Below are 134625 nucleotides of genomic sequence, written 5' to 3' on the forward strand. Positions count from 1 at the left end.
ATTAAAACAAAAAATATATTTACCTCCCCCATCTTTTTCAGACATTTTTCAAGAAGCTCCACGGAGCCACTAGGACAGTGCTAAAGAACCGCATGCAGCTCTAGAGCCGCGGGTTGCCGACCGCTGACATAAGGCGATTAAAAAAAATATATATCACCGAAAAAAATAATGCAAGGCCACATTTAAATAATTTGAAAAAAATCTAAATAAATACTCTTTGAGATTTAGACACGTCTGACTTGAACTAAAACGCTAAGAAGTTAACTCGGATACAGTAAAACAAAAACAATAACTTACAGTATATCTCAGTGAACATTTTAATACCATACAGTACCTTTAAAAGAACTGATGTACTTCTTCTCCAACTCGAGAGTCTTATCCAGACCCATTAAAGCATGTTCAATGGCATCCTGTTTTGGTGATTTCCTGCTTCTCAGGGAAGGCATTGCCAATTCTAAAAAATAAAATATAATGATTTTACACATTATTGGTATTATAGGCTAAATTTCTGCCTGCTGCCACACCAATTTGTAATTTTCTTTAAACAATGTAGCTGCATTACATAGCTTTCTTAGCGCTTTTATAAAAGAGTTACACTATAATGCAAAACTATCTTGTTAAATTTGTCCACGCAAGAGGGTATACGTTAATGTCCTACATAGCATATTGCTAGTTTGCATAGAGGTGCTTCAATAAAAACGTTTTGGCTACTATGCTAAGCTAGCTCACTAAAGTAAGTCCTTGCAGCACATACATACCGGCACTGAATTTCTGCACTAACTGCATAGCATAGTTGTCTTATATGCTTATATAAATCGTTATCGCTACAATGCTAAATTAGTTGGTTAAATTACGTGCGCCTCAGAGCAAGGCCAATTATGTGCTAAATGCTACCATCACAACGAAGCTGCTTATTTTAAACGTTTTATTTTTAACTATACCATCACTCCAATCAAGGAGAGTGTATATTGGGTCAAAATAACACTTACCTCTGCGTTAAAACAGGTAGTATATGTACTTTAATCAGGGTGACTTTCCAAAAGTTGCACTTCCTCCTCTCATTCAATTGTTCTCATCTGCAATGCATTGGGCGGTGCTTAATCAGTCTTCCCGCGCCAGCTGTGAACGTCAATATGTTTTAACCCCTTCAGACTTGCTGCGGGAGGACATGATGCGTGCGCATCTCTAAACCAATAAATACAGTGAATTCAGTTGCAATTGTCACTTCTGGGAGATGATTGTATGAAACTTTACCCATTGAAATCAAATCATGAGTAGTGAGAAGCCCTCTTTGCTATTTTTGGCTCTTTCAAAACGAATAACATAAAGTGCCCGTTTGTCATCAAAAACACATTAACATAAAAAATGACCAATAAAAACTTTAAATAACCAAACCAAAAAATTGCACTTTGTTGTGGTGTTTGAGTAAAAATCAGGGCAGATTGTATTATTTTTTTCCCATCAGTAAAACTGCGGGTCTGAAGGGGTCTCACTGTAACTTTAATTAATGTGTGGTTGTTAATAATTATATTTGAGTGACCTTTTTCAGGAAACACAATTTACATAAGAAGAGTTCATTTCCAAAAGCACGTCTTAAAATACACATATATATATATATATATATATATATATATATATATATATATATATATATATATATATATATATAAATTCAAAAAATTGTTTGCTTTTACTCAAATTTCTGGTAAAACCTGTAATAACACTGAATAAAAAAGGGTATGTTGGGTAAAGCACAAAAATCAAGGTTATCACTCATAGCAGTCGCATGCTAGGAGTTAATTGCAATAAGTCGTGACAGACAGACAGATAGTGTGGTGACCCTTTGTTGTTTGACATAATTCACCCATCGTACTGGTGTGTCCATTTGGCCGAGCGCGTTACCGGCTACGTCACAGTCACGGACAGATACTTTAGAGCTGCGCGCGTTCTGGCTGAGTTCAGAGTTCACAGAAAGCAGCAGAGTTCCTAGCGAGTTACAAGAGACACATGAGCCGCCGAGCACGGCAAATAAGACTCCATCCAACGTCTTACCGCTTACCCTGGTGACCCCGACGAGCCTTGCTGAAGTCTCAGAGGCATTTTTGAACACTTTAAGCAATGGCGGACGCTAGCTTTTTCGAGCTGGTGACGTTTAATGAGTCTTCTGCGGCCGCGTTGTTCACGTTCGCGGAGGAGCAGTTCGTCCTCCGTGGTATTTCCAACGACACCATCCGCTTCTACCACGTGGTAGCCGCGCTCGGGTACTCGACGGCGGTCAGAGCACAGCACTTCATAGTCTTTCCGCCGAGACGTTGCACGTCTCGACCTCTTCCTCGACCGCAGCTGAGCAACGCGTGCCGCCTCTCTTGGCGTCCGCTTCTCCGGCCTCGCCTGGGCGGAGCTGCGCGACGCGCTCCTCGTCCTGGACGGGCGCCCGATCGTCCTGCTCGGTCGTCCACCGCCTTGCATCCTGGTCGTCGCTTTTGGTCGCCCGCCGCCTGGCATCCTGGGCATCCTCCAGACTGTTCTGCTCAGACTTCCCGCATCCGGCGTCCTGGACGGCCGCCTGACCGTCTGTTCGGTCGTTTTCCACTGACGCCCCGGCAGCGCAACTCATGCATTCCGTTCTTTTGATTCGGGTTGCGCCTGGCGTCCTGTGTGGGTGAATTCTGGGGGGACCTGTGGGGTGACCCTTTGTTGTTTGACATAATTCACCCATCGTACTTGTGTGTCCATTTGGCCGAGCGCGTTACCGGCTACGTCACAGTCACGTGACAGACACTTTAGAGCCGCGCGCGTTCCGGCTGAGTTCAGAGTTCACAGAGAGCAGCAGAGTTCCTAGCGAGTTACAAGAAACACATGAGCCGCCGAGCACGGGAAATAAGACTCCATCCAACGTCTTACCGCTACGATAGATAGATAGATAGATAGATAGATAGATAGATAGATAGATAGATAGATAGATAGATAGATAGATAGATAGATAGATAGATAGATAGATAGATAGATAGATAGATAGATAGATAGATAGATAGATAGATAGATAGATAGATAGATAGATAGATAGATAGATGATGTGTTTTTTCCCGTCAACATAGTATACATACATAACATACTGCCCGATTAAGATTACTTTAAGATTTTTTTTCAAAAGCAGTTCTATTCTTTCTCCACGTGGTTATTCTGGTTGACTTGGCAAGGTAGGCAGACTTTTGTGGAGGGTATGAAAACCATATAGTGTTTATCTGAATGTTTTGGGGGAAAACAGCCCCTTTCCCATTCATCTTCACTGTATTTCAACTAAATACAACAACTCATTTGGCAATTAGCCCCAGAAATTGGACTGAACTCTGTGGCTGCCATTGATAAGAAAAATAAATTATTATTTTTAACTGTAAGGGTGAGAAGCAAACGATCATGTTTCTGTGCCATTAACAGCAGCAGATGTCCAATCAATTTTGACAGGCAGGGCAACCATTGGCTGCTAACTCACTCAATCAAATATATATGTATATATATATATATATATAACACCATTATAACACCATGGTGTTAAATACAAATCGTATTAGCCATCCATCGGTCTTCTTTGAGGTCGGGTCACAGGGACAGCAGCTTCAGCATCCCATACCATACTGTTTCCTCTGCTAGTTTGTCGGTCATCCCAAGGCCAGCTACAGTAGATCCACCTGCAATTCGCACCCACATCTTTTGTTTTCTCACTAGTAAAGGAGACCTAGTTTTAGACTGGTGGTCCAATCGGGCTGGAAGGGCTGTGGCGGGCCCTGCCACCGGAGCCTCGGGGAGTGGGGTTTGCACCCCCACCCTATTAAATTCTCGCCGCAAAGCCTTTCGGACCCCCGCCGGCTGATGAGGGGGCCAGTAACCAGGTTGGTGAGGGCACGCCTCGCGTCGCTGAGGAGTCATCCACTGGACCTCGACGCTCTCGGCTGATTCTGAGGCGTTCGGTACGGGTGGACGCTGGCTGGACGCCTGGAACAAGCTCTCACTCCAAGATGATGCCAGCGTGTCTGCCTTGTCTTTTGAGCTTGCCAGGTTGGGCATCGCTGTAGTCGCCTTCATCGACCAGGCAGTGGCCAGATCAAGGTAGGTGGTTACACCTATGACTGGTCGGGTCGAGCCGAAGGTCGGCGCACCGAGGGTTTGGCCATTGTGGTGGCCAACAGGGGGGCTTCGCAGGTCAGGGAGGTCATGCTGGTCTCAGAGCGTACCATGAGGGTGCGACCCGCTCACTCGGTGGGCGTTATGTCGTTTGTTGCAGTGTACGCTCCAACCAGGGAAAGTGAGCTTCCAAAGAAGGGAGCCTTCTACACTGAGCTTGAATCGGCGATGGATGCTGTTCCAAAGAGAGACACAAGGATCGTGCTTGGTGACTTCAACACTGTCACTCGTACGTCATGGGACGGCTAGGAGTCATGTCTCGGTCCTCACAGCTCTGGAACGTGTCCCCAAGGGAATCTGTGACGACAACTCCGAGAGGCTGCTCCACTTTGCAGTAAGTCGCGGTCTTCGGGTTGGAGGGTCGTGGTTCACGAGGCCGAATTTACGGACCTGGTATTCTAATACTGGCCGAACTGCGAAGGAGCTCGATCATGTACTCGTGGACGGAACTGTCGTGTCTTCCAGAGTGGCCAGTTCTTCAGCACTGACCATCAGTTGCTGGTAGCGACACTGAAGCTACAGCTAGGGGCATGCCGCATTGCGCGACGGCCAGCCAAATTCGGCTGGATGTCGGAAGCCTGCGGGACCCCCGGGTGGCAGACGCGCACTCCAAAAACCTGACAGAATGGCTTGGGCGACTGGGCGTTGTGGGGGAGGCGCAGGATATGTGGACTGGCTTCAGGGACTGTGTCCGGGCGACAGCTAGTGACAGCATCCCAAAGTTGCCCGGGGCCATCGGAGTGGGCTTTCGGAAGCGACGTTAAACATCATCGACGAGAGCCGCAAGGCAAGACTTGACCGCAATTCCGAGCCCTACAGGCAGCTGAGGAGAAAGCCCATCTGCACAGTTCATGGGGAGCAGGAGGACACACATTCCGGCGACGCTCGTCTGGTTTTCTAAGTCATCCACGAGCTGCGTTCCTCTGCCTCCCGTCCAAGCTGCACGGTGGTTCTAGCTGCTGATGGCACAGTCCTGTCGGAAGAGGACGCCCCGTGGCGCTGGGTTTAGTACTTTGAGGAGCTGCGTGGGGCCGAGCCTCCCAGCTGAGAGCTCCCCGCCAAGGGCATTGCATGCCTGACGCCTGACCCACTGGTCAACATTGTTGTGCCAACCCTTGAGGATGTCCGAAAGGCTGTTGGCCAGTTGGGGGATGGGAGTGCACCAGGCAACTGCGGTGTCTACGGATAGACGCTTAAAGCTGGGCCGACGCCGCCCTGCGGGAGTTGCAGGCACTCATCTGCTCCGTTTGGAGCTCGGGTGACATTCGAGAGTGCAGCAACCACCACAGGGTCACCCGCCTCTCAGTGCCCGGCAAAGCCTTCACACATGTACTTCTGAACAGGATACGTCAGCAGCTACTCGATCACCAGCGTCCTGAATAGTCTGGGCTCACACCAAAGAAGTCCACTGTCGACCGCATCCTAGCACTTCGCGTTTTTTCAGAGCGACTTCTTGAATATGAGAAGGAAGTATTAGCTGCCTATGTCGATTTCAGGAAGGCGTTGGAGTCAGTGAGTAGAGACGCTTTGTGGAGACTTTTGGAGCTCCGCAGCATTCCACTGCACCTTGTTCTCATCCCGGCTCTGTACTCTGGAACAGAGGGTGCTGTGTAGTAGCTGGAAGAGAATCTTGCGAATGTAAGGGTACCGGGCCGGGAAGGCGCCCGGACCTACGCTAGGAGATCAGCCGCTCAGTGGAGCGCGAAGGTGAACGCAGCGAAGCGTCTTCCTTGCACGTGTCCCCACACCTGACCTCACCTGAATGACAGCAAGACCCGGAGGGGCATGATTGAGAGTAACCCCAAACACCCCCAGATCAGCTCCTGAGTGGTTTTTAATGCCTGGAAATCTGCGCTCATTGCATATCAATATTTATACAATGTCTAAGCATAAAGAAGTCCATATGTTTTTGTATTATTGTAGTTGCGCAATGTGTCCCCACAACAGATCAAAAACTGGGTGATCTGTGTGTGCCCACAATGACATAAAAACAAGACAAGTTTGTTCTGTGTATGTCCACACAATGGCATAAAAACAAGACAAGTGTGTGAAAGTGTGCGTAACTGTGTGTAGATGCAGTACCATGTTCTGTCTACAGGGGCAGCACTGAGCACACACACTTCACACAAAAAAGTTGGTTTTCGTGTATTGTGGGTAAAGCGCTGAAATTTTGACAGAACGTCTATCTAGTCATTTTATCACTATATCAATGATAAAAATTGTGGGGTCCAGGGTTTTGGTCCCCACAAGTTTTTTGGTCCCCACACTATGACTGGGCTGTCAGGTGTTGGTCCCCACAATGTAGCAAAGACAAACACACACACACACACACACACACACACACACACACACACACACACACATTAATGATGAGTTATGTCGACTTAAACAATTAATTGAAGCCAGAAAAGTACCAGTTATATATTTGGGACATTTATTAAAATGGAGAAACTCCATACAGGACCTGAATTACAGTAATAACAGTAAAACATTGCCTTTCTTTACATTCAATATGTATGTTATGTTATGTTATGTTATGTTATGTTATGTTATGTTATGTTATGTTATGTTATGTTATGTTATGTTATGTTATGTTATGTTATGTTATGTTATGTTATGTTATGTTATGTTATGTTATACGACAGGAAAAAAAAGTTTTTTTTGTTTTGTTTTTTGATGAATGGGCCAGGTCAGCGATAACTACATCACCAAAACACGGAAATCAAGCAAATCAGTTAGGCACAGTGGCTCGGACCAGGGGATACAAATTTTGATGGGGGTAAGTTGACACGACACCTGCAGGCATACCCTATTCAATGACGATCTTGGCGAAAAGTATAGCTGTCCTAAGCAGCCTGATTTAGAATTACGCTCAAGAATGATGGGAAACAAAAAACGCTTATTAACTTATTATAATAAACATTTTTTCAAGTTAATTTTATTGCTGACACTGCGTTTCAGGGTCATCAACATGTTGTGCCCCCCCATCCCAAAAGTCAAACTCCGCCTATGGTATTTACTGCACTAAATAATTCAATTTCTGGAGAAACTGCAAGGGGATGGGGGTCACTTCCTTGTTAACTCATGGGCTGCCATTGACGGCACTTGACATCCAATCCCTTTGGATTAGCAAGGGGCAAATGAATGTTCACTTCCTGCTCATGATGTGGCATTTGCAGATCATGTCTCGTTCATTTTATCGTATTTACTGGTTACTTCCTGTTCATTTTTAATCACTTCCTTTACATTTTGGGACAATCTGGGTCACTACCTGTTAAATGACTCCAAATCAGCAGGAAGAGAACAAAAATAAACAGGAAGAGACCAGAAAACAGGAAATGATCCAGATATGCCCCAAAACTAACTAACAAAAGTGACCAAAGTCAGTGACTTGGACATCCAGTGCCATCAATGGCACTTTCTACACATTTTTGGACATGCTATGGTCATTTACTGTACCTTTAGAATCAATTCCTGTTAACTTTTGGGTATTTCTATGTCACTTCCTTTTTATTGGTCACTTCCTATTTTATAGGCAGGGGTGCACATATTTTTTTTGCCTAGGTTCTCAGAGGAGGACCTGGAGAAGTGACTTGGTCCTCATTGAGCTTGAGAGCCGACCCGCTTGAGCCGATAAAATTATGACAAGCTTTACTTAGAACCAATTACCTTTAATTAATTATATTAACAATTAATGCTTGATTATCATCAACTGGCACAACAAAATTGCCATTACTTTGAAGTGAAATGTAAAGAAATAAACATAAAAGCACTATTTCAAAATAAAGGGCATTATGCGGCTCCCACATTAACTCCAAGCCCTTGTAAAAGTGGGATGTCCTCCTCATAAGAGCTCATTGAACGTGCATGTTTAGCTTTGTGAAATGAGAGCAAAAACACGTTTGTCAGTGCATGGCGCTGGTCTTCATTAACTTTATTCCTCCACTTGTCCATAGGGCGAGTGGGGTGCTGTCTGACATTGATAGTTTGCTTAATTGCCACATGCTGGTTTTTTCGTGCTTTTCAAAGTCTGGATGGCTGAAATTCTTTAACTCTACATAAAATGCGTTGCTTTTATCAGCGACACTCGGGATTCTCACGGCAAATTTTGTACCACATTTCCGTGCGAGCATCATTTGCTTCTAGCCATGGTACATCCTGCAGCCACTTTTCAGCAAAAGTCCTTTTTTTCGGTAGCTCCGGTGACGTTTCTGTCGTCTGTCTTTTGTCGGGGGTGGGGGAACACTTGCCTGGCACGGCCAGACTGTTCTCCCTGTGTTTTTCCAAACACTGAGAGTATAGTCTGCCAGCCCATTAACGGCTTCTCGAGCAAGTACAAAATCAATCGACAAATCAGATTCATTTATTTGACGTGTTCTTAACGAGCAACTTCACTCTTCCGCGTCGGAAGTCGCCTCCACCATAACACAGATGGCAAACAGGAGAGCCGAGAATATGTTCCAATCCACGGTAAAATCAGTTTTAAATTACCAAAAACACATCGACACAAGTCATTGACAACAGTCTGTCTCGCGCTAGCCATGTTGAATAAACTCCGCTCTCCTCATATGTTTACTTCCGCGCGCAAGTCCCTCGTCCCGTCCGGCGCTGATTGGGCCACTCCGCTGTCTGTTTGCTGTGGCTTGCTCCGCCCTGGAAATGTTATCCGCTTAATGGTGGCCAGACTCAATAGCTGGAACAGCGGTGAGTCTGGAGTACCTGGCTAGGGGAACACGGAAATAATTACTCGGCGGGGCCTGCCTCTTTGACATTTTGAGAAGTGATTTTCTCCTGTCCGCCGCAAATACAGTGGTCAGCCATTGATACGCAAAAGCGTATGGAAGCCGTTGAGGGCCAGCGCGTTTGTCTACGTCCAGTACGCATGCGCGCATGCGGACCACTTATGTGCACCCCTGTTTATACGGATACTTCTTTTAGGAATACATTTTGGTGCATTCTGGGGACACTTCCTGTAAGTTTTGGGTCATATCATGTTGATGTATGTTTATTTATTTATTTATTTATTTATTTATTTATTTATTTATTCATTCCTTCATCCTTCATTGTTATTTTTATATTATTTATATACAGTATATACACTATACATATATCAGAGGTTGCGCTAGACTTTTTCGTTGTCTGTCATTTTGACTGACAGGGTCATAAAAATCCGGTCATAATCTATTTTTATCCGTCACTTAAATTTTTTAAATGATGATAATGGTATTGTGGTGACCCTTTGTTTGGCATTTGGCCGAGCGCGTTACCGGCTACGACACAGTCACGTGACAGAGACACTTAACTCATTTGCTCCCGGAAACGTATAAATACGTTCTATTTTTAAATGCTTCATTGTCCCAAAAATGTATTTATACGTCTTTTGCGTTTTTTTAAATAAGAAGCATATATACCTTCCACTGTATCTGAGAAACAAAGAACAACACTCCAAGCCCATTTTAAAGCAATAAAACTGGCCACTGGAGGGCAGTAGCGCACTTTGCAAGACCAGGCGCTGGCGGCACGATGCCAGGCGGCGCTCCGATCGAACAAAACAACGAGAGTACGCCTGAAAGCCCAGGCGTTGGACGACTACGCAAAACGAGTAAGACCCTCAGTAAAGCGGCTCGCCAAGCAGACCCCGTAGAAACGCAAAAATAATCCATCTTTGTGTGACAGACAACGATGAGGGAAACTTTTACACGGCTGACGTGGCGACAACGGCGTCATCTCGGCGACAAACCGTCATCTCTCAGTAGTCATGTGTGAATAAATTGCTTCTTTGCTATCAAAAGCTCCATTTGGCTGGTTGTTCATGTTATTTTGTAAAAGGAATAAAATCTTCAGATGTTTGGGATGTCACTGAAGCAAAAAATAGCCGTGTTAAAGTCAAACTTAGGTTTGAAATGTATGCGTTTACAAAAAGCTCATTTTCTCCCTTTTTTCATCAGAAATTGGAAAATTGCTCAAACTAAGCTATTTTCTAATGCTGATTTCTAAAGAATGGAAAAAGATATGAACTTTTTTTTCTGCTGAAAGAAGAGAGTCTAATCTTTCTTTTGGTGGGTTCCATGTTTATATAGCAAAGGAACAGAATTTTCTGTGGGCCTTGCAAAATCAGTCAAAATCCGGAAAAAATGGCAGGGAGCGAAGGGCCTTGCTCTGGTGAAAATGGCTGGGAGTGAATGAGTTAAGAGCCGCGCGTGTTCCGGCTTGAATAGAGTTCACAGAGAGCAGCAGAGCTACAGCCGCTGGACACAGCAATTCGAGCTAACAAGACTTAAAATTGCATACCGCTTCAACATATTCAATAGTATTTAGTTTTCATTCATTTTAAATTAATGTTCTGTCCGAACAAGCTTAACAGAGAATCCACACCGTGCCATCACACATCAAGCAGATGAATATGTAACTTTTTCTCCGCAGTGACATAAACAGCTGACCGTGGCCCCTGTAGGTAGGCTACATATGGAACAATGAAATTAACAGTTCACCTGCTGTGGCCTGAACGGAGTCTTACACCTTCCTCCTGGTGCGCATGGACTTGAATTGCGTGCCCGCTTGTGCAGTCCCTGTTTTTTCACCTCTTTTATCAACACCATCGTCGTTTTGGGGCTTTTTGAAGAAACTTTGGACACTCAGTTGCCTTGACATTTTTCCGAGTAAGGCCAACGACGTCATGCATCAAGAGAGACAATAGCTAATTAATATGCTCACTCGCCACCCTGTGGTCTGGGATGTGAATTGTAACCTGTCAAAATGACAGATGAACTTCAGTTTTTTCCGTCACCGTTTTAAAAAATCGGTCAACGGCGGAAAATATTCGGTTAACGCGACCCCTGACATATATATATATATATATATATATATATATATATATATATATATATATATATATATATATATATATATATATATACGTGTGTGGGGAGGGGGGGGGGACACAGACAAGGCTGAAAAAGCAGTTTCTGCTCTTGCAACCCTCTTTAAAATAAATTGCTGTATTTAAAGCCAAAAGAACTGTTGTGTTTCATAGAACAATATGTCTATATGCTGACATAGCAGATTCATGAGGCATGAACCGGCGAAATATATCTAATTTTTCCGTTTTTCCCTGAAAACCCCCGTTTACAGACGTTGCGCAACCACTTTTGTATGAACCCAGCCATAAAAAGAACGTAATTATATTTATTATTCAAAATGTGTCATTTTTTGAATGGAATCATTAATCAATGTCTAATATTTTGTTTAAAAAAAAAAAAAAAACGACTTTAAAAAATGATTCATTCACATATATATTTTAAAAATTTAAACAAATTACGTCACAATGAAAAAAATGGTGTCTGTAAATAAGTCACAGATATCTACCTCATAACTATCGCTTACCAGTTATTGCATTTTATTTTATTTTTGTTACTGTCGCATTTTCCCCGATATCTTAGATGTTAAATAATCGATCCAAAAAAAAGAAAAAATATATATATATGAAAAAATAATTCTCGACCACTCCTTGATGTCTGTGATTTCTGCATCGCGATCCTTGTTATATTACCATGTTTCACCCATAAAATCCCCCAAAAAATCCGGCTGTGGCCATTCACATCTGTGTCTTGACACTCAGTGATACATGCTACATGAGTTTTTGGATCGAAACAAGGTAAGTACGCGATAATGTCTCTTTAAAGTCATGGCATCTGTTATTCTGCTCTCGTGTTCTCTCACCAGAAAATTGAGATTTTAACCCTTTAACACCTAAGCCTATTTTGGCTGAATTTGCATGCATTTGATGTTGCCTTTATATTTCAAAGAAAAAATTGTTCACAATGGCCAAGTTGGGTCCCTTTTTTCAGGACACCTTGAACTTCATGTCCAAACTGTTGTTTTCTTCACTGACCTATTATAATCCACATTTTGGACCCAAAAAGACAAAAAAATCCCAAAATATTATTTCAAAATTTGTAATGTTGGTGTCCCATTAACAACCATACATGCTCGACCAACCGTTTTGAAGCTTGATAATATTTATTCAACTTGTTAGGATAAACATTCAATAGAAAAAAATAAGATTGAATAGTTTTATGTTTGACTATTCAACACAAACAGCGGGTATGGTCATAGGCGTTTTTGGCCTTTACACATACTATGGTCAAAACAGGTTATATACAATGCAAAATAGTGAGAAAAAAATTATATATATCATCTAACACAAAAAAGGTTTGGAGGATATCTCTTTGTGAAGTTAGGTATTATACCCATCACCTTATCTAAAGTATACGTACATGTAATCAAGCTTCTCGAACACACATCTATATAAAAATTGAAAAGATTCATAGTGAAGAAAAAAATATATATAACATTGAAAAAAAGTATTTTCAAAAATATTGACAAGTAGTTCAGTTCAATTCAATTTTTTCAGGCATGCGACTCGATAAAGTTTTTTTTTTTTTTGCGCACTCAATAAAGTTTGTTTTTGAACAGGTGACTGAGCTGCGTCACATACAACGTCACACAGCCTACTCTTCTGCCGTTTGAGCTCTGCTGTCACTTCTTCTCGCCGAGACGCCGACTAATCCGAGGAAAACAACGACAAATGCAGCTCATCCTATTCCTTGAGTTGATGAAAAAATGCATTAGGTTGCGCTAAATTTAGTTTTCGATTCATTCTGCACGTTTCAAAGTCGCTCGCGCAATCCAACCGGTGTTCATGCCTCCTTTTCCTTAGTTGGCGCCTAGCTCGGCAATTTATTAAACATGTTCACATTCGGTTCGTCCTTCTTGACATCACAATGGATCTTGGGATATGTAGTCTTTTGTGCTGCTTTCGGTTTCGAAAAAGGACAAGAAATGATGGAAATATGGAGCTAGATACATGGTACATGCAGCGTTTTAATGCATATTTATGAGTGCAATAAAACTATAAAACTCAAATGACGTTATCTCCCGTTTTTCTTGGTCGATTGACTTCAAATAAAAACTGATGTGGACATCAACTTCCGCACTTTCAAATGAGACCAACCAGCGGCACGTGGGTGACGTAATTACAGCGTGACGAAGCTTCAAAGACGACATGCATAAACGCGTCGCTGCCGACACGTTCGGTGTTAAAGGGTTAAGCTTTCCAATGATGTATCACACATGCATATCGGACAATTTTGAAAGTTGGCTAAATTGGGGGTCTCAGAGCGGAACTTTCAAGTCACTTGAGTGTTTTCCGCCATATATTTTGCATTTAGATAGAGAACATTATAGTTTTCTGTAAAAGGCTGTAATATACGACAGGCTATTAGGGCCAAACAAAGCAAAAGTAAAGTAAATTAAAATCGTAATATTGCAGAGAAAAAAGTCATAATGTTGCGAGAGGAAAAAAGTAATAATACTATCAATCAAATAAATAAATCAAAATAATAATATAAATAATAATATTAATGAATACATCAAATGTGTAATATATAACAAAAACAAAAAATTGTTGTCTCGTCCACGGTATGGTCTCCGCTTTCAAGCTCAGGCCCTCAACCAGAGGCCTGGGAGCTTGAGGGTTCTGCGCAGGATGTCCCTAGGATTGCGCTCTTCTGAACGGAGATGTCGGACGTTGTTCCTGGTATCTGTTGGAGCCATGCACCCAGCTTGGGGGTCACTGCCCCTAGTGTCCCAATCACTACTGGCAGCACTGTTGCCTTCACTCCCCACATTTTCTCCAACTCTTCCTTCAACCCTTGATATTTCTCCAGCTTTTCGTGTTCTTTTTTTCTGATGTTGCTATCGCTCGGGATTGCTACATCTATCACTATTGCTGTCTTCTGATATTTATCCACCACCACTATGTCTGGCTGGTTGGCCATCACCAGTTTGTCTGTCTGGATCTAGAAGTCCCACAGGATCTTGGCTCGGTTGTTCTCGACCAGCTTTGGAGGTGTTGCCCACCTTGACTCTGGGGTCTCCAGTCCGTACTCGGCACAGATGTTGCTGTACACTAGGCCTGCTAGCTAGTTATGTCGTTCCATGTATGCCTTGCCTGCCAGCATCTTACAACCTGCTGTTATGTGCTGGACCGTCTCAGGGGCCTCTTTGCATAGCCTGCACCTGGGTTCCTGTTTGTTGTGATAGACCCCTGCCTCTATTGATCTTGTGTTTAGGGCCTGTTCTTGTGCCGCCATGATCAGTGCCTCCGTGCTGTCTTTCAGTCCGGCCTTTTCCAGCCACTGGTATGTTTTTCCCATGTCAGCTACCCCCTCAATTTGTCGGTGGTACATACCATGCAGGGGCTTGTCCTTCCATGATATCTCCTCAGGGTCCTCCTCCTGACTGGGCTTGTGTTGCCTGAGGCATTCACCGAGCAGGTCATCACTGGGGGCCATCTTCATAATGTACTCTAGGAGGGATGTAGTTTCCTCCTGGATAGTGGCTCTGATAGTCACTAGTCCTCTGCCTCCCTCTTTCCACTTTGTGTAGAGCCTCAGGATGCTGGACTTAGGGTGAAACCCTCCTTGCATTGTAAGGAGCTTCCTTGTCTTGATGTCGGTAGCCTGCATTTCTTCCAGTGGCCAGATACAATGCCAGCAGGGTATCTGATTACTGGTACGGCATTGCTGTTAATGGCCTGGTTCTTATTCTTGCCATTCAGTTGACTCTTGAGGATCTGCCTCACCCTCTGTAAGTATTTGGTTGTGGCAGACATCCTAGTTGCTTCCTCATGGTTCCCATTTGCCTGTGGGATCCCCAGGTATTTGTAGCTGTCCTGCACATCAGTTATGTTGCCTTCAGGTAGTTCAGCCCCTTCAGTTGAGATCACCCTCCCTCTTCTGGATACCTGTCGCCCACACTTATGTAGTCCGAATGACATCTCGATGTTATTGCTGTATATTCTCGTGAGGTGAATCAGCGAGTCGATGTCACGCTCGTTCTTGGCATACAGCTTGATATCATCGATGTAGCGGAGGTGACTGATGGTTGTTCCACTTCGAAACCGGTACCCGAAACCACTCTTGGTGATGATCTGGCGGAGGGGGTTTAGGCCTATGCAGAACAGCAGGGGTGACAGAGCATCTCCTTGGTAGATACCGTATTTGATGCTCACATGTGCAACTGGCTTTGAGTTGGCTTCTGGAGTTGTCTTCCACAGCCTCATTGAGTTCTGGAGGAAGGTCCTTAGTGTCCTGTTGATGTTATACAGCTTCAAGTATTCCAGTACCCATGTGTGTGGCGTTGACTCATAGGCTTTCATGTAGTCGATCCAGGTAGTGCACAGGTTGGTGCTCCTGGCCTTGCAGTCTCAGGCGACCGCCCTGTCCACCAGTAGTTGGTGCTTGGCTCCCCTGGTGTTATTGCCAATCCCTTTCTGTGCCCTGTGCATGTATTGCTCCATGTGCCTGCTCATTTTAGCTGCAATGATGCCTGATAGGAGCTTCCATGTGGTGCTGAGGCAGGTGATAGGCCGGTAGTTGGATGGTATCGTTCCCTTCTGTGGGTCCTTGATGATGTGGACTGTCCGACCTTGGGTTAGCCACTCTGGGTGGGTCCCCGACTTCAGCAGCTGGTTAATTTGTGCTGCTAGGCGTTCATGGAGTGCAGTTAGCTTCCTAAGCCAGTAGGCATGACTGGCTTAAGAATATATATATATACAGTGGGGAGAATAAATATTTGATACACTGCCAATGGGTTTTCCCATTGGCAGTGTATCAAATACTTGTTCTCCCCACTGTATATATATACACACACACATATATATTTATACATACATATACATATACATATATTTCCATATATATATATATATATATATATATATATATATATATATATATATATATATATATATATATATACACACATACAGTGTTGTGGTCAAAAGTTTACATACACTTGTGAAGAACATAATGTCATGGCTCTCTTGAGTTTCCAGTTATTTCTACAACTCTGATTTTTCTCTGATAGAGTGATTGGAACAGACACTTCTTTGTCACAAAAAAACATTCATGAAGTTTGGTTCTCTTATGACTTTATTATGGGTGAACAGAAAAAGTTATCAAATCTGCTGGGTCAAAAATATACATACAGCAGCGCTAATATTTGGTATCATGTCCCTTGGCCATTTTCACTTCAATTAGGCGCTTTTGGTAGCCATCCACAAGCTTCTGGCAAGCTTTTGGTTGAATCTTTGACCACTCCTCTTGACAGAATTGGTGCAGTTGAGTTAAATTTGATGGCTTTCTGACATGGACTTGTTTCTTCAGCATTGTCCACAAGTTCTCAATGGGGTTTAAGTCAGGACTTTGGGAAGGCCATTCGAAAACCTTAATTTTAGCCTGATTTAGCCATTCCATTACTTTTGATGTGTGTTTGGGGTCATTGTCCTGTTGGAACACCCAACTGCACCCAAGACCCAATCTTCGGGCTGATGACGTTAGGTTATCTTTAAGAATTTGAAGGTAATCCTCCTTCTTCATTATCCCATTTACTCTCTGTAAAGCACCAGTTCCATTGGCAGCAAAACAGCCCCACAGCATAATACTACCACCACCGTGCTTGACGGTAGGCATGGTGTACTTGGGGTTAAAGGCTTCACCTTTTCTCCTCCAAACATATTGCTGGGCATTGTGGCCAAACAGCTCGATTTTTGTTTCGTCTGACCACAGAACTTTCGTCCAGAAGGTCTTATCGTTGTCCATGTGATCAGCAGCAGACTTCAGTCGAGCCTTAAGGTGCCGCTTTTGGAGCAAGGGCTTCCTTCTTAAACGGCAGCCTCACAGTCCATGGAGATGCAAAACACGCTTGACTGTGGACACTGACACCTGTGTTCCAGCAGCTTCTAATTCTTGGCAGATCTGCTTTTTGGTGATTCTCGGTTGAATCTTCACCCTCCTGACCAATTTTCTCTCAGCAGCAGGTGATAGCTTGTGTTTTCTTCCTGATCGTGGCAGTGACAAAACAGTGCCATGCACTTTATACTTACAAACAATTGTTTGCACTGTTGCTCTTGGGACCTGCGGCTGCTTTAAAATGGCTCCAAATGACTTTCCTGACTTGTTCAAGTCAATGATTCGCTTTTTCAGATCCATGTATGTATATTTTTGACCCAGCAGATTTGATCACTTTTTCTGTTGACCCATAATAAAGTCATAAAAGAACCAAACTTCATGAATGTTTTTTGTGACAAAGAAGTATCTGTTCCAATCACTCTATTGTAGAAAGATCAGAGTTGTAGAAATAACTGGAAACTCAAGAGAGCCATTACATTATGTTCTTCACAAGTATATGTAAACTTTTGACCACAACTGTACATATATATATACATATATAAATGGTGTTAAACTTATATAGCGCTTTTCCACCTTTCAATATACATATACAGTGCCTTGCAAAAGTATTCGGCCCCCCTGAACCTTGCAACCTTTCGCCACATTTCAGGCTTCAAACATAAAGATATAAAATTTAAATTTTTTGTCAAGAATCAACAACAAGTGGGACACAATCGTGAAGTGGAACAAAATGTATTGGATAATTTAAACTTTTTTAACAAATAAAAAACTGAAAAGTGGGGCGTGCAATATTATTCGGCGCCCTTGCGTTAATACTTAGTAGCGCCACCTTTTGCTCCAATTACAGCTGCAAGTCGCTTTTGGTATGTTTCTATCAGTTTTGCACATCGAGAGACTGACATTCTTGCCCATTCTTCCTTGCAAAACAGCTCGAGCTCAGTGAGGTTGGATGGAGAGTGTTTGTGAACAGCTCTTTCCACAGATTCTCGATTGGATTCAGGTCTGGACTTTGACTTGGCCATTCTAACACCTGGATACGTTTATTTTTGAACCATTCCATTGTAGATTTGGCTTTATGTTTTGGATCATTGTCCTGTTGGAAGATAAATCTCCGTCCCAGTCTCAGGTCTTGTGATGATACCAACAGGTTTTCTTTCAGAATGTTCCTGTATTTGGCTGCATCCATCTTTCCGTCAATTTTAACCATCTTCCCTGTCCCTGCTGAAGAAAAGCAGGCCCAAACCATGATGCTGCCACCACCATGTTTGACAGTGGGGATGGTGTGTTCAGGGTGATGAGCTGTGTTGCTTTTACGCCAAACATATCGTTTTGCATTGTGGCCAAAAAGTTCAATTTTGGTTTCATCTGACCAGAGCACCTTCTTCCACATGTTTGGTGTGTCTCCCAGGTGGCTTGTGGCAAACTTTAAACGAGACTTTTTATGGCTATCTTTGAGAAATGGCTTTCTTCTTGCCACTCTTCCATAAAGGCCAGATTTGTGCAGTGTACGACTGATTGTTGTCCTATGGACAGACTCTCCTACCTCAGCTGAAGATCTCTGCAGTTCATCCAGAGTGATCATGGGCCTCTTGGCTGCATCTCTGATCAGTTTTCTCCTTGTTTGAGAAGAAAGTTTGGAAGGATGGCCGGGTCTTGGTAGATTTGCAGTGGTCTGATGCTCCTTCCATTTCAGTATGATGGCTTGCACAGTGTTCCTTGAGATGTTTAAAGCTTGGGAAATCTTTTTGTATCCAAATCCGGCTTTAAACTTCTCCACAACAGTATCTCGGACCTGCCTGGTGTGTTCCTTGGTTTTCATAATGCTCTCTGCACTTTAAACAGAACCCTGAGACTATCACAGAGCAGGTGCATTTATACGGAGACTTGATTACGCACATGTGGATTCTATTTATCATCATCGTTCCTTTAGGACAACACTGGATCATTCAGAGATCCTCACTGAACTTCTGGGGTGAGTTTGCTGCACTGAAAGTAAAAGGGCCAAATAATATTGCACGCCCCACTTTTCAGTTTTTTTATTTGTTAAAAAAGTTTAAATTATCCAATAAATGTTGTTCCACTTCACGATTGTGTCCCACTTGTTGTTGATTCTTGACAAAAAAATTAAATTTCATATCTTTATGTTTGAAGCCTGAAATGTGGCGAAAGGTTGCAAGATTCAAGGGGGCCGAATACTTTTGCAAGGCACTGTACATATATACATACATATATACATATATATACATATATACATGTATATATACATATAGACATACATATTTACATATGTATATGGCGGAAAACACAGACAAGGCTAATCAGAAGCTCCCGATTAGTCACTCCGGGCCTGCTCATAACTATGGCTTAATTGTAATTTTTTTGTTACTGTCGCATTTTCCCCGATATTTTAGATGATAAACAATTGATCCAAACAAAAAAAAAAATGAAAAAAACGTTTAAAGGGGTAAATATTTGAAAAAGAAAATCTCGACCACTCCTTGATGTCCGTGACTTTCGAGTCGCGTTTTTTTCTATATTATTGTGTTTTGCTGTTAAGATCCAAGCTAAGTCTGGCTGTGGCCATTCACGGCTGTGTATTTAGACTCGATGATACATGCCACACGGAGTTTATGCTTCGACACACCGTACGTATGCAATAATATCTCGTTAAAATCGGGGCGTCTTTAATTATGTTCGTTCATGCTCGCGATTCACGTTATTCATTTTCTCACAATGTAATAAAAAGGCTGTTTCACCTTTTTAGTGACTTTTTTTTTCAAACGAACTAGAGCTAGGGTACGAGACCAAACACGATCGCTAGCTAGATATTTTTATTGATAATTCTCCATTCACGTTCACATGATTGCCTGTATTGCTTTTCAGAAGTTATGCCACATAAGTCGACACAGCAGAGAAAAATGAGCCAGAATGAGCAGGAGAGGTATGAGCGGATAAGGGAAGCGGGTAGAAAAAGGGACGCAGAGAAGTGACGGAAGATTATTTCAGGGGAACTGACGCAGTAGGAACTTGCGAAAGGGGAAAGAAAACGTGTGGAGAGAAATGCAAAGCAAAGGGAGCGCTATGCCATGAAAAACAAATTAAAAGAGGCAGAAAACAATGGCAAACAACTCACCAGGACAAGCCTTTTGGCAGAGACACCACTTCCACCAAGGAAGTGCTGCGATGCATGCTCACAGGGCAAGAAGCAAGGTATTTATGTGTTATGCATCTACAGTGTAGATACATATTTAATATGTATCTACACTGTAATACATAATATAATGTATTACAGTGCAATATTAATGTATATTTTCTCTGCAATATTACGATTTTCATTTACTTTACTTTTGCTTTGTTTGGCCCTAACAGCCTGTCGTATATTACAGCCTTTTACAGAAAACTATAATGTTCTCTATCTAAATGCAAAATATATGGCGGAAAACACTCAAGTGACTTGAAAGTTCCGCTCTGAGACCCCCAATTTAGCCAACTTTCAAAATTGTTCGATATGCATGTGTGATACATCATTGGAAAGCTTAACCCTTTAACACTGAACGTGTCGGCAGCGACGCGTTTATGCATGTCGTCTTTGAAGCTTCGTCACGCTGTAATTACGTCACCCACGTGCCGCTGGTTGGTCTCATTTGAAAGTGCGGAAGTTGATGTCCACACCAGTTTTTATTTGAAGTCAATCGACCAAGAAAAAGGGGAGATAACGTCATTTGAGTTTTATAGTTTTATTGCACTCATAAATATGCATTAAAACGCTGCATCTACCATGTATCTATCTCCATATTTCCATCATTTCTTGTCCTTTTTCGAAACCGAAAGCAGCACAAAAGACTACATATCCCAAGATCCATTGTGATGTCAAGAAGGACGAACCGAATGTGAACATGTTTAATAAATTGCCGAGCTAGGCGCCAACTAAGGAAAAGGAGGCATGAACACCGGTTGGATTGCGTGAGCGACTTTGAAACGTGCAGAATGAATCGAAAACTAAATTTAGCGCAACCTAATGCATTTTTTCATCAACTCAAGGAATAGGATGAGCTGCATTTGTCGTTGTTTTCCTCGGATTAGTCGGCGTCTCGGCGAGAAGAAGTGACAGCAGAGCTCAAATGGCAGAAGAGTAGGCTGTGTGACGTTGTATGTGACGCAGCTCAGTCACCTGTTCAAAAACAAACTTTATTGAGTGCGCAAAAAAAAACAAAAAAAAAAACTATCGAGTCGCATGCCTGAAAAAATTGAATGTATTATCAGGGGTCTCCAAACTACGGCCCGCGGGCCTGATACGGCCCACTTCCACATTTGGTCCGGCCCCCATAACTTTTTTTCCCCTTCAATATTGTTATTGAGCTTGAAAGGTGGAAAAGCGCTATATAAGTATAACACCATAACCATCTATTCCCTGGCTTTTTTTTTGTGAAGAACCCAGAGAGGGTTATTTGGTTATTATCTATTTAATTAAAAGTGTTATTATATTATATTATTATTTTTATTGTATTTACTTTTTTCCGTGAAGAATCCAGAAAGGGTTATTTGATTGTGGCTATCTGAAAAACAATAATTTTTTTCCAGTTAGGCACTCCTGCAGTCGTCACACTTTTTCTGTTACAAACTGACCCCAGCCCCTCATCAGAGAAGGGATAAGTTATGTGGCCCTAACAGGAAACGGTTTGGGGACCCCTGATCTACACAGTATATTGCTTGATTTACTTTATTTGATTTTTACATGAGCAGTGTGTAAATTAGCATTTCTAACGAATGAAAAATAATTAAACTGCTATTTTATAACGTCTTATTCAGAATATTTTTCTTAAATCTAGTCAGATTATTTTCTCCATCTTGTTTTCAGTGTTAGACTAGTTGGCAATTGACAGCCATGAAAGTCCATGCCTTTTACAAACATGTACGTCAAAAATTTCTATTCATTTTCAATTGCAGAAAAACCTGTTTTTATGATTTTTTTAACCAACAACTTACCACTACAACCCATTGACATTCAACTGGCACCCAAGTAAGTTGACGGCACTGACAGCCATGTACGTCAAAATATCAACAGGAAGTGTCCACAAAATGTCCACAAATCAACAGGAAGTGACCCGATAGAGCTGTATCTACCACAGCAAAGGCCCATCGTAATTTCTTCAGAAATTACAGTTTCTAGTTTATAGTAGATTTATGCTGAATACAAGGGAATTTAACAAGTTGTAATGAGGTGTGTTTTTCAGTGTATATATACTATCCTATCTAGGCTGATGACACCAGAGGAGAAGAGAAGCGTCCACTGCAATGCTCTGCGTGTGTACTCGAGGAGCCAGAGTTCAGCTCGAAAATCTGTGGCTGTGAGGCGAATGAAGAACAGGGACTATGCCCAAAAGCGAGTCAAGAAGCTGGCAGAGGTGGTAGCAACGGTTGATCAGAAAGAAAAAACACTGATGAAGGATGCCTTCTATTGCCTCAGCTCTGCATTCAAGGCAGATTTTTTTTATTTGACACATTTTTTTCTAATCCTAAATTAACAGTGAACTATTCCTTTGTATACTAAATATGAATCTTCCCTTTTTGTCAACAGGTAGTTGAAGTGCATGCATTTAATTGCTTCTCTGTGAGATATTTGAAGAAGGAGGGGACCTTGTACATGTACGGCAGGGAGGATAACATTGGCATCATCCAACAAGGGCCTCCAGACTTTTACAGATGGGTATTCCTTTCACTCAATGATTACGACATGACAAGGAAGGGGGAATTCATATTTAAAAAAATAAATCCAATAAAAATTCTGTTACAAAATGTTACTTGAAGTGTTTGTTATTTATTATGTACCAGGATGGGTGTTCAAAACCTTTTTTTAAGTGAGAAACTTATAGAAAATGTCAAAGGTCTCAAAAATGTATATTTTTAACTCACTTGATTTTATGTACTTTTCAGGTATCAAACAATGCCCTCCTGCTCAAAAATTTTCTTCCACCAGGAAATAGAGATTTTAAGCTTTCCAATGATGTATCACACGTGCATATCGGACAATTTTGAAATTTGGCCAAATTGGGGGTCTTAGTGCGGAACTTCAAGTCACCTGAGTGTTGTGCGCCATATACATATATATATATATATATACACACATATATATATACATATATATATATATATATATATATACAGTACTGTATGTTTTTATTAAATTATGTATATACAGGATATACTGTATGTATATATTTTCCCCAAGTGGAAGCTTCCATGATCCTAATAAATTTAATAATTGAAAAATATATATATACAGTACTGTGCAAAAGTTTTAGGCAGGTGTCCTGCCTAAAATCTTTGCACAGTACTGTATATATATATATATATATATATATATATATATATATATATATATATATATATATATATATATACACACACATGTAGGGCTGTCAAACGATTAAAATTTTTAATCGAGTTAATCACAGCTTAAAAAATAATTAATCGTAATTAATCTCAATTCAAACCATCTATAAAATATGCCATATTTTTCTGAAAATTATTTTTGGAATGGAAAGATAAGACACAAGACGGATATATACATTCAACATACTGTACTTAAGTACTGTATTTTTTTTATTATAACAATAAATCCACAAGATGGCATTAACATTCTTTCTGTTGAAGACATTTTCTTTTTCTCTGCAAAAACAAACACACAACAGAGACAGTAACCAAAACAGTATTATTTAGAATGTGTGCAAAGTGTGTGTAGTGTACACATAAATGTGGCCCTCTTCTCTACTCATCCTCCAGCCAGTCGCTGAGGCAAACCAACTTATTTACATTTTCTGAGAGTTGTTCTTTTTCTTTTTTAATTTGAATTCCCAACCCAGAGGGCCAACCTGCTTTTCTTCCATGTTTACATTTAACCGTTAGCCACGCTGCTCACTGCACTTCTGAGTGATGCGATGGCCCTGGCCCTTTAATTGTTGCCAAATTTCAAAACTGTCCTATATGCAATATGCATGTGTGATTCATCATTGGAGAGCTTAAAATCTCAATTTTTTTTTTTTTTTTTTTGGGGGGGGGGGGGGGGGATTTTGAACAGGGGAGCATTTAATTTTTTTTTTTTTTTTTTAACAGCAAAACCCTACCTGGAGGTAGGAGGTGAGAGCATGTGAGAGCGTAATTAAAAACGCAATGATTCTAACGAGATATTATCATGTACTTACCTTGTTTTGATCCAAAAACTCCATGTAGAATGTATCACTGAGTGTCAAGACACAGCTGTGTATGGCCACAGCTGGATTTTTGGGGGATTTCATGGGTGAAACATGGTAATATACCAAGGGTCATGATGCAAAAATCACATACATCAGTGGTCGAGATTTTCTTTTTCGTGTATTTACTCGTTTAAACTTTTTTTTTCTCAATTTTTCTTTGTTTGGATCGATTATTTAACATCTAACATATCGGGGGAAATGCGACAGTAACAAAAATAAAATAAAATACAATAACTCGTAAGCGATAGTTATGAGGTAGATATCTGTGACTCATTAAAAAATATATATATACAATTAAGTGATAGTTATGAAGTAGATATCATGACATTTTTACAGACGCCAATTTTTTTATTGTGACTTAATTTGTTTAAAAGTTTTTATTATTTTTTATTTTTTTTTTAACTAAATATTAGACACCAATGTATGATTCTAAACTAAAAACGACAGACATTTTGAATAATAAATATAATCATTTACCTTCATGTTATGGCTGGGTTGAAACAAAAGCGGTTGCGCGACTATTAAAAATAGTTCGGGGGCTAAATGTGCCATGAATCTGCTATGGCAGCACATGGACGTATTGTTCTATCAAAAACAACAGTTGTTTTGGCTTAAAATACAGAAGTTTCTTTTAAAGAGGAGTGCAAGAACAGAAACTGCTTTTTCAGTCTTGTGTTTTCCGCCATATACAATTTAAAGAAAAAAGGTATAAATGATTACAGTACCATTATTATGACCGTTTTGTATGCAATTTCCATTGTGGCCACGATGTGACAGTGAAGCGCCTTTCTGAGCGTGTTGCCTCCTTCCTCCTGGCAACGAAGTAGTTGTTATCAAACGTTGCTAAGGAAGCTATCCGGCCGGTCGACTGCTCGCTTGTTCTCCTCAAACTTCACGTTCGGCTCGACGGAGCGATAAAACGACATACTAACGGATCAGTTGTTGTCTTATAACGGCCTTCGAACCACAAGGTCATGCCACCGAGAGTGTCTTTTCGTGGACGTGCATTCACAGAAAGGTCAATGAAGGCTAAATTAGCCTAGCCGATGGCGAGCATCCAGCCGAGTGTCTGCTGATGATTTCTCATCCTAGGTATGTTCAACTTTATATAATTCGACTGAGAGGATGAAACGTGACTCATGACGGAGAACGGAGTGGAAAGCCCGAGGCCGGGCGAGCGCAGCCCAGCGACGGTCGCCGTTGACGGCAGGGCGCTCGAGCTCCCCTTTTCGGAGCGCAAAATGTGCAATGAGTTGAATACGGCCCTCCAGCTGCGGAAGGCGGCTGGGGACATCCCCTACCGGCCGCCTCCTAGCAGGCGCCTGGACGGGAAGACGCCGGAGGACGGCGTCCGAGTCCGGAGGCTGAGATCCAGCCAGGAGAGCCTGAGCGACCCAGCGGGCTCGTCGTCCACTGACTCTCTCAAGGAAGCCGGCCGGCCCACCGCGGCGCCCCGAGGCGAGCGCGACTGTCCGGAGGTCCTACCGGTCCTGTCGCAGCGCAGTTTGGCGCCGAGGAGGTGAGTAGTAACGTACTCCGTTACATTAACTTGAGGTACCTTTGAATAAAATGTGATGCGTTCAGACACATAGGTGGAGTTTGACTTTTGTGGGAGGAGGTCAAAACATGTTGATGACCCGAAACACAGTGTCAGCAGTAACATTGTAATTGTTGGCTGGTGGTGCCTCCCCTCTTGCCATCCCTGAAGGCCGGTTGGTGGGTACGCGGGTGGCCCGGGGGACCACCCTGGATCCCGGGGGGGGGGGGGGGGGGGCGATGGCTCCTTTGCTGGGCTGCCAGAGGAGGGCTGGCTGGCTGGTTTGGGGCCGTGTCTCTGGGTTGGCGCCCACGTGACGTCTCCGCTCGTCTGTGTGGCTGCCGCATGTTTGGTGGGGCTCGCGTGCGGCTGGATGTGATCGAGTGCGCTCGGGTTGGGCGTCCCAGTGCCGGGATTGGCGATGGGGCGGCGTAGGGTCGGTCGCCAATGGGCTTACACTCACAAGGGATTCACACGATTACTGGATTCTAGATCACAGAGCTGATTTGTGTACACTCTACCCCTTTCAATCACTTGGCTTATAGACTCCCCCACCCCCGTCCCCCTCTTTCCCTTTCAACAGGCCCCCCACATGGTGTCAACCGGAAATGCATCTAGCTGGCGATAGCACCAACATATTAGTAGTTAATGTAGACATTCAATGTATTTCTTCTTGTTTGTGTTTCTTTTCTTTCTTCTCTTGTGTTTCTTTTCTTCTGTTCCTCCATAACCCCTTCCTGTTTGCTGCTTTGTCATAATAAACGAGGTATGTTGAATGATCACAATGGTAGTATGTCATACTCTCAATGTGAAACATTAAAACTGTTCAGACCAACCGGGCACTTAGACTTACATTCTCCGTGTCAAACAGCTGAACAGGACAGGTTTAAAAAAAAAAAAAAAAAGCAGTAAGATTATAATTTTATATATACATATATATATATATATATATATATATATATATATATATATATATATATACATATTGACGCTGCTCGTGTTCAAACCTCGGTTCAAGCTCCGTTTTTTGTTAAAGCTTTTGAAAGTAGGTTTAAAGAAATTTTAAATATCCATCTTGCCTCCTCTGGGATAATTTTCACTAAGCAAAGCAAAAGACCTAAGGTCCTAGTCACATGATCGGTTGGAAAAATAATTTTGACCCATTATGAAACACTTTGTAGGATTCTTGTACATTTCATTAATTTTTGTTGTTTCATTGCTTTTACAACTTTTATAGACAACATTTTAACAGCTAGGATTTTTTTTAAAGGGGAAGTTCAGACTTTTTGAAATTAGGCTTAAGCTTCGATTAACGACTGATGGAGTTGATTTAAACGGAATCCGTGCAGTTCGTCAGTTATTTGATTGTCTCAGATCAGCTAACCTAGCACGAGTCAATGGTGCCTGCTTAGCATGCCAATAAAAAAAGCGATATTAACAGATCTGACAGAGTCAAATACATTCGAAATGCAGGTCATTGTTCGATATACCCAAGCGGCCCAAGCAATGTCACACCAAACATCCGTAATTCATTTCATTCTGCAGGACTAATTTTTTAGGGCGCTTTCACATAATCAGTTTCGTTTTGTAAATGTGAACATGCGTCCGGACTGTTCGGACCAAACAAACGAACTCTGGTCCACTCAAAAATCGTGGGTCTCGGTTTGCTTTAAGCACACGCTGCTTCGCTTGTGAATGCAAGCGGGGTGCGCTTATGCTATGTTACTGTGATGCTCCCCATTCCCTCCCCTCCCAAGAGGGAGCTATTTCCTGTTCCAAATTTGTCCAATCAATGTGTGACCAGTGTGCGTCTTGTCCACTTGATGCTACTCGGAAAGTTTGGTTGGCACAGTGCAAATGCTGAACCTTCACTGTAAAAAATTGCTGTAAATTTACGGCCAATTTTGAACACTAAAATACCGTTTTTGTGTTGAACAGTTTATTACCGTAGTTAGCAATGCATTGTGGGTTACCAGCATTAAAGCAACAAGACAAATGCTGTAAACGGTATGTTAATGTTTCAATTACATGACACTACCGTATTTTTTGGAAACTGAGTTTTGACTGGAAATTTGGAGCATGGTCAGAAATCTGACATCTTTTACATTGTGGCAATATAGACTATGTTTTTTTGCCAATTTAAATTAACATAACTAGACACCGCAAATAATTTGCCATCAAATCCTGGAAGACATAATTAGCCTTAATTTGGATGTTGGAGACTCTTCAGAGGATGACTTTAGATGACATTTGCTGTTCTTCAGTGCTCGTTCTTCAACTTATATTGGGATTTATGTGTACCAATTTATAAACGGTGAGTTAATTCTTACTCGTTACCTAAATTATTGTGTATTAAACTAAAGTTCTGAGGATTGCTGGATAGCGATACATAATAATGATGTTAATTCCTCTGGAGTGCCAGTTGAGGGCAGTTTTCTATTGTTTTGCAAAAGATGCAGTTGAGTAAATTTTTTGGGCAAATAAATAAAAGGTGTTTGCCAGTGAGCGGTTAAAAAGGCAAAATCCAAGTGTCTCATACGTATCCGGAAGTGGAATTACAATACGATAAAATTTATTTTGAATTATTTCTCTATTTTTATTATTATTTATTTTATAAATTTTAAATGTTTATGTTTTGATTGTTAGTAGTTTTAAATTTTGATGTTGCAAATGTTAGCTAAAGGCATTAGCGTTAGCTGTAGCGGATGATTTATGGGAGTTGAGCCTCAGACTACAACACAATCACATCGACGCAAATACCAGACTGGATGTTTTGTTGGCCTATAGGCTATATTATTATATTATTTGACGTCGCCTCCATTCTATTCTACTGATATGTTATATGTTTCTTGTTTTATCCCCACTCTGATCTAAACTGGCCCTTCTCCAAAAATTGAAGTATTCCATCACCCTGAAGGCTGATTTATGCTTCTGTGTAGCAGTGACGGCGGACCTACGTCATTAACGCAGATCCGATTATGACCCTACGCCAAGAGTGGGCAAACCGGTCCTTCAGGGCCGCAGTGGGTCCTGGTCTTTGTTTCAACTGATTCAGCACAGACAGTTTAACCAATGAGGTTTCAGTGGAAACAAGAAGCACCTGACTGCAATCAACTGATTGCACTTGTAAGAAACCAGATTGGTGAAAGGCTGTCCTCATGATTGGTATGAACAAAAACCCGCACCCACTGCGGCCCTTTCCGGAATACTTTGCCCACCCCTGCCCTACGCCATAGCCTGATGTGCACCTCCAAAAAGTCCTGACTACACATCACGTCAACGCGCTTGACGTGAACGTCGAAGGACTGTGATTGGTCCGCTCAGAACATTGTTTCCGGTTCAGCACAACAACAACACCATTTTCAAACATTCACAAACGACTTCTGTGTCGCCTTACGCTTCAACATTTGTATTGACAACATTTGTTGTTTAATATTAATCAGCTGCAGCTGCAAATGCACACGTTTCATCTCCATTGCCATTGCTCTCGATGACCGGTGGAAAATAAAGGAATTCGTCAAGAGTCCCCCAAAACCACACAAAGACAAAGCCACACCAATCTAGTGGTATAGCGGTGAATTACTGTGGAAACGTCACTGGCTGCGACAAACTTTGTCCCCACATCACACATGAGACTAATGTTTACATTTTGGAGTAAATTAGACAGGTGCTTTTTTGCTTCAATTTTTTTTTTTCTTTTTAAAAACTCTTACTTCTTCATAATGAAGAACCCATGTGAAGAATGGGAGTATTATGGACAATGATTTTTCACGCATTGTAAAGTCAAACCCTGATAAACATCAACAAAAAAGCATTGAGCAGACAACCAGGGCGTGAACTGGAAAATCACCGGCATGCAAGCACTATGGAAACGATGTACAGCTGGAAGAGATTGGCCAATCAACCCATGCGCAACCCAGAGCTATAAAAGCAGGAAAGGAAGATGGCAGCCTGGTTTGGCTATTGACACTTGCAGTCCTGTGCAGCTGGAGATGTTGGCAAAAGATAACCAGGGAGGCAGCCGGTAAGCAGCAGAATTAAAAGATGAAATGTGGCCATTAGCACAAGGCTTGACTCATCAGTGGAAATGTTTGGGCAATTGTAGTATATTGTTTAGGGTTTTTTTGGGATTTGTCCTTGACCGATCACCACTTCTGACCCAGCCTGTCCTGCCTGACCTGACTACTTCAGAGTTCCAGCCCAATCAACTTGCTCAGCCTGTTCTGCTTGACCAGACTATGCCAGCACTCCATTGAGCTCAACCTGTCCTGCTGGACCCGATTACCGCAGATCTCCAGCCTGCTCAGCCTGACCTACACGACCCGACTGCACCATCTCTAGTTCCTGTCCGTTTTCACTGCCTGCCAACACGATGAAATAAAACCTGTTCTGTTTCGCCCCTGACATCAGCATTTTTTCCTGTACTAGACGGAAATAAATGCATTCATAGACTGTCATTTTCCAAAATACCGTTAAACACAGTATATCGTTAAAAACGCAGCATACTGCAGCTCCTCAGTTGACTGCTCTTTACTGTGAATTCTGGTAACACAGGAATATACAGTTTTACCTGAATTAGACTACTACAATTAAATATTTTTACATTACCAAGACTGTAAAATAAGTCAGGTATTGGCAATCCTGCTGACGGACTTTTACTGTATTTTCTATAAATACAGGAATCAACCGTTTTTCTGGATTACGGACTATTACTGTGAAGCATTTTTACATTGCCAAGACTGTTAAATAACAGTCTGGTAATGGCAATCCTGCTGACAGACTTTTACTGTATTTTCTATAAATACAGCAGTCAACAGTTTTTCTGGATAACGGACTATTACTGTGAAGCATTTTTACATTACCAAGACTGTAAAATAACAGTATATAAATGGCAACCCTGCTGCCAGCTCTTTACTGTTATTTTACACTGAAATTTTTAACATTGTTGTCAACAAGTCATTTGCAAGTGTTGTTGCAAGGTAGCTCTCCAACCAGACCCTGGTTTTCTTGGTCTAATGTGAAAGTGCCCTTAGGTGCGTTCTTCTGCCCTCAGCCGAGCGTATGGCTACTCGACTTTGGCAGCGAGCTAAACCAACAAAGAAAAATGGAGGCCCAAACTCCTTCCTCTCATTTATTTCTTCGCGTGAACGTGCGTGTGCGTGTGTGTGTGTGGTAAAACTGAAACATACATAAAACACCAATGTTATACACAAAATAAAAGGTTCTATACAATAACATGTTTATGTAAATAACAGAAAACTGGCTCCATTATGAGCAAATGAAATGAAGTGGCTACTTTAGCTTAGCACAAAAACGTGTGGGTTCGCGCCACATAAATAACAACAAAATAACAGAATAGACACACCAAAATTACATCTAACCTACTGTTAAAACGTACAAACTTACAGATTTTGTTTTGTCAAGGGTTCCCAACGATGTATGGTGCAGAGGAGGTGTGCAACGTCTTAACACCTCAAGGCCTCTTTTCCAACTGAAATAAAAAGTTCTTTCTGCCTGCTGCTTACAGCAAGTCGCCACTAGGGGAAGCCGAGCGCAAACAGCAATACCAAAGAAAAACTTAAGATTCTGAGTTAGAATAGCGACATCCTGTGGACGGATGAACAATGTACAATCTTAGAAAGAAATTAAACCCAAAAAGTAGTCAACATAAGACCAGAGGACATAACACTCCCCGCCTGACATCTGCAAGATGTCAGCCCTTAACTAATGAACGATACAAAACAACAACTCGTTTTACATGCTATCCTTAGACATCAAAAGCACAACTTCACGAATTGGGCGAATGTAAAACCTATTCTCGCCGTTTCGGCAAATCTTAACCTCAACTTTTCTGACATTACCGTCCTCACTTGGGAAAGATTTTGTGATCAGTCCGAGTGGCCAATTATTCCTATGTTCTAGAGACTCCCTCATTAAAACAACGTTGCCCATTTGAAGGTTTGGCTTTTTTGTTTTCCACTTGTGACGAACCTGCAGGCCTGCGATGTATTCTTTCTGCCAACGACTCCAGAAAACATTAGCTAAGTACTGCACGCGCTTCCATTGGGCTTTGAATAGGTCACCGGACTGAAACTGCCCTGGTGGAATCGGTGGTGTGCCAACCTTTTGCGTGAGTAGCATCGCAGGAGTAAGAATGACTGGGTTTTCGGGATCTGTAGAAACAGCCGTTAGTGGGCGTGCATTTACAATTGCGGTGACTTCAGCTAACAATGTCACGAGTACTTCATGTGTGAGCTTCCCATATGGATGTTCAAGGAGCATTGCATTGAGGATTTTTCGGGTGACGCCGATCATGCGTTCCCAGGAACCAGCCATATGGGATGCATGTGGAGGATTAAACTGCCATTTGCACGCACTGTCTTTCAAGAATGTGCCTATTTTGTCATTGTGACAGCCTAGTTTGTCTATTTGGAGCTCTTTGCAGGCACTCACAAAATTTGTCCCACAATCAGATCTCAAGAGTTTGGCACCACCTCGGATGGCAAAGAAACGACGCAGTGCATTAATGAACGACGATGTGTCCATTGACTCAATCACTTCAATATGAATTGCACGTGTACTCATGCAGGTGAATATGACTGCCCATCTTTTAGCATCTGCATTAGCACCACGCGTTTTTCTCACTGTAACGGACCAGGGACCGAACACATCAAGGCCTACATTTGTGAAAGGAGGGTCCGTGGACAGCCTGTCCTCAGGAAGTTCAGCCATTATCTGTTCAGGTTGCCTGCCCCTTAATTTGCGGCATGTGATGCACTTGAAAATCACACTGCTTACTGCTCTTTTTCCTCCCACAATCCAAAAGCCCCCTGCTCTGACTGCTCCCTCCGTGAAATGCCTTCCCTGGTGACATAATTTTTCGTGAAAGTGTCTTATTATGAGCTGAGCAAGATGATGCTTTCCAGGGACGAGTATGGGATTGGTTTCTTCTGCAGACAACTGTGCTTTCTTTAGTCGGCCTCCAACTTTAAGGAGCCCTTGCGTGTCAACAAATGGATTCAGTTTGCTGAGTGGACTTGAGTTTTTTAGAGCTGTGCCTTTTTCAATGCATCCAATATCTTCTGCGAAGACCTCTCTTTGAACGGTGCGAATGATCGTGGTCTTGGCTAGTTGCAGTGACTTTTCAGTTAAATGTTTGTTGCAGTTGTGCCAGCCACGACAGGAAACCTCAGAGTTGTTCTTGAATGATTGAGCTATATGTTGGAGTTTTGCAATAGCCTTTTGCAGCACCTTCCAACTTGAAAACCTTTCAAATCTGGCACTATTAAACTGGGCTTTTGATAGGGTGGTAGTGCAAGTTGTTACCTCAGGACGCAACTCACAGTCAGTCTCTGGGTCTATGAGATCGAAGGTTTGACTTCGAACTTGACTTTGGTCCAACCTGGAGAGGAAAGCTGGGCCTCTGAGCCAGGTGGAGCTGGAGAGCTGCTCAGCGGGCAACGTTCGTGTGGCATGGTCTGCCGGATTTAAGTGTGTGGGCACGTAATGCCACTGGTGAGTTTGTGCAAAGCGCCTGATGCGTTCGACTCTGTTGTGCACATAAACGTGAAAGCGTCTCTTCGTGTTTGAGATGTACCCAAGCACTACCTTTGAGTCTGTGTAAAGATTCACCTGATCGACTGTGACATCCAGCTCCTCTAGAACCAACTCTGCTACTTCCACGGCCAGGACTGCTGCACAGAGTTCAAGTCGGGGTATGGTGATGTCTGGTTTAGGAGCTAAACGTGCTTTGCCGAGGAGGAATCCCACTTCGCTGTGTCCGTCCTCATTTGTGAGTTTGAGGTATGCTACAGCACCTACGGCTTTTGTGGAAGCATCACAAAAAACGTCAATCTCTATTCTTTGGGCTGCAGACAGCGGTATTGAAGTGTACATTCTGGGAATTTCAAGATGTTGTAGGTGTTCGAGGGAACTTTTCCACTTTTGCCACTGTTCTAATTTGTCTTTTGGCAGTTCAGTGTCCCACTCTGAAACATTTGTGGAAATGTCTCTGAGTATGGTTCTACCCCCTACGATTACTGGAATAGCAAAACCAAGTGGGTCGAACACACTGTTGATAACTGACAGAACTCCCCTTTTTGTGAACGGCCTTTCATTTACTCTTACTTGGAACTTGAATTGGTCAGTCGACAGCTCCCATCCTAAGCCCAAACTGCGCTGCATTGGTGGGGTAGTCTGCCCAATGTCAAGACCTTGCATGCCTACAGCACGATCTTCGGTTGGAAAGGCTCCTGTTATGAGAGGACAATTGGATGAGATTTTGTGCAGGCGTATGTTACACTGAGCCAGCATCTTCTGTGCCCTACTAAGAACATCAATGGCCTGCTCTATGGAAGAGAATGACTTTAGCCCATCATCTACATAGAAGTGCCGTTCAATGAATTCTTTTGCGTCACTGCCAAATTCCATTTCTCCTTCTATGGCTGTTCTTTTCAGTCCAAAGATGGCGACTGATGGGGAAGGACAATTACCAAACACATGGACAGTCATCCTAAATTCTTGCACTTTTCCATCAAGGTCATGATTTTGGAACCACAAGAAACGAAGGTAGTTACGGTGGTCTTCTCGTACTACAAAGTTGTGAAACATATGCTCCACATCTGCCATAACGGCGTATGGGTCGGACCTAAACCGCATCAGAACTCCTACGAGAGTGTTGTTAAGATCTGGTCCCTTGAGGAGCACGTCATTGAGAGAAACATTGTCAAGTTGAGCACTCGAATCAAAGACTACCCTAATTTTTTCTGGCTTTTGCGGGTGGTAAACGCCAAAACTAGGGAGATACCAGCACTCTTGATCTGGCGCCAGTGCGGGCGCTGGTTCGGCATGGCCCTTGCTGAATATTTTCTCCATAAACTCAGCGTAATGCGCTCTCATTTCAGGCTTTCTTCTCAGCGTTTTGCGGAGCGACATTAAACGATTGTAGGCCTGCTCCCGGTTGTCAGGTAGGCGCCGCCTAGGTGAGCGGAATGGGAGTGGAGCTACCCAGTTATTCGCCTCATCTTTAGCAAAGTTGTTGTGCATAATGTCTAGGAACAACGCATCTTCTGCCGAAAGTGCAACTTTGTCGTCATTTGTTGTTTGTTGGAAAATATGTTGTCCTAGTTCCGCTTGTGTGTTTAGTGGATCGTTTTTGGTGTATTTCTCTTTGATAACGATTGTGTTTTCGCAAGGACTGAGGAACGTGGGACGTCCACTGTTTAGAACGTTCGTCTTAAATGAGTTCAATGTGGGTTTATGAGCTCCAGAGAGACAGACATCACCTATGACAACCCATCCTAAATCGAGACGCTGGGCATGAGGTGCATTGTTTGGCCCATTTACCTGACCACGAACTTTATGAGCCTGAATGATGTCCCTTCCCAGGAGCAGAAGAATGTCTGCCGATGGGTCGAGAGGAGGAATCTGTGAAGCGATTGATCGCAAATGAGGGTGAGCTGCTGCTACCTCAGGGCTGGGAATTTCGTCTCTATTATCTGGAATCTGATCACATTCTGTTATTGTAGGCAGCATCATGGAGACCTTACCATCTACATCTTCTACAACAAAGCCATCAGCTTTGCGACCTCGTGTCTCTGATAAACCTGCACATGTTCTCATGGTGTATGGGAATATGGTACTTTGCACATTAAACATGTCAAAAAACGCAGATCTGGCTAAGGATGAATTGCTCTGATCATCCAACATGGCATATACCCTCTTTTTCTTTTCTGGAGAAGTTCGGCGATATACATTAACTAAACAGATCTTTGAGCATGATTTTCCTTTTACGCCTTGCCCACATACTTCTGTGCAACTGGCTGTGTTCACAGGATTTGGGCCCTCAGACTCCCCGCCGTGACTCTGGGTTGGGGGATTAAAGTCTTGAGGTGTCCATGGAGGTGGACCGACATGCATGGCAGACACATGAGCATCGCTATCACATTCTGAGCATTGGATAATAGCTTTACAGTCTCGAGCCCTGTGATTTGTGGACGCACAACATTTAAAACAAATGGCGTGCTCTTTGAGAATGTTCTTTCTTTCGTCTAGTGTTTTCATTCTAAACCCCCTGCATTTGACGAGTGAATGAGGTTTTTGGTGGATAGGACATTGTTTGTCTGGATCGAGTGCTGTCAATTTAGCCGGACTGATCTCTATTTTATTCACTGCTAGTGGAACTCTGTATTTGTCTCGTCTTACTGATGTCTTACCAACCCTTGGATTTATTACGTTTGAACACTGTAACATAAAGCTAGGGTCTGTTCTCATTTCAGCGTAGTCATTTACGAACCGCACAAAATACGAAAAAGGTGGATAGACTGCACCGTTTTCCCTTTTGTATTTGGTACCTTGTGTAACCCATGACTCCTGGAGTCCATATGGGAGTTTTTCAACTATCGGGTTTATGCCCCTTGGTGTGTCGAGAAAGCTAAGACCCGGCAAATAACTTTCACTTTTGGCATACGATAGCTCTAACAGAAGATCAGCAAGCTCCTGCAGTAAGTGAGTGTCTTTGTTGGAGATTCTTGGAAAAGTCTGCAACCGTTGGAAGAGTGAGGATTCAATTACCTCTGGAGAGCCATAAGTCTTGTCTAGCCGCTGCCACAGACGTTGGAGACCTGCCTGTGGATTACTCACGTGGACCGCCCTGATCCTCTGAGCGTGTTGAAGAGACTCCCCGCCGAGCCACTTGGTGAGAAGGTCGAGCTCTTCGCTGGGCTTGAGATTGAGGCCTTCCGTCGCGTTGCAGAACATGGACTTCCAGGACAGGTAGGACTCTGGCCGGTTGTCGAAAACCTTGAACCCCGATGTCAGCAGATCACGCCGTGCTAGATAGGCTGCTAAATTGGACAGTTCACTTTGTGGGGTTGCTGAAGGTGTAGGCTGGTGTGAGATGTCCGTTCTCCCACGATGAGATTGGAGATGCTCTTCGTCAGCGATGTCGATGTGACGCACATGTGGAAAAGCACCAGCTGATTTTGGGCTATTTCCTGGTTGTTGAGAGTCATTGTGCCTAACCAGGTGCTCAGTGTTTGGCGTTTGTGTGCCATCTGCTTGCACACGCTGGTCGTCAAAGTGAGCATGCACATACTCTTGTGCACGCCTGATGGAGGGGGGTGTCTTGGAAAATACCCCTTGCTCGCTGAGGTCGACTTTGGCGCGCTCCTCTTCTTCGAAAGTCGCCTCCCAAACTTTAGCTGCGGCGAGCGCTGCTTCTGCTTCACCTTCCGTCTTCAGAGCGTGTAGTGTTTCCTCGATGCGTGCCTTCTCGACCTCCATGTCGATTTGGCGTTTGGCGTACCGTGCTCTGGCGTAGGCAGCTTCGGCGTCTGCTCGTGCTTGTGCAGCAGCTTGACTCGTTCTGGACCGGCGTGAAGAATGAGAATGACTGGCCTCCGACCTGGTGACCACTTGGCTGATAGGTGGTGAAACTTCTTGTTGAGACATCTTGGGTGCTTGATGTGTTGAAAATCTTTTTACTCTTCTGCCCTCAGCCGAGCGTATGGCTACTCGACTTTGGCAGCGAGCTAAACCAACAAAGAAAAATGGAGGCCCAAACTCCTTCCTCTCATTTATTTCTTCGCGTGAACGTGCGTGTGCGTGTGTGTGTGTGGTAAAACTGAAACATACATAAAACACCAATGTTATACACAAAATAAAAGGTTCTATACAATAACATGTTTATGTAAATAACAGAAAACTGGCTCCATTATGAGCAAATGAAATGAAGTGGCTACTTTAGCTTAGCACAAAAACGTGTGGGTTCGCGCCACATAAATAACAACAAAATAACAGAATAGACACACCAAAATTACATCTAACCCACTGTTAAAACGTACAAACTTACAGATTTTGTTTTGTCAAGGGTTCCCAACGATGTATGGTGCAGAGGAGGTGTGCAACGTCTTAACACCTCAAGGCCTCTTTTCCAACTGAAATAAAAAGTTCTTTCTGCCTGCTGCTTACAGCAAGTCGCCACTAGGGGAAGCCGAGCGCAAACAGCAATACCAAAGAAAAACTTAAGATTCTGAGTTAGAATAGCGACATCCTGTGGACGGATGAACAATGTACAATCTTAGAAAGAAATTAAACCCAAAAAGTAGTCAACATAAGACCAGAGGACATAACATGCGTAATTAAAATAGAGAGGAGCGCTTCGGCCACTTGTGCTCAGTCTGCTGGGGAGTCACCTTCGTTCTTACAAAAAAAAAAAATCTGCGGTGAAAAAAAACAATGGGATATAACTCCACCCTGCTTGCCTAGACAGCCTGTTCCCTGCAGAGCTGCTGGATTACATATGTTGCTGTTCATGCTACAATTATTGACATGCAATGTTAAGTTTTATTATATTCTTCCTAGTGCTGTCAAATTTGTCGTGTTAACAGCCGGTAATTAATTTTTAAAATTAATCGCGTTAAAATATTTGACGCATTTAACGCATGCACGGAATGACCCGCTCATGCATTGCCTCAAACAGATTACAATGATGCCGTTTTTTTTGCACATTGAGAGCTTAAAGGCAAAGAAAGGACACAGGCGTTCATTGGGCCGCGCTGTTTATTGGCACCTCCTTCATACAAACATAAGTATCATTTAGTGAAAGCACAACAAAAATAATATCCCTATCTCTCAAAAAAAAACAATGTTCACAAAAAGAAAAGCGCTTCAATCTGTATTAATGAGGCTCTATTCTCACACAGTTAAACAAAAATGTAAAGAACTGGCATTCCCAATCAAAATAGCTATGCAAAATAAGCATAAAACTTACTCAGACTTTGGTCAAACTCTATTCTAACATTTCATTAGCTCAACCAATAGACTGGATGGCAATATTTAGTCACAATATAGAAACTATCAGAGGTCTCGTACGTTGTGAAGCCAACACTCAAATGAATGTGAATCACAATAGACCCAGTCTAAAAAAAAAAACGGAGCTACGTCGTCATTAAAGGGAAAAAACACACTCATTGGCTAGATTTCTAAGTAATTTAGAACTCACCATTGACACTTTGTGGTTTATTTCAATCACTACCTTACGTAGTTAAAGACTGTGGAAGAACGGCAGGGAGCCCATGTGACGTGACCACTCGGCGACGTCAACAATTGTGAGCTACTAGTTTATTTTTTGATTGAAAATTTTTATAAATGTTATTAAAACGAAAACATTAAGAGGCATTTTAATATGAAATTACTATTAACTTTACTAAGATTTATCTTTTAAGAACTACGAGTCTTTCTATCCGTGGAGCGTGGATCCCTTTAACAGAAAAAATGTTAATCATGTTAATTAGAGGTGTGCAAAATTTCCGATTCTTAGATTATTCGCGATTCGGCCGTGGAAGATTCGAGAACGATTCACAAACATCCAAATTCCGATTATTGAAATATGCCAAGTAAAGCGGAAGTACAACACACCCAGCGCGCCGCGCGGTCTTCGGGACGGAACGGAGCGGGAGTAGCTAAACATTATGCTTCTCATTAACCGGACCCTCGGGTAATGCCAACGCTCAACTCACGGCTCTAGCTCAACTCATGCCACGAGATAAAAAAACACAACAACATACCTGACTGCTGCCGAAAAGCTGCTACAAGTACAGCTAAGCTACATAATGTTACGGTAGATATCATTTATATAGGACTAGATGGATTATAGACTCGGTAGCGGTAGCAGCACATCTGCAAAAAGCTAGATGCGGGCGTTAGTAAACGGCCGCCATCTTAAAGCAGTAAACTTCCCTCCAATGCTGTTGTAGCGAACCTACCAAGCAAACCTAATTAACTTTTTATCTAAAACACTCCTAAATCGGTAAAATATTGACTTGAATCTATCTTTAAAATAGTTTTAAAGCTTTCACATGTCAAAAGTAGACAAAAGGGAAATTATGGAATAACGGGAGCAATTTTAACAACTTTTAACGGTTGATTCACAACATTAAATTAATTGAATGTAGTTTAAAGCTGCTGATACAGAATGGGGACTGGAGTTTTTTTATTTAATGTTATTTTTGTATATTTGTTTACTGCTATATGTTAACTTGATACTGAAATAGTAGTTTGGTTTAGCCTGAGAGTATTTTTGAACAATTTTGGAACTAATGTACAAAACTTTATAAAAAAAAAAAAAAAAAAAAGAAAACGAGGTGGGTGCATCAATAATCGTTTTATAATCGAATCGGAGCCTCTGAATCGTAATCGTAATCGAATCGTTAGGTGCCCAAAGATTCCCAGCTCTAATGTTAATGTTATCTTGTGGATTTATTGCTACAATAAACAAATACAGTACTTATGTACAGTATGTTGAATGTATATATCTGTCTTGTGTTTTATCTTTCCATTCCAACAATAATTTCCAGAAAAAATATGGCATATTTTAGAGATGGGTTAAATTGCGATTAATTACGATTAATGAATTTTTAAGCTGTTATTAACTCGATTACAAATTTTAATTGTTTGACAGCCCTAATTCTTCCTGAAAACATAGCAAACACTATTGATTCCATGTGTCATTGTGCAAAAGTTGTTTTTTTATTGTTATGCTAAGCAGGAACCAGTTCAGGGTGTCCCCTGCCTACTGCCCATAGTTCGCTGGGATAGGCTCCAGCACCTCCGCGACCCTCGTGAGGAAGAAGCGGCATGGAAAATGAATGAATGAATGCTAAGCAGGCACCATTGACTTGCCCTAGCTTAGCCACTCTGGAGCCCTGAAACTAACAAACTGCACGGAATTTGTTGAAATCAAATCCATCGACTTATTAAACCCCCCGCTAACTTGACGATGTCCAAAATTCTGAACTTCCCCTTTAAATTCATTTATAGGTATTACAATTCAATTACATGCAACTATATTTTTCAGCTACCAGAGGGGGCACCTCCCCCACTCAATCTCCCCCTTTGTTCAGACAAAAGTTACAGCCCAGTCACATTGTAAAAACCGCACAGCTGAACCAAAACCAGCCCAAATCACAACCTCATGTTCAAGATAAGATGTTTCCCTTAAAAACTAATCTATATTTTGATACTATTACCAGGGGGAAAAAAAATAATCAACAGTTGGGAGGCAGACGTTGAAGCTTTGATCTTGCCAGGAAAGCTTGGGAACGCTACCTTCAAAGGCACCAAATGCGTCAATCATCGTTTAGCTTGTTAAATGCCAGCGGTAGTGTGCTGTGGCAACTCGTGTGTTTGTGTGCGTAAGTCAGCAGCTGTTCTCAGCAGCGCGTGCGGATTTGAGTGGACTCACTCAATGAAGCATTTAATTATGACAAGCAGTTGTCTATGTTGTTCTTGTTTTTAAATAATTCACATTATTAAGGTGGCAAGGTGGGACAGTAACATGTTTAAAACTTTTCTTTTAACAACACTTTTTTTTCAGTATAGACTCTGTATCGGCACAATCAAAATCCGGTGACTGAGACTCAGGTGCAAAAATAATTGATCGGGACATCCCTAATTACCATTTAACCAATCCGATGACGGGGTGAATACTAGTACAGGAGACAGCAGGCAGTAGAGAGAGGCGTGGCTGCATCTGAACCGGAATAACCCAGTTATAAAGTGAATTTTTCATATGAGCCCGTCAGATTAAAAAAAAAAAAGTCAACTTTCAAAATATCAGCGCCGATAATCAGCCTGGCAAATAATCGCTCTATCTCTAGCAAACACATGAGTAAATATTGAGCTATAGTTTTATTAATATTTCTGCCCGACACTTGTGTGCTGGTCGTCACGTTACATCTATTAATTGATTTGTGGCAAGCGGCTAGCTTGTTCAACAGGTGGGACTGGGCAGTCGGCTAATTTAGCATCGGTCAGACAAAGCTTACTTCACCAAACAAATAGTTTCGACTCATTATATGTTACCTGCATAGGAGGTGTAAGTGTGTGTGTGTTGAAGACGCTGCTGACGCAATCCCGCCTTCATGTTCTTTCTGCGTATTCACGTTGACAAATAATGATTAACAAACTGACATTCTTCACTTGGAGTACAGTGGTCCCTAACTTAAAATTTTAGGGGCACGAGCAGAAGATTCAGGGGCACGCGCTGTAAATCAACATTCAAATTTGTCCTCTAATTTTCACTGTTTAATCGATAAATATTTTCATAATAAAAGTATAAAACTACAAACTTATGAATAGGGCTGCAACTAACGATTATTTTTATAATCAATTAATTGAACGATTAAGTCAATGATTAATTGATTCATTGGATAAATGCCCCCTTTTTCAATGACCATCACAATTTACTTGACGTTGTTTTAGGCATGTTGTAAGCAGTGTTGTCAGTAACGCGTTAGTAACGCGGAACTGTAATCTGATTACTTTCTTTCAGTAACGAGTAATCTAAAGCGTTCATTTTTCTACACCACTAATCTGACTAAAGTTAGTTTCCTTAGTGTCTCTGCGTTACTATTTTTTCATTGTCTCATAATGTATGTAGAATGAAGAATATTGTAGTCGTGTACAAATGCTAAAATAAAAGGTTCCCAGTACGTGTTTCCATGACAACCTCTCAGCTAGTTCCTGTTTTGGTCTCGCGTCGCATGTGTTGTGGGACTGAGAAAGGCATGGGCCAGGCGGGTGGACATTCGAGCCGAGTGTTGAGACGTTCCGAGGGAATGTTGATCTGTGGATATCCGTGAATGAAGGTGAGTATTTTTCCTTCATTCTGGAAGGTATTAGCAAAAGGTTGGACCCCCTACATGCGCGGCCGTTTTGTAGCTTTGCCGTAGCAACGACGGGAAGTCATCGCTCCAAGTTGGCAAGCTTTGTTTACATCATATGCGTGTTGCACATTTATGCCGTGAGATGATGTGTTCGTTTAGCATCTGTGGGATGTGTTGTAAGTCCGATTGAGTGTAAAGTGCTTAGTTGCCGCCACGTTTTGTGGCCAAATTGACCGCGTGTGTGTTGAGAGGAGTGCTTTCGGGTTGTGCACGCACATCCACGTCCACCACCACCTTTGTGTTTATTGCACTTTACAATCCACTTGTGTGTTGTTGATTATTGTGCAGTCAGTTTGCATTGTTTTACATTGGCACTGAACCATAACTCGAAATTCAGAAGTTTTTACATTAGGCTTAATCTTAAGAGTTAGCGGGGTTTAATTGGTTGGTGGAGTTGATTTCAACAAATTCCAAGCAGTTTTTCAGATATTTGTTAGTTTCAGGGCTCCGGAGTGGCTAAGCTAGCGCGAGTCAACAGTGCTTATGTGAAAAATTCTGATATTCCCCTTTAAATTCAATCATCGGAAAGTCAATTACATGTGATGACATTTTTCTGTTGTCATTCTTATGTTGAGGCGGCAATGGGAGAAAAATGGGTAAAAAGTAAATGATAGATTACTTTAAAAGTAACTTAGTTACTTTGATAATGAAGTAATCAAACTAGATTACTTTTTTGAAACGTAATCAGTAATCCGTAATTAAATTACTTTTTCAAGTAATCTGTGACAACACTGGTTGTAAGTAACAATGAAGACTAAATGAATGACCGCCTTTTGACTTAACTGCAGTCTACATGGTATCTACTTGTTAAAGTATTTAATAAAGGTTCTGAGTATAAAACATAACATAAGCAGTCCTGTTCATTCAAGTAAAAAAAGTGCTGCTGATTGACATTTTTTATCTTGTATGCAAAGCACTTATACAAATTGTGTCATTGACTCATTTATTTTTTTCAAAGAAACTAAACAACAAAATTGAATAAGCAGGTGGCAGACTGTCATGAATCTGTTTTCTTTCTCAAAAAGTTGTTCATAAATACAATCCAAACCCAATTCCAAAGCACTCTCTCTTGTATGACGATTTAGTTTGAATGAGAGCCTGTGTTGAAAAGAGACTAAGTCTGAACTGTTATATAAATGGGATTATGTGTGTGCTTTCTTCATATAAAGAAATGAGACTTTACCATCTAACCATAACTTAAGTGCTATTATTATTCTCCTAAACATAATACAAACGGACACTTGAGACCCTAATTAGCATTATCGCTAACTTGCTTAGCACTTTGTGCTAAGTAGTAACGTCTCATCAACAAAGGAAACAAACAATACAATTGGCTTCATTTACTCACCTCTGACGGAGGCACACTGGCTCTAACAACACAAAAGACAATCAAAGTCTTGACACTTCATAAAGTCAGCCAACCAACCTGAAAGGAGCAGACGAGCCGTGAACTCTCTCTCTCCCTTGCTGTAATCACTGGCACGCGCACAGCCTCACTTCAAAATCAATGATCAAATTTGTTGGCAACTAACTTATTAATCAATTTTAACGTATTTAAACGATTAGTTGTTGCAGCCTTAGTGATAACAATTTATGTCATATCGCCTAGGCCTAACGTTACGTCACCAAAAGCCGAAAGACCTTAAAATGCAACAACTTTGGCTCCACGTAACATCAAAATAAGCAATAAAACTACTTTTCTCTCATGAATTATGATTTGATTTTATTACCAATTTTATGTGACTAATTAACAGGAAGTGAAAAAAACAAAAAGGAATGATTGAAAATGTTCAGGAAGTGACCCTGGACTAGGCATGTGCCGGTATGAGATTTTGACAGTATGATAACCTTAAAGTGCCTTTGACACCATAAAGAAATCTTAATTAGCATTATTATTGGAAGGAAAATCATACTTTGAGACGATTCGACTATATACAACAATTTAGCAAAGCGCAGGTGAAAAAAAGAGTCTTTTAATCTGCCGATTACCCCCGCCTGTCATTATCACGCTCTGGCGCCTCCACCTGAGTGATAACGTCGGCAGAGTAATGATTTCAGAATTCAGCCCAACGGAGAAGGAAGCGTTTTCTGGGATTCTGGTTCAAGTGTGTATCTTTCAAGTGATATTTTCAATGCAGAGGAAGCCTGTGGTGGCATACAGCCATATACTGTATTTTTTGGACTACAAGTCGCACCTGACTATAAGTCGCACCAGCCATAAAATGGCCAACCAAGAGAAAAAAAAACATATATAAGTCGCACCGGAGTATAAGTTGCATTTTGGGGGGAAATTTACTTGATAAAATCCAACACATAGAACAGATATGTCATTTTGAAAGACAATTTAATATAAAAATACGATAGAGCAGAGGTCACAGAACCGCGGACCTCGGTTTGATGCAGAAAACAGAGTGTTTAAGGAGGAGTGGACCAACACATTTTTGTTCATTTTACCTGGCGGCAGCACAAGACCGCTATGGCTCATCTGTTCAGAGACGGTAGCGCTTGTAAAGAGCAGCAATTTGATGAGACGAAGCACGCAGCTTTTTCGCAAAGTTTCCCTATGAACTCTGCCATCGGTTCTCAAAAAATAGCGGAATTAAGGGCTCAATATGATCGCACCTCAAGGCTCATGGTTCATTAATTCACTGCACAGCAACGTGCAAATGAATGCTCACTCAGAATAGTGTGGATATTGGGTCAAAACAAAAAGTCTTTCAGTGACGCACCGATTGTCAAAGATCGTATGAGTGCAGTTGCTGAAACTTTGCTTCATGGAAAGCAAAAAGAAGAGGTCTGTCAAAAAATAAAGCAAGTCCCCCTGTCAGCATCCTCAATAAATTTTTTTTTTTTTTTAAAGTCTTGAACATGCTCTTACAGTATGTTGCTATTTAATGATTCAATTAAAGCACTTTTTTAGTTTTATGCACCTTTTATATATTATTTACATTTATGAATGTTGTAATTATCAGCATGGCCACGTAAAGATACGTCTGTATTTTTTGGAAAAAAAGAAGCATTAGAAATATTTCCGGACCCGAGATTGTTGTAATTTTTTAATTTCGGACCCAGAGGATTTTTAATTCATTACCCCCTGCTATAGAGAATAACATGCTGAATAAGTGTACAGTGTACAGTGCATTAACAACAAAATGCAATTATACTGTCCTCACCAGGAAGCTACGGCTCGGTCCTGGCTATACAGCTAGCTAAATTCCCAAATGACGATGCTGGACGTCCGTATAACTTGCTGAATAAATTTCGTCCACGATACCAAACGGGTTCGCAACAACGTAAATAAATGATAATTAGGTGCTATTACTGCAATGACACTAACGGTTAGCATATGTTCGCTAGCATTAGCACATCGTTCAAACAACCATACAACTGGCTATAAGTGTCCGATCGCGGGTGTAAAACACACAACAACAACAGAAAAGATCCACACAGGCGTTGCTTCGTAGAGATATTTTACAAGCATAAACAATGAACATAGGTTTGCAGCCGTGTCTCTCTCTCGCCCACTCACTCAGAGACGCTGTGTAGCTGTCCGTCTTCTTCTGGCGTGTGAGCGCTCTTCTTCGCCGTAAACAAGTGCGAGTGCGCCCTCATGTGGGTGTAAAAGCGCCACAAACTAAAAGCATGCATTTCAGTATAAAAAAAGTCAATAATACAATTGAACACACATTGCCAAAAGCAGAACGCGAACGTGGCCATAGCTATTAAGAGTTATTCAGATAACTATAGCATAAAGAACATGCTAACAAGTTTATCAAACCATCAGTGTCACTCCAAACACCAAAATAACAAGTGAAATGATATCATAATGTGTTAATAATTTCACAAATAAGTCGCTTCTGAGCGTAAAGTCGCACGCACCCCCAACCAAACTATGAAAAAAACTGAGACTTATAGTCCGAAAAATACGGTACTGTATGTTTGAATCGTATTTGGAGGAGGAGGAAGATTCAGAACTACAACAAATGAGGCTTACTGTAAAATGTCATCATTGTTTTCTCTCTACTCCAATATTTTTATAGGATATTCTTTGGCTCTAAGTATTTTTCACCGATTGCTAAATAAATAGTTTGGTCATGACAAATAACAGTCTTGTGCTAAATGGAATATGAAATATTAAAAATGCATTTATTCTGTACGATAGGGCTAAATTACCGCATAATGGTCAAAACTGCTGACTTCTTAAACCTCCCAAACGGTATTTTATGCCACTGGAGTCAGTGCGGCTCTTGTCATTTCCCTCCCGGCGACTCGGAGACGGAGGAACAAGCGTAAACAAAAGAAAGCGTAAAAGCTAGGCTACATGCTAATCAGAAGCGAGCGGCTCTTCCAAGTCTTTTTCGCCTTTCGAAAAGGAGTCGGAGGACGTACGTTACACACGGCGGCGAGGTTGACAGCCTTCACCGATCGAGCCTTCAGTTTCGGCTCGTCCTTCCCCTGTTGCGGCCCCGGCAGGAGTGCTCATTGGTGGGGACGCATGAATATAATGTTAAAATTAGGGTTGTTCCGATCATGTTTTTTTGCTCCCGATCCGATCCTGATCGTTTTAGTTTGAGTATCTGCCGATCCCAATATTTCCCGATCCGATTGCGTTTTTTTTTTTTTTTTTTTTGCTCCCGATTCAATTCCAATCATTCCTGATAATTTTTCCCGATCATATACATTTTGGCAATGCATTAAGAAAAAAATGAATAAAACTCGGACGAATATATACATTCAACATACAGTACATAAGTACTGTATTTGTTTATTATGACAGTAAATCTTCAAGATGGCATTTACATTATTAACATTCTTTCTTTGAGAGGGATCCACGGATAGAAAGACTTGTAATTCTTAAAGGATAAATGTGAGTTTGTATATTGTGACTAAATATTGCCATTGAGTGTATTTGTCGAGCTTTCAGTAAATGATACTGTAGCCATTTAACTGTTCTGCCCAAATGCATGATGGGAAGTGCAACCATGACTGTGCGTAGTGGCACCAATTGATACACAGTATCTTCTCTGCGTTGGGAAATAACATAGGGTGTTAAGAAAAAGATCAACTACTTCCATTCCTCCTCACATTGCTTCCCACGATATTTCTAATCGTTGAGAGAGGGATTGTAAGGCTTTAGCCAATTACAATAAGGCTCCAAAGGCTGCCAAAATTCTCCCTACTCATGTTACGCTGCCTTTTAGCTCTATATGTAGGTTAAACGGCGCCATTATTGATTGAACGCGACAATGCGTGAGTGGGTCGTGCAGCGCATGCGTTAATTGCATTAAATATTTTAACGTGATTACATTTTTAAAAATTAATTACCGCAGTTAACGCGATAAATTTGATAGCCCTACTTTAAGCCAAAACTAAAGACTCTGGATGAGTGTAAGACATTTGGTCTGTAACGTTAAATACAATTAGAAAACGATTTAATTAAAAAGTATATATATATTAAAAAAAGGCATGTCCAATATTTTTTTGCCGATTCCGATACTTTGAAAATGACTTGATCGGACCCGATCGATGCTGATCGATCGGGACATCTTTAGTTAAAATAAATAAATACAATAACAATAAATAAATAAATAACTGAAATATTTTAAATAAAATTGAAATAAATTGAATTTACAGACTAAACCCACAGGCACAGCACAAGTTGCTAAACATGAAAAGAAAAATGATTATTTTCCATAAAAAACTAAAACCACTTCTAAATAAAATTTATATATATGCAGTATAAGTATTCGCACTCCTTGTGATTTTACAGGTTCACCCACTTTGAAAATAGGTAGAGATCTGAAATTTCAATCATAGATGCATTTCCACTTATAGAGACATAATAATAAAAAAATCTAGAACTCACATTGTATAGTTTTTCAATCATTTATTTGTAATTTACTGAGGTTCATAAGTATTTGTACCAAGGAGAATCAGCAGTAATTGTGACACTCAAAGAGTTGTCAGTCTACCGTAAACCGTACCCCATATGTAACCACCCACCCACCACCCGGATGAGCTAAATGCAGGGTGTTCCAAAATGTTTGACCCCATTTCATAGGCCAATAATTATGACAATTATCGTTGGAATTACCTCAAATTTTCACAGGTTGTGTAGAAACATTTCAAGTTTTTGTGTGTGACGTTTGGCGTTTCTATCTTTTCAAGTTAAGAAATACCATTCACTTAAAAATAAAAAAAGGCATTTTGCGTGTTCGGGTATGCTCGGACTCAGTCACCGAAGACAGTGCAGCGTGCCTTCTTCACAAATTTTGCAAAGAAGGCACCAACTAAACAACAACACAGAGAATTACAGCTGCACTGGAAACTTACCGAAGACATGCTACAGTGAGTTTGGCACGAGCTTGAATACCTACTGGACGTGTGCAGAGTCACAGGTGGCGCTCATATTGAATATTTATGAAAAACCTGTCATATAATCAACAAATATTTGTACTTTTCTTTGTAAATTTAACCAATAAACTTGTGATCTTCAACATAAAGTGTATTTAGTTTCATTAAGATCCATCAAGTAGTTTCCGAGATGTGCATTTAGAATGGGGTCAACCATTTTGGAACACCCTTTATTGTCACCTGTGCACTCAACAGTCAGTCATAATCCAATGAAAATGTTATTCTGAGCCGATGTTTACAATGGCGGAAGATTTTACAAAAGTGAACTAATCGTGAGGAAACTAGTCTTGGCATGCTAACTAGCCACGTTAAAAGCATCATTAACAAGGTTACGTTGTGGTATTATTTTTACCATCGCTAGGCAGACTAAACACGCTGGAGTGAACTCTCGTAGCTTTCTGGAAACGTTCACAGCGTTTACCTACCTTAAATTTTGTGTAAAGTGACAGATAATGGTCACGTAAATGTGAATTCATGTTGGAGGTGTTGCTTGCACGTCAGCTGTCCTTCCTCCTCGAAGCCGCGGCCGCCTGTTGCACTTGGTAGCCGAAATACATTTTTGAGGGGTAAAAAGTGCTCACATGTAGTTTCGACAGAGACAGCAATGTAACCGACAGACCAAAAACCAGTGGGGGAGGGGTGAGCGCTGCCTCTCCAAGCCATTTCTCACTGCATTTTTGGGACACAAAAAATAGCTAATACCGTACTACGAAACCGTGACGTTTTCATACCACGGTAAACCTTGAAACCGGTAACCGCCACATGCCTACCCCAGACTACCTCAAAATGTGTAGAAAGTGACATTAAAACAAGAAGGAATGAGTGTTGGGAGGACTACATGGAAATTCAACTAGACTTATATTATTACTCTTACCGGAGTCCAACTTTTGGCCACTGCGCCAACAGGATTGAGCGGGATCGCTCGGCCAATGTGTCCGCCGAGAGGCCCCGGCTGCACAGGAAGCTGAGCGAGGGAGACGCCTGCTCGGACAGCCTGTCCGTCGACTCCGTGAGGTCCCTGGGAAGCGTGCTGAGCCCCATCAGAACTCAGGAAGTCAGGAACAGGTACGACTCGTCGACAGCGAGTGGTTAATCCAGACAGATTTCAAAACAGTCCGTCGCCATCTTCGGCTGTTTGTGAGTTCATCTGCTGCATTTGAGGACACCCTGATTCACACTGCTCTTTAACTCCATTGTCAGATTTGGAATTGAATGTACATGGATTCAAGTGGGTGGGAAATCATTTTACTGAAACCTTTTATACAAAAAACAACTACAAGAACATTGCTGAGACTAAAGATTGGGGTGGATAAAATTGCAGAGGGCAAGGTGGTGCTTATTCCAGTTAGGGTAAATCATCCAATTTTCATTCATTTAACATCTATCATGAATGAATTTATTTTCAGGGCTCCAGACTAAACTTTTTTACTAGGAGCACAGTGGGCCCTAACTTAAAATTTAGGGGTGCAAGCAGAAGATTAAACTGTAAATCAACATGCAAAGTTTTCTGTAATTTTCACTGTTTAACCGATAAATACTTTCATAATAAATGCGTAAATGAACCTAAAAGAACAGGAGTGACCAAAAATGTACACTAAGTAAGGGCAATTATGGGTCCTCTTCCTTTGTTTTTTGAAATGACAAATATCAACTTGTAACAAAGTGACACGAGTGTCTTATCTGCCAAGGAGTTTCTTGGAGGGAGGAGGTCTGGGCAGCGGCGCCTTGCTGGGTGTGGAGGAACTCCTGCGCTACTTCCCTGACCGCCGGGTGGGCATCTACGTGGTCACCTGGAACATGCAGGGCGAGAAGGTAGGCAGTGCGCACGCTCTGGACCATTCCCGCAGATGACGCATTCGGCACTCCCGGCGCGCAGGGACTTCCGTCCAACCTGGACGACCTCCTCCTCCCGACTGACTCGGAATTCGCCCAAGACTTTTACATCATTGGAGTTCAAGAGGGATGCCCCGACAGGTACTCCGATCTCAGGGGAGGGGCAACAGGTGCAGGGGTCACGGTTGCCAGATGGGAAAGATAGTTTCCAGCCCGATCACATAGTAAAAACCGCCCAGTTCATTAAAAGCAGGCCAGATGACAACCTCCTATTTAGGATAATGTGTTTCCCTGATGCAACTCAATCTATTATTTTAATATTATAACTAGGACAAAAATAAATGAATCAACAGTGGGAGACAGATTGTAGAGGAATCGTGCTATTTCGTCGATCAGCATTGTGAGATATGTAGTTCCTCTTAAAAGAGGTTCAAACTATTGTGATATTTTAATTTCAGCAGAACACAATAATTAATAACATTTATTTACTCATTCTTCAATGTCAAAATACATATCTGGCAATAGAAATCACTGTCGAGGTACAACTTTGACCTTTTTTTTTTTTTTACCTGAACCGATGGGAAGTACATTGAGAACCGGTTCCTATAGACACCATTCACGTGACGTCACAACTCCACCCCCCTGACTTGTGCCACCATATTGTCCATCAGCACATCGTGTTTACATTTTACCGCTAAGTACATTCCTCCTATTACTGCGTGTTTTTCTGCTTGTCGAAGGAATCAACGCCTAGTAAACGTACCCAAAAACCCTTTACTGACACTCGTTAACATTGATTATTCAAAATGGTGAAGGCATGTGTGGCGGTTGGTTGCAGTAACAGAGAAGATAAACGGTCATTATAGTAGTTACTGTATGGCCATTGTTAAAAGGGCAAATCTCTAAAGCAGCACGATTTGTTTATCCCGGTCCATGATGCGTTTGTGTCGACAGCCGTCTGACAGCGGCGAAAACATCAATAGTCGTGATGCCAACACGATCGCAGACATCATCAGACGGAGACTACGAAGCTCATGGTCGCACAGCAAGAAGGTGAGCGCAACAACAGGTGCTGTGCTGAAAAATAGCAACCCCGCGTGAAATGTCTCCAATGAAGGGAGCGCCCACACGGAAACAACTTTCTTGTACCGTGAATATGTATTATTTTACTCTGCTTGAACTAATAAATCTTGTACTGTGAATATCCATTATTTTACTCTGCTTGAACTAAGCCTGTCGCAATATGCAATAATTCCATTTATCGCACGGTATATAAAAATAAAGGCGATAATTTTTCCACCGCGATTTATCGCCTTGCGTGCACCTGCATGCGCGCTTGCGGCTGACGTGCTGTTAAAAGTTCGGCTTCCTTGTTACCAACTACGCAAAATCCATTTTCGTTCTGGGTCCGGCAAAAAATAGCGCCGGAGCCAATTTGTTCCCATTATACATACAATATACATTCAACGTATACCGGCCGCGTCAGTGCTCCGGATTGACTGCGGACCATCTCCTATGGTTTAGGCTATTTTTTAGTTTAGTGCAGTTTAAGTTTAGGGCAGGTGGAGAAAAAAAAGGTGAGGTGGAGAAAAAAAAGGTGACGCTTACCATTGAAATGAAGATGTGAATGATAGCAAAATATAAGCATGGTGTGTGCATCCATGAACTGGGTCGACAATAGGGCCGTAGAATGCCGATCTCGGTCGGCGGTCCTCCTCCGTTCGCCAGTCTTTATAAGTTAAGGTGACAGTTCTTATTGTCATCGCCAAAGAAATCGCCAGCTGCGTCAGGTTTCTAATAATTTATTCCATCAACTCGCCGAGTGTCCACTGCTGTTGACTCCAGGATCGAAACAGAAAGTAAAATAGCGCTCTCCTGCTCACCGTCAGCCCCATTAGAAGCCGATCCGTTACATTATTACAGGTACTGTACTGTATTATTGTTATTATTGCTATTATTATATTAATCGTTATTCTGATTTTTATTCATATTTTACTTGTTTTGCTCTTTGTAATTGCTATTTGCAATAGTAACAGCAGTATTTACTAAGGATGTAGTGTGGGTTTTTGGGCTGTGGAACGAATTATTGGAATTATAATGTATTCTTATGGGAAAATCCTGCTCGACATACGACCATTTCGACTTACAAACAAGCTCCTGGAACGAATTAACTTCGTCTGTAGAGGAACCACTGTATTACACATGGAACGCCATAGCAGAAGCTGTGAGGGGAAAGGTTTTAATTTGCCTAGATGCTTAAATTATGAAGTGGCATTTTATTTTTTTTTCTTAAAAAACACATTTTATTTCTTCTGTGTTTCTGTGCAGTATTAATATTGTTGTCCTTTACTTAAAAGAGGCATGGTCTATTGTTTTTAGTTGTGATTTCTTAAAAAGTATTTTTGAATTTAAGAGTTAACATTTATTGCGTTTAAATGGGTGTACGTGATCTATTATTATATACTGTATTCTCAGTGTTATTGTAATTTTTTTTTTTTTAATTGGGGGTGCAATAATATCGCATATCGCAATAATTTATTAAATAAATTATCGCACACTAAAATTTGTTATCGCAACAGGCCTAGCTTGAACTAATAAATGTCATGCCTGTGTGATTGTCATTGGGATACGGTCGTGAAAACCTGTAGAGTGACTAATACATTTCTGTTCAAAGATGGTTATGTGGCCCAGTCCACGACTTGTTACTAAAATACAGTACTACTATTTTGTGTAATTTAACTATTTATTTAAAACAGATTTTACAGTCGTAAATCCATTACTGTAATGCGTCCATGAAAATATTTGATGTTTTCACTTAATAAAGCGTTATCAATAAGCTCTCCCGTCAGGGGGGACATTTCACACGAAGCGGCTATTTTTCGGCACACACCGGCCCGTTGTCAAACCGCCGATCAAGTTTCATTTTACAATCGTGACAACGGTGACGCTCAGCTGCCCAAATGTCGGTTTATATTCGGGCCGGTGCCGATTTTGGGTACCCGACTCCTCATCGTGACATAAACTGGAGTATGATTGGAAATTTTGTGGTCTCAGGACGAGATCTGACGCACGGGACGGGACCGGATGGGAGGAAACATCGATTTGGGCATCAAACACGGATCTGGCGACTGGATCGACCGAAGCTTTTCCAAATAACTGCTTTTATACAGCGTTTTTACAGCTTCTGAAAGCACCGGGGCTTCCATAATTTGCAAGTGAATCCACCTTTAGAAATTACGATCAATGACAATACGGACACACAATGACGAACAATATGGCGGCACAATACAGCGATCACGTGATTGTGTGACGTTGGTGATTGGGGTCTATAGAGAACCGGTTCCGTGTGTTTCACTTCCATGGAATCGTTTGGCAGTTTAGCAACGATTCTCTTATCGATTCCAACCAGCAGGAATTACGTCAAGTAATTTACGCATTCTACACACAGTCGAATCAGCAAGTAAGACTACTTGATTACTCAAAGAGTGACCACTCACCAAGTATGATCTGAAGAGTCATCGCCGGGTGATTTTGCATTGATATTCACAGGCTAGGTCATTCTTCATGAGATGGGTCTATCGTATTCCTCGTCGAATACTCTATAAGAATAATATAATATACAACATACATTTATGCGACTAAAATAATCCTAAACAATTTTGTTAGCAATTTTAATACTCCTGTTAGAAAGGTTCCTTGGGTATGCGTTCGTTCCCATTGCAAACAGTCAGTTACTTCCTGTTATTGTCCTACGTCGCATGTGCTGCTTATTCTGGGACCGAGAATAGGCGTAAGGGGCGCATTTCGAGCACAGTGCGGCGACCTGTTAATCTCTGCGTCCATGAACGAATGTAAGTATCTCCTCTTCATGTCATAAAGTTCTTATGATAAGTTAGAGCCGTTATCAGCGCAACCGTTTTGTGTTTTTATTGTTACGTCGGCTGGTTGCTCCCGCTTGTCCTCGCTGCGTCGAGGAGAGCGTTCAGTGTTTCCCACAGGATTTTAGGAGACTGTGGTGGGAGGGTCTCTGACCCTCTGGGTAGGGTGTGTGTGTACATTTTCAAGCCTGGTGTATCTCTTCAGGGCATTTTGAGACCACTGAATGTAATATAAATTGCTGTATGCGGTGTCGCCGGATCGCGCCGAATGCAGCAGACAGTAGTCCCGTAGCCTGGTACACCAGGCAATATGTTCCAATCCGCGGTAAATTCGGTTTTACATGACCAAAACCACATCGAGTCGCTAAAACCAACAGTCTGTCTCGCGCTAGCCATGTTGAATATGTTGAAATGTCTCTCGCTAGTTTCTTGTCGCTTAACCGACGTCGCGTCAGCCCGTCGCTGATTGGCCCGCTCCGCCGTCTATTTGCTGTGGCTGGCTCCGCCCTGGAATTTTTTTTCTGCTTAATGGGGGCCAGACTCATACTCTCATAGCCAGGCATGAAAATGGGTCAGGGGTTAAAAAGGTGAGAAGGGTGTGGAGGAAATATGTTCCAGTACACTGTACACCCCAACAAAATATTGAGCTCTGTCGACCCACACTGTGTTTCAGCAGGGCCGTGCAGAGACCGGTGGAGGGACGGGTGCTCGTAGATCAAAAGGGGCACATGAACAAGTATTTAATACACCTTAAAACAACATAACTTCAATTTTAACCAGCTTTAGATAATAATTGGCTGCGACTGTGACATACTTTAATTGGGAGGGGGCAACAGTGAATAGAAATCAAAACTGTCATCAACACTTTCTGGCTGTGACTCAGTCAGTCTGCCTATTTTCTTCCTTCAACCTCTGCATCAAAACTTCCTTCCTCAACTTGTTCATCTGAGAACAAACCACATCAGATGGTCACTGAGCCACCAACAGCACAGTTTTCTTAAAACTATTATTTCATTATTATCCATACTTAACAACTCTAGCACCTAATGATTAATAAAGCAATGACATAAAATCTTATAGAAAAATAACATTGTAATTGTGTTTTTATTAGGGCCCGAGCACTAAGCGTGCGAAGGCCCTATTGTTTTGCAAAGGATTATTTATTTATTTATTTTTATTTTCAGGGCAAATGAAAACGGCCAATTTGAAGGCCTGAACATGCACGAAAAGTCACCAAAATTTGCACATACGTGCGGAAATTTGTAAATTTCAATAATTTTGCAACGTTGCAAAAAAATCTAACAAAATGGCTCAGTGGCGCCCCCTTGAAATTTTAAAATTGGCCTATAACATTAGGGTCTGTCAGCGTAGAGCAATGACATTTGGGGAGTCTATACCTTGTCCAAAACCGCTCCAAAAAAGCATTGGCACCCATATTCCAAACCCAACAGGAAATCGGTTATTTTGGATCAAATATTAAATTTTTGTCGATTTACAGGGTGCACATTTGAGACCTTTTCGCCGAGGGAGTTAGTTGGATCATCTTCAAAATTGGTGAGACTGTTCAGGAGACATATGAAATCTTTTTTTGAAAATGGTGCGTTTTCATTCACGGGTCTGACCTGGGCGTGGTGCCAAAGTCGGCCATTTTTTCGGCAAAATGACAAATTCAGTAAATGACTAATAGTTCCTTGACACAGCGTTCAATCTTTTTCATATCTGGCATGTATGTGCGGTATCCCACCCTTAACACGACTGCATTGAAATATTACCCATTAGCACCTAATGGAAATGCCTTTCTTTACGAGACAGGTTCCTCCTTCAAGGGAAAAAAATCTGTTGACCTTAAACCTGCATCAGGGGAGCCATAACACCTGTGTTCAGGTGCCTGATGAAAAATATTGAGGTTTCGTTGAAGCGGCGGGGTCCAAACAGGAAAGTGAAAATGACCGTCAACAATTTCTCTCGCTAAAAATTTTGAACAGTCATAACTCAGCAGATATACATTTCTGCGCCAAACTTCCCGTACTTGTTGAGAGTCATACCCTGAAGACTCTTGTAAGGGTCATTTGCATCAACTCTACAGTGCCAACTAGTGGCGACAGAAATGAGTCTTAAAACAGGCCTTTCCTATTGGGTTTTTTCAACGTAGAGCAATGAAATTTGGGGAGTCCATACTTTATGCAAAACTGTTCCCAAAAGTCTCTTGCACCCATTTTCCAAATCCAACAGAAAATTGGGTATTTTGGATCGCATGTGAAATTTTTATCCATTTGTAGTACAGTTTATATTTGGAGGCCTGAACATGCACAAAAACTCACCAAATTTTGCACATACATGCGGCTTTGCATGGATTTTGATAATCTTGCAACGTTACATAAAAATGTAACAAAATAGCTCAGTGGCGCCCCCTTGAATTCTTCAAAAAGGCGTTTCCTATTAGGTTTTTTTAACGTAGGGCAATGAAATTTGGGGAGTCGATACCTTGTGCAAAACTGCTCTAAAAAGTCTCTTGAACCCATATTCCAAACCCAACAGGAAATCGGGTATTTTGGATCGAATGTGAAATTTTTATCAATTAACAGGGTGCACATTTGAGACCTTGTCACAGAGGGAGTTAGTTGGATCATCTTCAAAATTGATGAGACTATTCAGGAGACATAGGAGATCTAAAATTTTCAAAATGGTGCGTTTGGATCATCTTCAAAATTGATGAGACTATTCAGGAGACATAGGAGATCTAAAATTTTCAAAATGGTGCGTTTTTATTCATGGGTCTGACCTGGGCGTGGTGCCAAAGTCGGCCATTTTTTTTGGCAAAATGACAAATTCAGTAAAAGACTAATAACTCCTTGACACAAAGTTCAATCTTTTTCATATCTTGCATGTATGTGCGGGATCCCACCCTTAACACGAGTGCATTGAAACATTACCCATTAGGCCTAGCGCCCCCTAGTGGGAACAGGAAATGCCTTTTTTTTTTTACTAAACAGGCTCCTCCTCCAAGGAAAAAGATATATTCACCTGAAACCTGCATCAGGGGAGCCATAAGACATTTGTTCAGGTGCCTGATGAAAAATACTGAGGTTTGGTTGAAGCAGAAGAGTCCAACAGGAGAAGTGAAAATGAGTGAAGCGATTTTATCTCACCACAAGTTTTGAACAGTCATAACTTCTACAACATATCTGCGCCAAACATCTCGTGCTTGTTGAGTCATACTCTGAAGGGTCCTGTAGGGGTCATTTGCATCAACCCTACAGCGCCAACTAGTGGCAATAGAAAGTCACTCGTTTTTCCAATACATGTCCAGTTCTTTTCAGGTTGGTCATTGTAGTTTCAAGACATTTTGAAATACTTATTTTTACGGCCCATGTCCACATGTCTGTCTGTTGCCGTGACGACCCTTTGTTCGCCATTAAAAGAAAATATTTTTTTTCAGAGACTCAGGCAGCTTATAGAGCCACAGAATTTGGCACACATGGTCGAATTGGCCCAGTTAGAAGATTCATTTTGGTTTTGAATAAGGGCTTGGCTGCGCAGCTCAGTAGTGGCTCCTTTTTTGTAGTACTCTCTCCACTAGGGGTTTTTATCTCTTAGGTGGTTGAATGTAAAGAGGCGACTTTCGAGCATGTTAGGTTCTAATGAGAGGATTAGAGAGGAGGATCTGCCACCACCCTGACCTGCACACTGTCCGAGTTGCGTGACGTCCGAGTTGCGCTAGATTGCGAGGGCCCGTTCAGTCCTGCTTGCAGGCCTAGTTGTATTTAATACCCGACTATCCTTGCAAACTTGTTCTTAACAGGTCTGCTATTTACCCAGCTGATGAGGTATCCACTGCCTTTAGCAGCCTCATCTACCTCCTTTTTTTTATCCCTCAATCTCCCTTCCCTACGAGGCATGTCTATGTAATGAAATATAAATATTTAAAAAAACAAAAAAACAGACTCCCCGGTGGCTTTTAGTTTTAAAGCTTTCTTAATTTCTTTCTCTCTCAATAACGATGGAGGTAGATTTGTGTTTTTATTATTCAATCAAAAAAAAAAAGTTACTTCTATCAAAAACAAGGTTGCTTCAATCAAAATACAGTATATACTTTTAATCCACAAAAAGTCACTTCAATAAAAAAAATTGTTTTTGATTGCAAAAATAAATTTGAGACAAAAAAAGCATTTGAAAACTTTTTCTTGATTGAAACAAATTTTTCCATTGAAATAATGTTGTTTTGCGTTTGGGCCACATTTTGGCCAGGACATTTGTGTCTTTATTATTCAATCAAATAAGTTGCTTCAAACAAAAAAATATATATAAAAAGAAAAACTTTGCACATGTGTCAATCACCGTTTACCAAATCCTGAGAGGGTTTGAGTAGACTCACTATGAAGCATTTAATAAAGCCAAGCATTTTCTTACTACTTTATTCTTGTTTAAAAATAATTCGGTGGGGTAGTAACATGTTTAAAACTTATCATAATTCTTACATCTTGAAGTGCTTGAAAACCATTTATAAATGATACTTTGGTGAAAAAAGTGAAAAAACATATCTTATATATATGTATCTTTTTTCCATTGTAAAATCTGAATAAATGCATTGAACACGCACAAAAAAAATGGGGTGGGGGGGTTACTTCGCGGTTTTCACTTATTGCGGCGGGTTCTGGTCCCCATTAACCGCGAAAAACGAGGGATCCCTGTATTTCTGAAAAGCTTTAAGAAGCAGGACTCATTCCCACCACTCGTCGGGCCGGTGTTGTGCCGACACCGGCCGTCAGCTCAAGTCCCAGCCGAAAATAACGCGTCTCAGGCGGACGACGGGAGCGATGCGAGGCGCCCCCTCCGTCCGAGAGCATGCCGCTTAATTTGACTCAACAGTGTGTTTCTTCGTTTATATTACCGCTAAATACACAAGCTTGACGCCAATTTAACGGGAGCTACTTTTTTTTCATGGGAGATTTGGCTAGCTCTGGCAGTGTTCAACGCAAGCTGCAACGAATGGCAGTAACTTTTTTATATCGCAAAATGTGAAAACGATTGAAACCATTACTCACCAAATTCAATCTGCTGGCAAATACAGGCAAGCGTGTATGCTGCGCTCTGGTCTGCCCCGGTGTGGATAAGGCCTGCTTTTTGTTTTCGCAGCTTTGCAATGCAACCAAAGGCTCTCCGAGCACTCTATGTACACGTAGGGAGTGCACGCGTTTGGAATAATGGAACGCAGCTTGGGCCGATGATTGGTTGTCGTCAGCGAAGCATCTAGAAGGATTTGCTGACTGTCCAAGTGTCACTTTTTTAAAGAACCTATTTCTTAAGTGCTCAGTTTACGTACTAAGTTAATCACATGATGATAATAATAATAATAATAATTAAATAAAACCTCCCGACCCCCCCCCTCCTCCCAAAAAGAATTTCTCCTCGGATCTACGCAATTCACGTAGGTCGCCCTTTTTGACTTCAAAACGGCGAATTTCACCGAAAGGTGAGAGATTTTCATGCCTGCATAGCACAGCTATGAGTCTGGTGTACCAGGCTAGTAGTCGGGTCTATGAGCGCGACCTGTTGGCGCGTGTGTCTGTGTGTGTGCACGCGCGCGCTCTCGCTCGCGCGGGTAGTAGAATGGAGTGGGCTACAGCTGTGTAATCGGCTGACTGACGCATCTGATTATTATCTTTTTTTTTTTTTTTTTTTCCGGCGGGGGGGCAAATGAGAGTCTCGTTCATTGGTGGGAAACACTGGCGTTGTTTACATTATATTCGCATTCCACATTTGTGTTAAGAAGGAATGTGTTAGTTTAGCATCTTAAGATGATGATGTTGTACATTCATATGAGTGTAAAGTGCTTAGTTTTCACCACTTTAATGGCCAAGATGACCACACGTGCACGCAGCATGCTTCCGGGTTGTGCGCGCGCACTCGCATCCCCCCCCCATCTTTTTGTTCAATATACTGTGCGAGTCATGTATGTATGTCATTGACTGCTTTGCAGTCAATTTGCATTGTTTATTGCACCAGCACAAGTATGATGTAGTTTTCCCACACATTCCAGTCTTCTTCCACATACAAATACATCAACATCTCTCCACTCATGCTCTTATCTGCCCATTGAGTGATTCTCATATCAAGTGCCATTGCCTGTATATAGTTGTGCCTGTTGCCAAGTTGGATTAAAAGTGCCAAAGACCAACTCCACTCTCCACTCCTTGTGTTCTAACAGACACCCGAGGCGAATGAACCATAAATTATGTGGAATCCAGAACCACATACAGTCCATTAGTCCAAATTAGAATCGATAAAGAATCGAATCGTTAAGCAATATCGATAATGGAATTGGAATCGTAAAAATCGTATCAATTCCCATCCTTAACATTCTGGCGAAAATATTTCAATTGAGATTGGTGTCAAAAGCAGAAGCAAATCACCTGTCACGAGGAATTGCTTCAAAATAAACTACAATTCGCAGCAGAAATTGTCCAAATTGTCATCATGTAAGAGTAGCGTTACTTCCAAATAATATTACTCAAGTCATCCAAAACCTTCACTCAAGTACAATCGAAAAAGTATTTGGTGAATAGAATACACAAGTTCTGAGTAACTGCTTACAATGCTGGAATCATTTTTAATAGAAAATAAAACAATAGTATCAGTAGAGTAGCCAAAATTGTACTTAAGTAAGAGTAGCATTACTTAAAAAAATAACAAAACAAAAAAATAGCATAAGTACAAGTAAAAATAGTCATTCCAAAAAAGGTTTCGGTGAAAAGACTACTGAAGCGCTTAGTCACTGCTTATATTGTCTTAATTTGTTTTGAAAACAATGTCATCAGTAGAGTAACCAAAAATTTTACGTAAGAGTAGCGTTGCTTCCAAATTATAGGATTAGAGTAACCAAAAATTTTACTTAAGAGTAGCGTTGCTTCCAAATAATAGGATTCAAGTGAAAGTTACAAGTAATCATCCAAAAAATTCACTCAAGTAAAAAAGTATTTGGTGAAAAAAAAAGTACTGAATAACTGACATTTAAAAAAAAAAAAACTGCCTGCCTGCCTGAGTAAGAGTAGTGTTTCTTTTCAAGTAATAGTCAAAAGCACGGGGCCACAACTACACTTGGAAGGACATTTTTCTCCAGAAGCAAATGCAATGGAGTATATGTAAGGCATAACTAGCCACCTGTGGAAGCAGCCCTGCTCCTTGCACAGTTTTTAACTGTCTGCCCTCCCTCTCGCCCTTCCACCGCTGCCCCTACAGGCGAGAGTGGGAAACGCGTCTTCAAGAGTGCCTGGGCCCCCACTACGTGATGCTGTACGCGGCGTCCCACGGCGTCCTGTACTTGAGCGCCTTCATCCGCAGGGACCTGATTTGGTTCTGCTCAGAGGTGGAGAGCGCCGCCGTCACCACCAGGATCATCTCGCAGATCAAGACCAAAGGTGCCGTGGCCCTGGCCTTCACCTTCTTCGGCACCTCCTTCCTCTTCATCACCTCGCACTTCACTTGTAAGACTTGGAAGACGGGCAGCCACCGACCCCAAATGGACCGCTCACGTTGTTGCCGAATGCCTTTCAGCCGGAGATGCCAAAGTTTACGAGAGGATCTTGGACTACAACAAAATCGTGGAGGCGCTGGCGCTTCCCAAAGGACTGCCGGATACCAACCCGTACCGATCAACAGCATGTAAGACGTCACTTTGGGGAGTTTTGCGCTCAAAGCAAAGCTTCCCGCTTTTAATATTGCTCCGCTTTGACTGCTTCTCACTGAACTGTTCCAAAAGTTCAGTCTTTTATTTGCCTCTTACATTTACAGTTGTGGCAAAAACATGGCGAAAAACAAACAAACAAAAAAACAAAATAATTTCCAAAGGGGAATAACACTAAAGTTTTCACATTTCAAAATTCTACGTTTTTTATCTGATTGACATAAATTAGGAATTCATTCAATGTGAACAAAAGTTTTATACAGGTTTTGTCAAAAACACACAGGCTGTCGGTTGCGGGGGTGGGGTTGGGTCCCCGATCCCGCGGCGGCCTCTCGGCGTTCTCCTGCTTCCGGCTTTCTTTCTCTTTTCTACCCAAGCATCTTCCTTGGGCCCCGACACGGATCGCTGGCTGGGTGCCGGTGGGTCGGCAGGGTGTCGCCCCCTTCAAGTGGGGATCCTGACCTGCCCCGGGCCTAGTGGGCCGGCATGGGGGCGGTGGCGCGTTCCTTCATCATTTTCCCGTGGACTGGTTAATGGGGTCGTGGATGGTCCGGGGGACCATCCTGGCTCCCAGAGGGATGACGGTGGCCCCTTTGCCTGCTGAGGGAGGAGGGGTGCCCGCCAATTGGTTGGGGCGGTGCCTGGGCCCTGGGGCGCCCCCCTCGCAGTACTTCCATTTTTCTGCAGGGCGATCACACATCTGAGTGGGTTCATGCATGGCTGGGTGCAATTTGAATCATTAGAGAGATTGTCAGTGCTAGGATTAGCAATCAGGTAGCATAGAATAGGATATCACTTATACAGTGGGGCAAATAAGTATTTAGTCAACCACTAATTGTGCAAGTTCTCCCACTTGAAAATATTAGAGAGGCCTGTAATTGTCAACATGGGTAAACCTCAACCATGAGAGACAGAATGTGGGGACAAAAAAAAGAAAATCACATTGTTTGATTTTTTAAAAATTTATTTGCAAATCATGGTGGAAAATAAGTATTTGGTCAATACCAAAAGTTCACCTCAATACTTTGTTATGTACCCTTTGTTGGCAATAACGGAGGCCAAACGTTTTCTGTAACTCTTCACGAGCTTTTCACACACTGTTGCTGGTATTTTGGCCCATTCCTCCATGCAGATCTCCTCTAGAGCAGTGATGTTTTGGGGCTGTCGTTGGGCAACACGGACTTTCAACTCCCTCCACAGATTTTCTATGGGGTTGAGATCTGGAGACTGGCTAGGCCACTCCAGGACCTTGAAATGCTTCTTACGAAGCTGGCTGTGTGTTTGGGATCATTGTCATGCTGAAAGACCCAGCCAAGTCTCATCTTCAATGCCCTTGCTGATGGGAGGAGATTTTCACTCAAAATCTCTCGATACATGGCCCCATTCATTCGTTCCTTTACACAGATCAGTCGTCCTGGTGCCTTTGCAGAAAAACAGCCCCAAAGCATGATGTTTCCACCCCCATGCTTCACAGTGTGTATGGTGTTCTTCGGATGCATTTCAGTATTCTTTCTCCTCCAAACACAAGAACCTGTGTTTCTACCAAAAAGTTCTATTTTGGTTTCATCTGACCATAACACATTTTCCCAGTCCTCTTCTGGATCATCCAAATGCTCTCTAGCGCAGGGGTCCCCAACCTTTTTTGCACCACGGACCGGTGTTATTTGGGTCTTTTTTTGTCACGGACCGGTGTTCTGACAAATTTTGCAACCCATCAAAAATTGCAACGATGCGGTTCTGCGCATGCGCGTAATGTTAAACATAGCTGCAAAATGCGCAAATGCAGCGATTCCAAAGTAAACACTACAAACTTTCTTGAAAGAAAGGAATATTAACTTACGTTTGATCATGGAAGGACTTGTAGAAAAGTTCTCAGATTCATCCTGCCATGTAAGCTGCACACAACAGCTGCACACCGCGCTCACCATTAACGACTTCGCCTTGTCGTTAAACCCTAACCCTAACCGCTTCACAAAGATACGATGTTGGAAATTGTAGCAAGGTTTTCAATGCTCTTGTCACAATGTCAGGATATTCCAGAATGACTTTAATCCAGAACCTCGGTCGAGTTGTTGTCTCAAATGTACGTTTAATAAGGACGCCGTCATTTGCGATCTCTCTGTTTATTCACAAACGGGTCACGAATCCACTCCTTCGCAGTTCGTGGGTCTTCGAGGTTGTAGGCTCGTCAGGTGCCCTTTTCGCCGTAAAAATATCCTTTTCGCCGTAAAAATATATCCAAAGACGTCTTTTCCAGTTTTCTTTACTAGTGTGGGGGCTAATTATTTCCGGGAACAAATGTGCTGCGCCCGCGGCCTAGTAATACGTTATTATCGAGGACAAGCGCACATAGATATATTATATACACAAACAAGATGTACTGCTAGCAGTCCAATCAATGGACTTCTATGACAACATTGTAATCGATCCCGTAGTATTATATCTAGAGTAGACAGAGATATTGGTGTGTTAAGCAGGGGCACAGGGTTAATTCGGCCAGAATGCTGTCGTTATTAAATTATTATTTCTGTGCGGCCCGGTAGCAAATGCGCCACGGACCGGTAGCGGTCTGCGGCCCGGCAGATGGGGAACCCTGCTCTAGCGAACCGCAGACGAGCCTGGACCTGTACTGGCTTCAGCAGGGGGACACGTCTGGCAGTGCAGGATTTGAGTCCCTGGCGGCGCATTGTGTTACTGATAGTAGCCTTTGTTACTGTGGTCCCAGCTCTCTGTAGGTCATTCAGTAGGTCCACCCGTGTGGTTCTGGGATTTTTGCTCACCGTTAATGTTACCATTTTGACGCCATGAGGTGAGATCTTGCATGGAGCCCCAGATCGAGGGAAATTATCAGTGGTCTTGTATGTCTTCCATTTTCTAATAATTGCTACCACAGTCGATTTCTTTACACCAAGCGAAGAGTGAAGAGTTACAGAAAACATTTGGCCTCCGTTATTGCCAACAAAGGGTACATAACAAAGTATTGAGATGAACTTTTGGTATTGACCAAATACTTATTTTCCACCATTAATTGCAAATAAATTCTTTAAAAATCAAACAATGTACTTTTCTTTTTCTTTTTTCCACATTGTCTCTCATGGTTGAGGTTTACCCATGTTGACAATTACAGGCCTCTCTAATCTTTTGAAGTAGGAGAACTTGCACAATTGGTGGTTGACTAAATACTTATTTGCCCCACTGTATGTGATTCACATTATACTGGGTTCCACACCTCACTTTGCTGATTTGTGGACGCTCTACCCACACCTAATCACATCTCCTTTGTCTCACCTTCCCTCCTCTATCTCCTCGGTTATCAGCCCCCCCACATGGTGTCCACGGGTAAATATAATTAGCTAACGATTCTACTATGTTCATAGGAAGGATAGACATGTAAAAATGTATTTCTAAAAAGTGCATACAGCCCCCAGTAAACATCCAATCACTGTTTGTATGGAAATGAGCCTAGACATCGCCAGACAATGTGGTTTCAGGTTTCAGCACGGCTACGGAGCGGGAAAACTTTGAAGACGCTGCTGCGTTTTCTCAGTCACAACAGACACAGAAATAAGTCCATGTCCACTTCATGTGACAGACTGAAGACAAATGAGGATCTTGGCCCATTAGAAGTGCATAACAAACTAGAAACTGCAATTTCGGGAGAAATTACACCTTGGTCTTTCCTCTGTGGAGATACAAATCTTAGCCCCACTCAGGTCTATCAATAGAATGGACCATAATGCCAGTCATTGGCACTAAACAAAGTTAAAGCCATTAGAAAAGATTGGGAGAATTGGACGTCCATGTCCGTCAATGGCAGCACCCTCCATAATTGTTAATGGAATCGGGGAAGTTTGGGGGACACGTCCTATTGATATGTAGTCATTTTCTGTTGATTTGGGGAAAAAAAAAAATTTCCCATTGAAAATGAATGGGAAAAATTTTGGACGTCCATGGACGTCAATGGTATCAACTTACATAAGCGTCAATGGAATCCAAGTACATTGGCATCAATAAAATGAACAAACATGAAGAAATGCCATTGGAAATGAATGGGAAGTTTGGACGTCCATGAACGTCAATGGCATCACCCTCCATAAGCGGCAATGCAATCGGGGACATTTGGGGGACACGTCCTAATGATATCTAGTCATTTTCTGTTGATTTGGGAAAAAAAAAAAAATCCCATTGAAAATGAATGGGAAAAATTTTGGACGTCCATGGACGTCAATGGTATCAACTTACATAAGCGTCAATGGAATCCAAGTACATTGGCATCAATAGAATGAACAAACATGAAGAAATGCCTTTGGAAATGAATGGGAAGTTTGGACGTCCATGGACGTCAATGGCATCACCCCCCATAAGCGGCAATGCAATCGGGGACATTTGGGGGACACGTCCTAATGATATCTAGTCATTTTCTGTTGATTTGAGGAAAAAAAAAAATTTCCCATTGAAAATGAATGGGAAAAATTTTGGACGTCCATGGACGTCAATGGTATCAACTTACATAAGCGTCAATGGAATCCAAGTACATTGGCATCAATAGAATGAACAAACATGAAGAAATGCCATTGGAAATTAATGGTAAGTTTGGACGTCCGTGGACGTCAATGGCATCACCCTCCATAAGCAGCAATGCAATCGGGCACATTTGGGGGAAACGTCCTATTGATATCTAGTCATTTTCTGTTGATTTGGGGAAAAAAAAAAAAATTCCCATTGAAAATGAATGGGAAAAATTTTGGACGTCCATGGACGTCAATGGTATCAACTTACATAAGCGTCAATGGAATCCAAGTACATTGGCATCAATAGAATGAACAAACATGAAGAAATGCCATTGGAAATAAATGGGAAGTTTGGACGTCCATGAACGTCAATGGCATCACCCTCCGTAAGCGGCAATGCAATCGGGGACATTTGGGGGACACGTCCTAATGATATCTAGTCATTTTTTGTTGATTTTGGGGAAAAAAAAAAAATTCCCATTGAAAATGAATGGGAAAAATTTTGGACGTCCATGGACGTCAATGGTATCAACTTACATAGGCGTCAATGGAATCCAAGTACATTGGCATCAATAGAATGAACAAACATGAAGAAATGCCATTGGAAATGAATGGGAAGTTTGGACGTCCATGAACGTCAATGGCATCACCCTCCATAAGCGTAAATGGAATTGGGGACGTTTGGGGTATACGTCCTATTAATATCTGGTCATTTTCTGTTGATTTGGGGAAATTTAGTTTTTTCCCCATTGAAAATGAATGGGAAAATTTTTGGACGTCCATGGACGTCAATGGCAGCACCCCCTATAAGCGTCAATGGAGTTCGGAACGTTTGGGGGAGACGTACTATTGATAACTGGTCATTTTCAGATGATTTGGGGAAATTTAGTTTTTTCCCCATTGAAAATGAATGGGAAAAATTTTGGACGTCCATGGACGTCAATGGCAGCACCCCCCATAAGCGTCAATGGAGTTGGGGACGTTTGGGGTATACGTCCTATTAATATCTGGTCATTTTCTGTTGATTTGGGGAAATTTAGTTTTTTCCCCATTGAAAATGAATGGGAAAAATTTTGGACGTCCATGGCCGTCAATGGCATCGACATCCATATAGTCAAATGAATCCAAGTACATTGGCATCAATAGATTCGACATGCATGGCCGTCAATGGCATCAATGCAATGTAAAGTTCATTGGAAATACTATTGAAAGTGAATGGGAACTTTTCCCATTGGAAATGAATGGGATAGTTTTTGGCAAATATCCGGAGAACCGTAAATTTTTTCCAAATTCTGTATACAATCTTTATGCCCCCCACCGTCCCGGAATTTTTGATGTCCAAATTATGTGATTTGGTCAAAAATTGTAGGACAAGTAGCGTTTTGAAAAAGTTGTAAAAAATCGGAAAATTGCCGTTTACGGGCGAACGAAAAATTTTTCGGGGTCGTTTGAAAAATTCCCATCGTCGCGCGAAAATTCCGGTCGTGTCGATACTTGAACGGTGCCGATCGGTGGTACGGTTCGGGCTGTGCGGCGCGCCGAAAAAACGCGGAGAAACCATTGCATAATAATAATAATAATAATAATAAAGTTGTAGAATAACATAACCTTGTTCTTTCTTTCAGAAAGACCAAGGTAATAACTTGAGGATGGATTCATTTGTGAGTTTTTGCAAAGGGAAGTACTGTTGTCGAATGGAGTGGAGTGAAGGGAGATTTTTGAACAGTTTGTTTGCTAACAAAAATAACCCCCCCGGCCCCCCAAAAAAAGAAAAGATAAAATGTTCTGTTGTATATTTGTTGTGTTTTATAAATTAGTTTGAGAAGTATTTTTTTGCATTATTATTCATATTTTTCAGTTCTCAGATTACAATTTTTTGAAAATTAGGTCATCCAGTTAAGACATATATTATGTTGTTGGTTTATAAAATCTGGATGAAGGATATTTTATTTATTTTATTGTCCAGTATGACCATACCTGTCAAACCGAGGCCGCTGGCTATCTTACAAATAGTGACGTATGCCCTTACAAACTGATGTTTAATCTTACAACGTTGTATATAGCGTGCAATATGAAACAAAAATAAAACTCAATTTTTAAAATAATATGAATTTATTTATAATATTGTAACATATAACCTGGTGCAATCAGAGAACAATATCTTCAGCTACATCATGATTACTAAAATTTAACAGTGACTTTTGTTATAATTGTATGTAGCACTTTTGGCAATTTCTATCATGTCTTGATGGCTGTACTTCAGCTCGCAATTCAATTTGACTTGAAGGTAGTTCGTTAGTGTGTCCAATTTTAAATTAAAAAGGTCAATTGATAAAATGAACTTACCGATGCAATCTTTGAGTCAGGGAACATTACTTTTGCTAATTCTAAGAAGTGATCAGCAATAGTTGCGGGCAAATTGTGTTCGGCAACAAATTGGCAGAATGAAATCTCCGCTTTTGTCACTTTTTATTCTGCAGACTTCATCTTTATGACCAGTGTTGTTAATATTACTTTTAAAAAGTAATTAATTAGTTACAAATTACTTCTCCTAAAAAGTAATTGAGTTAGTAACTGAGTTACCTGAAGGTAAGAGTTATAGTTACTTGGCAAAGTAACTGGTGTTACCTTTCATGTTTTTGTTTTTTTTTTCATTAAAAAAAAAAAAAATTAAAACAAAAAAACATGGTAACCTTTGCTATGTTTGGAAATTGTTTAATGTTGTGAATCAGCTGTTAAAGTTGTTAAAATTGCTACTGTTTTTGCATTCTGTCTACTTTCGACATGTTAAAGTTTTAAAACCATTTCCTCATTTAAAGATAGATTCAAGTCAAGATTTTGCCGATTTAGGAGTATTTTAGATAAAAAAATTACAGTGGGGAGAACAAGTATTTTGTTCTCACCACTGTAAGTTCGCTAGGAAGGTTCACTACAACAGAGCCTTTCTGAGAAGTCTACTGCTTCAAAATGGCGAGTTTTTATTAACGCCGCCTTCTGTCATTTTGCATGTAGTTCTATAAGCATTTGATATCTAGGCGTAGATTGTAGGCTGTCGGCTACAGTCAGGAAATATTGGAGCCACCTAGCCTAGCATCGCGTTTGCTACAGCGTCAAAACACTTTTCTCTCTCAGTGTCTCTGACTTTTCTCGCGTCATTCAACCAGCGTAGTAACGGGGACGCACATTGTCTCGGTGCCGAAACGGTGACAAAATCCGAACGGAGAAAAAAAAACGTAATGCATGAAAAATGTACAGATTTTGCGCGTACGGCGTACAAATTTAAAAATCAGTACAAATTACGCCGAAAACGTACAACTTGACAGGTATGAGTTTCTGGTAGGGTCACCCATGGGAAACAGGTCCTAGGTGAGGGGCCAGACAAAGTATGGCTCAAAAAGACCCCTTATGATGATTAATATAAATGGAATCGAGTTTCCCTTGCCCGGACGGGGGTTACCGGGGCCCCCCTCTGGAGCCAGGCCTGGAGGTGGGGCTCGAAGGCAAGCGTCTGGTGGCCGAGCCTGTCCTCATGGGGCCCGGCCGGGCACAGCCCGAAAAGGCAACATGGGTTCCCCTTCCCATGGGCTCACCACCTGTGGGAGGGGCCAAAGGGGTCGGGTGCGCAGAGAGTTGGGCGGCAGCCAAAGGCGGGGGCCTTGGTGGTCCGACCCACAGCAGCAGAAGCTAACTCTTGGGACATGGAATGTCACCTCTCTGGTAGGGAAGGAGCCTGAGCTGGTGTGTGAGGCAGAGAAGTTCCGACGAGATATAGTCGGACTCTCCTCCACACACAGCTTGGGTTCTGGTACCAATCCTCTCGAGAGGGTTTGGACTCTCTTCCACTCTGGAGTTGCCCACGGTGAGAGGCGCCGAGCAGGTGTGGGCATACTGATTGCCCCCCGGCTTGGCGCCTGTACGTTGGAGTTTACCCCGGTAGACGAGAGGGTAGCCTCCCTCCGCCTTCGGGTGGGGGACGGGTTCTGACTGTTGTTTGCGCTTATGCACCAAACGACAGCTCAGAGTAACCACCCTTTTTGGAGTCCTTGGAGGGTGTGCTGGAGAGCGCCCCCTCTGGGGACACCCTCGTTCTCCTGGGGGACTTCAACGCTCACGTGGGCAATGACAGTGAGACCTGGAGGGGCGTGATTGGGAGGAACGGCCCCCCCCTGTCAGAACCCGAGTGGTGTTCAGTTATTGGACTTCTGTGCTCATCACAGTTTGTCCATAACGAACACCATGCTCAAACATAGGGGTGTCCATACTGTATGTGCACTTGGCACCAGGACACCCTAGGCCGCAGTTCGATGATCGATTTTGTAATCGTGTCATCGGACTTGCGGCCACATGTTTTGGACACTCGGGTGAAGAGAGGGGCGGAGCTGTCAACTGATCACCACCTCGTGGTGTTTTGGCTCCGATGGCGGGGAAAGATGCTGGCCAGACCTGGCAGGCCCAAACGTATTGTGAGGGTCTGCTGGGAACGTCTGGCAGAATCCTATGTCAGAAAGAGTTTCAACACCCACCTCCGGCAGAACTTCCCCTTGTCCCGGGCAAGGTGGGGGACATTGAGTCCTAGTGGGCCATGTTCCGCACCTCCATTGTTGAGGCGGCTGTGGAGCTGTGGCCGTAAGGTAGTTGGTGCCTGTCATGGCGGCAATCCCCGAACGCGGTAAGGGATGCCGTCAAGCTGAAGAAGGAGGCCTACTGGGCCTTTTTGGCCCGTGGGACTCCGGAGACAGCTGACAGCTACCGGCTGGCGAAGCGGACTGCGGCTTCGGCGTTCGCCGAGGCAAAAACTCGGACATGGAAGGAGTTCGGCGAGGCCATGGAAAACGCCTTCCGGACGGCTTCGAGGAAATTCTGGCCCACCATCCGCCGTCTGAGGAGAGGAAAGCAGTGCACCATTAACACTGTGTATAGTGAAGATGGTGTACTGCTGACCTCGACTCGGGACGTCGTGAGTCAGTGGGGAGAATACTTCGAAGCCCTCCTCAATTCTACCGACACGCCTTCCTTTGAGGAAACGGAGTCTAGGGACTCAGAGGTGGGCTCTTCGATCTCTCGGATTGAAGTCACTGAGGCGGTTGGAAAGCTCCTCGGTGGCAAGGCCCCGGGAGTAGATGAGATCCGCCCGGAGTTCCTAAAGGCTCTGGATGTTGTAGTGCTGTCGTGGCTGACACACCTCTACAACATCGCGTGAACATCAAGGACAGTGCCTCTGGATTGGCAGACCGGGGTGGTGGTTCCCCTTTTTAAGAAGGGGGACCGGAGGGTGTGTTCCAATTATAGAGGGATCACACTCCTCAGCCTCCCCGGTAAAGTCTATTCAGGGGTGCTGGAGAGGAGGGTCCGTCGGGAAGTCAAATCTCGGATTCAGGAGGAGCAGTGTGGTTTTCGTCCCGGCCGTGGAACAGTGGACCAGCTCTACACCCTCTGCAGGGTCCTCGAGGGTGCATGAGAGTTCGTCCAACCAGTCTCCATGTGTTTTGTGGATCTGGAGAAGGCGTTCGACCGTGTGCCTCGGGCAGTCCTGTGGGTCGTGCTCCGGGAGTACGGGGTACCGAGCCCCTTGGTACAGGCTGTTCGGTCCTTGTACGACCGGTGTCAGAGTTTGGTCCGCATTGCCGGCAGTAAGTCGAATTCGTTCCCATTGAGGGTTGGACTCCGCCAAGGCTGCCCTTTTTCACCGATTCTGTTCATAACTTTTATGGACAGAATTTCTAGGCGCAGCCATAGCGTTGAGGGGGTCCGGTTTGGTGACCTCAGCATTGAATCTCTGCTTTTTGCAGATGATGTGGTGCTGTTGGCTTCATCAAGCCGTGACCTCCAACTCTCACTGGAACGGTTCCCGGCCGAGTGTGAAGCGGTTGGGATGAAGATCAGCACCTCCAAATCCGAGACCATGGTCCTCAGTGGAGTGCCCTCTCCGGGTCGGGGATGAGATCCTGCCCCAAGTGGAGGAGTTCAAGTGTCTTGGGGTCTTGTTCACGAGTGAGGGTAGGAGGGAGCGAGAGATCGACAGGCGGACCGGTGCAGCGTCCGCATCACTGCAGACGCTACACCGGTCCGTAGTGGTGAATAAGGAGCTGAGCCGAAAGGCAAAGCTCTCAATTTAACAGTCGATCTACGTTCCTACTCTCACCTATGGTCACGAGCTGTGGGTCGTGACCGAAAGAACAAGATCCCGGATACAAGCGGCCGAGATGTGTTTCCTTCGTAGGGTGTCCGGGCTTTCCCTTAGAGATAGGGTGAGAAGCTCGGTCATCCGGGAGGGACTCGGCGTTGAGCCGCTACTCCTCCGCGTTGAGAGGAGCCAGCTGAAGTGGCTCGGGCATCTGTTTCGGATGCCTCCTGGACGCCTCTCCGGAGAGGTGTTCCGGGCATGTCCCACCGACGGGAGGCCCCGGGGACGACCCAGGACACCTGGAGAGACTATGTCTCTCGGCTGGCCTGGGAATGCCTTGGGATCCCGCCGGAGGAGCTGGTTGAAGTGGCTGGGGAGAGGGAAGTCTTGGCTTCCCTGTTAAAGCTGCTCCCCCCGCGACCCAACCCCGGAGCAAGCGGGCGGGCGGGCGGACGGACGGATGGATGGCGTTTCCCCCTTGATGCTTTGCCACCTTATTGTGTCAGGGGTGTCGCGTGCCTCAGTGACCTTAAGAGCTATACCAGCAGGAGCTTAGTCCTCAGGTGGGAAAAATTATGTGAATTGGACTTAGAACAAGATACATTTTAAAATTTACTAATCCTAACCCATTGGAAATGAAAGTGTCTAAAAACATGCGTTTTTGTCGCAAATTTTTAGGGACTTTCGACGGAAAGCCAACGTGAACACAAAATTGCTCTTGGCGACAGGTGTAGCGCAGGTGACGGTTTAGGTTTGGTATGCACGTAACTTCAAAGTTGGAACGATGAGAATCGGTCAAAGTGGGTGGGGAGATTTGCTTTTGCAATGCATTCCCCCCTATTATTATATTCAATCCAGGAGGTGCTGCGATGCAAGTTTGAAGTTGCTTTTTTTTTTTTTTTTTTTTTTTTAGCTGATGTGACCACAAGGTTCGACCAAGTATTCTGGTTCGGAGACTTCAATTTCCGTCTGGGTCACGAGCGGGTCGGCGTCGAGAGTATCATCAAGCGCACGGCCGGCCATGACGTGGATGCTCTAATGGAGCACGACCAGCTAGTCAAGGAGATGAAAGACGGTAAACGTTACTACCATTAAAAAATAATAATAATAAAATTGTTACATTTTATCAAGAAAAAAATGTTAAATGTTGGTCAAAAATTGTTTACTTGGGTCCAAAATGATTAATTTCTGGTCAGATATTTTTTAATTAGGTCATCCAAAACGTGATTACATTTTGGGGTCATGAGGTCAAAGGTCACAGAGGTCAGAAAACAAATTTTCTCCAGAACAAATAAAGGGATTATTATCAAACGTGCATGTTTGTATTGAGGTCAAAGGTCAAAGAGCTTAGAAAAAGTCACCATAGACTTCACCATCAGTTGACAAGACAGTTCCCACTGACATTGCGCCACGCCATCCCATTGGGGGCCGACCAAGGCAGAGCGTTTGGATTTCACTGTGATAAACTCAAACACACACTGCGTTAAACGCCGCAGCTAGGTGGAAAAAGGATGAATGTTTTACTGCAAACAAGCAGGCAGGAGTGTCTCAAGAGTGATTTGGTCAAGGATTTAAGGCAATTATTATATATAATATCCCCATGCGTGCACTTTGAAACATTGTGAAAAAAATGCATGGAAAAAATTAGCGTAATTTTAGCTTGAAATATTTATGTAAAATTAATGATAACTGTTGTTTTTCTGCTTTTAACCAAGAATCGAGACAGTTCCATGTTCATATCCATAGAAATTCCATGATGTACGTACGTATTTATTTACAAGAATTTTCAACTTAAGTAGGTTTTTGTTTTGTGACGGCTGCCATGTTGTACCCATACACAGTATTGTAACTTTACAGTCAAATGATCATGAGCTATTGATCCTGAAAATATAGGTGCTTATCTCTGCATTTGGTCATTTATCTATCGTAAAATTTGAGAATTTTACAGCCATTTTAAGTTTTGTTTTACTTGTATAAAAAATAATTATTTGGGATTTTATTAGGGAACGACTGAATTTTTTTATGTCGCTGCTCATGGAGACTCATATATGCCTAAGGGAGGTGCCTGTTTTGGTTTTAGGTTGCTAGCGGCTTAGGTTTTGAAAATATATACATTTTAAGTTTTTTAAAATAGGCCCCTTATGGATCAGCCCCGCATCCCGTCAACTGATAGTGAAGTCTATGAGTCCACGATAACTAATGAATGAATGAATTGATTATTATCTAACTTGTGGGAGATCCTTGTAATACGAAACAGAACAGGTGATTGAATTTTGGGTTCATGAGGTCAAAGGTCACAGTGCTCAGTAAAGGATTTTGTCAATAACTCGAGAACGATGACGTTTGCAGGTTCTATCTTCAAAGGCTTCCGGGAAGCTGAAATCCACTTCCTCCCCACTTACAAGTTTGACATCGGCAGCGACGTATACGACACCAGTGCCAAGAAGAGGACGCCGTCGTACACTGTAAGGAACGCAGCCACCGACGGCGGCAATACAAACTATTAATGGTCGACCGATATTTCGTGCCGATATATAAGCCCGTATAATTATATAACTGTTATGTTCGTGCTTTATTGACTCACTGATGTATCGGGCCGATAAATAGTCTTTTTTCAAGAACTGTTATGTTCACACTATTATATCACCTAGTGGCCAGTTTTACTAATTAAGACATGGTTAACTTGCATGATATTCATTTATATACAAACTTTATTCTTGTAATATTACAACTTTAAGTATATATAATAATATATAATAATAAATAATATACAGGTAGTCCCCGGTTTACGAACGAGTTCTTTAACTGCGCTGGCGATGTAACCTGGATATCCGCACAAGTCGGAATGAACCCTCTAAATACCTCTAAACACCCCCTAAATAAAAAAAAAAAAAACTATCCAAAAACATGTATTTTATGTCATTGTACAGTCCTCGCCAGGACATTGGAGCTAAGTCCTAGCTAGACAGAGAACCTCCAAAATGACATTTGGTTTGCTTAAGCCTGAGTTATGCTTCTGCGTTGCGGTGAGGGCGTGGCAACTACGGCGTCAATGAGCATTCGATAGTTCTGCAGCAAGGGAATGTGTTGCTCTGTAATTCACCGCCAAGCAACTAGAGGGGTATGGCGTTGTGTTTGTACGGTTTGGGGGAACTCTTGTCGGCTTCCTCTAGTTTTTGTCCGGTCAACCCCAACGGAGATGAAACGCTTGAATGTGGATCTTCACCTCATCAACATTGAACAACAACATGTTGATCATACTGTAATGTCTGTAACTATGCCCGGGTCCTTTAAGAGTCGATCAGACTGGGGAGCGGTGACATAGCGGGAAGCGAGTGGAATGAACGGGAAAAAGCAAACGTTAGCGGTTGCATGTTGCGGCAGCCCCCTGTTATTTTGTTATTTGTTCATTTTATTGTTACCACAATAAAGTGGGGAAGGCCATCATCGAATCCTCTCCTTCCTCGCCATCCAGGGCTATTACAATACAAATGTTGATGCGCAGGCGACGCAGAAGACGGTTGCGTTAAAAGCCAGCAAGCTGCGTTGTCCAGCGTTTTGTCCGATTTCTTTGCCATGTCCTACTTCCCAAACTGCGTTGGAAGCCTCGAACACGTTAACATATAAGCACTGAGGCACTCTCAATCAGTGATGAATCAAGTGTGTGAACCATCTTGTTGAAAATTAAACATCAAAACAACTCTTTTGACACCAAACTTGAGCTTTATTCTTCATGTACTTGAAGTGTGACATGTAAATACGTCACAGAATCACAGCAATCATATGTACACAATAAATAATGAAGTATACCAACCAAAAATACGACATAAAGTGATAAAAAGCTGGCAGTTTTCAGCCGACTGGGCCACCACTTCTGGTGGCCATTCGCTTCCGAACACACATACTTGTCTCGGTGGTTCTTCCATTTTTTTTTTTAATGCAATCGCTGACCTTGCCATTTGGCAATCTTTATAATGTCTTGACGATGTCAAGCAATGTCTTGCTCTTCGATGATCCTCCAGTCGGCTTGGTCCATTTTTGTGTGTAGCAGAATGTTTGAAAATGGCGGTGCTTTTGCGCTGAACCGGAAACAACAGTCTGAGCGGACCAATCACAGTCCCTTTCCGCCACGTCATACATGTCTACGCGACGCGAAGGTTAGAAAATTTGAGAGGAGCGCGTCACGCTACGGCGCAGGGTCGTAACTCGGGTCTTCCTTGATGGCGCAGGTCTGACGCGGAAGCATAACTCGGCCTTTACTTTATTCAGCTGCTTCAGACATCAACACTGGCAGAATGAAACTAAAATAAAATGAAATTAAATCAGTCTCATTTTCAATAACAGCAATTCAAAATTGCTTTTACAAGCAGCTGCTAATACAGCAATAACAAACAATTAGCATGCATCAGTTAGCGTCCGCACATCATCGAAAACAATCAAATCAACTCACTCCAAGTATTCGACCACAGTTGAAAACGCACAATAAACGGTACAAAAGGGATTATATACAGCCGTCGCATCTGGATGCTTCACAAATAACAAACGTCACCTCTCTCACTCGGCTGTGCTCTTCCTCATGTGTGCGGTGGGCACACGTGTACTACCTGCTTTCCGCTTCCTGCACCAAAATAAAAGCATACATCACAAAACAAAAGTCAACATGTAACAAAAAAAGAAAAAAACAGCGAGACTGAGGCGTCGTAAAGTCGAAGTCAGGTACGTCGTAACCCAGGGACAACCTGTATATATTATAGCTTCATTCTTGTACTGTTATAAATGTAATACTACGACTTTATTCTCGTAGTCCTGTTTGATTCTTTCTTTCTTTCTTTTTCTTTGGCCCTTACACTCTTTCATAAGCAACGTGTTAAAAAAAAATTATACGAGCTTACAAAATCGGCTTTAGCCATTGGCAGTCGGCTATTTTTTTTTTTTTTTTTTTGTCTTTTTTTAATGACACAAGCCTTTGAAAATCCCATATCAGTTAACTTCTACCGACGACGCTCCCCTAGGACCGGATTTTGTTTCGGACCAGATACGCCGACGACATCCACGTGCTGAAATACTCCAGCTGCTCCAGCATCAAGACGTCGGACCACCGGCCCGTCGTCGGCATCTATGGCGTCAAGCTCAAGGCCGGCCGAGATACGTGAGTACTGAAGGTTGACTGATATACAGTGTATCACAAAGGTGAGTACACCCCTTGCAGTTCTGCAGATATTTAACTATATCTTTTCATGGGACAACACTGACAAAATGACACTTTGACACAATGAAAAGTAGTCTGTGTGCAGCTTATATAATAGAGCTAATTTATTTTCCCCTCAAAAGGCCTCAAAATATAGCCATTAATAACTAAAACCCTGGCAACAAACGTGAGTACACCCTTTAAAAACTACATCCCTAAATGTCACAATTGAGTACTGCTCGTCATTTTCCCTCCAAAATGTCATGTGACTCGTTACAGGAGTGCTGTCAGCATTGATGAAGAAATTGAAGAGGTGGGGGGTCAGCCTTTTAGTGCTCAGACCAATTGGTGTGCATGGCTTTCACCCCTGGAGGAAGCCTCTTCTGAAGACAGTACACAAGAAAGCCCGCCCATCTCATCAGACCATAGGACATGGTTCCAGTAATCCATGTGCTTTGTTGACATGTCTTCAGCAAACTGTTTGCGGGCTTTCTTGTGTACCGTCTTGACAAGCAGTACTCAATTTGGACATTTAGGGCTGTAGTTTCTAAGGGGTGTACTCACTTTTGTTGCCAGGAGTTTAGACATTAATGGCTATATTTTGAGTTATTTTGAGGGGAAAGTAAATGAACTCTATTATATAAGCTGCACACAGACTACTTTTTATTGTGTCATTTTGTCAGTGTTGTCCCATGAAAAGATACTTAAATATCTGCAGAAATGCGAGGGGTGTACTCACTTTTGTGATACGCTGTATTGGTCAGTCGGATAACTCTTATGTTCGCCGTTTGGGTGATGCTCCTTCTTATAAAGGTCAACCTATGTAATGACCGGCCGATGGTTATATTTTTGGACGATAGGCAAGGCCAGGCGAGGGAAATTTATTTGTACAGCACAATTCAACAGAACAACAATTAAGAAATATAAATAAAAAAACATAGAATGATACATAAAAGTCACATTACATCATCAAGACAGTAAAAACAAAAACAATTGAAACAGGAAATAAAAATAGAACCGAAAAGTGCATGAAAAGCAGAAACCGTATACAGTGGTACCTCGACATAAGAACGCTTCTTTAGATAAATATTCAGTTTACGAAAGTTGTTTTCGCTTCAGATTACAAAAAAAAATCATAACACAAAAGATAAGTATTTCCCGTTGGTGGAAAATTTGAAACGTGATGCCATAAAATGCGCCTGTACTGTCCTCGCTAAGACTACAGTGCTTAGTCTTGTTAGGGTCCACAAATGCGGAAACACGGTTGGAACTCAAAGCAGACAAAAACCGAAGGATGCGTTCAAGGGTTTATTAAATACTGTACAATCAAAAATAGACGCAATCGCGGAGAAGGGGGAGTAACAAAATGGGACCGTGACAATTGGTCGACGGGATCAATAACATAACCTCAGCAGAGAGCCAATAAGGCAACAAAAAGAAACACTCTGCACAAGCTAGAGGATTTCAGAACAAAGGCGGCAGACGAACAAGCTAGCAAGTGCACGAGACTCGAGAGTAAAGGGTTTTAAATTACGACCAGTAAGTCAATACCCTTCTCTTGGATCGTCTGCATTTATATACTAATGTTGATGAGCTGGAATTGGCTCCCACAGTAACACAACAAAATCTGACCAGCAGCAGAATGTGACAAGTCTAAGCTAGACAGCGAGCTAAACTCCGAAAGGACGATGTGTGTTTTGCTCTATTTATTGAGCGTAAAACTAAAAATGAAAATGAAATAATGCTTGCTTCAAAAATAAGATTTTTAGAAATATGTACTGTCCGTTATTATGCTGGCGGGGAAAAAAAACGTGCAAATCGATGATGAATTTACTTTAAAAACTTAGCTTCTTACCGCGTTTACCATAATGATGACAACACATAAACGCCGCATCAATTTGCGCACGTCTATGTATATAATTTTTTCCGACTGATGTTCTGATGCATGAATTAATCGAAACAATATTTTTAGCGTCCGTGAACCCAGAGTATCCAATAATAATTTGAACGCAGAACGGATTGAAGAAATTTTGTCCAGTGTTTGCTCGGAGTGGGGGTTTTTTTCTCACTACTATGTCTAAAAATATACATTATTAAATGAAAGAAAATCAAATAAATTTTCTTCATCGCTGCTACACGCTGGTTCTGAAGTTGTTTTTCCCTTGATTTCCCGCATCACTTGGTCGCTCCCGAGAGTTCAGTGCATTTGAGTCGCGCGTGAGTAGTTTAATCAAGCAAACAGTATACAAACAAAATAAGTAGATAATAATAAAATGTAAATGCATGCTTGTGAATTTGCTGTGGTTTAGCACAATACTTTTATCGCACAACCAGTTTTTCTTTTTGTAACGTTTTTTCCTGCGACTTCCACACCCCCTCTGCCAGTCGCCGTTTAATCAGCCACTTCGCTCGCCTTTATCGCCGCAAGGACTCGACCTACTAACCTGGCTCTCGATCAACTCCCCTGGTTGCACAAGAAAACAGCTACTTATCATATTTTATGGAGTAAGAGAGACTGTGAGCCTTGTGAAAAGCTGTACTATTTTCAGTGAGATCGGAATTGTTATTTTCTGTTGTCATTCTGATTGAACTACAGTTCCACACAAACATACATCGAGATATCATTTCGCTTAGAAATTTGAGGAGCGAGAGCCATTTTTTCAGTGCCCCAAACTTAAAAATAAATAAATAAATAAAAATAACACATTTATCTTGCTTTCCTCGGCCGTGACTAATGTGCCCACAGAACAGCATGCTATCACTGCGCCGGCACGTGTGCTAATGGACGCGCTCTGGGTTTGCCACAAAACACGCACCATCGCCGGGAACGCACCCTACTGAGGGGGTTCAGAATCGGTATCTTTCAAACTAAATTTTTCTAGCCTCTGAGTTTGTAGAACATTTTGGAAGACATTTACATACTGCTGAGTAGGCACCATATTTTATTTCTGCATCATTGTAAAAAACAAAAATAATAATAATTTAAAAAAAAACACACAAAAAAGATGCTGTTAAGAAGATACTGGAAAATTGGTCTTGAATGTCCTTAAAGTGCTTGAATTTGGACATGAAAAGGTGTCCGAATACTGAGTATAGCCAGTATAATAGGCTGCTATGTTCACTGTTTGGATAATGATTTTTGGTAGTTGTGACTTTGCACCACCTAGTGGCCAGTTTTACAAAAAGTGGCTAAAGAAAATACAGCGGTACCTCGACATACGATCGCTTCGACACACCATCTTTTTGACATTCGACGTAAAATTTGACTTGCCATTTGTTTCTACGTCCAACGACATGCTCGAAATACGACGATTTATGGCAGCACCGCAGTTTCTTTGATTTCCCTCAAGACGGACGCACGGCAGATTTTCGTGTGAGAGAAATCAACATGGCTTCCAACAATATTATTGCAGGTGGTGAAAACAGGGAAAAAACATTTGGCTTACCATTGAAATGAAGACGGGGCCTAGGGTGAGGCTTGCTGTCCCTTGCCGGTGGGGTGGGCACCCCCTGGTCGCCGGCGCTTGGTGTGGCGCCTGCTCGGGGTGCGGGGTGGGTGCTCGGTGGGTGGGAGGGGGGTGGGCGGTCGCGGAGGCACCGTGGGTGGTCTGGGGCGGGGATTGATCGGGGCCCTGACGCTTCTTCCGCCCTGGGGCCGGTGGTTCTGGTGGACGGGGCCACGCCCGCGGGAGCCTGCCTCTAAACTCACGCACTTCTCACTTCGGCACTGTAAATATTTTTCATCCTGGCACTTACATGCTCATACATTTCTCCGGGGAGAGGTGGGACGGGGCTTTACAGTCCCAGCCCGACTCCCCCCTGTTTTTAATGCACCACACACCAAGGTTGTGGGATGGTTGGGACCTGTTGGGGGGGGGGGGCCTCACGGCTTCCTCCTCACCACAGGCCCCGCCATCCCTGCACCTTTTTTAAATGCACCACACACATCATACTCCACAGGAGAGCTCCGGCAAAGGGCGGTGGGACGGGCGGCTGGGCAGAAACTGCGGTCCCACTGCCCCAAGCCAAGCTCTCCTATTTTAATGCATACATTGCACTACCCTCCCCTCACACCCCCATCACGGTGCTGGGTGATGGCTGCCAGTCGGGAACCTGGCAGCCACAGTAATAGGGTGGTAGGTGGGTCCCACACTTTTTCTATATGGCGTGGCTCCCGGGGTGTGGCCTCCCCTCTGCCTCGGCTGCCGGCCGCGGGAGTGGGTTGGGGGGTCGGGTCTCCGATCTTGCATCGCCCCGTGGCAGTTCCTGGGCGTTCTCCTGCCTCCGCCTTCCCCTCTCTTCTCTGGCTGGGCATCCGCCCTGCGCTCCGTCGCAGGTCGCTGGCTGTGCGCCGGTGTATCAGCGGGGTGTCGCCTGCACCGGCGGGGGACCCTGCCTTGCCTGGGGCTTGGTGGACCGCTGGGGGTCCCATGGCGTGCCGTGCCGGTTGGGGGGCTGTGGCTGTGGCTCGTGGCCCGGGTGGGCGGGCGGGGGTGGGTGTAGGCGTGGGGTTGGTGATGCGTCCCCTCCTGCAATCCCTGAAGGCCGGTTGATGGGCGCGCGGGTGGCCCGGGGGACCACCCTGGGTCCCGGGGGGGGGGGGGCGATGGCTCCTTTGCTGGGCGGCGGGAGGAGGGATGGGCTGCGCATGGCCCCCCCGCCCCCCCGGGCTGGCTGGGTGGGGGCCATGGCCCTGGGTTGGCGCCCACGCGGTTTCTCCGCCCGTCTGCGTGGCTGCCGCGCGCCCGGTGGGGTTGCGTGCTGCTGGATGTGGTAGGGCATGCTCGGGTTGGGGGTTCCGGTGCCGGGATTGGCGATGCGGCGGCGTAGGGTTGGTCGCCAACGGGCTTACACTCATAAGAGATTCACACGATTACTGGGTTCTAGATCACAGAACTGATTTGTGTACACTCTACCCCTTTCAATCACTTAGCTTATAGTCTTATAGACACCCCCACCCCCATTCCCCTCTTTCACTGGCCAATAGGCCCCCACATGGTGTAAACCGGAAATACATCTCGCTGACGATAGCACCAGCATATTAGTAACTAGTTTAGATGTTCAATGTATTTCTTGTTGTTTGTGTGTTTCTTTTCTTTCTTCTCTTGTATTTCTTTTCTTCTGTCCCCCCATAATCCCTTCCTGTTCGCTGCTTTGTCATAATAAAAAGGTATTTTGAATGATCACAATGGGAGTATGTCAGACTCTCAATGTGAAACATTAAAACTGTTCAGAATCCGGGCACTTAGACTTCCATTCTCTGTGTCAAACAGCTGAACAGGACAGGTTTTAAAAAAAAAAAAAAAAAAAAGAAATGAAGATGGACATGATTAAAAAATATGAGCGTGGGGTGCGCATCCGTGAACTGGCTCGACAATACGGCCATAGACGGTCTATGATCTCAGCGGTCTTCCTCCGTTCGCCAGTCTTTATAAGTAAAAGGTTACAATAATTATTATTATTATTGTAACATCGCTAAAGACATCACCAGCTTCGTCAGGTTTTTAATCATTTATTTCAGAACTTGTGCAACACAACATGCCTACTGTTTGCCGCAGTTGACGCAAAGTCACAGGAAAAAGTCCACCTTCACTCTGACACGTCAGCCATGCGGTGCGTTCAGGTACACCGCGCAAAAATACATCTGCCACATTAGAACCTGATTCGTTACATTAATACAGGTATTATCATTATTAATACTATTATTATATTTCGATGTTTATTCATAATTTACTTGATTTGCTCTGTGTAATTGCTATTTGCAATAGTACCAGCAGTATTTATTAAGATTTCATGTAGGTTTTCGGGCTGTGGGACGAATTCATGGAATTATAATGTATTCTTATGGGAAAATCTTGCTCCACATACGACCATTTCGACTTACAAACAATGTCCTGGAACTAATTAATTTTGTATGTAGAGGTACCATTGTAATTTACTTGGCATTTATATAACGAGTGTAGAGCTGAAACGAGTACTCGAGCAACTCGAGTAACTCGAGTTTAAAAACTGATCCGAATAATTTTATTCACCTCGAGTAATCGTTTGTTTTGACAGCTCTAAGCTTCACGTTTTGCTCGGACAACTTTTAATGCGGGACAACGCGCTGTCACGTGCGGAGTGGAAGAAGGAAAAAAAAAAAAACTTACTGCAGCCGACAGCCGCCACAAACGACGCCGACGTTGCTAAATACTAGCCCGCACGATGCTACGTTGGTAACAGATACTGTCTGATGCGTCTCATAGAGATCACATGTATGTTGAAGTAGATGCGAAATGACAGACTCGGCCGCGTCTGGGTAGCGTTAGCAAACAGCCGCCATCTTAAAGCAGTAGAGCGCTAAGCGCTAATAAAGAGCGCTAAACGCTAATAAATAAGATTAACGTTACTGTCGCTACTAGCTCACGTAACGTTAGCCCTGCGGAGAGCTAGGTTTCAATTAATTATGACCACTGTCGATGCGTGGCTAACGTGTCTTACATACAGGCTTTAACATAACATAGCATTGTGGAGTGATGAGGGTGTAAAATAAAAACATAATCATGCTAACTATCAATTTTAGCTTAATAGTCATTGCTGGATAAAACACCAAGTAGCACTGGTCCCTAATGTGCTCCAATACAGCCTGTATCATACATTTATTTTGAACACTGCAAAAACTCAAAATCCTATCAGGACTTACAGTTTAGACTAACTTAAAACTTAACTAGAACTTAAAAATGGCTTGACACAAAGAGAAATTCAATTGAAACACGTGGGAAAAAATCCTAACTTTTAAGTGATGTGTGTTATCAAGCGTAACGGCATTTTTAGGTAATATATATATATATTTAATAAGATCTAAAAGTTTTTTGAGTGAAAGCAGTGACTTAGTCTTTTCTTTAAATTGTAGTTACATCTGAGATGCAATAGTTGGCTGTTTTCAACAATATACATCGAAAATAAAGACATTGATTGACTGAAAATGGTTCAAGATTAGATGAAATGTCTTGTTTTCTCATGTATATTTATAATTGCTCTTCACCTAAAAATATTTGTTTTATCCGATTACTCGATTAATCGATAGAATTTTCAGTCGATTACTCGATTACTAAAATATTCGATAGCTGCAGCCCTAAACGTGTGTTTACATGATTGGCTCTACACATGGTCAGTCGCTTATAGCCAGTTTTAAAATATATCGGTCGATCCCACTGGTACTAATTTGGCTGCTTTTTTTTCTTTCCCAGAATTCCATTGGGAGCGGGCCAGTTTGACTGCAGCCTGTACCTGGAGGGCATAAAGAGGAGGATCAGCCGAGAGCTCAAGCTCAGGGAGGCCGCCAAGAACCAAAGCAGCGTCTGCGCCGTCTCCTGAAACGCCTGACAGTATCGTCCGCCGCCAGCGATCCCTCATCAAATGGATCGAACTCATTTCAATTGACGGCACGAGCGTGAAAAAACCTCTACCAGCATGGCCACATTCCCATCAAAGTCAATGCATTGATTTTCAAATGAGGTCTTAATTATCTTATTTCTCAACTGAATTTTTTTTTATCAATGTCAACGCATCTGCAATTGGTACTGCTAGATGTCCAATCCATTTAAAGAGGGAGTGCTAGTATTGACTATGAAGAGAACGTCGCTCCTACCAACATGGCCACTGTGAGGCCATTTTAGTTTTAGTAGTATTTTAGTTTGTTTCATGCTTCTGCCTTGAATTAAAACCATCTTATCACTAGTAGATGTCAAATCAGTTTGAAGCGTGAGGGTTGGCGACGAAGAAACGTAGTTAGTTCGTTCGCCGCCAACCCTCGCACTTCAATTGGGTCAGACGTTTAAGTGCCGTCAATGGCAGCCAGGGATTGTAAGTGAAAATATTCCACACGTTTGAGAGCTACTGGATAACTCCTATTAAATGTAACTTGTCCAAGCACTAAAAATGTTGTCATTTCCGTGTTAAAAAGTGCCTATTCACGTTTCCTCAGGATCTCCTTTTCTACTAAGCGCTGAAATAAAGAGTTTTTAAGAAAAAATCAAGGGGGAATAGTCTGCTTTTATTTCACAATTGATGTCAGTTTCAGTCAGATCAAAAACGATTTCTCCAAATTGTCAATAAATTGCAATGGTATTGACGCAAAATGGCCGAAAAAGTTATAACGGCTATCCAAATAGACTTGTATGACTGTTGAGGTGGTTGCAGCTCAACGTTGCATTCGTAGGAAGAATTGACGGGGAATAAGTTGTCTTTTTGCCAAAACTTGGCGTGTTTAATTTCCACTGACATGCGGATACATCCTCTCTCATTGCTGTCTTCACAGGCAGTCCCACAAATCAAAGTAATCAAAGTCAAACACAAAGAAGTAATAAAAGTAGCACTTTAGACAATTAAGTCCCATCCTGCCATCTTGTGGATAAAAGATAATATGTCAATAATAACAAGCAATAGGAACATTATTTCAACATCAACTGAGGACACATTTATGAATACAAAACATTTCCTCCACCATTTCTCTCAACAGTGACGCATCAATTGATTTCAACAAGACGTGACCTGGAAAAGCAACCAAATCAACAGCAAATCAATGGAAAGTTTGCTTTTAGCAAACCTTATTTATGTGACTTGGTGGTTGAAAATCGATTGTATATATGTTTTTTCAAGTAGGTTATGCCATTAATTCACTGCATCGCTGATATTTATTTTGAAAAATCGTTGAAAGGTGATCAATTGATAAGATACTGTATTATAAATGACACATTCCATTTACTTTAATATCCCTGCAAGACCTCCCAAAGTTACAAAATGTAAGTCATGGCTGTCAAACCGGTCCTCAAAGGGCCGCTGTGGGTGCTGGATTTCATTCCAACCAAACGAGATGAATACCTTTTCACCAATCTGGTGTTTTACAAGTGGAATCAGTTAATCGCTGCTGGTTTTAGCAGAAATCTTGGTTGAACTGTCTGTGCTGAAGACCAGGACCCACTGCGGCCCCTTTGTGGAATCGGTTTGACACCACTGAAGTAAATTTTATGGATGATGAAGGCAAGTTTGGACACAATGAGCTGGAAGTAGTAGTAAGGGATGGGATGTTAATTAAAAGTCTGATGAATCAGAATCTGACTGTCAATCTATGACCAGAGGTGGGTAATGTAGCCAAAACCTTTACTCGCTTAAGAGTAGCGTTACTTCAGAATAATAATACTCATGTAAAAGTAGTCATCCAAAAAATGTACTCAAGTACAAGTAAACTATTTGGTGAAAAGAATACTCAAGTAATGATTGTAAGTAGTAGCCACTTCCGATGTTTTTTTTTTAAACAAATTTTCAAAATAATAAACAACAACAAAGCAAATGTTATTTTTTTCTCACCACAGTTACCTATATGAACTGTTATTATTATACTGTACCATAACTGTACCACATTAAGCCAAAGAAATACAAAAACAAACAAAAAAAAAAACATTGAATTCCAGCGAGAGAAAAAAAATCGTCCAAAGAGCATGAGGGCCCTCTAGTGGAGAAAACATTTTCTATTATAAAACTGAAAGGATCATATCTTTTTTTTTCCCCGTGGTCAATCTGTGCCAAATAAAAACAGAGAGAGATTCAAATCCACGCTTTCAAGTCATGTTGACGGCGGTGCTCTATGTCAAATACTTCATTTTTTTTACGGTGGTTTAAAGACGCCATGATAGACGTGATCACACAACGGCAAACTAGAGTCTGATTGGTATAATGGAGTCATGAGATTATTGTTGCGACTTCTCATTGGTGAAACTGGTTGAGCCACAGTTGGCGTCTCTGGCAAAAAAAAAAAAAGTCAAGTCTAATTCAGTATGTATAATAAAGAGGAAAAATGTAACGACTAGTGTAGCGGAATAGCATTTCGTCTTTCTTCACAAATCTACTCAAGTAAAAGTCAAAAGTATGGCTTAGTAAAACTACTCTTAGAAGTACGTTTTTCACCAAAAGTTACTTTTTTCCAAAAGTTACCCAAGTAAAAGTAACGGAGTAAATGTAACGCATTACTACCCACCACTGTCTATGACCTTGACTAAAGGTCATTGATTCACAGTCACTACCATATAAAGTGATTTCATTGCTCATCTTGAATGGACAAAGATTTGGAACCAATAACATGAAAAGTGACATTCAAGATGATTGGTAGGGCAGTGTTTTTCAACCAGTGTGCCGCACACTAGTGTGCCATAAGAGATCGTCAGGTTTGCCGCGAGAAATTATGCATTGTCGCATTTTTTTTTTTGTCTTCGTCAGGCAGAGTAGCAGTTGGAAGGAAGGAGTAGGTAGAAGGTTACGGTCATGTGCAAATGAACGAGGTATTGCTCATGTAGTTTTCAAGAACTGCTCGGATTTCGAGCCATCAGCCACCTCATCCATATGTGATGACTGTTAATCCTCCTGTCTGTTTTATTTCAATGTGTTTTATTCAAACACATTGTCGAGGACAGCAAGGTGGCTGATGGCTAGAAAACCAAGCAGTTCTTGAACGCGACACGAGCAGCTATCCAGCAGCGCCCTGGTGCCAAGCAAGTTTAAACGTCATCTCCAAACGAAACACCCATCTCTTCAAAACAGTTTGATGGACTATTTTGTTCGCCTTCATGAAAACACAGAGAAACAGGCAACTCTTGAGAAAAACTAAAAAGGTTAATTAGAAGGCCCTCAAAGCCTTGTTGCTGAACTTGTTGCTAAATCCAAAAAGTACCACACTGTGGCAGAGACATTAATACCACCTAGCTGCAAAGCCATTTACAGCAAGATGCTTGGCCCTGATGTGTTTAAAGACATTGCTAAAGTCCCCCTGTCTGATAATTCTGAGCTTTTCAAGCCTAACTGCCATTAAAAAAAAAAAAAAAAAAAAAAACAGAGAGACTGAGAGGTGTTGAAGAAGATTCCTGCCAGGATATCGGCTTTGTGTTCATCTAACCAGGCTCAAGTTTCACACTGAGTAAGTACAAATATTGAGAAATTATTTTATCATTAAAAATTACTGTACAGAAAGTAATTTTGAAACATTTTTGGTTTGTGGTGTGCCGTGAGATTTTTCCAATGTAAAAACGTGTCTCAGAAAAGGTTGAAAAACACTGTGATAGGGTCTCATATTGATATCATTTGTTGTTTTTGTGAAGTACTAATATTTATTTTGGAACCATCCTTTTTCAACACAGCTATGGAAATGTATTTTTGGGCACTGTGTTTTGAACATATTTTAGCTTCCCTGTTTATCCATACTAATATGAAACAGCATTTTCATCTAATAATACTTTCCCTATCACACAACTCTTTTTTTGTTGTTGTTGTTGACTTAAAAATGAAGCCTAACAATACATAAGATGATTTGAGCATGGTTTATGTGTTTATATTTAGAAGATTTCTTTTGTCGTTTATTATTTGATCTCATTCAATCCAAACCACCCAATCCTTTCACTCATACTGTACACACACAAAAATGATATTGTGGGATGACTCTGCCTACCTCAAAACCAGTGTTTTGGCACTATGTTTTATGTTATAATTGTGGGGATGACTTGCAAAGCCCCTAGGGCTGCAGCTATCGAATATTTTAGTAGTCGATTAATCGATGGACTACTTAGTTCCAATAATCGAATAATCGGATAAGGAACATGACAAATTAAAATAACTGAGCCAAGCCTCAAACGGGATTTTTTTTTTTTAATTAAAAATGAGGATCTATGTAAAACAAAAGAACAATTGGCTAATTTACATAGAAAAAGTCTGCTAGCTTAAATGCTATAAAATGCGTGTTTTTTTTTACAATGCTCTTAACAAAAGGTTCAGACACATATTCCCACAAAAAATGGTTCAATATACCTATAAACTAAATTATGAATGTGTTAAAAAAAAACATTAGCTCAAACAAAAACTTAGCTTAACGGAGCAGTTGGATTCAGCCATACGAAAAGAGGCAGACCAGAGGACAGTGTATCCACCCTAATCAATAAAACTAAACCATTTCAACGCCACTTCAAATAAACGAATACTCGAAGCAACAAAATGTAATTCGAATATTTTTTTCTAATTGAATACTCGAGTTAATCGATTAATCATTGCAGTACTAAAAGCCCCACATATAATAGTATTCCTAATTTTTTCTCCACTTTTTCGGGCTGCCACACAGCCCATTCACACGCTTTGACCAATTCTCATCGCTCCAGCTTTGAAACATTCCAAAAATTCACATGACGCAGGCTCTTTCGATGTCACCCTGACATTTAAGTTGCGGCAAAGATGCAGGTTTTCTGTCAAATAAAGAAGGTTATAGTTTTAAAACAAACAAAAAAACTTTTTAATGTACTGTATTTTTTTTCATTTTATTATTTAATTTCAGTATTTTAAAAAATTGTATTTTATTTTAAACATTTTTTTAACAGGAAGTGACCTAGGAGTGCCCTAAAATTTAGAAGGGGTAACTCGTAAATTTCCCCCAAGTTAGGAGGAAGTGACCTGGGGTTGCCCCAAAATTTAGAGTAAACGGCCCAAAATGAACAGGAAGTGATCAAAAAAATCATCAGAAAGTAACCCAGAAATGCACCACTTTGTGGACCTGTGTCATATTTTATTGCAACTCCACTTGTTGTCATACATAAGTGGCTGCGACAGCGATCAGGCCGAGTGTCATCGTGATCCATGAGGGCGACGTCGTCGAGGCCGCGTCAGTGTCGGCGTCAAGGCAACCACTCTTTTTCAGACACTCACGCCGCTCGCAGTACGCGCCTGCGTGACATCGTCGGCACGTGAGGTGGGCACGTGACATCGGTACCTGATGAGCTTACCTGCAAAGCCCTCGGCGCAGTCGCAGCGCAGGAAGTCGACGCAAGTGCCGCCGTTCTGACACGTCCGGACCTCATCGCACACGTTAACTGCGCGACAGGCGACGCGCGTCACTCGGTGACCCCTCAGGCCCCTTCCCCTCAGAGCGTACCTGTGCAGCCGGCCTCGCCCACTCTCCGCGTGTATCCGGGCAGACATTGGTCGCAGCGCCTCCCGGTGGCGCCGTCTCTACACTGGCAGTCACCCGAGGCGGCGCAATGCCGTGAGCGGCTGCCCGCCGTGTCACACTGGCACTCTGACAAGACAAGACGACGACAGTGTCTTCACTCGCTCAATGTTTTTAGGTGGCCAGTTTGCTTGTTTGTTTATAGTTGGGATTCTTGGCAAAGCAGGAAGTGACCCAAATCAACAGAAAGTGACCCAAAGCCAAAAGAAAGTGAACCGGAAATGCTTGAAAAATGAACAGGAAATGACCTGTAAATGCCCCAAAATTAACCAGGAATGACCCAAAATCAACAGTAAATGTCCCAAACTTAACATGAAGTGAAACAAATTCAACCCTTACAGTCCTCAAAATGAACTGGACGTTACACATAAATTCCCCAAAATTAACAAGGTGTGACCTTCTATAAATTACCCAATATATAGTGGGGCAAGTAAGTATTTAGTCAACCACCAATTGTGCAAGTTCTCCTACTTGAAAAGATTAGAGAGGCCTGTAATTGTCAACATGGGTAAACCTCAACCATGAGAGACAGAACGTGGGGAAAAAAAACAGAAAATCACATTGTTTGATTTTAAAAGAATTTATTTCCAAATTAGAGTGTTAAATAAGTATTTGGTCACCTACAAACAAGCAAGATTTCTAGCTTTCAAAGAGGTCTAACTTCTAACGAGGGCTAACGAGGCTCCACTCGTTACCTGTATTAATGGCACCTGTTTTAATTTATTATCGGTACAAAAGACACCTGTCCACAACCTCAGTCGGTCACACTCCAAACTCCACTATGGCCAAGACCAAAGAGCTGTCGAAGGACACCAGAGACAAATTGTAGACCTGCACCAGGCTGGGAAGACTGAATCTGCAATAGGTAAAACGTTCGGTGTAAAGAAATCAACTGTGGGAGCAATTATTAGAAAATGGAAGCCATACAAGACCACTGATAATCTCCCTCGATCTGGGGCTCCATGCAAGATCTCACTCCGTGGCGTCAAAATGATAACAAGAACGGTCAGCAAAAATCCCAGAACCACACGGGGCGACCTAGTGAATGACCTACAGAGAGCTGGGACCACAGTAACAAAGGCAGTGATCAGTAACACAATGCGCCGCCAGGGACTCAAATCCTGCACTGCCAGACCTTAGTGACGGGATCTGTCGTTCACTTGAGTAAACGAATCCATTCCGGTTCGTTCAGTAAAAAGATTCGTTCAAACGAATCGTTCAACGAATCGTTCGCCCCCCTCATCTCCCTCCCCGCCCAAATGAATCGTTCGGTTAGTGAACGGGAAGTGACGTTGCCGAACGAATCACCAAAGACCGCTTCGCAGTATAACTGAACGGGAAGTGACATTGCTTGGTCCCTCCCTCTCTTGCACATTGACCACTCGTCGTAGTTTCAGAAATGAGTGACAGGCGATATCATTCTGCTTACACAGACAGCCTCGTCTCCCTCCCGCTGCTGCAAAAGCGAGGGAGAACTTCCGCGTCGTCTGTCCTAGTTCTATGGGCTCAAAGTCATGGCTCGTGCTTGCATTTCGATTTAGGACACGGTTAAACATTTTCCTTTTGAGGGGGAAGTGGGGGTTTGGGGTCGGGGGCGCACGGACTTTCTTTAGCATGATCTCGCTCACATATACAATGCTGCTGCAGTGCTGCTACCAGCCAACGCGGCATGCTTGCTGTCACGAAAATACAAATAAATCGAAAGTTTAATTTCTAAATATGGAACGACCAACACATCATATTTACCTCTCGCTCTATTGTATTTTTGTTTTTTATTATTAAGATGATCGTATTGAATTTTTGCACTGGTATTAATAAATAAAATCCGGTCAGCTCCCCTGTCGTCCCCGCATCTCAGATCGTCAAATGCTGACGAGAAATAATTGTTTGCTCTTTATGATGTCGCCTTTCTACTCTCATTAGTCTGTTAAGAAAAATGTAGACATATTGCGACATCTCCCGTGTCCGCCCGCTTTGTTTTTGGGCGCTTGAGTAGCACATGATGGACGGATTGACATAATTTGTCAAACCAACCACACCCTCTGACACGAAAAGAAAAAAAAAAAACACTCGGAAAAAATTGACATGTATATACAGTTTCATTGCAAATCAGTATTATGGTGATCATACTAAATATTCTTTTTTTTTCTGTGCACATATGAGGTAAATATCGCTGCCATGAAGCCTCCATATAGTGACAGTTCTCTGCCCGCTTCACTGCCGTCACGCGACCGCAGCTCAGCTTTTGCTTGCCTCGTAGGTACGCGTTTTAAATTACTGTAAATTTGATAGTATATAGTCATAGGTACAGTCCCGAGTCTGTTGAGAAAAGTAGAACACTAAACCATGCTCGCTAGATTTGTGTGGTGTTTTTGTCTGTTTGAGCAGCATTTGATAGGCTCCACGTTAACAAATATGTGACAAAGTCATTTCCTTTCATTGTATGACTCGTACACCGCATAGTCATTACTGGAAAGTCAAGTTAGCAGCAAGCTAGGTCAGGAACCGGAGGACCGAATCACTGAACGGGAAGTGACAAAACTCAGTCTTTCCCCCCTGCCTGCACGCTGGCTGCTTATTGGCCACACGTGGAAATGAGTGACAGACGCCTTGATTCTGTTTCCGCTCCCTCCCCTGCCCGCGATGAAGCTGGCGTCTGATTGGTCGTGTGCGATGTCAGAAGACGCTGCCGCTTGCTCAACGCCCTCCCACGCAGCGAACAAGCGCCACCAACTTCATAGAACGAATCAGTGCAGATGGTGATTAGTTCGGTCTCGTTCACCCAAACAATTCGTTCAAAAAGAACGAATCGTTCGCGACCGATACAACACTACCAGACGTGTCCCCCTGCTGAAGCCAGTATACGTCCAGGCCCGTCTGCGGTTCGCTAGAGAGCATTTGGATGATCCAGAAGTGGACTGGGAGAATGTGTTACAGTCAGATGAAACCAAAATAGAACTTTTTGGTAGAAACACAGGTTCTCGTGTTTGTAGGAGAAAGAATACTGAATTGCATCCGAAGAACACAATACCCACTGTGAAGCATGAGGGTGCAAACATCATGCTTTGGGTCTGTTTTTCTGCAAAGGGACCAGGACGACTGATCTGTGTAAAGGAAAGAATGAATGGGGCCATGTATCGAGAGATTTCTAGAGAAAATCTCCTTCCATCAGCAAAGGCATTGAAGATGAGACGTGGCTGGGTCTTTCAGCATGACAATGATCCCATACACACAGCCAGGGCAACAAAGGAGTGGCTTCGTAAGAAGCATTTCAAGGTCCTGGAGTGGCCTAGCCAGTCTCCAGATCTCAACCCCATAGAAAATCTGTGGAGGGAGTTGAAAGTCTGTGCTGCCCAACTGCAGCCCCAAAACATCACTGCTCTAAAGGAGATCTGCATGGAGGAATGTGCCAAAATACCTGCAACAGTGTGTGAAACGCTTGTGAAGGGTTACAGAAAACGTTTGGCCTCCGTTATTGCCAACAAAGGGTACATAACAAAGTATTGAGATGAACTTTTGGTATTGACCAAATACTTATTTTCCACCATGATTTGCAAATAAATTCTTTAAAAATCAAACAATGTGATTTTCTGTTTTTTTTCCCCACGTTCTGTCTCTCATGGTTGAGGTTTACCCATGTTGACAATTACAGGCCTCTCTAATATTTTCAAGTGGGAAAACTTGCACAATTAGTGGTTGACTATATACTTACTTACACTGTATGAGGTGACCCCATAAATATCCCAAAATTAAAGGTGACCCAAAATCAACATGAAGTGACCTACAAATTCCCCAAGATTAACCGGAAGTGACCTGTAAATGTCCCAAAATTAACAGGAAGTGAACCAAAATCAACAGGACGTTACTAGTAAATTCCCAAAAATGGACAAGGAATGATCCGTAAAATCCCCAGGAAGTGACACATGGTTGAACAGAGGAGCAAGCACATTTACGTCCATTTTCTAGTCAATTTTGGAAATAAAACCAACTGAGAAGACGAAGACCGACCCACGCAAATGTCCTCGTGATCCAGCGGCAGGTCTGGGTTCCTGTAGTATCCGACGCGACAGTGTTGGCAACGGTGACCTCTGGTGTTGTGCTTGCAGCTCACACACGTCACCACGTTCAAGAAGTCCATGAAGCTGCAGCGGTTGGAGTGGCCGTTACATTCGCATTCTGACACAGAAGAGAGGTCAGCCAATATGGGATTTTCAAAATTTGAGGCCCATGTCCTTTATTTTAAAGCACGTTGATTAAGGAAAGACAATTAAAACACCAATGATAAATGGATGAAAACACTGAGAGTCCATTTTCATTTCAGCTACTTCCTTTTGTAAAACTGGCCACTAAGTGGTGCCAATAAACAGTTTTCAGATTATATCGGCTATATGTCAGTTGATATCAGCCGATCTCGAAAACAAGTCCATATATCGGCCGGCCAATATATCAGTCAATTTTAGGGAGAAAGATTATCCTCCAAAGAGTGAACACAACATTAATCCCTCTATATCGACATACATTTTTCGACCTAGAAAGAACCAGACCATATATCAGGCCCATATATCGGTCGACCTTCATGAGAAATATCCTTACTCAAACAGTGAACATTTTTCTCATTATATCGGCTGATGTAGAAAAAAACAACTTGTATATCGACCCAATATAATTGACCCGATACCCGATTGGTCGACCTTCATAGGAAAAATGATCACCCAATGATCACCATTATGGATATCGGCTTAATATCGGTCGATCTTGAAAAGAAAATGTACAGTATTGGCCGGATATATCGGTCGACCTTTAGTTTTGCGATGTGGGAGAAGCTGGCAGTGGGATGGGGCCAAATGCTGAAAGGGGAGGAGCTAGAGGACTCAGGGCAGGACTAGAAGGGCACGGGGCCAGTCTTACCCTGGAAGGTGACGTAGGCAATTTTAGAAAGTTGGCTACCCGTCGCGCTGCCGGGAATCAAAATCTTCTGAGTGGCTTCGTTGGTGAAAAAGCAAAACAAAAGTTTGCAACATGACAGAAATACACTCATGCTAATGCTAACACTGCTCTTTAGGTACCTTTTTTCTCGTAGCCTTTATCTTTCTTTTCTTCAGACTCTTTCTTTGCACTGGCTTCTGCTTTGTCTTTCTTCAAACCTTCAGCTTTGGTCTTCATAGCTGGTCAAGCAAACATATCAGCTTCTACAAATTCCTGTCAATAGAATGGACGTATCTCTTGCTTGCTAGCTCACCTTGTTGATTGGATTCCTGCTCTTTCCTCCATTTGTCAGAGTCTTGTTCTTGATTGGTAGCCAAAGAAGAACCCTCTCTCAGCTCCTCGACTGTGGCAGGTTTTGACTCCTGCTCTGGGATTCCTGGGCTGGACTCTGAAGATTCCTTTTCAGGTGCCTGAGAACTTGCATCTCCTGTTTCGGAATCCTTAACCGAGTCAGATCCAGAATCTGGATTGGAACCTTCTTTTTCAGGGCGTGTTGCAAGTCTGGTGGAATCCTGATCTACTGAATAAGATATAGAATCAGGATTGGAAACTTCTTTTCCAGTAGGTGTTGCAGGTTTGGTGGAATCCTGATCTACTGAGTCAGATCCAGGATCTGGATTGGAACCTTCTTTTCCAGGACGTGTTGCAGGTCTGGAGGTATTCTGATCTACTGAACCAGATCCAGAATCTGGATTGGAATCTTCTTTTCCTGAACGTGTTGCCGGTCTGGTGGCACCCTTATCTATTGAATCAGATTCAGAATCGGGATTGGAACCTTCTTTTCCAGGACTTATTGCAGGCCCAGTGGAATCCGGATCTACTGAATCAGATCCAGAATCTGGTTTGGAACCTTCTTTTCCAGGAGGTGTTGCAGGTCCGGTGGAATCCGGATCCACTGAATCAGATCCAGAATCTGGATTGGAACCTTCTTTGCCAGGACGTGTCCCAGGTCTGGTGGAATCCTGATCTATTGAGTCATATTTAGAATCTGGATTGGAACCTACTTTTCCAGGACGTGATGCAGGCCCAGAGGAATCCTCATCAGTTAACTCCAATCCAGAATAAAGATTTGAATCTCCTATTCCAGGTGATGTTACAGGGATCCTGGAATCCAATCCAGAATCTGGACCGGAATCGCCCGTTCCAAAAGATGCTTCAAGTCCGTTGGGATTTTGGTCACCAAAATCCAATCCAGAATCCAGATTGTCTGGTATTGCGGGTGTTCTTTCGGGGTCAGCAGAATCCACATCAACAGAATCCGATCCAGTATCTGGATCTGAATCTTGATTTTCTGTAAATGGGAAGGTGAAGTCCACTGGGGCCAGGTCTTCAGCAGACTCCAACCAATCTGGAGAAGTTTGTGTAGTTTCTTGCAGAGGAGCAGCAGTATCTGGAACTGGGGGGCTTTCCTCAGGAAGAAGTACTTCAGGAAGAGCTTCTGCTAAAGAAAAGGTTACTTCAAGAGACGGATTCTCAGGCGGGGAATTTGTGGCCAATGTGTTGGGCTGTGTTCCATCAGTTGGCGATTCAACCAAAGGGTCTTTTTCAGGTGGCGTGATTTGATCAAGACGGGTTTGCTGTCCATCTGGTGGAGATACTTCAGCTGGCGTAGCATTTACATTGGGAGAATTTGTTTCTGGAGGGACATCAAGAGAGGTTACATCAGGGGTCGCTATCTCGGGAAGGCTTCCAAGAGGAGGTACATCAGAGGACGGTGGATTTGATGATCTGTCAGGAAGAATTGCATCAGGGCTGGAAGGTACAATTTCAGGAAAAAAATCGAGAAGTCCGTCAGAAGCTCCAGTGCGGAGTAGGTCATCGGTAGCTGATTTATCAGATGATACTGTAGTAGTCCAAGAAGGTAGAGTGTCTCCTATGAGGACGGTGCTGTCAGATTGATTTACTTCTGCTAGCCAGGTACTTGAGCCTGAGAGTAAAAAGCTGCTGGTCGATGTCCACAAGGGCACAAAGTTTGTCTGGTCTGAGGGTGGAGTCACTGGTTCAGAAATAGACACCTGAGAGTCAGTGTTGTTTGAGGTCATCCAGGGACCACTGAGTGCTGATGTGCTAACATCAGGAATGGTTGCCGATGAAGCTAAGTACTCCTGAGTCAACCCCGAGTCTTGAACAGTAGAAGACCTCAAATTTTTGTCGTCACTTGCTGAGGTGTCAGCAAAGCCATTCACATCAAAAGCAGAAACACCTGCAGTCCAAGCAGAACTAGAAGATGACTCCACAGTAGAAGTAGGAGTAGTTGGCATAGTATCAGTTGTTTCCATCAGAGTCATGGTCACAAAAGTGGATGTAGTCCATGCAATACTAAGGTCAGTAACAGAAGTTGTGTCAAAAGAAGTGATGGCTGTAGTTGTCGAACTAAACAAATTACTACTAAAGTCAGTAGAAGCATCTAAAGCCAGAGTCGCCAAACTAGAAGTTGAAGAGTTACTAGTGGAAGTGGAATAAGTGTCAGTGATTCCACTTGTTGAAGAAGCACTTCTATCAGAGTCATCAGCCGCTGTTAGAGAAGAACATTTATGGCTTTTGAGTCCACTCTACAATAACACACTTTCACACACATAGGCAAAGACGATCCAATGTAGAAGTAACTTTAATACTAGTACTTGTAAACTTTAACCTTTGTCAAACCTGACCAGGAACTTCCATTTGAATCTTAAATTTGACTTGAAACCTCCATCAGCACATCATTTCTCATCAAGAAGCCTATTCAGAAACTCAAATTGGACGTAGAACTTCTTTCAGAAACTCAAATATAACCTGGAACCTCCTTCAGAACCTTACGTTTGACCTAAAACAGCTTTCAAGTCCTGAAATTCAAAGTAGAACCTCCAACAGATTCAGAAATATAAGCCTGGAACCTCATTCACCTAGAAACCTGTTCACAAACTCAATTTGCACCTGGGAGTTCTTTCAACCTGGAACCTGTTTGGGAACCCATAATTGGACTTGAAACTTCTTAAGAAACTAAAATTGAACCTGCAACCTTCTTCAGAACCCCTAATAGGACCCGAAACTTCAGAAACCAAAATTGAACCTGGAACCTCCTTCAGTATAGTGGTACCTCGACATACGATCGCTTCGACACACGATCTTTTCGAAATCCGACGTAAAATTTGACTCGCCATTTGTTTCTACATCTGACGAAATGCTCGAAATACGACAATCTATGACAACGTCGCAATTTTATTGTTTTCCCGCAAGACGGACGTACGGTGGATTTTCTTGTGAAAGAAATCAACTTGGATTCCAAGAATGTTAACGCAGGGGGTGAAAAAAGAAAAAAGCTGAGTTTACCTTTGAAATGAAGATGGAAATGATTGAAAAATTAGAGTGTAGGGTGCTCGTCCGTGAACTGCTTGACAATACTTCTCCGACCTCTGTTCGCCAGTCTTTATAAGTTAAGGTGACAATTATTACTGTGGTACCATTCCCAAAGAGATTGCCAGCTTCGTCAGGTTTCTAATCATTTATCTTAGAACTTGTGCAACACAACACGCCAACTGTCTGCCACAGTTGATGCCAGCAACAACAACACGTTGAAAGAGAAAGTAAAATGTCAACTGCACTCTCTCTCTCTCTTCCTTCAGCTTCACGGTGCGTCAGGTACACCACGCAAAATACATCCACACCATTAGAACCCGATTTGTTACATTATTACAGGTATTATTATTATTGCTATTATATTATTATTCCGATTTTTACTCATCATTTTTTTGTTTTGCTCTTTGTAATTGCTATTTGCAATTGTAACAGCAGTATTTATTAAAGACTTAATGTAGGTTTTCAGGCTGTGGAACGAAAAAATGGAGTTATAATGTATTCTTGTGGGAAAATACTGCTCGACACACGACCATTTCGACTTACAAACAATGTCCTGGAACGAATTAACTTTGCATGTAGATGTACCAATGTACCTTGAATTTGATCTGGAAGAAATTTTAAGACCTGAAATTAAAAGAAGAACATCCTTCAGATCCTTTTTCAGATCCTAAAGTTCCTAAAGATCCTAAAAGTTTAACGTGGAAACTTCCTGAGAACTTCATATTTGATGCGGAATCCCCTTCAGAACCTCATATTTAACCTTGAAGTAAATACAGGACCTCAGGTTGGACCAAGAACATTTTTCATAAACTCACATTTAACCCAGCACCTCCTTCAGAAACTTGCATTTCACCTAGAACCACCCTGAAAGTCTAAAATTCAAACTACAACCTCATTCAGATCCTGAAATTTGACCCGGAAACTTCCACAGAACCTCACACTTCACCTGGAACTCCCTTCAGAACTCCATATGTAACTAAGAAGCCTATTAACAACTTTAAATTGGATCTAAAACTTCTTTCGGAAACTCAAATTGAACTTGTAAGCTCTTTCAGTGCATTACAGTTGACCTAGTACCCCCTTAAATACCTGAAAGTCGAACTAAAACTTCATTCAGATTCTGAAATTCAACCCGAAATTGTCCTTAGAACCTCATATTGGTGTAGAACCTGGTATTTGACATGCATCCTAAAACTGAACCAGGAGCACTCCTTCAAAACCTCAAATTTGTATTGGAGCTTCTTTCAGAAGCGCTTACATGATCTTGATCCTGTAAAAACGGATCCCCAAATCTCTTGTAGGACCTCAAACATGAAGTCAGTAGAGTAGTGTGTGAGAGATTGAAACTGACGTCTTAATTCACACAAAAGAGATTAAACACACACACGCGGGCGGGCACCACCTGTTTCTGAATCCAGATAAGGTGGATGAGCTTTTCTCCTACAATCTTTCTTGTTTCAAAACAGACAGACAGACAGACAGACAGACAGACAGATATATGGATACTTACTGGTGGTTGTTTCTGCCGCTTCACCTAAATATGAAGATTAGGTTTATCAATGGGAATACGTACAGTACAAGCTATACGTAGATATGATAGCCAGAGGTGGGGAAAGCGAGCAAAATTTGAGATCAATCAAGAGTAGTGTTACTTCAAAATAGTATTATTTGAGTTAAAGTCAAAGTCGACATCCAAAAAAATCACTCATATACAAGCAGAGGTGAAAGTGGCTAGAATTTCTTGCTGGAACTCCCTGACATAAAGGTCAGGAGCCAGCATAGGCGGAGTTTGACTTTTGGGGTGGGGTGGGGTTGGGGGGCACAACATGTTGATAACCCAAATACGCAGAGTCAGCAATAAAATTAACTTACAAGAATATTTTAAACAATTAGTTGACAATGAGCGTTTTTTGTTTCCCATCATTCTTGAGGGGAATTCTAAATCAGTCTGCTTAGGCAATACTTTTCGCCAAGATCGTCATCCATTGAATTTGGTACGCCCTCCGGTGTAGTGCCAATGTAGTTACCTCAGCCAAAAATTGTATCCCCTGGGCGGAGCCATTCGGAGGTAGATTTGTGTCTGTATTATTCAATAAAAAAAGAGTTGCTTCAATTCAATTCAAGAAAAAATTCAATCATAGAAAAGTTTTTTAATGCAAAAAAATATTTGAGATTGAAAAATTTGCATATGAACACTTAATTTTTCATTGAAAAAGTTTTCTTTGATTGAAGCAATGCTTTTTGTGTTTGGGCCATAGTATATTAGGACATTTGTATCTAAATCGTTCAATCCCCCCAAAAGTTGCTTCAATCCAAAAAAAATATTTTCAATCAAAGAAAAAATCATTTTTAAAAATATTTTTTTTCTCTATGATATATATATTTTCTAAATTATATGCAAAGCAAATGACCGTCTAAGGTGCTCGAAAAAATTTTTTGACCCATTATAAAAATGTTTTTTTTGTTCATTTCATTCATTTTTGTTGCAGTTTTATTGCTTTACAAGTTTTATATATATACAAGAAAGTCAATTACATGCAATTACACTTTTCGGGCACCGTGGGGGGACGGGGGGGCTGGCCCCCCTGGCCCCCCCTTAAAATCCGATTCTGGGAGCCAGGATTTTTATTTATTTATTTATTTATTTTGGGGCAGGGGGCTCCTAAATGCAAAGAAAACTGCTTTTAGCACAGTTACACCTATAACACACAATAAAACACAACAGGGTTTTTCACATGCATTAGGATACTGCATTACACTTATTGTTACTAGGCATACTTAAGAAACTGATTTTCATTCTAAATTTTTTTTTTTTTTTTTTCCAATAATTTTCAAAGTAACAGTTAACAAAAACACCAGTAACCACAACCACCATCTCCTAATATTTATTTGTCCATTAAATATTATATATTAAAATTGAAGATAATGTAAATATCAACTTTTTTTAATAATAAAGATATAATTTACACAAAACAAAAATAAGTACATTACATTATGCACAGTGAAATGGAATATATTTTGAAGATAACGCAAACACTGACCTTTTTTAAATTATAAGGAAATAAATAAGTAGCCTAACATACATGAACAAAAAACAGTCCAGAGTGCACATTAACATGGAAGATATTCTGAACCTCCCCATCAGAGCAAATAAAATAAAATAAGCGTCTTTTTCTTTCTCTTAAAAATCTGATCGATTTTCCATTGCATTAATTCAACAAGCTTGTTCTTCTTTTCGTTTTTTTTTCTCAAGAAAACGTGTATTTGAACCAATCTGAGCTAGCTATCCATGCCGATCACATGTCAGTATGTCAGCCAATTGAACGAGCCACTGAGTCCAGGGTGGTTTGCGTGCGGACATAGACGCGATTCATCAGACTCAAAAGCTCTGGGAAATAATTAAATAATAAATATCGGTTGAACGGATGACGCTACGCAAGCACTTTATTAGACTTGTTGTTGACACTTGTGTATGGAAATCTGACGTTAGTAGATTATTTTTGTGATGATGCATGTGTGGCAGCCTAGCAGCTTTTATTTACCATGGGGTTTTGAGAGTTGCCGTCATATTTTTGGGATCAAAACACTGTTCCGCCCCGTTCCGGCTCCAAATCTTATCGGAACAGTGCACCGGACCGTTCCAGACCACTTTCCCCCCTGAATACAAGTTTAAAAAAAAAAAAAAAAAAAAAACTATTTGGTGAAAAGCAGTGTTGCTTTTGGCAGCCCTTTTATTTTCACCTTTATCTTATGAAGGGAAATACCTAGTAGTCTTAGTTATATTTTAGTCATTTGAAAATGTGTTAGTCTTCGCCTAGTTTTCATTGACAAAGGTTAAGCACTTTTCGTCTGGTTTTTAGTCAACGAATACTCAAGATGTCTTTGTCTTCAAAAATTATCAGGTTTTAGTTTAAAAAAAAAAACTTTTCTACTTTTCCACCAATTTCGACAGCGTACGTTTTGACAAATCTTTGCAAACTATGATAATTAAAACCGGGTTTATACTAGCACTAAACCAGGAGCAGGTCTGTCTAAACTACAACTACGTTATGTCCAAACCATCGAACCCAGCACTCCTTCCTGTGCTAATACAAACTCAGCAGGAAAAACTGTACATTTCTCAATTAATTATACCGACTTGTACGCCACGGACTGTAAACTTTAAGAAGACGCTCGTTAAAGCAAATGCTAATGCGATTGCTATGCTAAAGTTATGAGTTACATTTAGTGTGTGATGATCATTGAGCACCGACCTTTAAAGGCTAAAGGGACATTGCATATTATGTCTTGCCAAGATAAGAAAGCAAATCTTACCTTGTGTTTTAAAACAAGCAAGCCTTGAGCGAAGCCTAGCTTGAAGGACACCAGTGAGTGTGTGTGTGCGATGAAGGCTGACAAAGTAAATGTGAATAAATGACAGAAACTATGTCGCATTTTTGTCTCGTCAGTCGAAAACTGGCATTTGTCTCGTTATGATTTGAGAAAAGACATGTTTTTAGTTAGTTACATTGTCATGAAAAAAATTGTCAGCAAAATATTTTCATTCTCGTCATAGTTACCAAAAGCAACAGTTGCCACGTTTACATGGAGCCAAATATTCCAATTTCAATCGGAATATTTGTTCAAACCGAATAAATGTGTTCCATATAAACACCTCATTCGGAATGAACAGGCCCAAACCGAATGGAATTTCATTCCGATTCACAGGGGTCGAATATTCCTTTTCCCAAACCGATTAGAAGTAAAATTATATCATGTAAACATGGAAGCGGAATGGTGTCTGGCTGCGTTCTTTCAGCACATGCTCCGTACTGACGTGGTGACGTCACTTGGTGACGTAAGTAACGTCACATGCAACATGGCTTCCAAGCACACGCACAGCGCACCCACACAACTTTTTAAATGAACGGCGTGTCATTCTGAAGTTTTGTTTCCACTCGAAAAGTTAGAACAGCAGCTGATCTGACGATCAATCTCCATGTTTTGCAACGTGACGCTTTGTTTTGATTAATCTGCGCATGTCAGACGGCAGTTGTCAAACGTCCTTTCGGAATAAAGGCAGACACATGTAAACGCTGGATCGGAATAGATGAAGTGACATGTAAACAGCTGATGTGAAATTTCCATTCGGAATGATTTGAATCGGTATGAAAAAAAGTCAGCATGTAAACGTGGCTAGTGCTGAATTACTCTGATTTTGACTCGTGTGAGTAGCATTACTTCAAAAATATCATTACTGAAGTACAAGTCAAATTAGCCATCCAAAAAATAGACACGGGTTAAAGTAGAAAAGTATTAGGTGAAAAGAATACTCAAGTACTGAGCAAATGCTTCTAAAGTTTGACTTATTTTTTAAACAATGTCGTCAGAAGAGGTGGTTAGAGTAACCCAAAAATGTGCTCAAGTAAGAGTACCATGACTTTAAAATTATATTACTCAAGTGCAAGTAAAAGTATCCATCCATCCATCATCTTCCGCTTGCTCCGGGGTCGGGTTGCTGGGGCAGCAGCTTTAACAGGAAAGCCCAGACTTCCCTCTCCCCAGCCACTTCAGCCAGCTCCTCCGGCGGGATCCCAAGGCGTTCCCAGGCCAGCCGAGAGACATAGTCTCTCCAGCGTGTCCTGAGTCATCCCCAGGGTCTCTCGCCGGTGGGACATGCCCGGAACACCTCTCCGGAGAGGCGTCCAGGAGGCATCCGAACCAGATGCCCGAGCAACCTCAGCTGGCTCCTCTCAAGACGGAGGAGTAGCGGCTCGACGCCGAGTCCCTCCCGGATGACCGAGCTTCTCACCCTATCTCTAAGGGAAAGCCTGGACACCCTACGAAGGAAACACATCTCGGCCGCTTGTATCCGGGATCTTGTTCTTTCGGTCACGACCCACAGCTCGTGACCATAGGTGAGAGTAGGAACGTAGATCGACTGTTAAATCGAGAGCTTTGCCTTTCAGCTCAGCTCCTTATTCACCACTACGGACCGGTGCAGCATCTGCAGTGATGCGGACGCTGCACCGGTCCGCCTGTCGATCTCTCGCTCCCTCCTACCCTCACTCGTGAACAAGACCCCAAGATACTTGAACTCCTCCACTTGGGGCAGGATCTCATCCCTGACCCGGAGAGGGCACGACACCCTTTTCCGACTGAGGACCATGGTCTCGGATTTGGAGGTGCTGATCTTCATCCCAACCGCTTCACACTCGGCCGCGAACCGTTCCAGTGAGAGTTGGAAGTCACGGCTTGATGAAGCCAACAGCACCACATAATCTGCAAAAAGCAGAGATTCAATGCTGAGGTCACCAAACTGGACCCCCTCAAAGCTTCGGCTGCGCCTAGAAATTCTGTCCATAAAAGTTATGAACAGAATCGGTGACAAAGGGCAGCCTTGGCGGAGTCCAACCCTCACTGGGAACGAATTCGAATTACTACTGGCAATGCAGACCAAACTCTGACACCGGTCGTACAAGGACCGAACAGCCCGTACCAAGGGCTCGGTATCCCGTACTCCCAGAGCACCCCCCACAGGACTCCCCGAGGCACACGGTCGAACGCCTTCTCCAGATCCACAAAACACATGTAGACTGGTTGGGCGAACTCCCGTTCACTCTCGAGGACCCTGCAGAGGGTGTAGAGCTGGTCCACTGTTCCACGGCCGGGAGGAAAACCACACTGCTCCTCCTGAATCCGAGATTCGACTTCCCGACGGACCCTCCTCTCCAGCACCCCTGAATAGACTTTACTGGGGAGGCTGAGGAGTGTGATCCCTCTATAATTGGAACACACCCTCCAGTCCCCGTTCTTAAAAAGGGGAACCACAACCCCGGTCTGCCAATCCAGAGGCACTGTCCCCGATGTCCACGTGATGTTGTAGAGGCATGTCAGCCATGACAGCCGCACAACATTTTAGCCTTTAGGAACTCCGGGCGGATCTCATCGACCCCTGGGCCCTTGCCACCGAGGAGCTTTCCAACCACCTCAGTGACTTCAACCTCAGAAATTGGAGAGCCCACCTCGGAGTCCCAGACTCTGCTTCCTCAAAGGAAGGCGTGTCGGTGGAATTGAGGATGGCTTTGAAGTATTCTCCCCACCGACTCATGACGTCCCGAGTCGAGGTCAGCAGTACCCCATCTTCACTATACACAGTGTTAATGGTGCACTGCTTTCCTCTCCTCAGACGCCGGATGGTGGACCACAATTTCCTCGAAGCCATCCGGAAGTCGTTTTCCATAGCCTCGCCGAACTCCTCCCATGTCCGAGTTTTTGCCTCGGCGACCGCCGTAGCTGCAGTCTGCTTGGCCAGACGGTACCTGTCAACTGCCTCCGGAGTTCCACAGGCTCTTCTTCTTCTTCAGCTTGGCGGCATCCCTTACCGCTGGTGTCCACCAGCGGGTTCGGGGATTGCCACCATGACAGGCACCAACCACCTTACGGCCACAGCTCTGATTGGCCCCCTCAACAATGGAGGTGCGGGACATGGCCCACTCGGACTCAATGTCCCCCACCTCCTCCGGGACAAGGGAGAAGTTCTGCCGGAGGTGGGTGTTGAAACTCTTTCTGACAGGGGATTCTGCCAGACGCTCCCAGCAGACCCTCACAATACGTTTGGGCCTGCCAGGTCTGGCCAGCATCTTCCCCCACCATCGGAGCCAACACACCACCAGGTGGTGATTAGTTGACAGCTTCGCTCCTCTCTTCTTCCGAGTGTCAAAACATGTGGCCGCAAGTCCGATGACACGATTACAAAATCGATCATCGAACTGCAGCCTAGGGTGTCCTGGTGCCAAGTGCACATATGGACACCCTTATGTTTGGACATGGTGTTTGTTATGGACAAACCGTGACGAGCACAGAAGTCCAATAACAAAACACCACTCGGGTTCCTCCCAATCACGCCCCTCCAGGTCTCATTGTCATTGCCCACCTGAGCGTTGAAGTCCCCGAGGAGAACGAGGGAGTCCCCAGAGGTGGCGCTCTCCAGCCTACCCTCCAAGGACTCCAAAAAGGGTGGGTACTCTGAACTGCTGTTCGGTGCATAAGCGCAAACAAAAGTCAGAACCCGTCCCCCCACCCGAGGGTAGAGGGAAGCTACCCTCTCGTCTACCGGGGTGAACCCCAACGTACAGGCGCCAAGCCGTGGGGCAATAAGAATGCCCACACCTGCTCGGCGCCTCTCACCGTGGGCAACTCCAGAGTGGAAGAGAGTCCAACCCCTCTCGAGAGGATTGGTACCAGAACCCAAGCTGTGTGTGGAGGAGAGTCCAACTATATCTAGCCGAAACTTCTCTGCCTCACACACCAGCTCGGGCTCCTTCCCTGCCAGAGAGGTGACATTCCATATCCCAAGAGTTAGCTTCTGCAGCTGGGGATCGGACCACCAAGGCCCCCGCCTTTGGCTGCCGCCCAACTCACTACGCACCCGGCCCCTTTGGCCCTTCCCACAGGTGGTGAGCCCATGGGAATCAAGTAAAAGTAGTCATCCAAAAAAATTAACTCAAGTACAAGTAACAAAGTATTTGGTGAAAACATGACTCAAGTAACTGCTTATGGTATTGAGTATGGCGTGGTAAAACTACTCTTTGAAACATATTTTTCTTCATAAGTTACTCAAGTAAATTAAACGCGTCACTACCCACCTCTGGATACATTTCAGCTGCGCGCGTGAGACCTACATGCATTGGCGATCCCTCCCGGAAGCGGCAGGAAGCTCCCGGGCATCCATTGGCGGGACTCAAACCCGGCGCTACAGCGTTGGCAGTCTTGTCCGCCGGTGTTGTGTTCACAGTCACACGTCAGCGTGGCGTCGCGCAACACGCAAGCGGAAGCGTGCAGGTTACATTTGCACCTGTAACACACAATTTCTTCGCTTCAGTGCTTTTAGTAGTGTTGGCATCGGTACCGATACTAGCATTGGGGAGTACTAAGAACAACCATACAATATGTAGCCTACCTAGCGGGTACGTCGATGTTGGAAATGGCGTAGAAGTACTTGAGCAAGTTGTCTCTTTGGACATAGGTCCCTCCAAGAGCCGGTCGCAGGAGCCTCAGGCGCAGGTTGGTGAAAGTGAAGAAGTCTCGCAAAGCTTTGCTGCTCTGCAGTCGTGTGTACAAGGCGTCCAAGTTGAGGAGTTTGGGGCCAGCGAAGAGGCGCAAGCGAGCTCCCACCTCAAACACCACTGTCTTTTCCTCCTAGGCGTTAGCAATCGCGTGTTGGCTACTCGGGTATAAACGCTTTTTTCATTCTCCGTGGCTTTGCATGTCAACTTGTAGGCTACTACAAGAACATGTACTTATGTGTACTTGTGCTAAAAGTATGTGCATTTGCATGCACTTGTACTATAGAAATGTGTACTTGTATGTAATCTCTCTACATGTACATGTGCTTGTGTGTATTTGTACTACAAGTTTGTACTTGCGTACAAGTGCACTACAAGTAAGTGTTACTGCTTGTACTCATACTACAAGTTCATATACAGTATGTACTATGTATCTCCACATACCTTGGCGCCCACCCATCTGGAGTAGCGCTCGGTGCAGATGACCCTGGTCACGTTGCTGGGCGCTAAGTCGGACACCCGCTTGGGCGGCATGCCGAAGGTCTCCATGCAGTCGTCGGCGTAGAACTGGTACGGCTGCCACGTCAGCCCTGCCCACACGCGGTAAATATATTGGACGTCTAGCTCCGTCAATGGCTGGGGCTGGATTAAACAGCAGATGCTTTGACATTGATAAAATCAGCTAGTTATGACTTAATTTTAGATGGCAATCCTACAAACACTGCCGCCATTTTGGTAGGGCTGAGACAGATTTCTTTGTTTCTCACACGAAGAACATTTGTTTATTCCCTGCCACTCCTCCCGCTTCAAATGGATTGGATGTCTTGCGCCGTCAATAGTGGATGCTTTGATATTGATCAGTCTTTTAAAACTGGGTTGAGAATTAGGCTAGTTATGAGTTCATTTTAACATCAGTGCATTGACTTTGATGGGAACGTCGCCTCAGGGTGGCCATAATGGTAGGGGCGTTGAAAGGTCTTTTCTTGCTTCTGCAGTGAAAATGAAATGAGTTTATCACGGGTAAACGTCCAATCCATTTTAAGTGGGAGGGAGATAGCGATTTAACATTGGCTGCCAGCCATGCCGCTTTCTGCTGCACCGGTCGGAGAGCGCATGGTTCCACCTTTGTCCGTAGACTTGTCCAGCACCATGGCGGTGGGACGCCCGTACTCGAAGCTGACCACCAGGTCATCCGCGGCCTCCAGGCTCTTGTTCCACGACAGCGTGACGTTGGCCAACAGGGGCTCAGGGTACTGGGACCACGTGACCGTTTGCCAGTAAGTGACTAGGCCGCCCCTTTCTCGGTCTCCCATCAGCTGAGGCGGGTGAGACAGGTCCGGGCTAGACGCGTCGCACTCGTCGCTGCACAGGTACGGGTTCTCCTGAACGATGAGGACGGTAGAAACAGGGAGTTGTTGCGGGCGTCTCCACTAAAATTGCTGGAGCCATATGTAAGAAATGGCTTTCATTTCGGGAGAAAGTGAGTGGGTAACTTTGTTGTGCTGGTTGGTAAACTGCGGTTCACCTCCTGTAGATTTTGGGGCACTTCAGGCTCACTTCCTATGGATTTCGGGTCACATCTTGTTGATTTGTGGGCATTTAAGGGTCACTCGTTGTTAATATCGGCTAACTCTGTGTTGATTTTGGGGAATTTCGGGGTCCCTCCCTATAATTTAGGCTCACTTCCTTTTGATTTTTGGGTTCCTGTCGATGCTGTCACTTTATGTCTATTTGAGCGCATTTCGGAAATGAAATGCACAGAAATCAATAGAAAATGATCCTAAATGTACAGGAGGTAACCCCAAAATGTGCAGGAAGTGACCCAAAATCAACAGGAAGTGATCCAGAAATCAACAGGAGTTGACACAAAATGTATTCATTGCCTTTAACTGTCACATCATCCCCCCTCCCCATCGAACCGCCCCACAGCCTCCATGTATGATGGCGCCTCATTGATTTTAATGCATTTAATGTCCCGTTTGAACTCTACCTGAAACCGCTGAATGAATGTACATAGGTGCCCAAAGTGAAGGATATTTACAGTGCTAGGAGTTTGTGAGTTAAGAAGCAGGCCCTGCCCACCAGAACAGCTGGCCGTAGAACGACAGAAGAGGCAGGGCCTCGACCACACATTGCCCCCGACTACCTCCGGCGCCCCCCCCCCCCCCCCGCCCCCATGGCACCTAGGGGACAACCCCTCCCCTCCTCAGCATGGGACGACCAGCCCTACCACAAATCCCATGGACTCCAAGAGAGTCCGCCGACGGCCCCGTCGATAGAAAGGCAGTGGCGGCCGCCACAGGCTCAGAGATGCAGGCGGAGCCGAAGACAGGCCAAGGGGACGGAGGCGCAATCCCACCCCCCCTCTGAGAGGGGCTGAGAGGGGAGACCTGTAGGGGACCGACCCGGCCGCCATGGCCAAATTAATCTTAAAAAGGGGGCCCAAAAATCTACAGGAAGTGACCCAAAATGTACAGGAAGTCACCCGGGAATGCCCCAAAATCAAGAGGAAGTGTTCTAGAAATGCCCCAAAATTAAGAATAAATTATCCTAAATGGTCATGTATGTAAAATCAAAGGAACATGACCCATAAATTAACAAGGAAATGGCCCACTATCAAAAGGAAGTGACCAAAACGCACAACAGGAGCTGCTCACTTAGCACTTTGCAGGCAACCCAAATGGTTTGCGCTTCAATATTTTCATCCAGGTTTCAACCATTTTTGACTACCAATCTTACATTTGGCTCGTTTAAGACAAATGAGAACACTGACCAGGGTGCAGAATCGTTCCGGGGGGTTCCCGCAGGTGACCCCTGGTGGATCAACCCTAATTTGCATGGCTTCTTTCATGTTAGCGGGCGGCGGCTGGCAGGGGGACGCTTCCCAGCCGCGCCCCGTCGTCCGCCCGCAGGCATCGAATTGACATCTGACAGACGTAAACAATAGAAGCAGAAGTGGGAGGGACCCAAGGCGCTCCATGGGCCCTTCTCAGTGGGGGTCCCGACGGCTCATCAAGCCTGCAGGACATCGCTCGCCCGTGTCCTGTTCATTTGTCGGTCAGCTGCTAGCTAGCTTGCTTGTTGCGGTGAAGATGGAACGAGGCTCCGGCCGGACGGCTCAGTTGTTTATCCTGCAAAGAAGCAACATCGTGCAACGGCGTTTGTTCATTGCTGTTACCAGTGTTGTAATCTTACTTTTAAAAAGTAAATTATTACAGTGAGGGGCGCTGCCTGGAATTTTGGGCCCCATGAAAAGATATCACTTTGGGCCCCACGACCAGTGCCGGGACACACACACACACATTTAGTGTATCAACTACGTAATTTCCTGCATTCTGGTGAATCTTTACACACTAATTTGTGCATTTTCTGCATTAATTTAAGATGAAAATATATTTATGTAAACATACAGCGTATAGAACAATAATGAATAGACTGATATCATCTATTAGAAATGTACTGAAGGCCATCTTGTACAAACTAAATATATTTTCATTAGAAATATTCTCAAAGCAAAAACCATAATGAATGATTTAGAATTAATGTTTTAATGTTTTAACTTGACTATACTATACTACACATTAACAACAATTAAAATAACATAATCTATAGAATGATATAACAAAGCGGGCAGCAGATTTTTTGACCCTGTATACATACTTTAGGTGTATTGATCTAATGTAGCCATATATTTAACAGCTGTCACTGCATGATCCATGGTCCCTTGCTTAGCCTTACTCACCAAGATCCCAGCGCCGAGCCTTCTTGCTAGCAAAGTTACTGATCAAATCATTAAATTCTAGCTTCCTAGCCAACTGACTTTCAATGGACAGCATATCAAGACTAGAAAGCCTGTCCTGACACATAGTGGACCTCAAATTTTTCTTTATGAGTTTTAGCTTACTGAAAGCTGTCTCGTCACCTGCAACCATTACAGGGAGTGTGCAATATATTCGTAAAGTGATACACACAGGGATGGGAATCGAGAATCGGTTCTTCCAGAGAACCGGTTCCGCGTGTATCAATTCCATGGAATCGTTTGGCAGATTATATAATGATTCTCTTGGAGATTCCTGACAATCCAACAATGTCATGGAATTGACGCATGATACACTCCGACAAGCAAGTAAGTATCTCAACATGAATGCGCACAGTGTAACCACGTACCAAAGGTACCAGGAGATGTCGCCACAGAGTGACAAAGCAGTGATATTCACAGGCCAAGTCATTATTCATGAGCCTACTTAAAGAAATGGTGATTCCCCCCCCCCCCCCCCCCAAAAAGTCTATTAATGAGTCTATCATATTCTCGTCTAATACTCTATAAGAAAATATAACATAAATGCATCTAAAATAATCCTAAACAATTTTATGAGCAATTTTAATACTCCTGTTAGAAAGATTTCATGGGTATGCGTTCGTTCCAATAGCAGCCAGTCAGTTTCCTATTACTGTCCGACGTCATGCGCGCAGCGTATTCTGGGACCGAGAATAGGTGTAAGGTGCGCATTTCGAGCAGACGGCCACCTATTGGTGGAATTATTAATTTTTGCGCGTCCATGAACGAATGTAAGTATTTCCTCTTCATGCCATAAAGTTCTTATGATAAATTAGAGCCGTTATCAGTGCGGCCGTTTCGTGTTTTTACTGTCGGCTGGTTGCTCCACTCGTCCTCGCTGCGTAGAGGAGAGCGTTTGTGTTAAGAGGGAATGTGTTAGTTCAGCATTTTAAGATGATGTTGTACATCCATCTGAGTGTACAGTGTTTAGTTTTCGCCACTTTTATGGCCAAGATGACCGAACGTGCACGCAGCGTGCTTCCGGCTTGTGCGCGGGCACTCGCCCCCCCCCCCCCCCCCTTTGTGTTCATTACACTGCGAGTCTTGTATGTGTGTTATTAACTCCTTTACATTCAATTTGCATTGTTTATTGCATCAGCGCTAATTTTCTTTCCTTTCAGAACCACACAAAATAGTATATCCACACATTCCAGTCATTCACACACATACAAATACATCAACATCTTTCCACGCATACTCCCATCTGCTCATTGAGTGATTCTCATATCAAGTGCCATTGCCTGTATATAGTTGTGCATGTTGCCAAGATGTATTAAAAGTGCCAAAGACAAACTCCACTCCCCGCTCCTTGTGTTCTAACCGACACCCCAAGGCGAATGAACCATAAAACATATTGAACCCAGAACCTCATGCAGTCCATTAGTCCAAATTAGAATCGATAAGAGAATCGATAAAGAATCGAATCATTAAGCAATATCGATAATGGAATCGGAATCGTAAAAATATTGTTAATTCCCATCCCTAGATACACACTTCTCCAAAAATGCCTTGCAGCTGCATCTTACACATCGCATTCAGGAGACCAAGAGAGGACAACTGTTTTAGTATGAAGAGCTTGCTAATGGTTTACCTGCTGTACTGATTAAATGCAGAGGTGAAAGTGGGCCAGAACGGTCAGGAACGCAGTTCCGGTATAAGATTCAGGGCCAGAACGGATTTCCGGTATTAAGATTCAGGGCCAGAATGCTGTTCCGGTACACGTTGCTTTGATTCCGAAAAATACAATTTTGAATGAAAATTAGTTTTTGTATGTATAATAGAAATAACTGTGCTAACACAGTTTTCTTTGCATTTCAGTAGGTTAAGAGGTTTGACCCCCTGTCCCTCCCACACACACACACAAATGAAAGGAAAAAAGATAATAAATAAATTACATTTCTGGCTCCGTGGCGACCTTTACATCGGGGAGTTCCGGCAAGAAATTCTAGCCAGTTTCACCCCTGATTAAATGTAAGCTAAAAGTGGAGCAAACACTAGTTAGCAACCACATACAGTTAGCTCCATATGGAAACTCGCGATCTCCACTATAGGCTACAGCTCCGAAGCGAGGTACCTTGTTAACAAACTAAATTCAATAAATAAAATAGAAATCATATCACTTTTCACCCCTATATGGCGCCCCTGATTACAGTTACAAATTACTTCTCCCAAAAAGTAATTTAGTTAGTAACTCAATTACCTGAATGTAAGAGTAATTCATTACTTGTCAAAATAACTGGTGTCACTTCATGTTTTTTTCCATTCCCAAAAAAAAAAAGAAAAATATAGGTCACACTATGGCCCTAGCCCAATTCTTTCCCCCAAACTTAACTAGACGCAGGGGTATTGTGGATATTGCGATAACTAGCTAGATAGTAACCTTTGCTATGTTTGGAAGTCATTTAATGTTGTTAAAATTCCTCCCATTATTGCATTAGTTCCCTTCTGTCTACTTTCGACATGTGAAAGTTTTTAAACTGTTTCATCACTTGAAAATAGATTCAAGTCAAGATTTAAGAGTATTTTAGATAAACAGTTGCTTAGGTTTGCTAGGAAGGTTCTCTACAACAGAGCCTTCCTGAGAGGTTTACTGCTTTAAGATGGTGGCTGTTTACTTACGCCGATGAGTCTATCATTTCGCAAGAGACACAGAAATGTCCCAAAATCAACAGGAAGTGACCAAAAATAACCCAGGCAATTGCCCCAAAATATACTGGAAGTGACTCATAGATGCAACAAAATCAACAGAAAATGCTCCAAAATACAGGAAGCAAACCCAGAATGCCCAAAAATGTGAAGAAAGTGACCCAAAATCAACAGCAAGTCACCAAAAAGCCCCAAAATCCACAGGAAGTGCCCAAAACCACGACCCCAAATTGAAATGAACCCAGCATTGCACAAAAATCAACAAGAAGTGACCCAAAACTGCCCCAAAATGAACATGAAGTCACCTGACGGCCATAAACGTCCGTTCCATTTTAAGTGGGCACTTTTTTTCATTCTCTGCTAGCCCTCCAACTTCGAATGAATTTGGAAATCTAGCGCTGTCAATGCTTTGACACTGATAAAACATAAAAAAAAAAAAAAAACAAAGACGGTTTAATTTAGTTACGTCTTTTTATTGTCAGTCCATTGACTTTAATGAGAAATTTACCCCTACCAACATGGCTGCCTAGAGGCCATATTCATAGGGACAGTCAAAGGTATTTTCATGCTTCTGCCATGAATCAAAATGACTTAACTCTGTCAATGATTTAAGCAGTGCCTGTCTAAGCTATCATCTCAATTACTTTATGTTCAAGTGAGCATGCAACAATTTAGCATTTAAAGAAAAAAATATATACATATATGTTTTTGTTTTTTTTTTCAAAAAACCTGGGATCGGCAGAGTATCGACATGGACAATATCACACAATCGCTCACGCTGGTCTCACCTTCAGCATGACTTTTTCCTTGCTGTGTCTTTCTTGCGCCTGTTGTCTTTTCCTGGGGCTCCTTCTTCTCGCTCTCCTAATCTCCTTCTGTGATTGATCCTCTTAAGTCTTCTTCTACTTCTGACGCTTTGCCGTGGAGACCACGCCTCCAGTGACTTTATCACCATTATCGCCGTCCTCATCGTGACGGATGTCAATCCACATTTTTTTGTGCCAAAAATTTGCTCGCAAAAAAATTCTGTTGGAACAGGACTGTTTTTGCAACTCCATTTTTTTGCATCTGATTTTTTTTCCAAAGTCTACAAAGTCTAATATGGTATTTGTATTTATTATATTGTAATAGTATTTGTAAAAATATAATTTAACTTTATGTCAAATTACTATTTGAATCTTGGAATATTAAAATTATTCTCGTAATATTACGACTTTAATTTCGTAATATTATGCCTTTTTCTTACAATGTTATGACCTTGCGAATATTAGGACTTTTTAATATTGTAATGCAATATTACAAATTTAATCTCGTAATAATCCAACTTTAATCTTGTAATATTACAATTTTTTTCTTGTAATACGACGACTTTAATCTCGTAATGTTAGAATTTTTTTCTCGCAATATCATGATTTTAATGTCGTGGTATTTGATAAGATAATTATTAAATGCTTATTAAATATTTGCTTTTACCAATGAAGGCTCATCATAAAATATCAATTGCTATCATAGGATGTTCCATGATTGATTGCAGTAAGAGACATTTTTGGAATTGATAACTATAGACATGTTTAGCTCGTGATAATACTGCCTTGTCATTCTGACCGGTTTAAACCAGCCTAGGTTCCATAGGTCAACTTTAATACATTTAAGGAATCATATTATTGCATTTTAATTCTTACCAAATGCTATTGCTTCATGTAATGTATTTGATGAGATAATTATTAAGGTATTATTATATATTTGCTTTTATCAATTGCTGCCTGCAGTGAAGAAATGCTTTTGCTCATTGCTGCCCCCATTTCGCTGAAATGGTTTTGCTTATTATTATTGTTCACAAAGAATGTTTTGTCTTGGTCTGGTCAAGGTCAGAAGAGGCCGCTTTGCTTTGCTGAAATGTGCTGACACATATGTGTATAATTCCACCTACATGCACACACATAGCCAAACAAAGACAAGAGGTGTCGCAAGCTTGCTTCCCCTTTTTCCCTTTTAGGGTATGACACCCGTCAATTGGTAGGGCTATCCCAAATAAAAAGCGAGGTGAAGGAAGGGCTAGTTAGAACGATTGCGGAAGCTGTATTTTGTAGTCCGTTGTATAGCTTTCCCCTTTTTTCTCCTTGCAAGCTTTTCAACTAAATTGAGGGCCTTATTTTGGGTAATATTAAAAATGTCTACTTAAGGATTCTTATTTGAACTTGACAGTATTAAAACTTTTATCTTGTAATATTACGACTTTTTCCTTGTAATTTTACGACCTTAGTCTCGTAATATTACATTTTTTTTTTCATTAAATTACAATTTGAACGTTAATCTCATATTATGACTTTTTTCATGTAATTTTACAACTTTTTCTTGTAATAATATGACTTTCCCTGAAAATTACAACTATAAGTAATGATTACTTTGGTAATGTTATGACTTCATTCTCTTGGTCCCATTTTTTTCTTTCTTTATTTGGCCCGAATACTCCATGGTATCTTTTGACTTTTTCAGCAAAGTAAGACAGCGAAGTCATCTGCGGGCGATGGAAGCAGACGACAAAGACATGATGGCCAACGCGTTTTTTTGTTCTTTCTTGGACGTGATGTCCATGGATTGCGCCTTGTACCTTTACATCATTATACTATTGACCGGTGCATGAAGATGGCACCCGCTGACGGAAGTAGCCGCTTGGGCATCCGATGCTTTGACAGCAGAGGGCGGGAGATATATGAGAGTCAGACATGACAGCAAGTCGGGAGAACATTTGGAAGGATGAATCTTTTCAATTTTAGGCAGGGACTAGTTTCCTTTTAGAGAGGGGCTATAATGGTGTTATTTGTTTTAGTTGTGAGTAATTAATTACTTTTCCAAACTTTGCAACATCCTTACTCAGGATGTGAAGGGGTGTGGTACTACAATTTGGTTGAATGATGTGCGAGTTGTTGACAGTTGATTTTGTCACACATTAGTGTTCTGTCTATTTGCGCTACCATGTCAAAGTAAACTCTCCATTGTTGACAGCAGCTTAACTCAACGGCGATTGCAGTAGCATAGGTACAGTGTATTTGAACAGGCTTATAACATCCTTTAAATAAGACTGCTACTAGAAGTATCATATTTTAGCAGGCTTATTTTAAAGTAAAATAATATTCTACTATGATTAGCATTTTCAATAGGGTTAGTGGTCAAAAAGCACTATAAAATGAATATACTTGAAAAAATATTACTTGCAGCAACAACCTCGTAGTCAAAACGGTAGACCAACTCAACGAACATTTGACCTGTGTTAACCCTTGGTTGGGGGTGGTTGCCGTGCATGTGCTCAGGAGCATTTTGGATATCAATTCGACAGAACACCGGCACTACTTCTTGCTCATTGAGATTAAAGGCAAGAATGAGTCCTTTAACCCAAGTTCACATTTTTGGGTATAGGTTTTTGTGCTTGAAGTATTTTCAATATTTAATACTGTTTTGCACTGGTTAATGGTCACTTTACATTTGTGTTTTCTTAACAGACTAATATAATGGATCCAAATAAATACCAAATGTTCTAAAAGACTGTATATAGTGTTTTTAATCTTTATTCAGTTCAATTCAATTTTATTTGCATAGCCCTATATCACAACAAGGTTATCTCAAAGGGCTTTGCAGAGGCAATATGATACACAGTCAGAATCAGCAGATGAATTAAATAAAGTTCAAGTCCTGGGCATCCCCCATCCTTAGACCCTCCATGTCGGCAAGGAAAAACTCCAAAAACTCTTTGGAAAAAATGAGAAACCTTGGGGAGAACCACAGTCAGGAGAGATCCACTCCTCGGACGGATAGACAAGATGCACCAGGACTGCTAATGGGAATTAGCAGACGGAGTTACAGTTTGTAAAGATGCAATAGAGTAACGGAACAAAAGGAGGTCCATCTAGCCAGATGAAACAGGGGGGCAACGAGGACGTCCATCCAGCCAGGGGTCCGGAAAGTCAGGAGGCTGCGGCTGAAAAGTAGCCCCTTCCAAGAGGGGAGTGGGGAAAGAGGACACCGGGTGACTAGTGATGAAGGGACTAGTCAACTAGATATTAAAATTAGAAAATAGAAATAAAGTAAGACAAGTGGTAGGTAGAGTGAGAAAAAGGAGATAGGACTCAGTGGCTGTACTTCCCCCAGCATTATAGCTTCTAGTGCAGCTTAGACTGAACTGTGAGTCTAGTCCAATTTCAACTAGCCTGACCATAAGCTTTGTCGAATAGGAACGTTTTTAGTCTAATCTTAAATGTACAGACTGTCTCAGCTTCTTTAATACTAGCTGGAAGCTGATTCCATAAAACAGGAGCTTGGTAGCTAAACGCTCTAGCTTCTACTGTACTTTTAGAAACCCTGGGAACTACCAGTAGACCTGCATTCTAAGAACGGAGTGTTCTGTTGGGGGTGGTATGGAACCAGAGCATCGGTGAGATAAGATGGCCCGAAACCATTAATGGTCTTAAAGGTAAGAAGGAGGATTTTAAATTTAATTCTAAACTCGACTGGAAGCCAGCGAAGGACCTGGAGCACAGGGGTGATGTGCTCTCTTCTATTAGTTCCTATTAAAAGTTTTGCTGCTGCGTTCTGGACTAGCTGAAGACCTATTAGAGAACTTTTAGGAAAAGCTGCAAGTAGGGAGTTACAGTAATCCAATCTAGATGTAACGAACGCGTGAATTAATTTTTCTGCATCATCTTTAGACAAAATATTTCTAATTTTGGCTATGTTGCGCAGGTGAAAAAAGGCTGTTCTGCAGGTTTGTTTAATATGAGCTTTAAATGATAAGTCTGGGTCAAATAGAACTCCTAGGTTTTTAACTGTGGTGCTGGAGGCTACACTTACATTGTCCAGAGTGACTATCTGGGCAGTTAAAGAGTCTCTCACACTTTTTGGGCCTATTATAAGGACTAAAAGGATCTCAGACGCAGGTGCTTGATTAATATAAACATCTTTGATGTGAAAGATGTCATAGGACGTTAAAGGAACCTGTATTTTAAATTACCTGTTTACCGATTAATCCTCAAGGTTCCATGCGTGTTCGTTTTCGTAAAAGGGCTCCAATAACGACGACCTGTTCAAAGTCAACAATTTATTGCCCTAAGTTACTGACAGAGGAGTTCTAAGCAGCATGCTGGGTCAGTGAACTACTCCTAGTCCTAGCCCAAAAAAGATCGGAGTAGACTGACAAAGTCTTTCCGGCTTGCCCAGTATTTTATACATGCAAGTGAAGAACTGAGGATGTGTGTTCATGTGAGTTCATGTGATTAGAGTCATTATGTCCATGGAAATCCCGGTCATTATTGTCACATGTGATGAATGATAATCAAAGACGTCTGCTGTCGGTATGGCCGGACTGCTGGACACCCCCACGTTGTCGTCCGGCCTGAAGACTGTTGGTCTTTGTTGCCCTCTGGTCCTAGGGAGCTTCCAAAGTGTATGGCCTTCCTATGGCCCATTGACCTTTTGCTGCTACGTCCCTACTGACCTCCATCACGAGTCCCAAGTGGTCTCTTGTCAAAAGGGTCCCTGTGCTTAAAGAAACAGTCTTAACATCCTTGTAGCAATTACATTTCATTGTTTCATTCTTTTAATATGTTATTAAATATCAGCTATTTAATATCACTTCCCTTCAATGTATAATGTAATAACGTGTACTGATGTTATTTTGCTGAGTAACTAATTACTCTTACAGTGAGGTAACAGAGTGACTAAGTTTTGGGAGAAGTGTCGCAACAGGGCACACACGGCTGAACTCAAATGCACGAGATGAGAGGATTGTAATGTCCAATAAATGTTTAATTCACAAAAGGAAATGTAAAAACAGGCAAAGGCAAAAACTTATCTTCAAGGACAGTGGTGACGTAATGGCCTACTGATTTCCAAAACACTAAAAACACACTGGCAAACTACAACAAACAAGAGGAGTATATAGACCCCATTCACCTACGTTACACAATCACGTGATCGCTTTATTGTGCCGCCATATTGTCCGTCATTGTGTGTCCGTATTGTCAATGATTGTAGTTTCTAAAAGTGGATTCACTTGCAAGTTATGGAAGCCCCGGTGCTTTCAGACGCTGTAAACACATTGGATGAGTTGCATTAAAGCCATTATTTGGAAAAGCTTTGGTCGATCCAGTTGCCAGATCCAAATTTGATGCCCAAATCGATGTTTCCTCCCGTCCGGTCCCATCCCGTGCGTCAGAGCTCGTCCTGAGACCACAAAATTTCCAGTCATACTCCAGTTTATGTCACAATGAGGATATAAACCGACATTTGGGCAGCTGAGCGTCACCGTTGTCACGATTGTAAAATGAAACCTGATCGGCGGTTCGACAACCGGCCGGTGTGTGCCGTAAAATAGCCGCCCCGCGTGAAATGTCCCCCCTGACGGGAGCGCTTATTTATAACACTATATTGAGGTGAAAACTAGAGGTGTGCATCGGCACTGCCCTCACTATTCGATTTGATTACGATTCGGAGGGCCACGATTCGATTTGATTCGATTTGATTCAGAGGGTCACGATTCGATTCGGTTCAATTCGGCAATGTATCGCGATGCATTAAAGCCTGGGATGCATTAAAATTCTAAAGCAAAGCATATTTTTCGTAAATCATGAGGCAACACAGGCGGTCAGACATTAAACAACTTTTTAATGGCTCTTGTGTCACTCCTGGTTGAAGTCAAATGAAAATGGTATACTTTCAGATATATATTAAAAAAAAAAAAAAAACAGATTACAGAATTTAATTAGTGCTTTGAATGAGACCAAGGCTTTCTCTTTTTTTTTACACACAGTAGCAGCCTTTCACACAGTGCAACATCTGAACTCCTGTGCAAAATCAGTAATAACAGTCACTGTATTTTAGTCACACCGACCCATCAATAAAAATATTCAAGTAAATATTAAAGAAAATGACAAAGAAAATATTGCAGTGCAGCAGCATCTTTATCGCAAAATGTCAATCATTTACCTGCGGGTCGGGTCGGGCCGGACTTCTCTCTCGCTAACTTTTTAAAAATAAATATATATTTGTAAACTAAAACGACGTATGGATGTTAAACTAAGGAATACTTGTTATAAAATAAATACATTGAAAAAAACAGAAGGCGCTTTGGTAATCCCAAACATAAGCCGCAGCTGAGCCAGTACATTGGTTGCGCACATGAACGCCGTGGCCCCGCCCTCCTTTTTAATCTTCCCCTTGCGCTCTAGTGCTCTCCGTGAGTCTACGACTCTGCATCCTGGTATTTCCTTTTCGAATTTCGATATGGAGCACCAAGAGGCGAAAAGCAAACTACAGACGGGGGGATTGAAAAGGCAAGAATCCATGAGTTGTGTGTGGAAAGGATTTAAATTGATAGTGGAAGATGCATACAGAAGACTGTGTCGGCCTTGCCGAATGCAACAAATGTGGCGCGCGCTTTGCTCTCGTACGAGAGCAGAAAGACTGGCACCTTCACGCTGAGACGGCATTTTAAAAGCTGTACTGGCCTAAAAGATGATATTGGTCACCCATCGTTATTATCATTTGTTTCGAGGGCTGCACCTCTTCGTGCTAAACAGGAAATCGTGGAGTTCGAGCATGGTGTTCCTTAAAATGTTATTATTTATTTTGTTTCAGTGCTCCTTAAGGCAGCTTGTTCTTTTGTGTCTTCTGATGCGAGTCATTAAAATAAAGAATTTTATTTAAAAGTTTTTTAGTTTATTTTTGTATATGCAGCTGTTCCTCTCCTCGTCAGAGAGGCGCGTCCATGTGAGCACAATATCCCAAACATTTCCGGCATTATTTCGTTGTGTACATGCATTTATAATGATCGTAAAAATATGTAGACTCTTTAAACATTAAGAAAACTTGCGTTTTTTTCTGCCAACTCGAAGAAATTAAAATAAATGTCTGTTGCTGCATTTTGCCAAGTAAATGAGCATGGATTATGCACCTGATAGAACAGACACACAAATATAAACGATATAAATGTTTATTGAATATGCATCTTACAGTCTTGTTTATCTGGGAGAATTTGTTACGAAAGACAGGTTTTAATTTATCATTATGCACATAGGTACCATCACAATTGTGATCACACAACGCAACCACGCATTGCAACCCCGCATTTGCTCCTCCTGCTGAGTCCTCACAAATAAAACGGGCTTGGGCCTACAAATGAAACGTACATTTTCGGGGGGGGGGTTCGGGCTCGAGCCTACAAATAAAACGTAAAATTTCGGGCTCTCGGCCTTTAATACACGCGGGCCGGATCGGGTCGGCTGGATTTTTTAGGCCCGAACTAAGCTCTAATCGAGAGAGCAGAGAGATAGGACATAACATAACAAGGGCTGAAGCGGAGAAAGTAGGAGCGAGAAAGATTATTGATGCACCTAAAAAAAGTAGGAGCGAGAAAGATTATTGATGCACCTAACACATTGAAAGCAGACATTTGGAGACATTTTGGCTTCTACGAGGTTGGTGAGAAACTTGACCAGAGTTATGCGTGCTTGTAAAAAATGAAACATGAGAATAATAATACAAATGGGGAAACCAAATCCGTTGCATCACCGGAATTGCGCAGGGAAGATTTTTGAACGTACTTATATATTTTAAAATGCGCTGAATCGATTCGGCTTGTTGCCCGCATCGAATCGAATCGTCCATGCCCCGCATCGGGATGCATCGCCGCATCAATTATTGTTGACACCCTTAGTGAGAACATCAAATGTTTTCATGGACACATTACAGTAATGGATTTACGACTGTAAAATCAGTTTTAAATAAATAAATAAATTCCACAAAATAGTAGTACTGTATTTTAGTAACAAATCGTTAACTGGGCCACATAACCACCTTTGAACAGAAATGCATTAGTCTACAGGTTTTCACGACCATATCCCAATGACAATCACACGGGTATGACATTTATTAGTTCAAGCAGAGTAAAATAATACATATTCACGGTACAAAAAAGTCATTTCCGTGTGGGCGCTCCCGTCAGGGGGGAGATTTCACGAGGGGCAGCTATTTTTTGGCACCACACCTGTTGTTGCGCTCACCTTCTTGCTGTGCGACCGTGGCGAGGAGCTTCGTAGTCTCCGTCTGATGATGTCTGCGATCGTGTTGGCATCACGACTATTGATGTTTTCGCCACTGTCTGACGGCTGTCGACACAAACGCATCATGGACCGTGAAGGAATTTGCTCCACCCCCCGGCCAAGCCGCACGGAAACACCGACAGCCAAACGGAAATGGTGCTCCGCTGCTCACCGCTTCCGCGAGTCAACCAGGAGGGCTGACATTCCGCGCATTCACCTCTTGTGTTAACCCTTTGTACTGACTCCATGTTCCAAAAGTTTGAAGAAAGCTCACCGAAAACAGGTTGACAATTTATTCGTCGACAATGGTCAAAAAACAAGGCATAAACAGAAGACGGAGGAACAATGCTGGATCCAAAACAAGGCTACATGGAAAAGTTTCCGACCAGCGAACTGTTTGTTATCTCAGTGTTCAGTGTTTTTAAAGGCTATGGTGGAGTGGGCCGGGCCGAAGGTGTGGCAGGGTGTTGTCTTGGGATAATTCCTTTGTGGCCGGTTTTGGGCGGTTAGGTTCGTGCGTGGATGGGTCGTGGTTGCCACACCGACCGATGCTGGTCATGACGTCCCAAGCGCCTGCTATCAACTTTGTTATGCTGGCTGGGCGAGACGCTTCTTGTTTTAGGGCAGAGCGCCCTGCTCTTTGTCTTTGGAGCTGCGTCAGTCTTGCTTGTGACGCACACGTTGGGCTTCTGTGATAAGATGCCGTTGTGTATCTATTCTGCTTTTCATTAAACTATGGTGCGTATTTATTTTATATTAAGTGTGTTAGAGTAGTACAGTCCTACAGTAAATATGAGAAATGATAGTATTCCCTGATTAATTATATTACGTGTGTTAGAGTAATGCAAACAGTCATATGGTGTGTGCGAGAAAGGTAACTATTCCCTTCATTCGAGATAAACAAACCGTGCTGCTTTAGAGATTTGCCCTTTTAACAGTGGGCACACAGTAAATACTAAAATGACTTCTTTCACTTGGTCCCAGCTAAATATTGTTAAGAAAATAATGATGGTGGAAGAAAGGGAAGAAATAAATTTTGAATTTGAAACAAACTGTATGTTGTCGGCGATTAGCCTCGCAATGATCTTAATTTTGGTTATTTGTTAGCCCAAAACCCTCTAAATATATATTAAATGCATCTTACCAGATATAAAATGACTACTACACAGTCTGTGGTGATCGTTTGGTGCCCAGTTTTGTCCTCTAATTGCAGCAGTCCATCTCGCTCTCCTTTTCGGGTCTCTCGGTATACGATAGAACTTCAAGTTTCTCCGTTTATCTTCCCTATTACTGCAACCAACCACCACACATGCCTTCACCATTTTGATTAAACAATGTTAACCATTGTCAGGAAGGTTTTTGGGTTCGTTTACTAGGCGGTGATTCCTTAGACAAGCAGAAAACCACGCAGTAATAAGAGGAATATACGTAGTTGTAATATGTAAACACAATCAGCTGACGGACAATATGGCGGCACAAGTCAGGGGGCGATGTTTGACGTCACGTGAATGAGGTCTATAAGGTTTTGGAGTAGCGCTATACTGCCAATTCCAAATCAGTGGCGCCTCCAGAAATTCTTCATAGGGGTGGCCAAATGGGGCCACTTAAAACCTTGAGGTAGCACACCAATAAATAAAAGCCATAATTTCAGGTTTTTACTATGTTGTAGTAATAAACAGGCCAGTAGAATACTGTTAGATTGACTTAAGGACACACCTACTTATATACTTTTGTTGATTGTGTTATATTGTATTTAGTACACTATTATATTGTGTTAATGTGCATAGTCCATAATAGTCCAGTCAACATTTTGTGTTCCGCAGCTACTACAATCTAACATTATACTGGCGCGTGGGGTGGCCAACAAATCATTGGGGGGAGCCGTGGCCAGGCCTGGCCACCTCCTGGTGGCACCACTATTCTACCTCGCACAAAATGCACGGTGACTCATGTCAATAAGCCGGAGACGTATTCCGCGCTTGATGGCAATACGTCGGTACCTGGGAATGATCAAATTATTAGTTTTGAATCAAATTTTATTCGGGCAATTCTTTATTCATTTGTCGATACCTTAGAATTTGTAGACAAATTTGTTGTTTGAATGCATTTAACCTATTTGAAGTTTAGTTTCAGTCCCTCCCAATGCCATTTGACTGACAGACCATTCCTTTCGTTAAAAGCAACATAGAAAAGATAAGCGAAATAGAAACAGCAATGGAAAAAAAAAAATTTCTCCCCTTTTTTTTAGGCAAAAGTGAAAGTCAATAAAAAAGTTACTTTATTATTATTTATTCATTTATTTCTCCTTATATTTATTTATTTATTTATTTATTTATGTGTTTTTTTTATTTTATTTTGGCACTACTGTGATTCCATACATTCTGCCATAACTGCCACACAGAGTCAATTTTTTTTTTTTTAACAATGATGAATTTTACAATTCAAAAGGCAGTTTGGTATAACATTCCAACACCGTGCTGGCAGCTTAATTCATTTTCTTCTTCTTTGGTGGTACATATACAGCAGCCAACAGTGTTTGAGCTTCATTATCACCACCGCATGGACATATTTTCCATGCACCATTGCAATGCATTGTGGGATACAGGGAGCTCCGGAGTGACCATCGTTTTTCACTCGATCACTGAGCCCTCTGAGGGTTCATCTCACCAAGTTCACTTTCCTGTTTTGGGAATTGGAACGGCCCTTAAGATGGCGGCGGGGATTCCTCCGGGGGGCGGTGGCTAGGGCAAGTGAGCGAGGGCTCATTTAAACCGCGATTGAAACGCAACCCTTGTGGTTGTTTCATGATTTTCTTGCCTGTGAGTGAGCAAGGGCAGGTGTGTTCCATTTCCGTCTTTCGCTCCCCCTCCGCCCTGCAAGTGGCCTCCGTGTGACGTCATAGCAAGTGCTTAGGGCAAGTGAGCGAGGGCAACTCAAACCATGATTGGAACGCAGCCAAGGACTAAGGCAAATGGCAAACAGGTGTAGGCACTCAGGTGATTGGGGAAGGAAAGACAAAGCTAACTGAAGTGAACACAAAAACCACCAAAATAAAACAGGATGTGAAAGGACTCAATCAAAGCCGCAGACGGCGGCTTGTAACAAGTCATTTGTAACTGTAACTAATTACTTTTTTAAAGCAAAACTAACAACGCTTCTTGGTGAAAAAGTGTTGTCTTGTTTTGTTGGAATGAAATCCAGCACCCACTAAGCCCTATGTGGAATAGTTTGGACTTTGGACACCCCTGCTCTAGAGCAGGGGTCCCCAACCTATTCCACAAAGACCCACTGTGGGTGCAGGATTTCATTCCTACCAAACACCATGACAACACTTTTTCCCCAATCTGGTGTTTTACAAGTGCAATCAGTTGATTGCAGTCAGGTGTGGCTTGTTTTAGCAGAAGCCTCATTGGTTCAACTGTCTCTGCTGGATCGGCTGGAACAAAAACCAGGACCCACAGTGGGCCTTGAGGACTGGGTTGGAGACCCCTGCTCTAGAGGGCAGGGGTGTAAAGGAGGCGTGGTTGGTTTTTAACCTTGCCAAAGGTACTGAACCCAACTAGTTTCACATATGCAATCACCGAAACCTAGATAATAAAGCATTTTTCATATTCAAAACGGATATAGCTAAGTTAACAACCCTAATATCTACGCGATTTCCCGTTCAAATTTCTTCTCATTTTGAAAGCGTCTTATTATAAACAGGTCAAAATGTGATGTTTTTATTTTACAGATGTAGGGATTGAAGAAGAAAAAGTGGATTTTCTCTTTTCACAGGTTCTTTAATTTTTTTTTGTGAACAAGAGATGACAACACACAATATTCAGGAACAGAAGCTGGCCTGCCAGGACTGAATGAATCTCCTAGAGTGCTCTGCCTGCCTTTGTGAAGATTCCTCCTCGACCTGTTATTCCAAATGCCAATAGCAGGCGACCGCGTGCCGGATCTGGCCTCAGCTCGCCAGATCTGCATAGCAATCACACCCGCTTAACATCAGTGCGGCAGATGCGGCCAGGATCAGCACAATGACAGTCTACTCTAAATGATGGGTTACACACTGTTCCGGGGCGGCCAGTGCAGACCGGACGCGCCCAAACTCTGAAAATTAACAGTTGACATGTGACATCACTACCCATAGCAAAAATTTGCTACTCATCTGTTGCGTAATCTCATCTCGTGAGACGAATTTGATCATCTCAAATTTATCTCATTCTCTGCTTATTTGTTTCTGAGTTTGTGCTCCTAAGGGTAGCCTTAGGAGCAAGTGATGAGTCAAATTGAGCAAAGACATCATTGAAACAAAGGAGGTTGATTTGAGAAAGCCAGGTTTGAGCAATATTTGAGAAGAGAAATTCTCTTAATTAAAAATGGAGTTAGACTTGTACAGCACCGTTCGGGCACTCAAAGCACTTTGACACTATAATCCTCATCTACCTGCTGGTGACGCAACACCGTGGGGTTCAGTGTCTTGCTCAAGGATACTTAGATGAATTCATCAGGACAGAGAGTTGAACTCACAACCTCTGGGTTGGGGAACGACTTCTCTACCACTGAGCCACACACGGGCTCTGATGCACTGTGGTTGATGTGACGTGGCACATAAATGGAAAGCAACTTTAGAAACAGCGTGTAGCAGCGATGAAGAAAATTTATTATATTTTTGTTCATTTAATAATTCATATTTCTTTCATATTCCAAAAAAACCCTTCCAAATCGCAGACATGTTGCCTGTGAGCCAGTAGTTTTAGCGAGACTTTGTCAGCCAGCGTGTTGCCTGTTTTGATGATGTCATCAAAAAGAGGACTAAGGTTCTTCACACTATTTTGTGGTAAACTTTCAGTCTTCGAAATCAAAAACCGATAATGCATTTGTAGCGGCTGATAGTTTTCGGCGCCGAATTTTTGGTCACATCTCTAATTTTTACATTGAACAAGATGAACCAAATGAACCAGATGTTATTTAATTATTTGACCAATTATAATATTTTCTCAGATTTTGGCATGAGATGAATTAAGATGTGATTGGACATGTCAGAGCAGGCACTACTCTTTCTTACAATGAAAGAATCTTGAAAACCCAAATTGAGCAATTGCAGACTAAAAAGATCAAATTGAGAAATATTTGTGACTGGCACAATATAAGGTTGATCCGCGAGATCAGTAAAAGAGGCAGCTTTGAGCTAAGTTGAAGAAATATAATACGTTGCTCATCCGTATCTATTACTGAGACATTACTGAGATCGTGACTCCAAGTAAGGGATCAAATTGAGACGCATTTGAGATCGACACAAGTACTCATAGTTGTCTCTTGGTGAGATCTTGAAAGGAGACAACTGTGAGACTTCATTGAAAAATCGTGCCAGTAGAACTATTGTCAAGACCTTCTCATGTAATGCTCACTATGAGACTTATTTCTTTTTTTTTTTTTTTTTTTAACCTGTCCTGTTCAGCTGTTTGACACAGAGAATGGAAGTCTAAGTGCCCGGATAGTCTGAACAGTTTTAATGTTTCACATTTAGAGTCTGACATACTCCCATTGTGATCATTCAAAATACCTTTTTATTATGACAAAGCAGCGAACAGGAAGGGATTATGGGGGGACAGAAGAAAAGAAATACAAGAGAAGAAAGAAAAGAAACAAAAACAAGAAATACATTGAACAACTAGACTAGTTACTAATATGCTGGTGCTATCGTCAGCAAGATGTATTTCCGGTTTACACCATGTGGGGGCCTATTGGCCAGTGAAAGAGGGGGATGGGGGTGTCTATAAGCCTATAAGCCAAGTGATTGAAAGGGGTAGAGTGTACACAAATCAGTTCTGTGATCTAGAACCCAGTAGTAGTGTGAATCTCTTATGAGTGTAAGCCCGGTGGCGACCAACCCTACGCCGCCGCATCGCCAATCCCGGCACCGCGACCCCCAACCCGAGCCTGCCCTACCACATCCAGCAGCACGCAAGCCCCACCGGGCACGCGACAGCCACGCAGATGGGCGGAGAAGCCGCGCGGGCGCCAACCCAGGGCCACGGCCCCCACCCAGCCAGCCCGGGGAGGGAGGGCGGGCGGGGGGGTGTGGGGCCAAGCGCAGCCCATCCCTGCTCCCGCAGCCCAGCAAAGGAGCCGTCATTTCCCCCCCGCACCCATCAACCGGCCTTCAGGGATGGCCGGAGGGACGCACCACCAATCCCACGCCTACCCCCACCCGGGCCACGAGCCACAGCCGCAGCCCCCCAACCGGCATGGCACGCCACGGGACCCCCAGCGGCCCACCAAGCCCCAGGCAAGGCAGGGTCCCCCCGTCGGTGCAGGCGACACCCCGCTGATACACCGGCGCCCAGCCAGCGACCTGCGACGGAGCGCAGGGCGGATGCCCAGCCAAAGAAGACAGGGGAAGGCGGAGGCAGGAGAACGCCCAGGAACTGCCACGGGGCGATGCAATATCGGAGATATCGAAAATATGAGACTTATTTCTCGTGAGACAAAGTTGGAAAACTGAGAAAACCACTCTGTCTCGATTATTGCTGATTCATTTCCCAGCGATGTAAAAGACATGAACAAGATCTCATCTTCAGTTTTGCTTTGCTGTGGGATATTATTTTCTCGGAATTTTGCACGAGATGAATTCAGGTGTGATTGCACATGTTAGAGCAGATACTAAGCTTTTACAATGAAGGAATCTCAAGAATTTGACATCAGCAATTACAGACTGGAAGGAGTTCAAATTGAGAAATATTTGTAACTGGCATATGTCTATTAAGGGCTGCTTGGCATGATCAGGAAATGAGGCAGCTTTGAGACAAGTTTAAGAAATAAAATACTTTGCTCATCCATATCTTTCACTGAGAGATGACTGAGATACTGAGTACAAGTAAGGGAGATCAAATTGAGACGCGTTTGAGATCAACACAAGATCTCATAGTTGTCTCTTGATGAGATCTTGAAAGGAGACAGCTGTAAGAAATTATTGAGAAATCGTGCCACTGGAATTATTTCTCAAAACCTTCTCACGCAATGCTCACTGTGAGACTTATTTCTCACGAGACAAATTTGAGAAAACTGAGAAAACCACTCTGGTCTCAATCGTTGCTCGATTGATACTGATTCACTTCTCGGAGATGTAAATGAGACATGAACGAGATCTCATCGTCAATTTTGCTTTCCTATGGGTACAAGCACGCACCTGAAAGGCAACTAAACAGAAGCGCACGCAGGAGTCACGACACATCAGCGGCCGGCAAACTTGTATGGTAAGTGCTTTATTCAAAGTCATAATCGCGTTTTGAAGTCACTGCTTGACTGCTAAACAAGTTATTCAATCGAGCGTTAATAAAATGGCTGGTGTCTTCAAGTTATCTGCCATGTCTTCAAGTGAGGCTACGTCTACACTAGGACAGATAGTTTTCTCCAGGGTATTTTGCCGACTATTTTTATACCTGTCCACACTTCATTTAAGGTGCGTTTAAGGGCCTCCCAGCTTCTGCAAGGTACGCCTGCATTTGGGCAAATTACGCATGGGTAAAAAGGAGAAGCCTCATGTGTTACGTCATCATCCGCGCGGTATACTTCTGAAACGGAAAATTTCGAAATTACCTTCTAGACTGTCATTATTTTGTGATCACGTTTTTTTTTTCGTGATCGCAATTAAACGCATCACACAGGAGCGAGAGTGGAAGGGAGAGCACGCTCTGCTTTTACGAGCAAGCGCCGTGTTGTGATTGAAATCTTTATAAAACAACTAAAGCCTGACTTTATTACTTGGGATGTTACAATCGATGCTCAGTTGCGCTCTCACCACTTGGAAAATAACAAATAGAAGCATATGGTGTGGCGCTGCTTATATTTCCTGGAGGCCGCAACATCGACTGCTTGTGTATAAAGTGGCGATCCTGGAAGTGGCAAAAGTTTTGACAGGCAGAAAAGTCTGGGGGGAAAACTGATCGCGCGCCTCTTTGACTTGGAGTACCACGCAGGTCACTTTTCTGGTTTAATTTTCCTCTACAGCATTTTTATAAACAGTACTCATGTTCGGTCGGCATTGAGTTGGGGGGCAGGGGGGGCAGCCCCACAGCTGGCTGATCGGAGACAACTTGGGAGACGAGCTCAGTAAAAAACGCTCATCTCCTCCTCATCCGTGATGGGAGGACGTCAAATGGGCACTGAATTTAAGCATATTATTGAGACGTAGTTTGAAGGTTCAAGAAAAATGCGTGGAAAAGAGCAGGAAGGGTAAATGGTGTTATACTCTGCCACGTCGTGATCGTCCGCCTTCATTGTTTAAACTGGTTGCTGATCCTGCAATTGAGTCCTTACTGAGTTTGGGCTATTGTTCAAAAAGACACTGGGGTGGATCCGTTCTATAAAGTTGGACCAAAATTTGCAGTACATCTGGCCCATGTCCGCTCCAGTTATATTTTGTTATCTGGCAACTCATCCCACATCTCTGCAACAAAACAATCTGACCAACAGCAGAATGTGAAAAACTCATGCCAGTCGTCATACTAGCATCTTTTCTCCAAATCCAGCCAAACCACGTCATCACCCCCAGAGTGCATTGCACGCGTAAAACATGGTGCCCTCCGTAGTTGAAAACATGTTCTAAATATTATTGATTTTTAAACCAATGGCAATAATATATGTTTCTAATAACATACTTTAGTTAAAGAGAACAGTTGTGACTTATTAGAGCCTACAAGTAAGTCCCAGGGTCCCTTTAAAAAAAAAAAAAAAAACTGTCCTCTGCATCCTCTGCTCTCACATCAATTTCGGCCAAATAAAACGTGTGAATCAGACATATGAATCCCATAACTTACAAAAATAAAATATATCAAAGATGGCCTACGTAGTGATTTAGTTTTACTGTGCGGATAGAGAAAGTCGGACATCCGGGCATTTAATGATGTCACCAGCCACAACAAAGCGTCGCCATATTGAAAGTCGAGTCACAAGCAGTTGCTCTGTCATGCATTGTAATACAAACGCGTTGAACTTTCGTCTTATTTGTGGTCTTTTTTCCGTCGGAATGACTAAAAGTTGCTGTGTTGTGGGTTGTCACACAAGGAAGAGTTTGGAGCAGGATTTGAAGTTCTTCATTCTTCCTCGTGAGAAGAAAAGGAGAAACAAATGGCTGAGAGCAATTAATCGAGGAACAGTAAAAGAAGACGGTTCCGTGGACTATTTTCTCCTGTGGGAACCTAAATCCAAGCACATTTACGTTTGCAGCCGACATTACTGGTGAGTAAAGTTTAATCGATTTTTTTTTTGCCCCAATTAGCTGCAAGGATTCAATAGACTAGGCAGTGGTTATTATTACCGTAACCGGCAACACGCAAAGCGTTTTCTTTTGCCGTGAACTGCTCTGATTTGTCAGTCGGTATATTATTGGCCTGGTGGGAATTGGTTATTTTGCCGTGACGTGTTCACGGCTAAATAACGCTTGGAGGCGAATTACCGGTTACGGCAGAAATAATCACTTCGTATATACTACCAATTTACTCAGTTCCACACAGTACATATTCCACGTAATTGATGAAGGTCAACTTACTGGGTGACTTTATAAGGTAGTTGTAGATGTTTCCGAACTCCACTGCAGGCCATTCCTTTGTTCATCCAGCTATCAGCTGCGACTTTGTATGGGCAAATTTGCAAGCCAATACACGGTAATTTTAAATTGTATCCTCCTCACGTCTGTCGGCAGTGACTCGTGATAATAGTAAGCCGTGTTGAAGATGTTTTTATGAAAAAATACGCAAAACACACCTGAAATATAATTAGGGCTGTCCCAAACGACTAATTTTCTCCCGATTAGTCAGCCGACTATTTTTACGATTAGTCGACTAATCTAATAATTTTTTTTTTTTTAACTAATTTAGCAATGAAATTTTTGTTGACGCTTATCAATTAAAAAAAAAAATTGGAACACTCAAATCATTTATTAAAGTACAAATAAACACGTAAATAACAATAATAAATCACAAATAAACAATGAGTTCAAATGCTGATAGAATTAACTAGTCTAGCATCCCGATTGAAAAGATGGTCTCTTAAACTGATGGTTTACAACTTTTATTCCATCCTTGATGTAAACACACCGTAAGAGGTACGGTGCACACAAATAAAGCAACACAATTAGAAATTAACAAAAAATTTTCACCTTTTTCCTTTTAAACCTTATTTATATATCAATGAATTGCCTATATGAATTGCCTTTACCTTATTACCTTATCATTGACAATCTCTCCCTTGAGTGCAATCACTGTATATACTGTATATATTTATGACCTTTTAACCTTATATAATTTTCTATACCATAAAATAAACCATAACATGAAATAAACCTTTCAATTAGCATTGAGAACAATACTAATAGCACTTATAGGCCCATTGTCAATGAAACATTATTATTTAGTAAGGCGACAGCACCCTCTGGTGTACAAAAATTGAAAAAAAAAAAAAAAACCTTACAAACTGCGTGAAGACGCTTGAGGTGTTTATTCACGGCCGACGTGCAGCCAAGCTTGGCACTGAAGAGACAGGACAGAAGAGTGTACTCTCCTTTGTTTCTTTGAAATAAGTC

At 42.5% G+C, this 134625-nt stretch overlaps 2 protein-coding genes across 7 annotated transcripts; one reads left to right on the forward strand and one right to left on the reverse strand.

Moving 5' to 3' along the window:
* The first annotated feature begins 24999 nt into the window (after positions 1 to 24999).
* inpp5e (inositol polyphosphate-5-phosphatase E) lies at positions 25000 to 86207 on the forward strand. 3 transcript variants are annotated; one of them, XM_057826243.1, is made up of 11 exons: positions 25001 to 25208; positions 25283 to 25709; positions 49775 to 49933; positions 50557 to 50680; positions 50745 to 50842; positions 61819 to 62063; positions 62134 to 62241; positions 73812 to 73973; positions 75248 to 75363; positions 77911 to 78047; positions 85316 to 86199. In XM_057826243.1, the coding sequence occupies exons 2-11, from the start codon at positions 25330 to 25332 to the stop codon at positions 85440 to 85442; spliced, it is 1656 nt and encodes a 551-aa protein (XP_057682226.1). In that variant the 5' UTR covers positions 25001 to 25208; positions 25283 to 25329; the 3' UTR covers positions 85443 to 86199. The 3 variants fall into 3 exon arrangements, with proteins under 3 accessions (XP_057682227.1, XP_057682226.1, XP_057682225.1); XM_057826244.1 differs by having other exon boundaries at positions 25000 to 25709; positions 77883 to 78047; positions 85316 to 86207; XM_057826242.1 differs by having other exon boundaries at positions 25001 to 25709.
* A 2757-nt stretch (positions 86208 to 88964) lies between these two features.
* On the reverse strand, positions 88965 to 115834 carry LOC130909585 (mucin-2-like). 4 transcript variants are annotated; one of them, XM_057826255.1, is made up of 14 exons: positions 115749 to 115830; positions 111250 to 111607; positions 109600 to 109858; positions 108921 to 109066; positions 108371 to 108609; positions 108093 to 108265; positions 100940 to 100963; positions 96344 to 98605; positions 96171 to 96269; positions 96013 to 96087; positions 95113 to 95280; positions 91030 to 91173; positions 90881 to 90967; positions 88965 to 90821 (listed from the first exon to the last, which is right to left on the reverse strand). In XM_057826255.1, exons 2-14 carry the CDS (start codon positions 111454 to 111456, stop codon positions 90685 to 90687), a joined length of 4020 nt encoding a protein of 1339 aa, XP_057682238.1. In that variant the 5' UTR covers positions 111457 to 111607; positions 115749 to 115830; the 3' UTR covers positions 88965 to 90684. The 4 variants fall into 4 exon arrangements, 3 of the variants coding, with proteins under 3 accessions (XP_057682238.1, XP_057682239.1, XP_057682240.1); XM_057826256.1 differs by lacking the exon at positions 96013 to 96087; XM_057826257.1 differs by lacking the exons at positions 109600 to 109858; positions 111250 to 111607 and having other exon boundaries at positions 115749 to 115834.
* Positions 115835 to 134625: the final 18791 nt, after the last annotated feature.

The sequence above is a fragment of the Corythoichthys intestinalis genome, chromosome 21 (genome assembly GCF_030265065.1).
Source record: "Corythoichthys intestinalis isolate RoL2023-P3 chromosome 21, ASM3026506v1, whole genome shotgun sequence".
Lineage (NCBI taxonomy): Eukaryota > Metazoa > Chordata > Actinopteri > Syngnathiformes > Syngnathidae > Corythoichthys > Corythoichthys intestinalis.

What these genes read in the sequence shown, in the direction of transcription:
- inpp5e (XM_057826242.1), top strand. Translation starts at nt 25,330, where the DNA reads ATGACGGAGAACGGAGTGGAAAGCCCGAGGCCGGGCGAGCGCAGCCCA. An exon ending in AGAGGACGCCGTCGTACACT is followed by an intron (nt 75,364 to 77,910) that starts GTAAGGAACGCA and finishes ACGCTCCCCTAG; the next exon opens with GACCGGATTTTGTTTCGGAC. An exon ending in CTCAAGGCCGGCCGAGATAC is followed by an intron (nt 78,048 to 85,315) that starts GTGAGTACTGAA and finishes TTTCTTTCCCAG; the next exon opens with AATTCCATTGGGAGCGGGCC.
- LOC130909585 (XM_057826255.1), bottom strand. Translation starts at nt 111,456, where the DNA reads ATGGAGCGCCTTGGGTCCCTCCCACTTCTGCTTCTATTGTTTACGTCT. An exon ending in TCACGAGGACATTTGCGTGG is followed by an intron (nt 91,174 to 95,112) that starts GTCGGTCTTCGT and finishes TTGTCTTGTCAG; the next exon opens with AGTGCCAGTGTGACACGGCG. An exon ending in CTGCGCCGAGGGCTTTGCAG is followed by an intron (nt 90,822 to 90,880) that starts GTAAGCTCATCA and finishes GATGTCACGCAG; the next exon opens with GCGCGTACTGCGAGCGGCGT.